Raw genomic sequence first — 144,179 nt, forward strand, 5'->3', positions numbered from 1 at the left:
GTTAGAGAGGTTATGTTTAATAGAAACTTTGTGCAGAAAAATAAATTGAATGCACTGAAAAGAAACACTCACCTAAAGCTTGCAGGATGGCACAAGTGGAAGAAAACATTAATAAATGTCAAGCAGGGGCTGGATAGCAAATCAAATATTGTACAAGCAAGATAAATTGAAGAGCCACTTTGTCATCCAAGGCCCAGTGAAGTGGTCCAGCTTCCTTCTCGTAGTTACTTAGCCAGATGGAAAGAGCGGTTTAAGCTTTCATAGACATTTTACAATGGCTTGTGCTCCAGGTGAAGCAAGTGGAAAGTGGAGCACGTGGTATACAGGCTTGGCCAAGCCTCTCGCTGTTCTTCTTGACTTCCAGTAGGACTGCTTGTCCTTTGAACCGCGCACAGCCAGAGTCACAAAGTTGAGCAGATGTGGCTTCCCTCGCTATTGTAGTAGCTGCCACCACACAGGTGCCATGACAATGAGAGTAATCACTTCTGAGGGACGTGTTGCCAGCCCAACTTCTTCAAGGCATCACTGGCTTCATATAAGGAAATGAATGTGTTAAGCGAACAGGTTTATAGGCTTCTGTGAAGGTGAATGGAGACAACAGGGGCACTTTACCACCATTTCCAAGTAACCCAGTTGGCCACCTTGGGCCTATTCAAAACTCTGTTGCCTTTACCCAGCCACTTTCCCCCAGGGAAAACGCATGGTCTCCTGCTGAATCAGAACAAACACCAGTCAGGTTTGCCACAGGTTGCCATTTGTTCCAATTTAGCACTAAAGAGTGCATCTCCTGGGGGAAAGCGGCTGGGTAAAGGCAACACTGCTCGGACCCAGGCCTAGAAAGCACAGAGCAAGCAGAAAGCTGCTCAAGCCCATGGTTTCTATGTATAGGACAAGCAGAAGTGTGGACAAGCCCTTGTCTTGCTGAGCAGTGAGGAAAATCATGCAAGTCTCCAAGTTCCTTAGATTCCTATAATAGGCGGGCAGTGAGATGAGAGCCCTTGCTCTGTCACTGTTTTGGTTGCCTTCCAGTTAGTGGTATGTGACTGTACGAAGCAAGGAACGTTTTTGTAGCAGGGGCTGCATCTGGCACCTTCTAGAACTCTAAAATACCTGGGGAGGATTTGCTTCACACAGGCACTTCCCACAAGCTGGAAGGTGACAGAAAGAGGGATGGAGCTCGTGCATTTGTCCCCGCTTCCTCCTCTCCACATACCCAGTGTGTTTGCTTCCCTGTTGGTAATGCCTGCACAAGGCTATTGTCTTTACCACTTGGCAGGATGACGCAGTTCAGCAGCTTGCCAAGTGATCACATAGCACTTATTAACTTCCTCTGGTTTCTAAGCAGTTGCCCGAGCAACCCTCACTCGCTGCCTAGTTCAGGGGGGGCTAACCTATTATCTTTCCGATGTTGTTGGACTTTGGCTCCCATTATCCCTGGACACTGGCCATTCTGCTGGGACTGATGGAAGCTGGAGTCCAACAACCCTGTCCTAGAGAGAGCTCATGTTCAGCTGGCACCACATGGCATGTTTCGAGACCTGAACAGAGTTTTCTCCATCCCTCCCTCATGCTACTTGGTCACTTCTTTTCTGTCTTCTTTCTGTGGCAAGGGTGCACACATTATCCATTTCTGCATGGCCACGGAATATAGTACCGAGCTCAGAGTTCATAAAATAGAGCATTTTAGATTCCATTTAAAAACACACACACACACACACACACACACACACACACACACACACACACACACAGTGCTTTTTTCAAAAAAAATGTTTAGGGGTTCCCTCATTTTCCTACTCATATTGAAATACTTCCCCTCAATGAGGCCAAACTTAGATTCACAAAATGTTTAGGGGTATGTGCCCCCCTGCACCCCCCCCCAGAAAAAAGCACTGCGCGCGCGCGCGCGCACACACACACACACACACACACACACACACATTCGGTTTCTTGTTTCCATGGCTAGATAGAGTGTGCAAAAGTATGTGGCAAATGCCTGATAAAACTCTTGGCAGACAGAGTGAAAACTTAGTAGGATTTACAGTTATCAGAAGGGGTGGGAAGGGAAGTTTGAATGCCTCTCCCACAGCTCTTAACAACATCACCACCCCCCTTGATGACCCACAGGAAAAAAAGAGAGCAAAATAAGTACAGTGGTACCTCGGTTTACAGACGCTTCTGATTACAGACTCCGCTAACCCAGAAATAGTACCTCGGGTTAAGAACTTTTCTTCAGGATGAGAACAGAAATTGTGCTCCGGCGGTGCGGCGGCAGCAGGAGGCCCCATTAGCTAAAGTGGTACCTCAGGTTAAGAACAGTTTCAGGTTAAGAACGGACCTCCAGAACAAATTAAGTTCTTAACCTGAGGTACCACTGTATGAAAACTGGCTTCAGTAAGACTGGTTATAACCTGCAAGCAGAGAAGCTGAATTCTTGACTGTTTTAGCTCAGAGCCTCACAGATGGCGTTCCCTACCTCCTGCTGAAATTTGTTGCAGAATGTAGATGCACTCAGTTATGTTGTGGGGGCTACCAAGATGGTCAATGCACTAAGTACCACTTCCCCCTTATCTATGCAACTGACTTTATTTTAAATATACAGATATATCCAGACAAAATGCAAAAAGGTATCACATGACTGAGGCCTCTTCAGACGCAGATGGAAAGCTAATAATACAAAGGCCACACTTTTGACTCTCACATTCTCACACCCACTTGATTTTGTAGCTTGTGGTGACTTCCTTAATCTAGATTGTTACAACAGCTACCTGAAAGATGCTATTAGCTTCACAGAGAAAACATTCAGGTACCACACACACCCCTCAGTGTTTTCCCCATTGCAGTTAAAAGCAGTTTCAAGAGGAGAGGTTTAACTGAGAAGAGTGCAGCTTCTTTCCCAAGCACCACATCCCTGATCTTCAAAGTAGCCATGTAGGGCCTGCTAATTAGTTCCATATGTATCTAAAGTAGGGAGAACCTGATCCCAGCTCTCCTGCATCTTACCTAGTTTATCCCCAAATGAGGATCCTAAGACAGGCTTCCCCCACCCCAAACCATCACCACCACTTGGGGTTGATTTCTAGAGCCTCTGGAATTTACATGCATCAAATCCTGCAGGAGGCAAAAGACTCAGGAAGTTTTAAACAAGGCCTGTCCTTTCATATGAACCAGGATTGCATTTGCAGTTCCAGAGACTAGGATAAGATGACAAGGTCCATCAATCCACATGATTTGAGGGAATAAACTGATCACCAGCTGGCGCTGGGAAGAAATATTCTTCCCAGCTAGAGTAGCAGTGCACTGTTCATTTCCACAGAAGGATTTATTCTTTCCCCTGATCCAGCATCACATCTTACCTTTCAGTGGAGAGGAGACTGTCGAGTTTGGATAGGTAGTTTATGAGCCACTTGTTATGTGGTTTCCCAGGACTAAGACATTACTGGGACAATAGACAGCAGCTGACCATGTTAGTGAGTTCAGCTGAGAAAACTTAAGCATATGCCTGTTCAGCTTTATTTATTACATTTCTACCCCAGTTTTCCACTAAGGGGTCCAGGGTGGCTTACAAGGTCATCCCCCCCCCCATCCCATCTTCAGTACAACAACCCTACGCAGGGGCAGCACATCCTGTTTTACCACTTGGAATAAAACACAAATTGCCACCCCACCCAGCTGCCACCCCCCTGACCTCCCGCCTCCATCTCTGGCAGAGAAGCGACGCCAGCATCGGTACTGGTTTCTGGTGAGATTTTGTGTACTCCATGAGATCTTGCCAGAAACAAGTTTCTCCACCAGTGCTGATTCTTTGCTGGCGGTGGAGGTAGCTGGGTGGGCAGGGCATCTGTGGCGGCACCACTTCGGGGGCTTCTGCCACCTGAGGTGGCTGCTTCACCCTGCCTCATGGTTGGGATGGGCCTAACCACATGAGATAAGTTGGGGTGAGAGACAGTGAATGGCCCAAGACATTCAGTGAACTTTGTGGCTGAGAGAGGCTTCAAAGCTTAGTACCCCAGTCTTTAGTTCAACATTCTAACTCAGGTTGGTCAGCCTTGAGATGATTGCATAGAAGATGATTAATACAATAACCACCTATGGCCCTCCAGCTGTTTAATCGAGAGCCAGTGTGGTGTAGTGGTTAAGAGCGGTAGTCTCATAATCTGGTGAACCGGGTTCGCGTCTCCGCTCCTCCACATGCAGCTGCTGGGTGACCTTGGGCTAGTCACACTTCTTTGAAGTCTCTCAGCCCCACTCACCTCACAGAGTGTTTGTTGTGGGGGAGGAAGGGAAAGGAGAATGTTAGCTGCTTTGAGACTCCTGAAGGGGAGTGAAAGACGGGATATCAAATCCAAACTCCTCCTCCTCCTCCTCCTCCTCCTCCTCCTCCTCCTCCTCCTCCTCCTCCTCCTCCTCCTCTTCTTCTTCTTCTTCTTCTTCTTCTTCTTCTTCTTCTTGATTCCAACTCCCATCAGTTCCAGCCAGCATGGCCAATGGTCCTCCCAGCTGTACAACATCCCCATCCCTGTCATGTTTGAAACTCCCATTGTTCTAGGCGCATTTTGTGACAGGGGATTTCATTAGCACGAGCAGTTTCTGAGGTCTAGGTGCAGTACTGCGATTAAGATTTCAGATTAAAACTGCAGAGTGGAAGGAAAGGAGGGCCTTTTTCTGCCTCCCCACTTCCAGCTATTCTGAAGACTGGAGAAGAGACCCTCATAAGAATATTTAGGGGAGTGGGCAGGGGAAAGACTAGACCATGTGAAAAATGAACATAATATTTTAGCTGCAGTTCATTCATTTTCAGCTTTGTATTCTTGTTATTAAAAAGTGCACCTAGGCATTCCATTGTTGCACCCATAACTTATGTTTAAGGTGCCACTTAGCTCCTAGCTTTCATATCTCAGTTTCTAACTCCACATCCCTGTTGTACAACATTCCCATTATTCCTTGGACTTGGCTGAAACAGCACTAGAAGTTCCAGTTTGACTAACGGTGCTGCTCAAAGTTCTTACAAACAAGAGCTGTGGTTCCGGCATTCTGGGGGTTGGATTAGATGATCCACTGGGTCCCTTCCAACCCTACAATTATCTGATTCTAAGTTGAGGCAGTATGGTGCTCTTTTTGCCTTTCCTATAACCTCCTTCTGTTCCCAGCATATATTTCCTCTCTTTCTTCATTGTCATTTTGGGCTACTCCCCATGTTGTGTGCACACAAGTATACTAGCATATGGTATAATGTTAAAATAGTTCACATATATTGTCTTGGAGGAAGAGTGCCACTCATCTAGTCAGTTTATGGTAGAGGTGAATTTCTGATTAACAGCTTAGTCCCCTAACAGCTTAGTCCCCAAACCACTAATAACACTGATAGTGCTCTTTAATAGCAGTTGATAAATTGCTGTTTTTCAATCCCATCATTGATGGGGAATTTTCTGCTAAGAACAGATGTGCCATTTGCAAAGAGATACTTCACCAGAATCCATAAGGAATGATTAAATTCTCATTTGCTTTTATTTAATAATGATGGGCCAGATTCAACTCACCTGGTGCGCTGGGAGCAGCCAGCAAGGACTCCTACTAGCACAACAGGACTTATGCCCACTCCTCCTCCTGCATGCCCCCACCTCCCCAAAATTCACTCTGCAGGGTCCGAAAACACCCACCTGCCCACCTTGAACAGTGCATGGATGGAAGGAAAGTGGAGATAATTCCATCTGGAAAGCAGAAAAGATGGTGCTAATAGAATGATTGTATCAGTTTGACACTGAATTCCCTGCAACGTATTTACCATCTGGGTTACCTAATGTTCTACTAATAGCAGTTAGCAACTGAGTATTTTCATATCACCAGAAAACTCTCTCTCACGCGCACATTCATTTTTCATCTTCATCCATTGTTCTTGGCAGCTGTTCCACAGGCACAAATCTTTGAAAATAGGGATGACTAACTTGTGGGACTCCAAATGATCCTGGATTCCAGTTCACATCGGCCGCAGCCAGCATAGCTGAGGTTCAGGGATGACAGGAGCCTAATAACATCTGGAGGTCCACAAATTTCCCACCCTGCTGTAGCATCCCATTAGATATTTGGCCAAACTGCAGTGATGACCACCTCTAGCATCTGGCTACTTATGTATCATTAAAGCTCATGTGTTGGCAGGGGATGGGACTTTCCTAGTCCAGCCTGCTGACAAAGCAATGGATTGGGATGCTCATGCAAATGTCTGTGTTTCAATGGTTTCTCCAGCCCAAATCCAAGACTACTGATGGAATAAAAGAGGTGCTATGTGTACAGTGTATCCTTGGCTTCATATTGTCAAATCACTCTTCCCAAAGCTGGCTGCTAGAATTGATTCTAAGGCTGCAGGGAGCAGAGATCCTTGCCTTCCATTGCATCATTTTCATTGAGCCAAAGTGTTTCAGTATAGTCCTTTGGCAGAGGCACGGGGTGAATTTCTGCAGATATATAAAAATATTTAATATGGCTGTTAAGAGTGTGCCAGTTCTGTCACTGATTTTTGCCAGTGGATGCAGGCCAGGTCGCACTGAAACCCTGCCACAAAAACTTAAGTTATGCAGAATTAAAAGCAGCACGTATCCTCAGCTTTCTGGGAAGAAGCTAACAATAGAGTCGCTTTTTTTCTTAGGAGTGGCTTAGGAACATGCTCCCTACAGGATGTTGTGCTACAGACCCAAAAGTTCACAGAGGCAGTATATAAATCCCTGCTAGAGGAGAAGGGCATATTTTTTTTCTTGCTCCAATCCTCCACCACAGTTTCAGAGTTGACAGGTTGAAGAACGAAAGGCGCACAACTAGTGAACAGATCTCATGGCTACAAATGAAGCTTCTGACCTTTCAAAGTGTTTGACTCTTCACGTCACCCCAAGGTGAGTAATGAGAATATATCACTCTGCTCTGCTGTGATTTGTTACGGTTTGATTTGTGGCTTTTGTAGATTCATTGGGAGTTCATATCTTCATCCTTCCTGAAACACTAGAACTCAAGAACAGGGGTAGGCTTGCCAAAAACTGGAACAGAAAGATTTGCAGAAATACCTTGCTTTCCGGGATGTTAAAAAAGATAAATGGTCAGTAACTGAGCTGCGTGTGCCTATCTTCCTCCCGACACTCCTGAGACTTAAAAAACATTCACATAATGTAAGAACATTTTGCTGAAGCAAGAAGTATAAGGCAGTACTGTAGTTCTTATGTTTTCTATCAAGGATCACAGAGTTGTAGAGTTGGAAGGCACCATAGTCCAGCCCCCTGCAATGTAGGAATCTTTTGCCCAATGGGGCTTAGACTCACAGCCCTGAGATTAAGAGTCTGGTGTTCTACCGACTAAGTTATCCCAGTCATTTAGTCTTTGCTCAGATCTCACATATTGATTGCTATCTCTACTTTAAAAAGGAAAACTCTTATCTATTTATTTACATTTATATCCAATTTTTGGAGAAACCATTGAGCCCAAGGCAGTGTTCACGTGGTTCCCTGACAGTTGCTACATCATCTCCAAAACTCTCTGCCAAGTCTCCTGTGCTTAACGACGGGCTCTCATTTCTGTGGTGAAGCAGTGATTGGGTGGTACCTTAAATAGTATCAAGTTTCATATTCTTGCTTCATTCTTTTACCTTTTGAGTCACTATGGCATGGAAGGCCTCTCCAAGCTCCTGGAATAGTTGATGGGGCCCGTGTTCGCATTGAAAACTGCCCTCAGGCTTACACTGACTAGTAGGCTTTAAGCTGCTGCCTCTTCCCTACTGCCATTAGCCAAAGCAACAAATCCAAGTATCTCTCCAGGCTGTCTGCAAAGGGCTCTGCTTACTATGGCTCTCCTTTACTCTCTGGTGTGAGGCCTTGAGAACTCCAGAGACATATCTGTCATGCCACTACAGGTAGCTTTCTGGTCCACCTTTTCAAACCAGCAACACTTCAGAGGAGCTTCTCTCATTGGATGGCAACATCTCCTCTTTTGGGAAGAAAACCAGTGCACAAAGGAAGGCAAGCAAGCAGAGCTGGACCAAGCCATATTGTTATCCCAGGATCTGAAGAGTGCCTCTCAATTCCCTTGTAAGCCCCACCACATACTACATAAACTCCTATCTTTGTAGTCTATGTAGCAACAGCCTCCCTCCCTTTTTTTATTAAGCTATGAATCATTACAAGGGAGGCTGTTTTCTGCTTTCCTGATAAAGGCCTCTTCAGGATTCCTCTGAGCAGCGCAGTCCCTGTCAAATCAAAACATAATTCAGCCCAATCTAAATAATACATCAGCGCTTGCACAGCATGGCCTCAGAACAAAATGGAAACAATGTAATTCTTTCGCTCGTGGACTAATGTGGTACTCGAACAGTTTATGAGAAGCTGCTGTAGCAATCATGAGGGATAGGGCAGGGTTTAAACTGATAGAAATGCATTAAGCAGAAACCCCGCACATTTCCACTGTGCTGCGTTTAACGAATGTCCTCTTTCCAAGTTTCATCAGGTGTTCTGGACAGCAGAAGACAGGAAGAAGAGCCTGGAAACGATTCCAAAAGCATTAGGATGATTTTCAGCCTGGGATCTCCCCAGTTACAGATTATTGTAGGGTTTCTAATTTTGAAGTGCAGTTTTCACTTGAAAACTTGTATCGGCGTGAAACTTTTTAAAAAGAAAAATCTGAATAATTCAGTGATTAAATATGGTTTTATTTGAAATATGCCCCAAGTCCCTCTTGCAACTCTGGGTTGCTTCTGAGAGCAAACTCCTAAAGGGAACAGGAAACTGACATTTAATAAAAAGCTGAGCACTCGCATAGCCGAGATGGTCCCCACACAATTGCTGAACGTTATTACAAAGCTAAATTTCCCAATACATTACTTCCTTTGCTTGCTTGCTTGCTTGCTTGTAGAGAGAAAAATCTTGACTTCTTTTTAATATACCCATTGATGGTTACATGATGGTGTATTAGAAATATGGGGCTGCAACTGCAAAGTTACCATCATCAGCCAACAGAATAAAAAGTACTTCTGTTTGGCCCATATTATAACCTTTAAAATGGTAACCACTCAGTATTGCAGGGGGCTGGACTACATGACCCTTGGCTCCCTTTCCAACTCTATGATTCTGCAATTCAACCCTCGTCTTCTCTTTCCCCTGGTCAAAAGCATTCAGCATGGGTACCTGATCCCAAAAGGGCAAGGAGGACCTCCAGAGCTGTAAAATCCCATCTCCTGGCTCTACCCTTCTGCAAGTGTGCCACAATTGATGGAGGAACCTGTGCAATGCTGGATTCTTGCAGATCTTGCATATCAAGCAATGGGACTTTTCAGATAGGGCAAAAACCCAATGTGAGTTGTCATGTAGCACACCAGAAACCTGAGGCTTTACTAATCGGATATACATGGAGGATAAAATTAAGCATTGCCTGGACTCAAGAAAATGGGGGGGGGGGGTAAAATAAAAAACAATGAATGCCTGTAGATCTCTCAGATATGGTGGGGGCCCATTGTCTCACCTGTGTGGTGTAGTAGTGTGATGTAGTGGTTAAGAGTGGTAGACTCGTAATCTGGTGAACCAGGTTCGCATCCCCCCTCCTCCACATGCAGCTGCTGGGTGACCTTGGGCCAGTCACACTTCTCTGAAGTCTCTCAGCCCAACTCACCTCACAGAGTATTTGTTCTGGGGAAGGAAGGGAAAGGAGAATGTTAGCCACTTTGAGACTCCTTCAGGTAGTGATAAAGCGGGATATCAAATCTAAACTCCTCCTCCTCCTCTTCTTCTTCTTCCTCCTGGCTTGGTTCATAAACCAAATGCCACCAAAAAGCACTATGTAAGGTCATAAGTGTGTTATCTCTGCAATTGCCCTTAACCATATGCAAGGAATCAATTGATGTTGCTGTTATTAAGTGATAAAGCCAATGTGCAAACAGCCCGTCGTCATTGGAGATGGCGAGGGCGCTTTGATAATAATTTGAACCATGTGTCTCAGCAATAGGTTGGTAATGTAATATTAACTTCCAGAACAGAGACAGCTCATGGGGCTCATCTGAAACCCATTACAGTAGCACAGGAACTGACACAGGAGTCGTTTAGCTTGAACACTTGAGAGAGGGGGTGAAGCAAGCACACACTTGCTTTCCTCGCAGAGCATTCCTCAGGAGATTCAAGTTACAATCTATTCTCCGTCTGCATCGGTTGAGTTTTCAAGGGTTGAACGCCATGAGAGAGGCAGGGACATCTCCTTCTTTTAAAATCTAAGGGCTTATCCACACTTAAATTTTGCCCAGTTCTTTCTAGGCTGTGCTTTAAATATCCACCTCTGAGTGTGTTCAAGGAGAGGTGTGGCTTTCCCTGCTAAAACCTGCTCTTTTAGGCCGGAAGGTTTGAGGCCTAGTTCTCCAACTGTCACTCCTCATTGGAGTGACACTCCTCCAACTGTCACTTCCTTATTGAGAATGCCTGCCGGAAGGAGAAAACGAGGTGCAAAGAGCCAGAAGACCATTATTGAGACTCACAATTCCTCTAAAACAAAGAATCGGCAGAGAGCCAACACCATCTGCCCTGGCTCAGAAACAGAGCGGGTTGAGGAAACCGAGAAATTGGAGCAAATAGAACAAACAGTGAGTAACAACGTTGGGGGAACCTCACCCCCCCTTAAGGAGGATCTCAATGACCCGACCCTCCTCCTCCCAGAGAAAGCTAATCCGTCCAAGAGGGCAAGAACAGGAGCAGGAGGGATTCCTCCCACTCCTAACGCTGACCCACCCATGCCTCTAGAAGGCAGAGGAGCCTGCTTTCAACCAATTCGGGATACACACCCCTACCAAGAGATTTGCATGTTGTCTGCAGATACTATGGTTCTGGTTCTCCAAAGACTGGATGAAATCCTCACCAGAATAGTTAACATTGAGAAACAATTGGATACTAGTTCCTCCCCTTTAAATGCCCAAGGGATGATAAGAAATGACTCTGTTAACAACTCACCAACTCAAATTATGGATGAAGTGAGGTCCTGTCAAGTCTTGCAAACGAACCAGATAATGCTTGAGATTCACCGATACACTCATAGGTGGATGAACCGCAGACAAATTACTATGTCCTTGTCTCAGCTCTTGAATTACCATTACCGAAATGTAGATCTAGAAAATTTCCACTTCCTGCCTACCTTGAGAAACACCATGCGCCTATTTATGACCTTTAGGTCATCAACCCTCCCATCTCGACTCATGGAGATAAAGGATACTCTATGGTGGTCCCACTCTCTCCGCCCAGTGAGGGTATTTAAAGACGAAACAAGGAGGCAATTGGTCCCTTGCATAGAGTCAAAGCTAATGCGGATAAAGGAAACCAAGCTCAACACTAGAAATACTAATTGCCCGAAGGAAGAAAAGAACTCTATAAGCCTAGAATTACAAGACCTGAAGAAGAGGCTAATGAGTATAAAGACTGAGATTTCTACCCAAAATATAAGGACAGTAGAGCCTAGAGCACAATATTTAAAGACGTCCAATAGCTCTTTATCCCATAGAAAGACATCAGTGCAACTCCCTGTTCCCTTTTCAAACGACACCAAATTAGATGAGGAATTTGGCACCTCCGACATTTCTATGGCAACAACACCTAAAGAATTCTATGTTGCTGACAATCTGGAGATATCCAGCACCAACTCTACATCTGGACCTTTGCCTAATGTTCCAAAAACTTATCAGAATGATCAGCCTTCTCTACTGTACTCCTGGCAAGACAGGATGGACAGATCTTCCGAATTCGAATCTGGCTCTTTGTTGGCCAGTGATCCACATTTTATAACACATACCTCATTAATACTTCCACAGCCACAGATAGAACCAACAATCCTCCAATTAACCCAGGAGGGAGAGGGGGATTGACAGTTAATGAAACACCATGGGACTGTCCCCCCCGCTTGGGGTGCGGTTGGTTGGGTTTTATCTTCTAGGGATACTTACCCTATCAGACCTCCACCTCTTTCCCATACCATTTTGACCCAGGAGTCCTGGCCCAAGGATGACTTGTTATTGAGGGGATGTTACCCATCTATTGGGGAGGCTAGTATGGGATCTAGGATTTCCACAATTGAAGGGCTAGGGAGGAATGGCGGTAGGGCTAGATATCTCTATCGGCGAAGGGTTTCGAGATGCAGTGATTCTCGAACCCCTTCCAATCTACGCCCCATCCCAAAGGATGAGGGTAGGGAAAACAAGGATTACACACCTCCGTCATTGGTGCTGTGCAATGCCAGGTCCATAGGCAACAAAACTGCCACCATGCGTGACTTTTTTGTCTCGCAGGGGATTGACCTGGCTTGCGTGACGGAGACCTGGGTACGGGAAGGCGAAGTAGTCTCCCTACATGAGATAACACCCCCAGGTTTCTCTGTCCTCCATCAATCGCGGACTGTAGGTCGGGGGGGAGGAGTAGCACTATTATTCCGGGAGGATTGCTCTTTCAGAGCTCTGCCATCACCGGCGATCTCTGGCATTGAATGTGTTGGTCTCGTGTGGGGCACCAAGGAGAGCTTGGCTGTCTGGCTGGTGTACCGACCACCCAGCACATCTGCAGCCACCCTGTCAGATCTGCTGGAGGTGGTGGCGGGCTGGGCCTTGGAGTTCCCAAACCTACTGGTTTTGGGAGACTTCAACGTCCATGCCGATGCCGCTCCCTCCTCACAGGCTCTAGACCTAGTGACTTCCATGGCAACACTAGGGCTCTCCCAGTTTGTTTTGGGCCCCACTCATCAAGCAGGCCACACGTTGGATCTGATCTTTGGGGCTGGCATAGATGTGATCATGCTCCCTGCTGTGAAAGTGCCATGGTCTGATCACTACGCTTTAAAAGCCAAGATTGACTTCCCGCTCCTCCCCGGCTCGGGTGGCGAACCTATTTGGGCTCGTCCGCGAAAACTGATGGATCCTGATAGATTCCGACAAGCCTTGCGGAACCCTGCTCCTCCTGGCGACTCATTAGATGACCTTGTTGAGGACTGGAATAACCGGCTCTTGACAGCCATTGATGAGATCGCGCCTAAGCGCCCTCTGCGACCCCGTCGAAACCGGGCCCCTTGGTTTACTGAGGAGCTCCGGAAAATGAAGCGGGATCTCAGACGGCTAGAGCGAGTATGGCGACGGACTCGTGACGGAGCCTCAAGAACATCTTATAGGACGCTTATGAAAGCCTATGAGATGGCTATGAAAGCTGCTAAGAAATCTTACTTTGCAGCTTCCATTGCATCCGCTAGCTCTCGCCCGGCACAACTTTTTAGAATAATTAGGTCAATAACGTCCTTAGGAGGACAACCAAATTTAAGCACAAATAAGACCCACAGCTGTGAGGCATTCGCGAGCTTTTTTGCGGAGAAAGTCCTGTTGCTCCGCCGTGACCTCCCTGCCAATTTAGACACAGTGACTGAACTGGAGGCCCCTCGACTGACTTCAGGTCCAGTGTTGGACCATTTCGATCGGATACTCCCTACTGATGTGGATAGATACCTCCAAGTTGGTAGGCCCACCACCTGCCTCCTTGATCCGTGCCCGTCTTGGCTGATTAGGGAGTGTCCAGATGTTGCGCGGACCCCCCTGGTTGAAATTATCAATTTGTCCCTTGACACGGGGACATTCCCAGGGGAACTGAAGGAAGCAGTGGTGCGTCCACTCTTAAAGAAAACTTCATTAGATCCCTTAGACCTATCCAGTTACCGCCCAGTTTCAAATCTTCCATACCTGGGTAAGGTAATTGAGAGAGCGGTTGCTGAACAGCTTGGTAGGTTTCTGGAGGAAACATCGGCATTAGATCCATTTCAGTCCGGTTTCCGTCCTGGTTTTGGGACGGAGACGGCTCTGGTTGCCCTAACAGATGATATTCGTAGACAACTGGATCGAGGCGGGTCAGGACTGCTGATCCTTTTAGATTTGTCAGCAGCCTTTGACATGGTCGATCATGATCTTCTGGACCATCGCCTTGCAGACGTGGGGATACAGGGCATAGCCCGTAACTGGTTGTGCTCTTTTATCTCTGGTCGGGGACAGAGGGTGGCACTAGGGAGGGAAATGTCGTCACGCCACTCCTTGGTGTGTGGAGTGCCGCAGGGCGCAATTCTCTCCCCAATGCTTTTTAACATCTTTATGCGCCCTCTTGCCCAGATTATCCGGAGCTTTGGGCTGGGCTGTCATCAATATGCTGATGACACTCAGCTCTATCTACTGATGGATGGCCACACCAACTCGGCCCCTTACACACTGACCAGATGCTTGGAAGCTGTGGCTGGATGGTTTCGTGGGAGCCGATTGAAACTAAATCCTTCGAAGACAGAGGTCCTATGGCTAGGTCGGGATAGCATGGGGATGAGGGACCAACTCCCTTCTCTTGCGGGGGCCCAATTAGTGCCATTGCCTTCCGTTAAGAGTTTGGGTGTAATCCTTGACACCTCCCTTTCCATGGAGGCGCAAGTCACAGCAACAGCCAAGGCGACATTTTTCCACCTTCGCCGCATCAAGCAGTTGGTCCCTTACCTTTCCCGCCCCGACCTGGCCACAGTGATCCATGCAACAGTCATCTCCAGGCTTGACTACTGTAACTCGCTCTACGCGGGGCTGCCCTTGAAGCTGTCCCAGAAACTCCAGCGGGTACAAAATGCTGCAGCGAGGCTCCTCACAGGGTCTCTACCATGGGAGCATATTCATCCAGTGCTTTTCAAGCTGCACTGGCTCCCGGTGGAGTACAGGGTCAGATTTAAGGTGCTGCTTTTGACCTTTAAAGCCCTTCACGGCCTAGGACCCTCGTACCTACGGGACCGCCTCGCCTGGTATGCCCCACGGAGAGCCTCAAGGTCCATAAATAACAACACCCTAGTGGTCCCAGGCCCTAAGGAAGTTAGATTGGCTTCAACCAGAGCCAGGGCCTTTTCAGCACTGGCCCCAACTTGGTGGAACGCTCTGTCTCATGAGACCAGGGCCCTGCAGGATCTGATCTCTTTCCGCAGGGGCTGTAAGACAGAGTTGTTCCGCCTGGCCTTTGGATTGGAGCCAATTTGATTCCCTCCGCCCCCTTTTTCTTTTTTCTTTTCCTTCTCCTACAATGAGGCTCCATTTTAATATTTTAATGTTCCATTATTTTAATGTTGTATTTTATTTTTGTTTTTAAGTTGTAATCACTCATCTTGTTTTTATTATTGCTTGTAAGCCGCTCTGAGCCCGGCCTTGGCTGGGGAGGGCGGGGTATAAATAAAAATTTATTATTATTATTATTATTATAAGTTATTCATATTGCGTGGTTCCCCGAAAGTCACCCTGGACGCTGCAGTTCTTAAAACAAATAGCAGCTAGGCTATTTCCCCCCGTATAAATATTTAATGTTTCCAGAATGAAGCCACTACAGTTTGGATAATGTAATGTGAAGGACGCAAACTTCAATTAAGGGGGTGGAAATTAATGACTGCACTGAGTGCCTCGTTTGGACAACCATTTGAGGCGCCATAAACCGTGATTTGTGAATGAATATTGGGGCTGGGCTCTCCTCCCCTCCCCTCGCCTCTCCTCACCCCATTTGCCTTCGGCACAAAGATCCTGACTTTTATTAAGCAGTTCCCCCGGGGGAATTTAGGCTTAATATTGGTTAAGAAACCCTTTTGAATATTAATATTATTGTTGAAGCACCTGGTGCTCACCATCTTACTTGAACTCCTGGAGTTATATATGCAAACACCCACGAGTAGAAAAGTCCAAAATAATATTCAGCGTGGGTTGTTTAATCCATAGATAGGAAATGGGGAGACAGGTGAAGAAGGCACAGAAATAAATGTACACTTGTCTTTTGCTATAGCCACAATGGCTGTGCTCTACCTCCGTGGTCAGAGCCAGAAAGCCTCTCAATTTCAGTTGCTGGGAATCACAGGTGCACAGAGTGCTGCTGTGCTCCTGTCCACCTTACAGGCTTCCCACAGGGGTCTGGTGGGCTGCTATGAGAACAGGATGCTGGGCTTTTTGGTCCTTTGGCCTGATCCAGCAGGCTTATGTTCTTACCCCTGTAAGTACTGGAAATATTTCTTCTCACCTCACCCTCTTGCAAAATGAATACAGGCAACTCCCCTAGTGACACACAACTGCCTAGAACTGCTTTACTTTGCTGTTGGATCTGATGTTAGAAGAAAATATTGAACTGGTTTCAGACCAGAAGTTATGCAACCCATTTCTGTTCACTGGAAACCAGTTTCAGACTGGCATGGATGTGTTTGAAGCTTTGAGCAGTAGCTATTAATATTGAACCATGCGTCATCTAGTCCTATGCCTTATTTTCTCTTACTTAATTAGCTGGCTCTTTGAAAGGAGGCTAATTTTCCGGATCAAATTCCCTTGCCTTTGTTACTTTTCAATATATATTTTATGAACATATTTATGTTGCTACTTCTCATTAGTATCCTCATTATCTCTCAAGGATTTATTTGTCAACATCTTATTTCAATAATTAAGAGCAGTTAAAAACAAACTAAAAGGCTGCTTTCTTTTTTAAAAAAAAAAAACAACACCCCATTTTAAATCATTTTTTTCTGGCCTAGAGTCTTCACTTACAGAATGCATTTCATTTCTTTTTTTGCAGCTCAACGTTCTTATAATTGATACTGAATTTAATATTTTATATGGAGGCAGACAGCATCCCATCTCGGGGCAAAAGGCATTTGCACTATTTGACCTGTCATTTTAAATGGGAGCGTCTGCTGGGAGTGTTGGCAGTGGCTTGGACACACTGCAGAGGGTTCGGAGCTGCCCTTTTGCTTAGGGAGCTCTGCCACTGGATTCTTTGCTTAGAAGGCCAGAACTGAATTCCGTGTCATTTTCACTGAGCCAAAAATGAGGAAGAGGTGTCACTCAGCCCAGGCATGAAAGGAAACTGATAATGTGCTAAAAGAGGACCCTGGACAAACGGTGCGGGGGTTTGCCATGCCAACAAGACCAAACAGAAGCGTCTTACTGAGAATAGCCATCGGCTCAACGAAAGGCAATTTACCCCGGAAAGCCCTTGTGTAGCCAAAAGCCTCCTATATCCAATAAACATTTTATCACCTCCTTCAGAGCATGTCTTCAGCATCGTATCTGTGATAGACAAGAAAGCCTTTTCAGATGATTAAAAGCCCCTGGATTTATTCCTTAATGCTGCCCTTGCTCTTCTCTATCCAAGGGTAGTAGCATGTTGCTGCAGCAGACTTTGCAATACCGCTGTCTGCCTCCTAAAAATACACACCCAAATATTGTTGAATGATGGGCATACAAGACTTTAGGAATCTGTATGCCAAGCCACAATTTATGGAACGTTCTGTGTTGTAAGGAAAGGTGATCACTGGCAGAATTCTAGGAGCCCCTTGTATTTAATTGTAGAATTGCTGCATTGTTTTAATGGGATTGTTTTATTACGTATTTTAATTATATGTGTTTATATTTAAATTTTTAAAATGGGATTTATTGTGCATTTTAATTATGGATGTTTACATTTTTATGTTTGCCTAACTGGTTTTTATACTTTGGAAACCACTTAGAAGTCTATGCTGGCATTAAGCAGTGTGTGGCTAATATATATTGCTAATAACTGAGGTGACAAAAGTGGCTGGGTGACATTAATGGTTCACTATGGTAATTTCCATTGCAAGCGCTATGACAACTAGCCTGTTACGTCCAGCTGCGGAAAGCTTAACATCATTTTCATTTAATACTCTAAACTCCCACTCCCAATTCCAGCGAACAACTTCACCTGGGAATACCATTTCTCTGCAAACATTCTTGGTCTTTGTTGCTCTCTCTGGGTGAAAAGAGCTGAATAAGCACACCTGTGCTTTACTGATACAGCAGGTGACCACAAAAGCCACTGAAAACAACCAATTGCTTACATGTAATTTTTGCTCTTCAAGCAGTTATCTGGTCAGACACTGCTCGTTCTTTACCTGTGTAGTACCTGGGAATCTGTCTATAGATAAGTAGCTGTACTCACTCCTTTCGGGTACAGACCTTCGCATTTCCTGTGCATGAGTCGAGGGGATAGAGGACCACCTTAGCAGTTTTCTTCCTACAATGCTAGGAAAATTCCAAGGCCCAAAAAGCCACAACATCAGCAGTGGGAAATGAGGGCAACTTGTGTGCCTTAGAAAGTTATAGGTAAGCAACTGGCTTTCCTTCTTTGTGCAGTTATACAACTGGTCAACTGAAAAGCTAGCATACCTAGAGGTATCTGCTGAAACAGATGCTGGAGAGCAGCTTTTCCATCCAATGTACAACACTGAATGAATGTTGGAAGAGTGGCCCATATGAACATCTTGGAAAGTTGTGAGAGAGAGACTCTTCGAGAAGAAGCAAGAGACAAATGGGAGGCTTCAGAGGAACCTAAGAGCATCCTGCACAGTGGCCAAACAGATGCATATAGTAAGTCCAAAAGAAGGCGCTAAGCACAACATTACTCTCCCCTCCTGCCATTTCTTCCTGCTGGGTTTCAGAGGCATATTGACTTCAGTAGACATAGAGCAGAGTCATAGAATCATAGAATCATAGGGTTGGAATAGACCACAAGGGCCATCAAGTCCAACCCCCTGCCAAGCAGGAAACACCACCAGAGCACTCCTGACATATGGTTGTCAAGCCTCTGCTTAAAGACCTCCAAAGTAGGAGACTCCACCACACTCCTTGGCAGCAAATTCCACTGTCGAACAGCTCTTACTGCCAGGAAGTTCTTCCTAATGTTTAGATTGAATCTTCTTTCTTGTAGTTTGGATCCATTGCTCCGTGTCCGCTTCTCTGGAGCAGCAGAAAACAACCTTTCTCCCTCCTCTATGTGACATTTGAACATGGCTATCATATCACCCCTTAACCTCCTCTTCTCCAGGCTAAACATGCCCAGCTCCCTTAGCCGTTCCTCATAAGGCATCGTTTCCAGGCCTTTGACCATTTTGGTTGCCCTCCTCTGGACACGTTCCAGTTTGTCAGTGTCCTTCTTGAACTGTGGTGCCCAGAACTGGACACAGTACTCCAGTTGAGGTCTGACCAGAGCAGAATACAGTGGCACTATTACTTCCCTTGATCTAGATGCTATACTCCTATTGATGCAGCCCAGAATTGCATTGGCTTTTTTAGCTGCTGCATCACACTGTTGGCTCATGTCAAGTTTGTGGTCAACCAAGACTCCTAGATCCTTTTCACATGTACTGCTCTCAAGCCAGGTGTCCCCCATCTTGTATTTGTGCCTCTCATTTTTTTTGCCCAAGTGCAATACTTTACATTTCTCCCTGTTAAATTTCATCTTGTTTGTTTTGGCCCAGTTCTCTAATCTGTCAAGGTCGTTTTGAAGTGTGATCCTGTCCTCTGGGGTGTTAGCCACTCCTCCCAGTTTGGTGTCATCTGCAAATTTGATCAGGATGCCCTTGAGTCCATCATCCAAGTCGTTGATAAAGATGTTGAATAATACCGGGCCCAAGACAGAACCCTGTGGCACCCCACTAGTCACTCTTCTCCAGGATGAAGAGGAACCATTGATGAGCACCCTTTGGGTTCGGTCAGTCAGCCAGTTACAAATCCACTGAGTGGTAGCATAGTCAAGACCGCATTTTACCAGCTTCTTTACAAGAATATCATGGGGCACCTTGTCAAATGCCTTGCTGAAATCAAGGTAGGCTACATCCACTGCGTTCCCTTCATCTACCAGGCTTGTAATTCTGTCAAAAAACGAGATCAGGTTAGTCTGACATGACTTATTTTTCAGAAATCCATGCTGACTATTGGTGATCACAGCATTCCTTTCTAGGTGCTCACAGACTGTTTGCTTAATGATCTGCTCCAGAATCTTCCCTGGTATTAATGTCAGACCGACTGGGCGATAATTATTTGGGTCCTCTCTTTCCCCCTTTTTGAAAATAGGGGCAACATTTGCCCTCCTCCAGTCTGCCGAGACTTCGCCTGTTCTCCAGGAATTCTCAAAGATGACTGCAAGTGGTTCTGAGATCACATCTGCCAGTTCTTTTAATACTCTTGAGTGCAGTTCGTCTGGCCCTGGAGACTTGAATACATCTAAACTAGCCAAGTATTCTTGTACTATCTCCTTAGTTATTCTGGGTTGTGTTTCCTCTGCTGAATCATTTGCTGCAAATTCTTCAGGTCGGGCATTGTTTTCTTTATCGGAGAAGACTGAGGCAAAGAAGGCATTGAGGAGTTCAGCCCTTTCTGTGTCCCGTTTGCATTTTACCATCTTCTCCTCTGAGTGACCCCACTGTTTCTTTGTTTTTCCTTTTGCTACGGACATACCCATAAAAGCCTTTTTTGTTTCTTTTAACCTCTCTAGCAAGCCTGAGTTCATTCTGTGCTTTAGCTTTTCTGACTTTGTGTCTACAGGTGCTGGCTATTTGTTTGAATTCCTCTTTGGTGGTTTCCCCCCTTTTCCATTTTTTGTACACATCCTTTTTAAATCTTAACTCAGTTAAAAGTTCTTTAGATAGCCACCCTGGCTTCTTAAGGCACCTTCCATGTTTCCGTCTCATAGGAAGACAGTGGAGAGGGGGTGTTTGCCTATATTTTAGTTTTGTTATGAAGTTGTAATTTTATTTTTTCAGAATTACTGGTATCTCTTATTGTCTGTTTTCATACGAAGCACTTATTGCATCCTTTTATGTGTCTGAGGAAAAGAAGAATCTCAAATATAGTTGTCAATCATTATATAAAATTTATGATGTTTTTCAGATGCCGCTGGAGAACTATTGGCTTGAAAAACCATCAGATTCATCTCCTGCACTTCTGGGCCAAGAGAGGTCTGCCCAATCACGTGATAGTCACATGATTCATGCATTGAAATGTATGGTGTGTTGTAGTCTCATTGCAGAAAAATGACATGCAGAGTTCAGTGGAGTGGGAGGCCAACCAGAAGAGACTCTGAAGTGTACCTGCCTGGGGACAAAGTCAGCATTCAAAGTAAAGGTCCAGTCCCAAAGTCAAGGAAACAGCAATCCATGTGGTCAGATGATCCAGGGTTCAGGGAATCTGATGATCACGGGTCAAGATGAGCAGGAAGCAGCACGGTAAGGCTAGGAACTACAAGCATTGTTTCCAGCATCTGACTGCTCTCTGCTTAAGGAGGCTGAAGCCAGCTGATTCTCGTTGTTGCCTTTTCCTGTGTCCTTGAAGGCTGATCAGCTGCAGGTGGAGTCGCTCTGGCTTCTCCCCCTTCCGGCTGCTGTTCAGCAGGCGAAGCTGAGCCCTGCCCATGACATGGTGTGTCAAGTGGCTTCTTCACCCCACTCTTTCCAATGTGCGATGAATGGAGGGCTGAGAAGAGGAAGCCCAAGTGCCTAGTATTCCACACAAACTCTCAACCCAGAATGATCTGTGCATAGGCTTCCCTTTCTCAGATACCCAGGCTCAACATGTTGGCACATTGTCCCTTTCTTCACACAGATCCCATTTTGCATGATTAACACCTCAAAAGGGACTGATATGCCTATTTTTTCTTACTCATTAGATGCCTTCCAAATGCTCACAACCAAATTCTAAGCAATAAGTGATGGGGGGGATGCAATATTATCCTTGCAACAGAAGCACTATGTTGATAAACGTATGCCTGGAACCTGGAACTACACATTTATTGTGTGAGAGGGGAAAATAATTGCCTGGAAAGACCCTCAGTATAATTTTCCTCCCTCCATCATATATCTCTGTCCCGTTCTATCTACAGCACAGTGACACTTCCTCTAAATTTTCCAAGAATTCCATAGGGTTATCAACAAATGTAGAAAGGCTAACTGATGGGTTGTAGTAGAAAGGGGGGAAACTGTGCCCTAACAAGTGGGGCCTAAGCAGAATATATGCCTCTCATGGGAAATCACTCTTTTCCCCAATATGTTTTGTGTCCCACATTTCATTTTTTTTTAAAAAAATTTTTTATTGGGTTTTCACATTTTATATGACCACAAACAACACACATAACACCAAAACAAACATAAAAGACAACAAACATGAATAGTTCCCGAAAATCTTATTTTCTAACCCTAGTCCTTGACTTCCCCCCACCCCCTCCCCTGCATCCCTGTTCCCAGATTTGTGTCAGCAAGTTGGCATTTCTTCCGTCTTAGTATTATTCTTTTTATAAAAAACAAAAATAAATTTTCCCTAAGTTGGACCCCAATTCTCTTCCCTCGATTTCTCATTTTTTCTTACATAATTTTCTTATTACTAAACCCCCTGGTCTTGAGTGTTGTTTAAATTTAAATACTTCCCTCCCTCCCATCCCCGCTTTGCGTCCTTTCCCAAGACATGTCCAAAATAACAGTTTTTAGCCTGGATTCCGCACATCCGAGGCTCTCAAATCTCTTTCAGTCCCTCTCCGCCAATTTTGTTGGTAGTCCTTTTTGTCTATCATCAAGTCTCGAAAGATTTCCTTAACCATCAATCCAATCAGTCCATCGTCTCTTCCCATATTTAAAGGCAACTGATGAGGAATTTCCACAAGGCCTAAGTCTTGGTGATAGTCAAAATCAAAGTCTATGTGGAGGCCCCAATTGTACTTCTTTATTTCGAGTTCCTGAATTCCATAAAATCCCAGGGCCTCCACTTTCGTCTTCTGTATCTTTCGTAGGCTTAAAGTAGATTTAATCCAATAGTCTCCTTGCTTGTGTTCTCCAGATGCCAGCTTCTGGTTAGTATTTTCCCAGATGACTTGTTCTCTTTCTTGTTTAGTCTTCTCCTCTTCTTTGTTTATAGTTTCGAATTCAGCTGTGGGTTCTTTCTCACTCAGGCCCTCATTACATTCAGCAGAACTACTTGTTTCCAAATCCAAGGTCGTCAATTGTTTACTCATAGCTGTAGTCTGCTCCTGTAAGGTTCCCACCAGTGAGAACATCCTTTCGATTTCTCTCAGTATCTTTCCATCCACAGCCATTGTAATTCCACAGAATTCCCCCTAGAGGGAATCTGGTTACTGAGTAATCTTTTCTCCAACAATCCTCTGTCTTATTATTGTTTCTTTGTTTCCCAAAATTTTAGTTCAATTGTAACTCCTTTTAATCCGGAGAGGTCTTAAACAGCGATTTTTTTTCACTATTAATAGTCCATTTGACAGCTTTTGACAGCTGTCAAATTCTGCTCCTCTATACAGGCTCCAAAGCAGGTCGCTCCCGGGCCCGGGAGGGAGGGTTGATTGCCACAAAACAAAACAAAGACTCTTGCAACACTCCACTCTCCTGTTCAATTTTACCTTTCTAAATCTTGGAAGTTACTGTCTTTTTAAAACTCACCCTTTACAGGGTAGGCACTCCAGCTTAGCTCTTATTTCGTTGCTCTGGATCGTCTGCAAGGGGGGGGGTGGGGACTTCCTTTTGGCACCCCCCCCGGTCGTCTCAAATTCAGAAGGTAAAAATTTTAAAGTTCAGTTCCAAATTACTCACGGGTTCTTTTTTCAGTCCGAATTTCAAGGAAGGAAGTCAGCGCTCTCCGGTTATGGCTCGCGGCTTCGCTCAGCGGCGGTAGCGGTCGACTCTCAGTGCCACGCCGTCCCCTGTATCCCCTCCGTAGCCTTTAAAAAGGCTCATTGCGAATCAGGGGGGGCGCTTAAGGCACCTGCCGAGTCTTCAGTCCGCAGGCTTCTGCGCCTGCGGTTTTTAAGGGTCCCCGTGTCGCCGGCACGGCAAAGACCCATCCACCGCTGAGCCGATTCCCTCCGGAGCTCGGAGGGAATCCGCCATTTCCCGATCGCGCCAACCCGGAAGTCCTGTGTCCCACATTTCATGCCCCTGAGCTACCCAGTTCTGTGTTGCTACCAGCCTTCTAATGAAATTTTCTGATTCCTCCCAAAGCCCTCCAAAATTGAAAGGAGGATAGCCTAGCACACATATGTATAAAGTCATACTGTCTCTCTCAGTACTGGGGTCCTTCAACCCTCCCTTTACAGACTCCTCTCACATCCCTTCCAACTATACAATTCTATGTCCGAAATGTTGCCAAACAGCTAGGCATGTTCATGGGTTTGAGAAATGTGCAAGTTCAGCTCAATCTAGAACGCAGCAAATGGAGAAAATTGTTTTTATTGATAATGGAGAGATATAGGCAAATCATAACATAACACAGGCAATTGTGTATGGAAGACACTAGAAACAGTAGAAAAGAAACAAAAAGCTAACTTCAATAGACAAGCCTTACAATGGGGTTGTTTTGTGCCAGACAGACAGTCTGAATTACATATTTTAGCAATCAGATGGACAAAAATTTCTGCTTCGAATTCTGACAGCATCTATAAGCAAAAGCAAAACCAAAAAACAAACAAACCATTCCTGCCCCACCCACAAAAGATCCCAGGAAAGGGGATATATATTTTAGCCCCATGGGAGCTGGCTTCTAGGAACTGAAACAATTTAAGATGCTAACTTCAGTGCAAGTCAGGTGGCCATGACTATTTTTTAAATAAAAAAATAGCCTTCACTTACTGTGCTAAAGAGATTTCCCAGCTGTGTTTCCTTAAAACATTAAGGAGTCTGGACTTGCAGAGTTTATCACTTCCAAGTGTCAGCCTCATTGATAAGGCAGGGGTAATTGGTTTGGGCCAGGGACGGTCATTTCAAAATGTACTGGCATCTCACCAAGTGATTTCCATAACAAAGGACATTGGACTAATTACCTGGAAATGCACATTTAAACCATTGCTTCCATATCGCCTTCAGCTTACCTGCCTTTAGCATGGCAGAAAGGCATATGTATATTATCAACAAAAATAAAAAATAAAAACAGATCCTGAAAAGGGCATTTTTGTAACAGGCAGTGGGGGGAGGGCAGGGCAGGGGGGAGCCAAGGCTGCATTGTTCACAGAACAATGTATGAGGAGGTTTCAAGGTGTGCTGATTTCATCTGTCTACACTGGACTTTATGGGATGCTTTCTCCACCATGCAAGCTTTGCTATCTGCTTTCAGCACTTGCCCATCAGCATAAGAGTCCCTCTCTCCCCATCAGCGGCGTAGCGTGAGTTGTCAGCACCCGGGGCAACGCAAGTAATTTGCGCCCCCTAACCCGGGGCAAGGCAAGTAATTTGCGCCCCCCCAACCCCTAACCTGCGAGTTGCCGCTGGCGCTGCCGCGCAAACAACGCTGCTTGCCCGGAGGAGGATGGAGGCAGAAGCAGCCGCCGCCTGTGGCTGGGCCGAGGGGATGGCAGCAGCGGCAGGGTGCAGAGGCTGCTCGTGCCCGGCCAGGCGTCGGTGGCGGCGTCGGCGCTGCTGCAGCGGCTGCTCCTCCTGCGAGCAGTGAGCGGAGCGCAGCCACAGCGACGGCGGGGGGCGCGCGCGCTAGGGCGCAAGGCTGGCGGTGGCGGCGGGGAGCCCGGCGGAGGAAGGAACTTGTCCCTTCCCTCTGGACTCGCGCCCCCCCAGATGTTGCGCCCGGTGCGGTCGGCACCCCTGGCACCCCCCACGCTACGCCACTGCTCCCCATGTTACTCAATGATAGCAGCACTCAGGACACCAGCACACCACTTTCCACAACCACCGCTGCATGAATGCTGGCCAGTGAGTCCTTTCAGATATGTCCACCTTTGTAGTCTTCTGAAGAAGATCTGAACTTTTTCTAGGGGCTCCTTTCTTCACTGAGCCTCTGTTCTAGTTAGAAAGCATTAACTTGAGAAGTCTAACTTGCTGTAATTAGAAACCACCATCCTTGCACTTCTTTGATGGTTTGTGTGCCATTCCTTAAAAAAATACCACAACACTCCCAAATCCTTTCTCTAAATAATCAGTTATGCAGCTTCCTCAAACATTTCCTATGTGGGAAAACATTTGCTTCTACCTTTCCCTCATAAGGCTCACAAGTTTATTGCTCTCAAGTTCCATGATAATTTTAAGAATATTTTTAGGCCACCTTTCAGGGTAGAAAGTCCACTCAAGGAGACTTAAACAAATAGGAAGTAATCAAAACAACATAGGAAGCTGCCTTATGCGAAGCCAGAGCACTGGTCCACCTAGCGTAGTCTATGTTGATGGGCAGAAGCTCTCCAAGGTTTTCGGACAGGGGTTTCTGCCAGCCTTACCTGGAGATGCCATTCAGAGCTGGGACCTTCAGCTTGTGAAGGATGTGCTTTGCTATGGTCCTTCCCATAAACAGTGCAAGTTCCAAACACCACGATGTACCACCTTCAAATTTTGAAAACTAATTATTTTACTTCACCTACAGGACAGCTGTGTACATTGCAAAGGGTGCAGTGCTGGCGAGACCCCAGCCACCAATCATCTTAATTTGCTCAGAGGCCTCTGTTTAAATTAGCATATGCAAATTTGCATCATGGGCCTATGCCCTTGAAGCTTTTAAGAACCTAGAGGCACCCCTGTATCTAACCCTCAGGGTCTGCAACTGCAGTCTGCTTCTAGCAAACAGCCTGACTGAAATGGAAGGACATCTCAAGATCTAATACAGTGTGCATTCACAGATGATTCTGGTTTTGCCACTTTATTATCATCATTCGTACTACAACATACATTATAATTATTCCTACTTGCCTAGAGCAATAACAATTCTTTCCAGTATACTAGAAAAACTGCTCAAATCACTTGGGTTGATATATAGGTACACATCAGCCGGTAAAACTCCTATTAATTGTATACAGAAAAGCTTGAGGAATAAATTATCAAAAAAGACATGACGACACTTCAAGGTCAGAAGCCAGAAGGCAAAGAAAAAACACAAAAAACAACAACCCTTTAAAAAGAATTGTGAAGTTTAATATATTGGTCATCCCACATTGTAGTTTTTCAGGTTTTCAAAATCTCACAGAAACCCATAATGAGAGTTATGATGCCAAAGGTCTGTAGCTTGTGTCTGATGCATATATGTACTAAAAATAAAATAACACTGTTCCAAAGGTTATTTATACCAAAAGCATCTTTTACAGTTAATTAAAATTTTATTCTCAAATATATCTTGAAAGCCTAATTTTTAAAAAGCAAACTTTTATTTCCCCCCATCTTAGCTGCACTGAATGATTGAAACCTAGTCGAGGACCTTGCAACTAAAATGAAAATATGACCATTTTATTTCCACTTTTTACTGTGATGGCATTATATATTCATCGTAAGCACCGCGTTTTCAGTCTTGTCTTTGAGAAGATTGTTTGTCAACCCGTAGAAATAAGGTGATTGATGATTGAATAAATCATTAGGCGTGAAAAGAAGTGTGCTTGCAAAGGATGTGTCTGGGAGAAGAGACAGGTTGTCTCGGAGGCAGGAGAAGCATGCTGTAAAAGCAGAAGGCGACTGTTGTTTCTGGCAAAGATTCAGATCATCTTCCAAGGACTTCTTCACCGCAGGAGTTTTCAGTGTAGGACCATCCTCTGAAAGGGAAAATTCCTGTGGGTAAAAGAAAAATAGGAAAGCATGGCATGAATTCTAGGAAAGTCACCAGTTTAGGTTCTCTGACAGGGATGGGGAACCTGTGGTGAACCTTCAGATGCTGGACTAGAACTCCCAACATGCCTGGCCACCAGCCATGCTGCCGGCTGGTGCTGATGGGACTTAGTAGGTTCTATGGATTCAGGAGAGAAACCAGAATTCAAACCATGTGTTTCTTGGCAATTCAGTACTATTAAATTCTGCAGAAAAGCAGTCATTTCATAACTTGTGGTGGTTGCTCTGCTAGAGGAGTTGGGCTAGAGGAGGAGGATGACCAAATATCATCCGACAGACCCAGGATATATTCCACTGCGAGTGTTTTGTCGCTACTATGATGTTACTGGGTTACAAACCATTTGTAAATTTATTGTTTCCACAGGTGTTGTTATTTACAGTAGCTGTCTGTACCAATACATCATCCTTGACACAAGCCTTGTTGGTTGCCTTTATGACAATTCACTCACCATCTGTGATGTGTGATATAGGGAATATTTTGCTGCATACCATATTAACTGTAAGTTATAACCACTGCTTAAAAAAAGACAATGGGTTTGGTTATTGGGAGCTTCCTTAGAGGACATAATGTTGTATTTTACCTTCTATCAAAAATGTGCATTAGAGTCCATGTGAATGGTGTGCAGGTATATTCACGTACTCTAAAGGAGAAATTGTGCCGAAGTACAGGATTTGACTTCTGAGCGTCTTGCCTTTCTGTCTCTTCGACACTATATTTAAAACTCCTGACAAGAGTATCTTCTATTACAATAACCAACCTATAAAATCTACCTCCCCTGAGACTTAAATACATGCACACACATCACCTTCTTATCTTGCTTAGATCTTTCAGTCTGATCACTAGCCAAAACCCTGGACCAAAAATGACTTAAGAGAAACAGAAATAAGTTGAACATGCAGTTGGAACATGCTAGGGTCTAGCAGGTCCCCACTGCAAGCTAAATAATGCGTATTACATTGTGGTTCTCTCCTTCCTAACACCTTTAAAGAAAGAAGACAGCATTCTCAGCCCAGCAGATGTCTTTGACAGAGATTAAAATTTAACCCATGGGTAGCTCCATGAAAAACGGGTTTTCAAAACCTCTGTGTTCTGAAGGATGCTCCTGAAATGATTGACACAAAGAGCTTGTTAAATTTTAAGTCAGCCTCCTGCTTCCTGCAAGGGCAGGACTGTCAGTTCTAGATACAGAGACGTTCCATCTATTCACAGAGCAGGTAAAAACACAGATAACAACCATGTAAGGTTTCTGTGACACTGCTCCCCATTAGTCTTTCCCACCCATGGCTCAGCGAAGGTTTGGGGCTTTCCCTGCTGGGACTATGTAACATTTCCTAAAAGGATGTTGGATTCAGGGTGTGCCAATACCAACTCCTGCCAGCAAGTTCTGAACTAGAATAGATTTTTTTACTTAAGAGTTACACCTACATATTCAAGCGTTATTTTTGGACATAACTCAGAGGTCAATGTTCTTTCTTTGGTCCAAAAGAACACCGGTTATTCCTTCAGCTCATCATTATGAGGCAGAGACATGGCTATCCACAACTTCTGGCAATCTGAATTTGCTACACGTCTCCAATATCTGCATGCTGGACATAATTATTAGACTAGATCTGCAGGGTTGGAAAGGACCGTGAGCATCATCTAATGCAGTGGTACCTCAGAAGTCCATTCAACTTCCAAAACGTTCAGAAACCAAGGCGCAGCTTCCGATTGGCTTCCGGATTTGCAGCGTTCGGGAGCCAAAACGTTCAACTCGCAAGGTGTTTGGGATCCAAGGTACGACTGTACAACCCTCTGCAATGCAGGAATATGCAGCTAGCCTGTTTGGGGATTGAACCAGTGACCTTGGTGTTATGAGCACCACGCTCTAACCAACCCAGCTAACCGGCAACTGCAACGTAACCCCATGGGATTTAAAGGCTATTGTTTTGACTTCTATACAAATGCCTTGATATTTCATGCGATTTACACTTTCCATCTGATTCTGCCCAATGCATGCTTCTAAAAAGCCCTTGCTACAGCTTTGCATTTGCCCACTTCCTACTTTGCAATGGCCACATTGTATTGAGCTATATAGCAAGGGCTCCCACCTAAGCAGCAAGTTTGAAAGGCTATTATTTATTTTCATGGCTTGCTGAAGTCAGGAAAATAATACCCTCTTGTAAATGCTGTTGCAGAAAAGAGTCAATTTTCATTTTAGTTAGCGACGATCAGGATCTATTCCTAGATTTGCTGAATAAAGATTTAATCATTAATTCCGTGGCGGAAGCAGGGGCATCACAACATTGGAGTAAAAGCAGGCAGACTTAGATAGATCTTGTCTGCATTGTGGATTCTTCCTTCCTCCCCTAATCCAAGGTGTCTTGTCTCAATATCATTGGACCGTCACTAAACACCTCACTGTGTTCTTCACAATGCAGAAGCTCAGCACCTTCAACCCTAGTCTGGAAAGCTGGGAGTACAGTGGTACCTCCGGTTATGTACTTAATTTGTTCTGGAGGTCCGTACTTAACCTGAAATTGTTCTTAACCTGAAGCACCACTTTAGCTAATGGGGCCTCCTGCTGCTGCTGCGCCACTGGAGCACAATTTCTGTTCTCAGCCTGAAGCAAAGTTCTTAACCTGAAGCAATATTTCTGGGTTAGAGGAGTCTGTAACCTGAAGCGTATGTAACCCGAGGTACCACTGTATATAATTTATTTTTTGTTTTTGGAACACTTGGTCTTAGTCTCAAGCAGAAAAAAAGCACAGCAGGAAAGTCAAAGCAGATTGTGGATGTTGGGAGGGAGAGGGATGAGAAACCTAATAAAACCAGTCCCATAAATTTAGGCCAAGCAAAGGTTTCTAGGAAACAAGATCCGAGTTGGTGGAGACGAGACAAGGCGAGCCACACCATGCATAAAAAGCAAATCCTCAGAGCTGATCTCCACCCCTTCTGCCATTCCAAGCATATCTATATGAAAGTGTTTTGTGAGCAATCGGGAAACGGTGTGACCCTGGAGAAATAATTAAGAAATGAGCTCTACTGGCTGGTGGCATCTGTCCCGAAAGGGAACAAAGTGTCTTTTGTGAAGTCTTCTCCGCAGGGGAAAAAAAAGCCTCCTAGAGTTTGAACAACATCCACAGCCTCCCCTGGAATTAAACCCAAAGCAAAGCTTTATTGTTCCCTTTCACTTTGACTGCCGCGTGTGGGGGTGAAAAATCCCAAGAGGTTTTAAAATATTACTGATAGGCTAGGCTTGGCTGCTTTTTTCCCAGGACATGAATCAACTTTATTGAGAAAAACAAAAAGCCATTAGTGTTATTGAGGCACAGACAGTGTCGGTGAATATACGCAAGGGTGAAAGGGTAAACAAATACTTTCAGCAGCATGAAGCTACGCTTCTGCTGTTTTAAAAATGGATAGAAAAGGGATATTTTGAAGAATTGCCCAGAAAGTAGTGTAGCAAAAATTTCAGGCATGAACAAAATCTTAAGAGGTAAAAGATATGAGGCATGCCACTTAAATGTCCCGAATCTCAGGTTTCAAGGGAGGGATGGACTCTGGTCCCAATTCTTGCATTATTTTGGGATCCTTCGCACATGACAGTTTCCCTTAGTAGATTAGATCCTGTCAGTCAGATTCTCAAGTGCCCTAAGCAACGAACAAGCTTCACTGCTTTCAAGACTGCATCTAGATCAAGGGAAGTAATAGTGCCACTGTATTCTGCTCTGGTCAAACCTCACCTGGAGTACTGTGTCCAGTTCTGGACACCACAGTTCAAGAAGGACACTGACAAACTGGAACATGTCCAGAGGAGGGCAACCAAAATGGTCAAAGGCCTGGAAACGATGCCTTATGAGGAACGGCTAAGGGAGCTGGGCATGTTTAGCCTGGAGAAGAGGAGGTTAAGGGGTGATATGATAGCCATGTTCAAATATATAAAAGGATGTCACATAGAGGAGGGAGAAAGGTTGTTTTCTGCTGCTCCAGAGAAGCGGACACGGAGCAATGGATCCAAACTACAAGAAGGAAGATTCCACCTAAACATTAGGAAGAACTTCCTGACAGTAAGAGCTGTTCGACAGTGGAATTTGCTGCCAAGGAGTGTGGTGGAGTCTCCTTCTTTGGAGGTCTTTAAGCAGAGGCTTGACAACCATATGTCAGGAGTGCTCTGATGGTGTTTCCTGCTTGGCAGGGGGTTGGACTCGATGGCCCTTGTGGTCTATTCCAACTCTATGATTCTATGAAGACAAGAGACTGGAGGAGAGGTTATAAAAAATAAAGTCTGCCACAGGTAAGCCATGCTTACAAGTCATAGCAGAAGGCAACTCCATTGCATAAAAGAATGCAAATATTATTACTACTATTAATATTATCCATGGAGTTTTCTTGGCAGAGATAATATGAGGGCACAAGGAGAAGGGGACGACAGAGGACGAGATGGTTGGATAGCGTTCTCGAAGCTACCAACATGAGTTTGACCAAACTGTGGGAGGCAATGGAGGACAGGAGTGCCTGGCGTGCTCTGGTCCATGGGGTCACGAAGAGTCGGACACGACTAAACGACAACAACTATTAATATTACTACTTATTAATAAACACACTCAACATGTCTCAACCACAAGTAGATAAAAATGGAGTACTTTTTCCTAACAGATCTGAAAAGGTTGCCCCTAGACTATCACTGCATCAGCTCTAATTGGTTAGACATTTTGAAATATAAAAGTAGATTCCTTATGGGACAAGTTAGAAACAAGTATAATCCAATTGATTTCAATGGTAAGTAAGTTCAATTAACTCAATTTCAATCCAATTCATCACCTTCCTGGTTTGATCCCTTAATGCTCTCTGACCGTGAAAAACATTGGTTCTATTGCTCTACAACAGCAAACATAATAAAAGACCTTTACAACTTTGGGGATTTTCTCATCTCTTTGGTTGCCTGTGAACTGGTCGGTCCTCCTGTTTCTCAGCTGATGTGACCCAAAAAATATCTCTGAGATATTTCCCTAACATTATGGAAGCATCAAACACATTACTTTGACTTTTTAAAGACTTGTTTTCCTGGCCACAGGACAGATCACAACATGTTCTTGTCTCAATTTATCCTAATGATCTTGTGGATTAGATTAGGCAGAGAGATAATGACTTGCTCAAGGCAACCCACAGAAAGCTTCTTGGCTCAGAGAGATATGAATTCTGACCTCCTACTACTCAAACCATATCTCTAACACTTACCAGGTCCGCACCATACATTGCATGCCTGTATTATAAAGTTGTAGCTGCTAGATAAAAAAAATACCTGCACCATGTCCTCAGAAGCTCAACAACCTTTGCTGATTCAACAGGGTCCATTGGCAGGCGAAGGATCATCATCGTTGTATCGCCTATTCCTTTGGGGACGACTTGGTGAAGGGAGAGAGTCAGCCCTAAATGGGGGGGGGGGGAGGAGAATAAACCGAGAAGTTTTCAGACTTGCCTTTAAGCCTATGAATTACAGTAGGAAAAGGGATTATTACTGCATGTGATGTCAAGGCCTATGGTGTCCACACATTCACACCAGAAGTATGAATACCTAGCTCATAGAGTTAGGTTGATGGAAGGTACATTCAAAATGACATCAAGAACTTCCCATCAAAGGCAAGGTGATGGCCATTAAATGGCTAAGCAATGCTTAGCTCCAAGCACACGCATGCACCATATTCCAACCCAACAAAGATGGTGCTTTCAGTAGTTGCATTCACTATTCTTCTGCAACTTCCACAGCCTCAATGAGGGAGGAATACGGCTGCTTACTGCTATTGCTAGAAAGAAAACATCTCTTGGCTTAAATACTACTAGCCTCCCAAGTTAGACCAAGAGCTGGCAGCTGTTCTGCAGTGATTAAAGGATTCACTCATCTTCTAGTGCCTTGCCTTGGCTGTGCATTACACAAAGTTTTTTTTATGCTATTATCACATAGCTCAGTCCCACTAGTTTTAAGGATTCCATCAAGTTAAAGGATTCTTTAAAATCCTCAATTCATTTTTAATCTTAAGCCATTGATCTCTCTCTGTTTATTTCTTAACACTTCTTCCTAAACAAGGTGAATCTTTATGAAACACCTTGGAAAGGTTCAGTTCAAACAGAAAATGATGGATAAAGGCATTCCACGTCAGGCTATTCGTTCATTTACGCCTAGGCTGGAAACCCCAGAAAGCCACTGCCAATCAGAATACACAGTACTGATCTCTCCCACCACTTGCTACTAAATCCTTTAAAGTGGAGATGGCAGGAACTGAACCTGGGGCTTTCCATATGCAAAGCACACCTTCTAACCTTCAGCTAACCACAGTTTGCCAAGATATTCATACTCATGGAACAATGGTTTGCTTAAGGTTTCAAAGCAAAACAGGAGCAGTCCTTGACTGCAAATCCTGGCCTTTTCTGCACGACTATAGTTTATGCAAACCACAGTTTCCTGAGTTCAGACACCACAGGAAAGCCACAATGCCACCATAGTCTCTTAGCATGAAATGACATGGTCATGCATGAGCATGACATGAACCTTGGATCACCTCCTTTTGAAAAAAATAATACTTTATTTAGAATTCAACAATAACAAAGGAAAAACCCACAGTAATTGCTACATCAATTCATTAAAATTAACCAATTTTAACAATATATAAATAGTAATAGAAAAATTACACAACATAACTTTTAACTTACTGAAGTTTTCATATTACACTTTTATGTCTTTATCTCTTTCTTAACAAATCAAAGAGAACGACCAAGAAAGGAGGCACAAAAAAGAAAAAAAGAAGAGGAAAAAGAGGGGGAGGAGAGAATAAAGAAAAAAAGGGGGAAAGGGGGGAAAGAAAAAAAGGAAAATAAAACAAACCAAACACATTTGACTTCCGATTAGACTCACTGTGTTATTATTTCTATTTTTTCACACACAGTTCCAAAGTATTGTATTGCTTTCTTTGTTTTCGTCAGATATCAAAAAACATTATATTTGTTGTTTTACAAGGATCATTCTATTTCTGCCAGGAGATATTTGTTATTGTAATGTTTTTCCAGATACTCTTTAAAGATTTTCCATTCTTTCTGTACTTTCTGTTTTGGATAACCTCTAATTCTCCCTGTCATCATGGCCATCTGTAAATATTCTATCATTTGGACCTGTCACTCATTTATCGTAGGTGTTTTGTCACTTTCCCAGTTTCTTGCAATTAAGATCCTGGCTGCTACTGTTGTGTACATAAAAAGTGGTCTAATTTCTTTTTTTGATTTCTGGTGACATTATACCCAGGAGGAAGGTTTCAAACCTTGGATCTTCTACAGGCAAGGCATGTGCTCTATAGAGCTACACTCCCTTCACACCAACAGAAAAATTGGTATCAGGCATTCCCTCTTCCCAGGGAACCCACACCTGTTCTCCAAAGTATCCTAACTGTTGGAGTGATATAGTATACAGAACAAGTATATCGGTCTGAAGTATAAATAGGATGTAAAATCAGATAACCATTTTGGGGGCTTCATGCAATCTATGAACCTGTTTTCCCCCACTGTGAAAGTGTGTTGGGCAGACTAACAGTGTGTTATACCTTGAGCACAAACTGGTGTCTTGGTTCAATGAATTGTGTTTGCGGGTGGGAAGGAAGGAACACAGCTCACCCAAGTAGGCCAGGATTTGCAGCTGGAGCAGCCAATTAACACATCTGGTTTTTTCAGGTTAGCCTTAAGGAGGGGGGGGGAACAAAATTTGTGCAGACTGAGAAAGAGCCTCTCACAGTAATTAAGTGAATTGGGGTTGAATAAACTAATACGCAGAATCAATGAAGATAATGAGAAGATGAGATGGGAGTTAACAGAGCAGGCAATAAAAGTGAAGCAGATGTGGAAAGGAGGCAGTATCTAAGCATGTTGTAGAAATAAGCAAGAGGAAAATGAGGAGCACCTTTCCCACCCAACACAAGGAATCTGGTTAAATCTATACACATTTGTGAATACAAAATCTGCCTTTCTCATGAGACATCTGCTTGTGGCATGACCTGCCGTGCTCCAGCTGTGAACAGCTTTCAACAGATATGCATCCACATCTACCAACACTCAGGGAAAGGAGGGCAGCGACCAATTGCAGCAGACAGGTATAACAAAACACAAAGCAAAGCAAAACGAGAAAATTAGACCAAGTTAGGGAGCATTTGTATTCCCAGCATGAACACTGGCCATCTCATGGTCCCTAAAGCATTGGGCAACCATTTTGTGTAAACCTGTAAACAGAAGTTACTCAGCTTATGGGGCAGACCAGCCTCTTGCTCTCATTTGCCTCTTGCTCAGCAGAATAGCAAAAGCTAAGTCTCAGGCACCGTGGTTCCTTATGGAAACTGAAGTATCACATGAGTGCACCCACAGCAACAGGATAGGTGTGTGATGGGAGAGGAAGGCAGCGACCTGGAGGTTCAGTGGGACTGCAGACTGCCCCTTGAGTAACAAGGCCCAAACCAAAATAATTCCCTCTGAGAAACCACAGCCTTCATTCCCCCTTCTATTCCTCTCACTTTTAATACAGCATGATTTTATTGCTATTTTCTGGCTGTCAAGTTTATGTAGCTTTTTGTTGTTGTCACTGTCACTGCTTGTACACCTGCATGTAACCATAAAGGTTCGGGGGGAAATCAACAGGCAAAAGAGAGGTGGCAGGAGGGGTGCAAGTGGCACGTCCAATCTGTCGCAATCCATTTCTGCAGAGCGGCAGCAGAACGTTTGCTAATGCAGTGAAGATCCCGGGAAGTCTTGAGCGTTTTGTGACACATGGCGAGATGCTCCCCAGTGTATTCATCTTCCACACAGTCTATTTTACTGCCTATCCATCATCTGGAACAGGCAAAAATGAAAAAGGAAAACCCAACCCAACCAACCAACCCCCCTTCAAAGTGTCTTGAGAATAAGTTTATGTAAGATATCATTCAAGCACATATAGCTGTAAAGCCACTGCTAGGAGAGAAATGCTGGTGGGGGCGGAAACACAGGTGGGATATTGGAAAATATTTAACAGCCAAAGGGGAGGACGTGGCATCAGAAAGCAGAAGCAGGAGACAAATTCAGGAGCTAAAAATCAATGAACTGCTTTAAGGGCACTTACAGATTTGATAAAGATTGTAGTATGTAGAGACTGAGGGCATTTCATGAAAATGTAGCCCCATCAACAGCCTCATATATACTCCCTTGACATTCTAGTTGTAATCTTAATGGTGGATCATGCTAACGCAGAAAAGAAGAGATGCAAGGCTGCTCAGAGCCCAGCCTTCCACTCCAGCCTCACAACTGGAAATGGAGTCGCAATGGCAATTCCTCTGGCCTGGCAGAAAGACTGTGCTGCAATGCACAAGGAACATATGGCCCAATAAGTTCATTTTAACAGAAAGGAAAGGATCACACAGACTTGAAGTCCCACTGAAATACAAGTGTAAGTGGGAACTCCAGGTGCATACCAGAGTTCCCATACCCATCACAGGGAAAGATGATAAGTAACTCTTGAGATATTTCATCATCTGACAACTTGAACCTTATGCTATTCATTGAGTGACACCAACAGTAACAACATGAATCACCATGTCTTTCTTAGAGGTGCATCTCAATAAGGATTATGAAGGACTGGTGTACACTCAGCACCCACAGTCTCCATGTACTAATGTCTACAGTCAATACCTTATTTTCATAGAGTCATAAGTGTTGGAAGGGAACTTAAGGGCCATTTGGCCCAACCTCCTGCAATGCATGAATCTTTTGCCCAACGTGGGGTAGAGTGTCATGCTCTACCGCCTGAGCTATCCACAGGGCACCTATGTTACACCTATTTCTACCCTTTCTCAACATTGGGAGTCCTTCCTCATTACCCCCTTCTCCATCCCAGCACTGGTAGTTTGCAGGTACCCACTTTGAAAATATCCCTTTAAGGTGGAAATGCTGAGGAAACATAGAGAGCTATTGTCCGGACTCAACCTACATTTGATTCCAACTGCTCCCAATACATTAATTGATCTGGATGTAATGGCCTTCCCTTGGAGACAGCTGGCATTTAGTTTTAGTCATATTGGTCTTCTATAAATGATTTTAATGGTGTTGTTGGGAAAGGGACTTGAAGGCACTGAGATGCGGGAAAGGGATGTGCACCTGGTCAAAGTGCTCAGACCCTAAATGAAGCAAATGATGTCATATGCTGAGTGGCCATTTATGGCCACGCAACCAAATATACTGGAAATGGGATGGTGGAGTCAATGACCTCATCCTGTTCTTTGCTTACACAGCCAGAGGTGGTGAGGGCAACATGAATAACTCCATCAATTTACTTTCCTATATTTTTTCATGGAAGCAAAATCATTTCCCTTGGTTGTTGGACTAAAGAGGATTCCAGAATAGGATAGGGAGGAGCAGAAGGAATAGCCTTCCTGTTCTAGAAAAGGAAAACAGTTCAAGGCACAGGAGGAAAACTCTCGCTTCTTACTATGAGATGCTTCATACACTAGAGTTTTTCTATACAGATTGGCACTTCTGTGTAGAAAATGGCTGCTGTGTCAGTCGGGGTTTTCCCTTCACACCTGTATATGGCAAAACGGCACATATCTATACTGCGTTCTTCTAATGACAGTAGAGCTTTGCCACAAAGAAGCACATGAGTTGGAGAGGAAGAGAAGGGGGGGAACTTGCAGCCCTTGAGCTGTTTAGTTGAGTGGGGACAGGGGTGGTCTGAAGAATGGGTGGGTGGATGGTGGTGGCACCTAATCCCTAAAATCACCAGCACCAGCCTCCCTCAGGCAACCAAAGCTCCCACCAATGCTGCCTCAGAAGTCTGTCTTATTTTGGAAAGAATTCAGCTGCTGTGGCTGAAAAGGGAGGTGGGAGAACCCACCCACCCCACTTGGAGAAGCAAGGATGGACACTCTGGGTTTCCCACTGGTATTGAAGAAGATTCCTGGCACAAGATGTGTGAATGGGGAGTAGGAAGAGTTCTGGAAGTGGGAAAGAGCAACTAGGAAGGGCACAGGGAGGAAACCCAAAAGGGACTTTTGTGCTCTCTAATGGCGTGCTATGCTGGAAGGTAATGGTCCATGTCTAAAATGAATGGTGCTGGGGCTGAAGCCCAAACAACTGTCACACCATGAGCTTGCATGTTTCTAAATTTGCATGTGGGCATGGATAACTTGCAATTGCTCAGTAGTCAAGATAATGTGCTCCTTGCATACTCAGAGGTACTTTCTCTCACACATTCAAGGGCCCAGCCCTGGTAACTGAAGACAGATCCCTAAGAGCCCTGGTACAATGAAGCACCATTCTTTTTGGGTGGTGGAGTTTTTTGGTACCAAAGGTAGTGTGTATACACGCCCAATCCATTGCAGGTAACTCGCATCTTGAGTGAGGGTTTGGTTGAGAGGGGGCACACATATACATACAAAAATGCATAAAGCCAGGATCTCCTGGAAAAGGATGCTGTTTGCCTGGCTTTGGGAAAGAGCCATGAGGGCTCTGGCAGTGTCCTAGAGCCCTCACGCCTCCTTACCAAAGTCTTATAAGCGCTTGCTCAGCTTCGGGAAGGTGGGGTGGGGAGCTCTAGGACCCTGTCAGAGACTTGCACCTCCTTCTCAAAGTCCATGGGCCTCACTTACCTGGCTCTGGGCTGGGTGTGTTAGGGCTCTGGGATGCTGACTGGGGCAGATAAGCTCACAATCATCACACAGAGAGAGATTCGCTTTAAAGGGGTAGCCAGTGAGAAAATGGGGCTGCAGCAAAATGTCCCACACAATCTTCAGACATGAGCGTTCTGCTATTGTCATCAACAGAGTGGAGTGGACACGCCAGAGAAACGTTTGGAGGCTACAGAACCAGGAACCCAAGATGTGCATGGAGGGGAAAGTGGCTGAGTTTTACATATTGATTGACAAAAGAAAGCATCAGGCAAACATCTCCCCCCCCACCCCTCTTGTGGCTGTGACCTGTGGGTGTGACAGTGTATGTGAACTTCTCTATGCATACCCATGCAGAAAATTAGACATGTGTGAAGCAGCTTCCAGATTCTTTGTTTCAAAAAACACAAGCTTGAAATGTAGATGGGGAGGCACGTTCACAGCAGCCCTGTTGGAGGCAGCAAAAAACGCAGCTGTTCCAAAAGCAGCTCGTAGACTCTGCCGTGCGTGGCACATTCTCACCTCAAAAGCTCTCAGAACAATTTCTGTACATTATACGCAACGATGTTTCTTTGGAACGGCAGCGCGTGTGCCACTCATTAGCATGTCACCAAGAGCAACATCTGCAGTGATGAGCCAGAATTATTATTAGTGCTCCTTCCACCCAGCCCCTCTTTTATCACTCCCCCTTTGCCTCCAATACTTATTTACCAGAAAACTGACACTCTCGCTGAGGAGATCAGATTCCGGGAATCAGGGAATATGACAGTATTAGTAGAGAAGCTTCCCCAAACCCTCTGATGCTCTTTATTAATTTAGAATCCCATGAATATCAATGAAAAATTGAAGAAAAGAGGCATAAGACGCTTGTCTCTTGTGAGGGGTGAATGATGTGGCAGGTTTCAGTCATTTTGCATGTCATATTATTTTATTTTTTGCTCTATGCACTGTGATGCTAACATAGACAAGCATATTTCAGGGGAATAAAATGATTTCTAGGTTGTGATTTCTGTATGGTCAAAACTCCAGATTGGGCCAGTACATTTAGTACTTGGGTAGCCTTGCAAAATAAGGAGATGACACAGTTGCTTCCTGTTTCCTGTATGTAGTACTTTTACTGCTGACCCACCTTCTCCTTGTTGACCACCCACAGGACTATAATGTCCCCAGAGCCCGCAATTGTCAGCAGCACACATGTCCAGAACTAACTTTGCTGCTCTGCAGAACACAGAAGTGTTGGCGTTTTATTCCATACCACAGTGCTGTTAACAGCCTATGAAACAGAGATATACATGCAGCTGATTAAGACCTGTCTCCTTTGGATCGAACCAAGTGGCTGTCTAGCACTTCTAAGGCCTGCTTCAGATGTAATGGGGAAACCCTATATTCTTGCTAGATGGATGAACATCCCTGACCCCTCCCATATCTGCTGCTCCTGGTGTGCAAAAGATAAGAGGAGGTTAAAGCAAAACAGATACTTCCAAAGTAAACCATATGTTCACATACACATGTAAACAGTCCTGTTCACATTCAAAAGTGGCTTGTTTAATTGATAGCTCATTAAAGGAAGCCAACGTTTGAAGCCACAGTTTGATCTTGGCTTCAGTTTAATCAAATTACAGTTCCCAGTGTCTGGACAGGTCAAGGAACTGTGGTTTGTTTTGAAAGTGGAAGCAGATGCATCCAAGTCTCTCTTCTGATATACCAAGACGGGGAGAGCAGGGTGGAGCACCTGAACCCATGACCTCATTCACATGGCAGGAAGCCATTGATGCATCTGAACTGGGGCTTAGCAACAACCAGTTAGATGCCCCTCAAAAGTTCAAAAGCTGAGCAAAATAGATCGTCCCCTGTTCTCTGGTAATCAAAATCTTAGAGTATGGCACTCTGCTCATCCTTTAGCAGCAGCAACGCTCCAGGGAGTGGAAGAGTGAACCTTCAGCTGAATAGCCACCAGTACCCTTCCCAACAACCTATTAACAATCAATCAGTTTGATTGTACGTCTTTTCCAAAGTCAAACAGATGAGCAAATCTCTCACCTTTGTGGAAATTCTCCTGATTAGCTGGTAATGGGATGTGTGGCTTGAATAAAATTAATCTGTCCCTAACAGCAAAAAGCTTGTGCAGCAGAGATGACAAATAGCCGATCTAATTCACCTTCATATGACCAAACTTCCATTTTATTGCATTCAGTCTCCTCCCTTTCATCTCTACGGTAGCTACTCACAAACAATAATGTCAGAGAAAAATGTGCTAAAACAGGAAGGGGGAAAGGACTTTGCAAGTCCTTTTGCTGGAACTTCAGGATTTGCTACTGAGAAGCTAAGGAAAAGGACACAGAAAAGTTTTTTCCCACCGTAGTGTCTGCTCAGATAAGACCTTGCAACTGACAGATGAGAATATGCTGTGCGCTTGGTTTATAAATATATCTCATCCCCCCCCTTTCCTACATACTTATATATTACTTCAGTGCTTGGACCAGGCAGAATCTTCTCTTGCTGTCATGCTTCATTCCTCAGAGTGCAGATTAAAGGCAGGAAGCAAGGAAGACACTGGGATTAGCCTGAAGTTCTCCCTTGAAAATCAGGAGACCAGACACAAAGGATTCTTGGGGACATATGAACAAGCAGCTGACGTCTGTCACCACAGACTGCCGGAACGTGAATAGACATGTTGGGACAGGGCTTGCTTGTCTCTGTATCCAGAGATTTGAAACAGCAAGGCAGCAGGTTGGTAAACAGAGGCGAATTCAGAAGCCACAAATATGCTGGTATTCCCAAAGATTCTATTATGCCACCACTTACAAGACATTCAGCAGCAGGCCTTTGTTTTAGTTCCACTGCCAGGGGAACTGCACGGTGAGGTGGCATGACATAGGGTCTTATCAGTGGGGGCACTCAGGTGTCTCAAATGCCTTCCATTTGAGGATTCACCTGGTGGTCCGTCTTACTTGAGTTTCAAGCTCTAGTTAAAAACTCATCTTTTAAGCCAGGGGTTTGCAGGAGGTTGTGAGGTGGTCAGCCACTATTGTGTACAATAACACAATTGCTGTATTACTATATCCCCCCCACTTTTTTGTTTAAAACAAAGACAAAACAACTGCATACAGTCAGAGAATCATCTCTGTGCTCTATTACTATGAATTGTTTAATTGTTTTTTTTTAAAAAAGGGTTTAAATTGTAACATTTGATATGTGTTATAACCCACCCTGGGATATGGATGATGGACAGACATATAAATAGAAGCAAACAATAATAATAATAAAATAAAGGGAATTGGGTTCTCTCTGACCTCTTTACTATATTCAACCTTCTTCCTAAGAACTATATAGCACTGGGAAGCAGTTGTAGAATGATTTTTACACATCCTCCTGATCCACAATTGTTCTGCCCCTCAAGCTGGCCTGCTTATCAGTATTTCCAAAGTTTCCTACAACAAGGAAAAGTCTAGTGTTTTGTTTAAACTTTGAAAGACATTTGGCTGTCCACTCTTAGAATACTGGACTAGTCTGATCTTGCTGGTTCCAACCTTTCTGTTCTTATATGCTCTCATGTCCTTTAGCAAGGCAACTTTGCAAAGAGTTAACTTGCCAGTCTGCTCTGCCATTTGCCACCTCTTTTCTTTTCAAATACATTTTTATTAGTTTTTAACATATTAATTAACATTCATACAACAGAACTTCACATCTTATACAGTATTTTTTTGGACTTCCATCAACGCCTCTGATGATTTTCTGTTCTTATCACTTATTATGCATTTCTTAATTTCATATTACCTTTAATTGTCTTTAATTAATAATTCTCCTCATTGTCTTTTTTCGCAATATTTCCAATAATTCACCTTACAAAACTTCTTGCAAACCTGCTAGCATAATCTGTCCATCACAATTACTTTTCAAATAGTCCGTAAATTTACTCCAGTCTTCTGAGAATCCCTGATCCCACAGGTTTCAAATCCTTCCTGTTAGTTTATCTAATTCTGCATAGTCCATCAATTTCATTCTCCACTCTATTTGCCACCTCTTTTCTTTCCACCACCTCAATGGCGTCCTGAATTTTCCTCAACTAGAATAAATGCACTTTAATTGCCATGATTTCAGTGGAATTCAGTACAGGTACACCTAAATTTCCAGATTTGCATCAAAGGATTTAAAAAATAGCAGCACATGGTCTACACTAACTCTTTGAGGGGAAGTTGTTGCTGCTAACTGTTGATTCACAGTAAAGGAAAGTTGTCTGCCAAAAAGATGCACATGGAAATGTAAGGCATTCTAGGGAGCAAATTATGAATCTCTTTGATTACTCTAATGATCCTATAGAAACAATCAACAAATTTATCCTTTAATATGCCACCAGATGCCTAGCTCACAACTTACAGATGGGCTGGTGAGATGGATTTCTAGCTCTGGAATCTGTTCTCTCTTCATGTTAGGAGGCAAACAAAAGTTGAAAATAGGGGGCATTCATGTGGTTTGGGGTGTTTTGTGGGGGGAAGGTGTGTGTGTGTGATAGCTGTCAATGTTTCCCTTTTTTAAAGGGAAATTCCCTTATTCTGAATAGGATTCCTCACAAGAAAAGGGAAAAGTTGACAGCTATGGTGGGTGTGGGTGTGGGTGTACGTTTGATTGCATTGCTCAGGATGGAACAGATGGGGTTTTGAAGACATTCTGTATGTACAATTCTCTAATGGAATATGCTCTTCTCTTCCCAACTAATGCCAAGATCAAACTCTATTCTGGTTGTGTTTATCACAGTGAGAGATGAAAAGCTAGAGCTCGCTCACAGAGGTAAATAATCGGAGATCAATCAGCTACTAATGGAGGGACCACATCGTTTTGCTCTGAGTGGGAAAGGCATGCTGGTTTGGCAAAAGAACAGTCTTCTTGATCCTTCTTCTAAAAGCTACCCAAGGAGGTAAATCTATTTTTAGCCAGCTCTTGCCAATTTAAATGCAACCTAATGATAAACCCAAGCATGCTGAATATGCAGTTCGACAAAGAGACAGACTGTGAATTCTCTTTTTACAACAGACAACTAGAAAAAATAAAGATTTTGTACTGAGGAAAAACTGCTGTAAATTTGCTAGGCACTGTTGGAATATTTCATTTGCATAGCCACCGTAATCCAGCACACACAATTTGTGCACAGAAATCTATTTCTGAACAGGGATTCTTCATTTATAGATTCAGACTTATGCACAGTAAAGAGGGTCCAGCACATCGTACACCTAGCAGAGTGTACTCTGGGAATCCTGCATCAGGAAAACACACTGAGCAGAAGACCAGGTCCCTGATAGTACTGCTTTGGTAGACACAGTAACTCCAGACTTCCCCTGACATCTGCCTGTGCCTTCTAAGAAACCTGGTCTGAATGTTATTATCCCAAAGAAATACACAAACTGAGAGTGAGAACATTGGCCTGCCTGTTCTTGCATACTGTGACTAGCTGCAATTCTCCAAGATCTCCAGCAAGTGGACTTTTCTCTATCCTGTACCAAAACTGGAGATGTTAGGGACTGAACCTGGGAGCATGTTCCTTCCTTTTTCTTGAGCATTCAAGTTTTCACACTATATTATTATTGTTGCTGCTGCTGCTGCTGTAGCACTTCTCCATGTGCAAATAATTTTACACCGTCTATCTCAAATTGCCTCAACCAAATCCTATGAAGCAGGTTAGGTTGCGAGATAACTATTTCCCCCAAGCTATTTAGTGAATCTCTTTATGTTAAACCAAGCTACAAAAAATCAAAAACAAAGTAAGGTAGTAACTGCTCTAAAATGCACTTAGCTACACCCTCCTGCAATATGTTTCCTCAGCACTGACGGTTGCCATTCAACACAGCGTTAACACTGCACCAGGCGTCCTATTGGGAAGACCCAGTTTTCTGAGTGCATGTTCTGGAAGTTGGGCAATAGGGGCAGTACAGGATTCCTTTTGGTGTACCGACCTCCCCGCTGCACCAAGGATTCCCTGCCCGAGCTGCTTCAGGTCGTGGCGGATGTTCTCCTGGAGACACCTAGCTTGGTTGTCCTAGGGGATTTTAACATCCATGCCGACACGACCTTACAAGGGGCCGCTCGGGACTTCGTGGAAAGCATGGCCTCCATGGGGCTGTCCCTGAATAAGTCTGGCCCAACCCACAGCCGTGGACATGCCTTGGACCTGGTGTTTACCTCTATGGATGTTGGTGATCTGACACTAAGTAAAAGCGAAACGAAAGAAGTGCCATGGTCAGATCACTTCCTGGTGCAACTGGACTTCTCCGCGACCCTTCCCCTCTGCAGGGAGGTGGGACCAATTCGGATGGTCCGCCCCCGCCACTTAATGGATCCAAATGGTTTCCAGAGAGTGGTAGGGGATACTTTATCCCATGTTGATGGCCTTTCAGCCGATTCCCTGGTGGCCCGCTGGAATGTGGAGTTAACCAGGGCTATTGACTGTTTGGCTCCGAAGCGCCCTCTCCGATTGCATGGAGCCTGGACAGCCCCGTGGTTTTCCACGGATCTGAGGGCAATGAAACAATCGTTGAGACGGCTAGAGCGCCGGTGGCGGATAACTCATTCCGAATCTGACCGGACACAGGTTAGAGCTCAACGTCGAGCCTACCAAGTGGCGATAGCGACGGCGAAGAAGAATTTCTTCACCGCCTCTATTGCATCTGCAGAAAACAGCAGCAGGAGACTTTTTCAGGTGGTTCACAATTTAGCGGAACCACCTGCAACATCGGGGCCCAGTACGGGCCACATGTTCTCCTGCAATGATTTTGCAAAGTTTTTTGCAGATAAAATCGCTCAGATTCGGGAAGAAGTAGACTCCACCGTGGGAGCAGGGCCGGGGCGGGAGAGTGCTAGAGTTCTGTCTAGTCAAGTTGAGTGGGATCAATTCCAATCTGTTACCTCCGAGGATGTGGACAGGCTGCTTGGACGAGTGAAACCAACCACCTGTCTCCTGGATCCTTGCCCATCCTGGCTTATAAAAGCTAGCCGGGAAGGACTGGGCGATGGGCTTCGTGGGGTGGTGAATGCTTCCCTCCGTGAGGGAGCCTTCCCAGACCCGCTGAAAGAGGCGGTTATTAAACCGCTTCTTAAAAAACCATCTTTAGATGCGGCCACGATGGCCAACTATCGCCCAGTCTCAAATCTTCCATTCCTGGGCAAGGTGATTGAGCGAGCGGTTGCCGAACAACTCCAGGCACGCCTGGAAGAAGCGGACCATTTGGATCCCTTCCAGTCGGGATTCAGGCCTCATCATGGGACTGAAACTGCCTTGGTCGCACTGGTTGATGATCTCCGGCGGGCTAGGGACAAAGGTGAGAGCTGTTTCCTAGTTCTGCTGGATCTCTCAGCGGCGTTCGATACCATCGACCATAGCATCCTTCTGGACCGTCTTGAGGGGCTGGGAGCTGGGGGCACTGTCATACAGTGGTTCCGCTCCTTCCTCCTGGGCCGTGTTCAGAAAGTGGTGGTGGGGGATGAGTGTTCAGACCCCTGGGCTCTCACTTGTGGGGTGCCTCAGGGTTCTGTCCTCTCCCCCATGCTTTTTAACATCTACATGCGGCCGCTGGGAGAGATCATCAGGAGGTTTGGGCTGGGTGTTCATCAGTATGCGGATGATACCCAGCTCTACCTCTCTTTTAAATCAGAACCAGTGAAGGCGGTGAAGGTCCTGTGTGAGTGTCTGGAGGCGGTTGGAGGATGGATGGCGGCTAACAGATTGAGGTTGAATCCTGACAAGACAGAAGTACTGTTTTTGGGGGACAGGAGGCGGGCAGGTGTGGAGGATTCCCTGGTCCTGAATGGGGTAACTGTGCCCCTGAAGGACCAGGTGCGCAGCCTGGGAGTCATTTTGGACTCACAGCTGTCCATGGAGGCGCAGGTCAAATCTGTGTCCAGGGCAGCTGTTTACCAGCTCCATCTGGTACGTAGGCTGAGACCCTATCTGCCTGCGGACTGTCTCGCCAGAGTGGTGCATGCTCTGGTTATCTCCCGCTTGGACTACTGCAATGCACTCTACGTGGGGCTACCTTTGAAGGTGACTCGGAAACTACAACTAATCCAGAATGCGGCAGCTAGACTGGTGACTGGGAGCGGCCGCCGAGACCATATAACACCGGTCTTGAAAGACCTGCATTGGCTCCCAGTACGTTTCCGAGCACAATTCAAAGTGTTGGTGCTGACCTTTAAAGCCCTAAACGGCCTCGGTCCAGTATACCTGAAGGAGCGTCTCCACCCCCATCATTCTGCCCGGACGCTGAGGTCCAGCGCCGAGGGCCTTCTGGCGGTTCCCTCATTGCGAGAAGCAAAGCTACAGGGAACCAGGCAGAGGGCCTTCTCGGTAGTGGCGCCCGCCCTGTGGAACGCCCTTCCAGCAGATGTCAAAGTGATAAACAACTATCTGACATTCAGGAGACATCTTAAGGCAGCCCTGTTCAGGGAAGTTTTTAACGTGTGATTTTATTGTATTTTTGGTTTTTATGGAAGCCGCCCAGAGTGGCTGGGGAGGCCCAGCCAGATGGGCGGGGTATAAATAATAAATTATTATTATTATTATTATTATTATTATTATTACTATGCCATGAATGTCAAGCTAGTTTGAATTCAGCCTTGCTCACTGACAAAACTGACTGGCAAAAGGCAACACACAGGCAGCCATTTCATTTCCCTTATGAAAGCCGGCTCTGTGTTGTGCTGCTTGCATTCCATTTCTTGCAAGCTCAAAAATACACTGCTCTAAATTATAAGTGTTGTATCTGGGAAGATGCAAGTGGAAGGGTTTTTGTTGTTGTTTTTTTTTAAAAAGGATGATCATTAGGAGCTCCACCACCTCTGCACTTGATTGCCAGAGAAAGTTCAGGGCAGTGACTCATCCAGTCACTTGGTACAGCTTTGATAATGCATAAATTACCAATAAGGAGTCAGGCTCATGCCACACTGCAATCATAGGAGAGGCTGAAACATGGAATGGACTCACTTAGCTCAGTATAACCAGTTGTTAAGCACTGTTATTCTTAGGAAGGTTTTATATTCTGCCATAACTTCCTGATATTCTGAAGTTCAAACTGAATTTCTTTAACGACAAGGATTTTTCTCATGGTCCAAAAAACTGGCTTACTGTGCTACCTCATGGTAATGAAATGTATGTTCAGTAAATAAGGCACAATTTGGTGGTCAGTCAACAAATGTGCAGAACTATCTTTTCCTCCTGGTTGCCTTCTACCTGACTAAGTGTGTGCCAAATGTCCTGTAAAGGAACCAGAATATGCTTCTTGTGGAACGAATTTAACTCCCAACTGCTTGAGTTATAAAATGGTTCCAGAGTGCAGTAGCTAGGTCAACAAGGGCAAAGAATTTGATTTCCAGTTCCCAAAATCAACTCATATATGGGTAAAAGTAAAGTGTCCCTGGATGGTTAAGTCTAGTCAAAGGCGGCACTCATCTCACTTTCAGGCCAAGGGAGCAGGCGTTTGTTCACAGACAGCTTTCTGGGTCATGTGGCCAGCATGACTAAGCCGCTTCTGGAGCAACGGAACACCATGATGGAAGCCAGAGCACACGGAAACAACATTTACCTTCCCGCCACCTATTTATCTACTTGCACTGGTGTGTTTTGAACTGCTAGGTTGGCAGGAGCTGGGACAGAGCAACGGGAGCTCACCCCATCCTGTGGATTCGAACCACCGATCTTCCAATTGGCAAGCCCAAGAGGCTCAGTGGTTTAGAGCACAGTGCCACCAGTGTCATACATGGGATGGGACTAGAAGAACAATATGTGAATAAGCCTTCTTAGGCCCAAACTCAAAGGTTATGGCATTCTTTCCTCAAAGCAGTACAAATACTCTGCAATATCTCTTGGAACGAAACAAATTTCAAAATGACAAGAAGACATATTACAGTTGGCGCCTTAACACACACACAGGGAAATGGGCAATCCGAGAGACAAAGCAAGGATCTCTACAATCAAAAATCCAATATAATTCCTCAAGGGCAGCTATCCATACAAGCCTACGCACAGCATCAGGCTCTTCTCACTGCTTTACTTCAGAACATCATTCTATCACGCTAAGATTTTTTTGATGCAGCAGAAAAAGTGAAGTCATTATTTAGCTTGTGCTCAGTTTCTTACTGATACTTCCTGGAAGAAAGCTGCTAAAAAACCTAGTTGTTGCTCTTCCACTGTTTCTTTATGCTTGGAATGGGGCACAATGATCAATGTGCTGACACGGCATAACAAATCGCAGTCTTACCCTGATGTAGCCAATAGCTTAGTCCAGAAAAGCTGCATCCAGATATAAGGAAGCAAATATTTAGGACTGGGATGTGAGAAAGAAAATGAAACCATTCTCACCAATTTCCTTCAGGCAGAGTGGCTTTTAACAGGCAAGAATTCCGCCAAATACCAGATCTTCACTGAACACCCCCAGCACTCAATGCCTCTTATTGTATACATTACAAACTGTGTTCTCAGAAACTTCAATCAGATAAGGTTAATGTTAATCGAAATTGACACTGATGGAGAAAATGGTGGAATAGGAGCTTTCTAGAGCTCTGTAAAGATGCATGCTGTGTTGAAGCAGGAGACCCAACCATTTGAGCAGATTCCTGAAAGTCCCAGCAAAGGCTAACAAGGTGAGTTAGACCCCTTGGCTCCCAAGTGCGGGCTGCTGAACTACTTTAGGAGCAGAGCGTACCACAATATTATGGTAATGTATTCTGTGTGAGCCAAGCTATACTTACTTGACTCTAATTGTCCAATCACGTCCTGATTTGAGAAACTTATATACATTTTTTTTTCAAATCAGTCTAAGCTATAATTTGGGTAACATTTGCATCTAGGCTTTGCTTCACCTCTCTTCTCTTCCCTCAACAGATGCCTTTATGCTTTGCCTCATCTGTATCTTGTACAGTGGTACCTCAGTTACAGATAGGTAGCTGTGTTGGTCTGCCATAGTCAAAATAAAAAAAATTCCTTCCTGTAGCACCTTAAAGACCAACTAAGTTAGTTCTTGGTATGAGCTTTCGTGTGCATGCACACTTCTTCAGATACCTGAAGAAGTGTGCATGCACACGAAAGCTCATACCAAGAACTAACTTAGTTGGTCTTTAAGGTGCTACTGGAAGGAATTTTTTTATTGTGACAGTGGTACCTCAGGTTACAGATGCTTCAGGTTACAGATGCTTCAGGTGACAGACTCCACAAACCCAGAAATAGTACCTCGGGTTAAGAACTTTACTTCAGGATGAGAACAGAAATTGCGTGGCGGCGGCGCAGCAGGCCCCGTTAGCTGAAGTAGTACTTCAGGTTAAGAACAGTTTCAGGTTAAGAACGGACCTCCAGAACGAATTAAGTTCTTAACCCGAGGTACCACTGTACTAAAGTGTTTTTGGAAGCGGATCCACTATCTTGTACCAGGTAAGCTACCCCACCTCCAAATAGCTATTTATTTATTTATTGGTTGTACCTAAAGCACAAGTATGCTCTGAATGCAGTTGGATTACAACTCCCATTTCCCCTGACTATTGACTATGATGGCTGAGAATGATGGGAGCTGGAATCCAAAAACACCTGGGAGCGTACCACATTGGCTACTGCTGACCTAAAGGATAGTTGTGCACTTATTTTCCCGGGGCTGAACGCTTCTTCTTTGGTGATCACTCACAGCCGAGTAAGATTGTCTTCCATGAACACGGTCTTAACCGTGAGTCCGTAAGTGACCGAGGAGGCCAATTCTGGATCCACACATCCTTCCACGGTGGGGACAAGAGACTCATCACATGGTCTTTATAGCTATATTTCAAGTCTACCTTTGCAACAAGACCATAAGGCAAACAAACCAGCCTCTCAGTGTTACCCTCCTTGTGAATGCTGCTGCTGCCTTTTGACTACTCATGTCTACCTGAGGAAAGCTGTATTAGGTGCCCAAACACGGGACATTTGCTGGCATTCTTCAGCCAAAGGAAGCAGCAATGAGTGGAGAGGCGGTAAAGGTAAAAAATGATGGGAATGAACCAACACTGGTATGCTCATCTGGGTCAGCACTGCACTGTCAAGTCTCTTTCTATACTATATCTGTCTAAATCGCTGCAAAAAATGGCAGGGGGAGTCATATAAAAGCCTTCATGTGTTATAGTGGAGACAGTGTTTTCTTTTTCTAAAGGTCATGTCGGGAAGCAAGAGACAAAGCAAATGCCAACAATTACAAATTTAGTTTGCAATGGGGAATCTCTTTTCAATATTAAAAAAAATCATTTAAGGCACTTATGGGAGCACAGGGCTAGAACTGGTCAAAAGATTTAGATCTCAATGCAAGTGATACACTGAAGAATTTAAAAGACCTTTCATCGGGCTTTATAGATTAAGACAGCAGGTCTCATTCTGGTATTTATTGAGGTATCTGCATGGTGATTTTGCATTCTAAGTGTTTTACATCTGAGTTCCTAAACAAAAAGGCACATGTTAGGCTGTTATTTAAGCTGGCTATGGAAAGTTTACTTATGTGTAAGAGAATACTATATACCCACATAAATGAAAAATTAACTAAACATAGTAAGTCTTAAACTAACAAATGTACCCAATGGAAATGAAATCCCGCTGTTGGGAGTTATTTCACTGAAAAGCTTGGTAATCACTGGTGTCAATTACTGGTATTCAAATCACGGCCAACACCCTCCTGTGTTGCTGGGGCCAGATGTACAGACAAAGGTAGTTATCAGTGGAATGTGCCAACCCTTGTATGAACAAGTACTAATTATTAACCAACAGGATATACTTCACTGAACTACAATCTGCCACTGTTTGTTATGAAATCCAACTATGCCATTCAAGAATGGACTTGCTTTCATTCTTAACACAGCAAGAGTGCAAGTAAAAGGTTGCACTGCAGCCTCAGAAGTCTCCAACACACAGTCCTGACACATATATTCTGAAAGGTTTAAGCAGGCAAAAGAAGAAGAAGAAGAAGAAGAAGAAGAAGAAGAAGAAGAAGAAGAAGAGGAAGAAGAAGAAGAAAGCCTTCCTTTGTAGATCTCTGCCTCAATAAGGACCTGTGTTGCAGCAACTCTCTACTGGAAAGACTAGTAGAATTCTTCCAAAATCTTGTGGGTTTCCCCCCTCCCCCATTCCACTGTAGTTCAAAGCAATTTGCAAAGCCACACAAAGTATTTGAACACCTTGTTCCTATGATTTTTTAAAATACAGTCATACCTCGGGTTAAATATGCTTCGAGTTGAGTGCGCTCGAGTTGCGCTCCTCGGCAACCCGGAAGTAACGGAGCGCGTGAGCAGACATGCCACTGCTAGTTACGTTTACCTCTAGATGCAAACGGGGCTCCGGAACAGATCCCGTTCGTATCTAGAGGTACCACTGTATATAAATAGGAACTGAATACAGTCAAACTGAATGAAGTCAACCAAGGCGTGGCTTAAGATTGGCTGCAGGAGCTCCCTGCACTCAAGCGGAAGCTGTGTCAGACTTTTGGCTTCCGAAAAGCGTTCGAAAACCGCAACACTTACATTCGGGTTTCTGGCATTCGGGAGCCGAAACATTCCAAAATGGAGGTGTTTGGGAACCAAGGTTTGACTGTACTCACTTCTCATAAAAATATATAAACTGCATCAAAACCCCACCCCACCCTAGCCTGGTAGTCTCTTTAACCAACGGCAAGGCTTATGAGCCCATGATTTGTTAATAAACGCAGCAGGTAGTGAGTGGGGAGAGGTCATTCTCTTGAGATAGTCTGTTTTTCCTTGCTTGCCCAGTTCCAAAGTAATGGAAATGCGAAGAATCGGACTATAAGAACTGTATACAGGAGGGGGGAAGAATGTTTTCAAGGAAAGAATTTAGTAAGAATAAAATTAAAATGTTAGAATTTGAGACTTATTATTCTACCAGTTATAATTACAGTTAACCAGGAGAAATAGTCATGGTGGAATGATGGAACAACTGCATTCACAGGGCTGGAATTACCCCAAGCAATTGTCTAGAAACTAAGAACTGGGAATGCGGAGTGTTGGTATCTACAGATTTGACTCTTTTAAAATATTATCCCCACCCAAAGCATATAGTATATATAAAGATGGTTTGGTTTCCTCAAAGTTTGATCAACTCATGTTCTTGAAAGAAGGGGCACCACTTTAAATCCACTGTTCACATCTTCATCATTTCTTCCTTGCCTCTGAAATGGCCTTTATGGTGTGATTGTGCAGAGTGATCCCAAATCCTTCCAATCCTCATTCAAGTTGTTTGTGCATCAATCAAGGCCTAGCCCGGTCTAGAGAATAAAGCTCTTCTCATCCCCTCCCCTCCCTCTGGTTCGCTTGCAAACAGATCTCTTTATGCTGCTTCAGCTGTTTCGAGCAACTCACAAGTGGCAAGGTGAGGAGAGAAAATTACAGGCACGGTAAAAACAGTGCTGTGCTTGCAGCTAAAGTAAAAGGGTGTTTCTCACATCACTCCCATTAAACAGAACAATTAGTTAAACCCAGCAAAAATAGTCATTACCGGTCCCAGCTCCAGCCACCTTGGGACTGACCCCAATAACAATTCAGCATTCAGATACTACAAATTAGATTCAGTGACAATACACACAGCATAATGTTGGATGTGTTGATGGTGGAGACACAGCATTATGGGTAGGAGCTTCCTCCTTTATGATTATTCACAACACTAGCATTTTCTGGGGTGTTCCATCAGTGTTCTTCATTCCCCCTAACAATGGCTCCACTTCTAGATTTTTACAGACACCATATAACTCTAAAGGTTAGTGGGAAGTCATGCTTATTCCACCTCAGCAAGACGTACTGAATTTCATCCAACACTGGATGGCATTCTAGACTGGTGGGCAAACAAAATAAATAATGTGTACTCTACATATTCAGAAGAAAGGAAAGATGTGGCACATTTCAATTTGGGAATGTATCACAACAGAACATGAGGGGCTGTCATGTGATGTCACCTGGTATCACAAAATGTTTGTTTATGGAAAGCTAATATGTCAAGCAGACTGGGGCTGGTTTTCTTCCTTACCTGCTAGTCTTCTTTGTGCAGGTAAGTGAGGCAGGACTTACCTTTATGCCTTTTTGTACTCTAAACCGGGCACAGGGAACTTTTAGCCCTTAGGCCTAGTTAGGCCTGTGAGAGATCCCAATCTAGCCCAGAAGGCCATGCCCATGCTTGAGATCACACCTGCCATCAGGTGTAGAACCAGAAAAGCCGTGCCTAGAAAGGAGCAAGGAGTGTTTACTCTGAATGTTCTTCTGCAAGTGCAGCTTCCTTTTAAATGCAGTGCTAAATGTAAGACTACTGGGCCAGCTCCCAATCAGAGCTTCTGATTGGAACCAATCCTTGCCACAATCAGAGTTTACCTTTGGTGCTGGATTTAAATTGAACTCAAGCCAGGCAACAAAGGAAATTGAATCCAAGCTATCCCTGCAAAGAACTGGGAAAAGACTCCTGATTCTCTCCTTTGAAACTGAGTCATCTGAAACCAGGGTGTTGTCAGGTGATCTGACAGATGTGGTAGGTGCCCTACCAACCTGTCCAAGTGAGGCACAAGGGTAAGAGGGGTCTGGACTTGGCCTGGTGCCTCCACAGCTCTATACTATGAGTACAGGATTTTGGATGCAATAGTGGAGGTGAGCAGAGCAAAGTATCTCTGTGATCTATGCCCATGGGGAAGTGTCCAAGTCATGCCATCTGTTCCCTCTCACCATTGGCCAATGAGAAGTGCAGATCTAGACATAGGAGGTATCTCCACAGAGATCTGCTCCCCACTGTAGTCCTCCTTGAATCAAAGCACCACATGTCTTTCGCACAGCATGCACCAGAGAAGATGGCATAGGCACCCTAGTACTCTCTTCTCCAGAAACTGCCTCTTCTTCTGAAGGAGGTTACCCACAGCCTGAGAGAATGAAAGGCCTTACCATAGACTGCTTCACTCGTGAGAAGGATGAAGTAACTGAGAAGAGGGCTGAATGACCTGCAGTGACTGAGGAGTGCACGTGTGCACAACGAGAAGACAAAATAGTTCACTATTTGTTATGAGCTCCCATTAATCTTTATCTGTCTTAGGCCACTCATTTCTCTTCTCACTCACCTCACACTCGTTATATCAAATCTGAAGAGGTCATGTATTATTTGAACTCCAAACATCTGCCATCAAATTATTTTTCTCTCCCGGTTCAGTGACCTGTGATTCTGCATCACTGAGCAAAGGAGAGTTTATCTGCAGACAACAGGCTTGTCAGTGGAACGCCCGTCTCTCTTAGCTTAAACGCTGTGGATTCATGATGCCTTTTGTGGGGGGAGGGGGCTGGAAAATGCAAGCGCTACTCCACAGATGACAAGTTAAGAAGCTACCCCCACCTTTTAACTTGACCTGAACAATCCAAAATAGGTACTTGAGATGGTAAGTGATCTGTTAAATTATGTCAACCGCTGAAGTAACAGCAGAATATCTACAGTGAAAATGAGCAAATCAGTCAGATATGCTGTGATTTAATTATGCTGTCAGGAGAAAACAGTTCATCAAGCAATAATGATTGATTGCTGATTTCCCCCCAAGATGCAGCAGCGTTTTCTAGCTGAGAAAAAGAAGCGATCAACTCTGCTATCCCACTTTGCCCCTTGCTCTCTTGTTGGATCAACAGGCTCATGGGCAATGCTTTTAAGTGTCCATTTACTGATGTAAATGACAGTGAAACAATCCAAAAGTGCCAGTGACATCTGCATGAATGCAGAATGAATTCATTATGATTGGCATCGTTACAACGAACAGCAAATGTATCCATAAGAGCAAGACATTTAAAAGTAATGGGTTTCCAGATTCCTTGTCCATAAAAGTGATAATGAGGAAACTCGTGTACTACATAAATTAGAAAAAGGCTCGCAAACTGGCAAAGTGCCATTTCAAGGTGTGGGGAGAGGAGTTCATATGATGATTTCGCTTTAGGAAGGACAGAATTAGGCCTTCTTCGGAAGGCAGCTTCCCCAGGGACTGTAGCATTAAATGTAAGATAGAGCGGGGGGAAGAGAGACATGGGAAAGAGAGGAGAGAGTGAAAGATTTGGCTGCTCTCCAAGTGATTGTGCCACAAGCGCTAATCTTGTGAGCCTCGACTAAAAGAAGGTGGGTACAGTTTGAATAAGAGACACTGATTCAGGGTGTCCTATCCTTGCAAACTCTTCTATCTGTATGTGTCTTTACTGTTTCCTCTTCTACTGTGAGCTGCTTGGGTTTTCTAGCTTCAGTGATTCTAACCAACAGACAGTTTGCTATAGTGGCTGCTGTGTCAGTCTCGGACCTGGAAACCAAATCCCCAATCGGCCATGGAGCTCAATGGGGAGAACCTTGAGCTCCAGGGGTGGGGTGGGGAGATATAAATGCAACAATAAATAAATAAATAAATAAATGTTGCATTTGGCGTCTCTGGTGTAGGAGCTCATGAGTAGATTGCTAGGCTGATGCTCATGAGTATAATGGACACAAGGTGTGTTGAATGGTTGTGGGCACCTTGTGTTGGTAGGTGCCTGAATGAAGACAACCTTGTGTTGGTAGGTGCCTGTATTTCAATGTTTGGGAAGAACAATATTTAGGGAAATGGTCTGAAGACAGACCCAAATACAAACCTTCCAAGAGCCTTGGGAAAACAAGGCGCTCTCATCTGCAATATGTTTCCAGTCAGATCTTTATCTACAGTGACTTGGACATATTGAAAGGTGGCTACATTTCGTATATGATTTCATATTCAGCTTTCAGCAAACCACAGTGATTCCATGAAGCACTGGGTATAGGAGTTTGTCCTGCCATTTGTCCTTCTGAAGAAGGCTTCTGATAAGTTTTTAAGAGGAACTCCAGGAAGTCTATGCTGACATAAAAAATGGATTTTGCTCACAAGCCTGGCTGCATGAACTCTTCCGGCTGTTATGAATATTGATTGAAAACCTTTTAATTGGTGAGGGACTGTAGCACTCAGAAGACTAATGCGTACAGTTTGATGATCCCAGATTTTGTATAGTTTCCTATATATTGATTACATTTGGAGCCTATAGCCATAGGTTGCCAGAGCGCTCTTGTCCTTGCTTGTCCTCATGACAACACAACACAATGAGATATTTCAGTTTTGTAAATGGGAACTACAGTAAGGTTGGGAGAATATGACTTTTGCAATCAAGTCCATTTCTATGCTCAACTAGCAAAGTATCTAATTTTACACTCCATCCAGTGGAGTAGATCATTCATGAAAGACTGGTCCATATTAGGACTTCAACAGTGTGCAGAACCATCTCACTTCCCAGCTATATCCATATTTAGGGTTGTACATGCATGTACACAAAAGTGTTAGCAATTTTTCAGCAGGCATGAATCAACCAACCACATAGCTTCTTTCATTATAAAGAGAAACCTTCACGGCATACTTGGCAGAGATTTAAGAAGTGTAGCTCTGATGTGTATATCAAAATTATTCACTCTTTTTGATTGGTGTCCCATTAGCTCAGCTATATGGACCAGGTCACTGAATTCTGCTTCAGCAGTATAGAACATTTCGCTTCACCTGCAAGGATGCTCTGCCAGAAGCCCAGATATTTTTCCACGCTCTTTACTATCAGTAAAACACAGCAATGGTTGCGGGGGACTGTTACTGTGCTTTCAAGTTTCAAATTATTGTTTGTTACAGGTTTCAAAGAAGAAGCGGAGGTGGCGGGGGGAACTACTGCAATTAGGAAAGGAAGGAAGCAGGAACACTGAGAGTCCTTTCTGCCTACTAGCATAAAACACAACTAAATGGACATTCCCAAACTGGTGTGCATCAAAGCTGATATGACTTTTCACTCTAAAGACACATTACTCCAAAGACATATTGCCATTTGTGCACAGGATCTGGAACAAAATAACTCCACAGTCAGCAGAAAAACTCATTTGTACCTCAGTAAGAATTGTTATTATTACTATTACACTACTGGACTACTCAGTTCAAATAAATACTCAGTTTCAATAGACAATATTAAAACAACAAATTAATACACTGATAATTAAAAATGGTATGCAAGTGTTTCCAGCTGAACCAAGAAAGCAATATTTGAGCTAAAAACTCAGCTTAGCTTTGCTTCAGCCCTGCTTATAAAGGAAGTGACAGAATTTTAAGAAGCTAAAACAGACATATCTTTTAAAGAACAAAGGATTTGCTTTATTACTCAGGTCAAATCAAGTGCGTTAACAGCAAACCAAGAGGGATTTCTTCACAAGGGAGACAGTACAGATGGCCCAGGCTGTACCATGGATTAACTCAAAGGCTGCATGTAGCAGCAAGACATTAATTTGTTTGCAGGATCAAACATCTCAGGAATAGCAAATGCAAAGTCAGAGATTAACCAAATCACCAGCAAGAGAGAAGGGCATGGGAAAAGGCATTTTCCAGAGAGCAGTCTGGAGTCAAAGTGTATTTTACTACTGGCAAAACTCACCTTGATTAAAGTTTGGCTTCATAAGGTCAGCAAAAAACCCCTTCACCTAGTGATCTTGAATACCACAGTATTTTTACCATGCGCTGGACACTGTAGAACGTATTCTCTTCTACTGTCCATTGTACAACCAGCTACACAAACACATGCTATCCCCTCTTTTTGGGTAGTCTAACATCACAGCACAATGAAAACATCAGATTCTATCGGTCTGACATTAACCCGGAAGTAACTGCAAGGGTGGCTGAATTTTTGTCAACAGTGTCTCTTAGAGTGGTGAATGACACTATTTAGCGGGAAGAAATCCCAATGAAAATCTCCATTATTATATATTTTACATGGCTGTTTATTTGTATATATTTTAAAATTTTATATATGTTTTATGATGGCCTATGCTTGTAATGCCTAATAAAGGTTTGGCGAAATTAGTTAGTAAGTAAGTATTTTTACCATGATTCTAGAAATCTATAAACTAGAAAAGCAGACTTGGAACATATGCATTTTTGGTAATTTGCCTTCCCCTGTGCTTGCTTCCTGCCCTGGATGTAGTTACACTCCCTCTAAAGGAGCAGGTCTGTAGTCTGTGTGTGCAGTCTGGTTTCTCTCTGTGTATTTTGTCACTGTGGAACTCAGTGGCTTAGAGCACCTTGTACATCAGCTGCAGTGGTTCCTGGACCTGGATAGCTTAACTGCAGTGGTCCAGGAACTGGTAACTTCAGAATTGGAGTACTGGAATGCACTCTGTGTGGAGCTTCGCTTGAACTTGGTTTGGAAGCTGCAGTTAATGCAGAAGGCTGCAGCAAGATGGCTGACAGGCATAAGGACCTACTAGCATATTCCACCCTGCTCAGAGATCTGTATTGGCTGCTGACTTGTTACCAGGCCAACATTAGTATATAAAGCCCTCAGCACCTTGGGACCAGTTTACTTGAAGGATCATCTTGCCTCATACATGCCCCATGCCCGCTTTCATCTGTGGAATTTACACTTTAACAAGAGCCATAAAATGGTTCATGCTACATCTGCAATGAATCAATCTTTTAGTGTGGCAGGACCTATTCTCAAGATCTCTCTGCCTATTAATGTCAGGCAGTTCCCTTTATTGTACTGCTTTTGACACCTGCTAAAAACTTCTTCATTTTGGCAAGCCTACCCAATCACGTAGTTTTGCTATGTATACTTAGTTTTTAAATTCTGTTGATTCTATCTGTATTTTTATAAATGTATTTTAAATTATTAACTGCTTAGAAGTTAGTTTTTGATTTAGCAGTTTATTTCATTGTTGTTGTTATTCAAAAGTATTTTTCATGTGATTTAAAACAGAACCACCCAGATATCACAACTTTTACCATTACTGGCCCCAATGCTCTCTTTAGCAATGACAAACTTTCACAAGCGAAGAAGAGCCAAGGTGTTTTATTTCTGATAACAGTGGCATCCAGGAATCCTCATCAAAATTCAGCCCTATTGCTTGAGGCAGCAACATTAACAAATCCTGTCCCAAAGAGCTCATACTTTATTTCAATATGTAATGTGTTTTATCAGAAAGGCTCAGGGAAAGTTGCATAAATATTTACACTTCTGTATAAAAGAAGAAGAAGATCCCCAGCTCCACAGGCATGCCACCTTATTTTTATTCTACGAGAGACGTCTTAAACTCAAACCCAAGAAATTCATGGTTGGTGTAATGGTTCTAGGGGTTGCTCGTGCAAACACCTGGCTGAGTTGCCAAAGTGAACCTTTTTCTGTCCGGACAGCCACTCACCCGTGGCTGACTCAATCGCTGGCAGAATCCGTGAGTGGGCGTTTCTTAAACTTCTTCCAGCAAAGAAGTTCTTTGACGCCAAGTTTCCGCCTACCCCCTCTGTGTGGAAGCCTTCTGCGCAGGGAGGGCATGGGCAACGGAGGACTCCTACTCTCCCCGCTGGTCCCAGGCAAGGAGTCATGAGACCGCCTCGCCACTTTCCCCCAGCTGCCCCCCTTCTCCACTGGTGCTACGCTGATTCTCTTCCCCAGAAGATGGGCTGCTCCTCCCGATCCCTGGACGCTCTCTGGAATCCCTCTGGCTTTTGCTCTCCCCCTCCAGTACTGATGGCAGTTCTCTGACAGTTGGCCAAGGTTTCAAACTCGGCCTTCTCTGTTCTAGCATTATAGCCACTGGACCTAAACATTCCCTTTCAATTACTGACTTTAAAACTCAGAGATTTTAGAGGAAAGAGGTTCAATTTTGTGAGATGACTTACAGATGCACTTACAGAACAAAACGTCTGGCTGGTGTCTTTATCGGTTACTAAGTTTTATTAATAGGAAATGCAGCAGGTGTCTATCCACATAAGCAGGGTTCTGAGGTCCTGCTGCTCCCTGCCTGCTTGCAAGGTAGCTGAGGTATTATTGTTACCTTCATCAGTTGAAGTGGCTTGGATTCTACAGAGCCAGTTCAGCACCCTCTCCTCTATCTTCCTCCCCGCAGGTAGGGAGGGGTAAGAGTGATCTAGAGTAATGAAGTTCAACCCTCCATTTCAGTCTCAATGACAGATGGACATCACAATTAATTGGGGCTACTTTCAATATCGGGACGCAGGTGGTGCTGTAAAACCTCAGTGCCTAGGACTTGCCAATCGCATGGTCGGCGGTTCGAATCCCCGCGGCGAGGTGAGCTCCCATCTTTTGGTTCCAGCTCCTGCCCACCTAGCAGTTCGAAAGCACTCCAAAGTGCAAGTAGATAAATAGGGACCGCTTTACAGCGGGAAGGTAAACGGCGTTTCCGTGTGCTGTGCTGGTGCCGGCTCGCCAGAGCAGCTTTGTCACGCTGGCCACGTGACCCGGAAGTGTCTCCGGACAGCGCTGGCCCCCGGCCTCTTAAGTGAGATGGGCGCACAACCCTAGAGTCTGTCAAGACTAGCCCGTACGGGCAGGGGTACCTTTACCTTTACCTTTACTTTCAATATCAATGAGTAGCTATGCTCAATTAATAGGGGGGTTATTTGTTTTGTTCTTGTTTTTATTATGCATTTTGTGTTTTATGTTGAATTTTCATGCTCTGAACCACTCTGGGATCTATGTATGAAGGGTGGAAAACAAATTTAATAAATAAATAAAGTAATTTGAAAGCCCTTTACATTCAAATATTCACTTTTAACAGGCTGGGGGAAGTTACATTTGTGGTTGTGGGAGGAATGAGATTGTGGCGACAATATGGCAAAATTCACTGCTGGGGCTGCAGCTGTTTCTGAGAATCATGCTTCTCTCTCTGTCTCTCTCCCTATACAAGCTGACAGAGAGATCATTCTCTTCATTAACTATCTGCCCAGGTTCACATGCATGTGGGTGATGATGATGATGATTTTAAAAAGGTAACCTTTCAAGGACCAGCCACTTTCCACACCGTATGATAAGGAAAGACATTATGGTCCACATAACTAAAGAGTCTACCATTTTTTATCGCACTTCGTAGTGGCATGTAGCATGGAATGCCACTATAAACAAGGGAGAGAAGCGTTTTGTGTCCCATGAGCAGTACCCATGTTTGCAAAAAAAAAAAATACAAGTATTTATTTTTATTCTATTTTTTGATATTTTTGTATGCTTCGCTCTGGAGCACAAGGCAGCCTCACATAAAAACCATTGAACAACCTTCTAAAATAAACAACAGTCACAAAATATTTACATTTCATTAATAATATGGATGCTGCAAACGAAAGGAATTGGCTTGTACGCATGAACCACCGCTCATTTCCTGCTTTAGAAGGTACAAAGACAGAACTGGGAACTGGAGTACTGCATGCCCTCAGGTCTCTGTTGACAGGTCTCTTGCCCTACAGGAGCTGACAATTGCCAACACAAAACTAGGTTGTGAGAGGCCTAGACAATTGCGTGTGTGTTAAAATGATAAGGCAAGACAGGAATCCAGTGCGATAACATAAAGAAAATATAAGATCAGGATGAGTAACAGATGATGATATTGTCTGAAACGTATCAATTTGTTTAGAGAAGGCTGTGCATGGTGCCGAATAAATGAAAGGATGTTTCAGGAGTCTCTGAACATAAATGTTTATATCCTGTAAAAATAAATGGCCACAAATAAGAAGGGAAGGATCAAGTGCAGATTAGTTGCAGTATACAAACTGAGAGGCCCAGCGGTCTTCACCCCTCTTTTTAACTGCAGAGCGGGTAATTAAATTAGCAAAGGCATCTCTGATAAATGTGTACAATCACATGAACTCACCACGAAATGAAAAAGGACAAATGTTTCAATAATTAAGGACCGGAATTAGGTCAATCTCCAGAAAGGGGGACAGTGTGCAAGTACACTGAAGTAGAACAGACTTGGTTTCTCTCTCTGTGTGTATTTTGGTTTGTTTTACAGAAACGCATCAGGAAATAGAGCATTTTAGTTTGCACCATGTATATGAGTGATTTCCTATTGCAGATTACACAGGTCTGGTGCTGAGACACTCTAATTAGTCCTGTTTCAGGGCATACAGTGAGGCCACCATTTAGACCTCACTGCTTAATTTGTGATTGATCAAACCTAGTCATGTACTATTGAGACTTTCACTCCATTCCTGAATTCAAGGCAGGCAATAAACCAGAACTATAAAGCATCTTGTAGGCTGCTATATCTAACTCATGGACTGTATTTGGCTTGGTGGGTTCATACACTTATGCATGCCTTACTGGGCATGACACAACTTTAGCATTTCAGACTGAAGCAAAGTTTGAAAACCAAATGGAAGCAAAAGAGGACTGATGGTAACTAGAAGAAAAACAAAAAGCTGGCACTTTTGATTGGGGTTTTTGCATTTTATAGTCTTTTCCAGGAAATACTATTTGTTCATAAAAGAAAAGAAAGAAGAATGGCTGCTATGGGATAGTATTTATTATGTAGTTCTTTTCTACATGAGGCAGGCATGTGTGTAGATAATTAGCACTATGTTCTAAGTTTGGAAGTAAATAACATTGCATGTGCTCAACAACTTGAGTCCAGGATACCATAAGAACTGCCTGAGCCTTTATTATCTCAGCTCATTCACTGAGATTTATCTGGAAGAGCACTGATAGTTGTCCTCCATGTTTCAGAGGCCCAACTGGCCTCAACTAGAAGTTGGGCATTTAGAGCCACTGGTCCTATGATCTGGAACCCCCTTTCAGCAAAGATCTGGCAGGGATGCTCACTTTTTACTTTCAGGCATCTATTGAAGATTTTTTTATGCTGACAGGCCTATGTAGCTATTAGAAGCATTTTTGACTGGACAACCATTTTATAATTGTTTTGCACTGATTTTAATGATGTTTTGTGTTTTATTGTTGTACGGTGCCCTGATTTTACAGTATATAAATGGTAAGTATTAATTTTTTTAAAAAACCTTTATAAAAATAAATTGGTACACTCTGAACATCTTCTCAAATCTAAAGATCACAGTGAGCTTCCACCTTGTACCAATTTCAATACTGTTTTTGCTTACATACTTCACAGCAATTCACAGCAGATCCATCCAAATCTTTCAATGGAGATAAGCAGCCTTATTTATGCCAGCACAGCTGTTCTATACAACATAAGAGACATTATTTTGGATACTAGAGGGATAATGAATTTCTGCCTCGAAATGCCATACCTATTTGTTTAGATTCACAGTGGCAGATAGAGCTATCCAAATCACCAGTCTGCCATGCTGGATGTGGTTGGGGTGGAATGGAGGTGATTTCCCGCCCAGTCCTGCTGAACTCTGCCAGTCTTTGCCAGCAGGGAAGCTCTGCTATCATCAAGGAAGCCCCAGTGGTGTGGAGCATCCTGTTATGTCCACCCAAATGGTGGGTGGGCAGGCAAAAGCTACCATTCAGGACACCCCCGACAGTGCAAGCCAGCAGAACAGCCCCTGAACAGGCCATTTCAAGAGTGGGACTGGGAAGGCACAGGTTGTGCTCGATCCGATAAGGACCCTGCTGTTGTCATGTGACAAGAACACACCCAAACTGGGCCTCTATGCTTCACCAACCTTGGAGTGGTGCCTCATATTCACCTGTTGGCCTTGCCAGCATGAGTTCTGGGGCTGTGAATATGGCACTGCTTGGGCTGTTCCATCAAGTGCTTCTGATGCCGACCAGGGGTTATGATTCCATCTTAATTTTATAAGATTAGACACCATAAAAAGAAATGTGTTTCTACCCATTTCCAAGGCTTTGACAGTAGGCTGCCTATACCAGGTTTCCATAGAGCCTCCAGGGGTGAGATTTATTTTATAATGAGTTGTGCCAGAAGATGTTTATTAATAGCCTCTTGAACAAAGTATTTTTACCAACAAGTGTTCAAGGATATGATGAGGAGTAACGCAAGCAGCAAACAGCCCTGGCTGTTCCTGGCTGTCTTTGTTGAATGACCAAAGTCATTCTTTGCACTCTTCTGCTTTCTGAAGCCTCTTTGTGCTCATTTACTGTGTCCTTTCGGTACTTAGAACTCAGCAGGATGAGCTGAGAGATGATGATCCACAAAATCTATTCAAAAAAAGTGCTTTGGGAAGATGAGGCTTTCTAATGAAAAAGCCAATGATATTTACAATTTATACACCAATGTCCAATGTCATTTAGCAAATAAGGAACTGGCCTAGAAAAACAATCCAAAAAGACCTACTTCTAATCAATAGGTGTAACCACTACTCTGAATCCCTGACACACAGAAATATAGTTCATACAGGTCAGAATGTGAAATGGTTTTTTGACTGATGAAATAGTGAAATTGAATGTAAGAAGATAATGGCTTGGATCCTAAATTGTTCCTCTGTTCACGTAAGGGGTGGGGAGGGGTGATTCCCATCTAATCTCTGCTCCACCTGCACCTCCTACGACCATATATCAAACCATTTTCATGGTCCTCCCATCCCAAGAGCATTTTGTGAGGGGACAAGGGATTGCAGAGTTAAGCAGGAGGCAGGGAAGCTCTGCTGTATGAAAAATGAACTCTGTCCTGTACAAGGAAGGAAAATTAGGATCCAAGTCAATGTATTCCTTTAGAACAAAAGGACAAATACATCACCCTAACAGCCTCCTGTGTTTTGACCCCTGAGCTAATCTTATTAAGAGACAGGTTACTAGGCCCTTTGTTGGCAAATGGCACATTAATGAGATCTCCTTGAAATAATCCCATCTCTACTATGCAGAGAAAATTACATTTTCCAGTATGATTATTATGTCACTCAAACACCTCAACTCCAGCATTCAGTGCTTCTCTCCAAATTATAGCGCAGCTTGCCAGGCAGCAAATAAAACCTCTGAAAAAGAAGGGCTTTTTTGAAGAGGGGGGTGCAAGGAAATAAAAAGCAGGGGATGCAATAGAGGGACTATGGCAAAGTTAATTGCGCTTTTAAATGAAGTCCCAAACAGTGATGCTTTGTTAGTTGAGTCACACAGATCCCTTTGTCTGAAGCAGGAGTCTAAGAAACAGACCAACAGATTGGGCAGAATTAGGTCACTGCCTTCACAAAAACAACATTCACCAGCATAAAACCATTCCTCAGGAACCTCTACAGGCTTTCGCATGCGTGTCTCATGAAGGTAAGTATGCTACAAAACTCACCTTAGCAAATAGCCTATATGCCATTCTACCTATCAAGATGACTTGAAAGGTTATGATTAGCTCATTTGCACTGCAACGTTCCTCCAAGGAGCTTTAAGTGACTTTTGTACAGTCTATCCCCTTGTATCATTACAAAAGCCGGGAGAGAGGGTAGATTAAGAGGTGATGATGAGTTTGGGAACTGAAGCTGAAGGTTCTGGAAGTAGAAATCTGCAAGCGGAGAACTGTCCAAATTTCTACAGTGAAACTCCTACAGGTTGCAAGATAGTGGTGATGCAGCTTTCAACCCAACGCAGACTAGGGTCTCATTGATTCTCAAGCTCTTGATTCTGGATGGGCTTCCTGGTTCAGGTGTAGACAGGTTGTCCGATTCCTTCACTGAAACACCTGCCTTGCTCCAGGTCCCTAGTGAGCTTCACGGTCAAACACAAATCTGACCCCAGGTCTTTCTGGCCTAAGCCTGCCAGCAACACACAAAGAATGGATGCCAATCCATACCAGCAGCATCCCTCCCTTCCTCCATTCTTTTATATTATGTTAGTCCCCTTTTCAGCAATCAGATGAGCTAGTTTAGATGGCAGGGTGGATCTTTATCTCCCCCACCTCTCACATGCCCAGTTTGACAGGAAGGCATCAGATGTTGGGTGGGTGCAGCTTGGCCAAAATCGCCTTTCAGGTCAAGTGAGGAAACCTGGTGGGTTTAATTGGGTTCCCCACCTGCGAACTAAATATTGCCATGCTCCATTTTATTTCCAGGACACTGAAAGATATGTGATACTTATTTTATCAAGTATCTATGAGAAAGGCAGCAAGCATCAAACCCTCGTCAGGATACCCAAAAAGCCCACACTACAATTTTATTCCTAGTCAACAAATGCAGGCTACCACTCCCGTGGCCAGAGGGAGTAATACCATATTGGGACACCATGTTGGATATTCCTGCCTTAATATGCAATTGCTAAGACAGATCAGAAGTACAGTGTTACCTTGGTTCTCAAACTTAATCCATTCTGGAAGTCTTTCCAAAACCAAAGCATTCAAAAACCAAGGCGCGCTTTCCTATAGAAAGTAATGCAAAACGGATTGATCCGATCCAGACTTTTAAAAACAACTCTGAAACAGCAATTTAACATGATTTTTATTATCTAATGAGACTGTTGAACCATAAAATGAAAGCAATAATCAATGTACTGAACTATGTATTGTAGATGATAAAAATTAAAATTAATTCTTTTTCTTGCCCACACTGATGATAAGTCATTGTTTGGATGGGGGGCTTTTATCCATTTCTGCAGTCATGCAATCAAGCAATCAAGCAACCAGTAGCTGAACTGAGTTCCACACAGTCACAAAACCAAATTAACCGAAAAAGCCTCAAAAACAAAAATGCAAAATAAATAGCAAAAACAAAAGTGACAAACTTAATCCGTTCCAGAAGTCCATTTGACTTCTGAAATGTCCGAAAACCAAGGTGCAACTTCTGATTGGTGCAGGTGCCCCAGAAACAATAGCCAACAACCACATTGGACATTTGGCTTCTGAAAAACATTCGAAAACCGGAACACTTACTTCCAGGTTTTCGGCGTTTGAGTACCAAGGCGATTGAGAACCAAGGCACCACTGTACAGCTGTGTACGTGCAAATATTTACTGGGACGCCATCCTCACTGTGAGGCAGGTGTGTTTATGTGCAAGTAAGTGAGTGAGTGAGGGGGGGAGAGAGTGCCAACTAATCTGCATTCCGTGCCCTCCAACCGGGACATTTTGTGTTTGTCTTGTAAACGGACCATGTTGTCTACAGCACTCCAGGCGCTACCCCTTTTCTAATGATTTTTTGCATGCTGCGCTTCCGAAAGGTGAATCCCTCCCCTGCTAGCCCCCCCAAGGAGCTCATTTACCCTGCTTGAAACTAAATTATCTCGCATTTCGCACCACTTTGCAGACTGCAGGGACTTAAATGGCTACGTGGGGTATGACACACCAACAGCATCTGCGCCCTGCCTTTTCATCTGCGCTGCACTCATATAATTACTGACTTCCCCTTTCTCCTGCAATTATCTCCTCTCTCCCGTCCCCCCTTAACGATCAGCTGCGGAATTAAGGCGATTTCCCTCACTCTTCCCTTGTTGCCATGACAACAACAACTTGCCTGCACCTGCTGCTAGATGAACAGTGACACTTTTTTTGGTGGCGGGGGTGGGGGAGGGTATGTGGTGGGAGGCAGAGAAATAGCCACAGTGGGAACACTTTCCTTCCTATTAGCAAAGCATGTGCAGTAAATTGTCAGGAGAGGAAAAGGGAGTCACAGGAAGTGAAACGAGGCACTGTGAAATGAAGACACGCACCCAAAAAAAAGTTTGTACTGAGCTTAGGAGGGACGTAATTTCTTCCTTTCCTTCTGATCCACAGACAGCCATGTAACACAATGGTTAGACCCAAGGTACATCCTGCATAGGTTTTCAAAAATAAAATTTTGAGAAATAAGCAGAATAGGGTCAGACAAGGCGGGGGGGGTGTCTCCCCACTTTGCAGGACTGGACAAGCTTACTGTCAGCATCACTTCAGAAGAACAGGAGTTTCTCTTTCAGGTACACCATGGAGCTAGCCCTGGTAAAATAGCTTTAGTTTGTAAACTTTAAATCTAGCAAGGGGCAGTGGTGTCTTTCTCTTCATTTCCAAATGCTGTTGCTTCCCTGCTAGCCCTATAAAGCTCAATGGTGCAAGAGTACACGTCCCCACCAAAGCAAGTTCAACTGAAGTGGGGCTTACTCCCAGGTTAGGATAGGAACCTTAAGTCTCTGGGTACCCTGAGACAGAACTCCCTTCATCACAGGTGACCTTCTGCCCAATGAACTAGGCGTCACTGAGTCCAACAGAGCTTACCTGCAAGCGTGAGGAGTTTCTACAAGTACAGTGACTGTGTTAAACTGGAGCTTTTAGACCTAGAGGCAGACCCTGTTCCCAGTCCTGTGCCAGGTGCTTCAGGAATGTTTACATCCCTGTGCAACACCCCCCCCCCCTCAACTCGGGCCTTGGTGTCCCAGCCGCTTTCATCCTAGCCATATTAAACACAGTTAATAATGATGGTGATGATGTATCTGGAGGCAATAGCTGCCCTTCCCTTGCTCCCTGCCCTTTCACGCTCCAGAGAAACACAACCCAGTTGTTTGTGTCTTCTCCAAAATGCTTGTTTTATTTACAGGAGCAATCCTTCAGGTTACTTCAAGGACAAAACTGTGATTCTGTGAGTTGCTCCAGTGACAAAAGGAGTACAGTGGAAATTACATACATATCTAGTTTTTAAAAAGAGAGCAACTGATAGCAGCATTTCTGTGTATAAATTCTTCTGCCAATATGAATTTTGTCAAAGTTAAAGATCTGCTGGAGAATCTCCATGAATGATAAAATTGGAAAAACTTGTTACCCAAATAGGACATGGGTATGCTGAGAATCCCCATGCCAGCAAGGAGTTAATAGGTGGTCCAGCAATATGTATTTTTAAAAGCCCATGATAAACGTTTCATCTGTGCAAGCATTTCAGGGTGAGGGGAGGGAGGAAAGTCCTGTAGCACGTGCAGAAGTCCTTGTGTAGGGTTTCTGCTTGTTAGCTGAATCCTGCCCACAAAGTGCATGTATCTATATTTATCTATAGCCTTGCCCATACATGCAAGGCTAATAAGGGGGATTGATAAAAACGTCCCTGAAAATGCAAGCTGCTATTTAGACCTTTGCTTGTTTGGCATGAAGGTCTGCAGAGGGTATCTAAGTGCTGTGAAACATGCTTAGAAACCTCCCTGCAATCAAAAAGCCTGATAAGACAACACATGAGATTTCTAAGTGTGTTCATCACAACACATGTAGGAACCTTTGGCAGAGCTTTTTGCTGAACACAAGGAGTTCCAAAGAGGAGTGCTTGAGACATGTGGGAGATAAGAGGTCCTTCCATGCACACCCTGACCCTTTAACCCTCACATGCTCAGGTAAATACCCAAACTGAAGACAGATTTTGTGCAGCTCAAAAATTTAAAAAATCACACTTTCAGCCTTTGGAGTACCTTGGTTCTCGAATGGAATCCATTCCGGATGTCCGTTTGACTGCCAAAAACGTTTGAAAACCAAGGCACAGCTTCCGATTGGCTGCAGGAGCTTCTTGCACTCAAGCGACGTTCGGCTTCCAAAAAACGTTTGAGTACCAAGGCATTCGAAACCAAGGTATGACTATATTAGTTCATATAACAAGCAAAATACTTGGGGCAGTGGCACAGGATAGGGACTTTTCAGTAGTGGCACCCTATTCCAATGATGGGCTCCCCTTCAAAGTATATCTGCTGCAGAGATGGTTTACTTTTTGGTGGCAGCTGAAGACACATCACTTTGCCTAAGCCCCTGAGTAGGTATGGAGTTCACATATCAGTTGCTATTGCTTACTGTTAATACTTGGGTGTTGCTGTTTTTTACATTCTGTATTTTATATGTTTCATTTGATAGTTCTATTGTTCTTTTATGTTAACCTGCCCTGGGTTCACAGGGGCTTAGACTGAATTATTAAACAATACTGGATTAATACTAAAGCTGCTGTCACCTTACTGTATTTTTATTTCACATTTCTTACAACTGTTGCCTCTCAAAGTGACTCAATTACTAGTAGTAGTAGAACCAGTAGTGTTGTGTATTTGTTGTTGTTCCATATATATAAGACCAACATGCATCCTTTGATTCATCATAAACATCGGAAGAAGCTTTTCAAAGCATTACCATGGCTTTAGATGGAAGCAATGTATTAAGAATCATGGTCCCTTTATGTTCCACAGCAAGTATAGGTCATCTATTCAGTGGATTCCAATCACACCCAGCTGCTGTGTCCCCTGAGATGACAGATAAATGTGACAAAGGACAACCTCTTTTTCTCCAATGCTATTCTAAAGATATCTGCTGGTGTCAACTCAAGTCTCCTGAGCACAGCACTCTATGGGACACAATACAAATGACTGCCCAGAATTAGACATCTCAGAAACCAAAATGAGGCCACATAGAAGAGCCCATTTAATCCTCAGTCCTAAAACAAAAAGTGACTTTTCCACTTTAGCTCTTATTTTCAGATACTTGCATGTTATACTCAATTACAACAAATCTATATTTTCTCTGTCTGCAATTTGAGGGTGATAATGATGCCTTCCTCAGATGGCTGTGGCAAGGATTACTGAGATAATGCACAGGAAGTGATGTGAGCACCTGAAATGTGCTGAAGAAATAATAAGGATCACCAATCCCACTCTCAAATCACCTAGATATTGGGCTGGTTACACGAGGGGATTTACAGAGCCCTTTTAGGGAGAGATAAAGTCACTTTCATTGCTATGATAAAATTCTAAACCCTCCCAGTGCAGACATTCTAAAAATTGCGGCCAGCTGTCCAAGCAAATTTGTGATAATCAGCTTCTCCCCTTTTCATTCACAGAAGCTGTTACTATATCAATGAGGAGACGCACAACTAGATATAACCTATTGCCCCAACATGCCTATACCGAAGTGTGCCTTGCTTTGATTTAAAGAGAGAAGTTTGTCTCCCTCTCTCATTATACGAGACTCAATGAATGGCGGGAGAGTCAAGACTCAAGAGAGACAAAAGGACCTTTTTTCTTCATACCATGCCTACTTAAAATCTATGGCATCCCACTACCAGGTGGTGACCTGCAAATGATCACCACCTTAGACAGCTTTCAAGCTGGATTAGACCAATTCATGAAGGATAAGAATTTCACTGGCTACTAGTCATGATGGCAGAACAAGCTTTGAATATCAATTTCTGAGGAGCAGCAGCAGAATCCTGCATTGCTCATGTCTTGCTCTTGCATTTTCCAAAGGCAACTGGCTGCTGTAGGGAAGTAGGAAAGAAAGAGTATGATGGATTAAAGTGGCTCTTGGCCTGATCCAACAGGGTTCTTCTTCTATTTTGTAATGCAGTTATGTTTGAGGATTCAATCCTAGCCCCTCTGGTTTCCCCTTCTGCCATGTAGACAGGAACCACAATCTCATGAAAGCTATACAGTTCAGATTGCAACTGCAGCCAAAGCTAAAGCAGTTTCTACAGAGGGGCAGTGGAGATATTATACGCATCTGAGTAACTGTGAAGTGTTCTTTCCCTCCATTCTTTGTAACTATCCTGATTCTTTTTGCAGGGGGGTGGGGATTAATTCACTCCAGTCACTGTTTACTCATTCCATCTGGCGCATGTATGGCCGAAGTTCATTTCTACATAATGAGATAAACAAAAACACGTAAGTTTTCATTTACTGATGGAGTATGCCACATGGAACTAAATGCATGCTCAACATAGGGTTTTTTTGGCCTTTTTTCCCAGTGAGAAAAGAGTAATACTGCTTCTGGAAATCAGTATACTGTAAAACAGTATACTACTTGAACACACTCATTCTTTCGCTATTTTCAGCTTCAATCTTTCATTGTTTTAAATCTTTTAGAAGATCCTTAATTGGAAAGGAAAGTCAAGAGCAGCAATACTCTAAACCTAAGCAATGAAGAAGAGGGCTTTCAGAATTAACATATAATATAAGTAAGCACAGAGGGAGTGATTACAGGTTAGACTGCATTTGCTCGGCAACATACTGAAATGTACAAAACCTTTTTTTGGATCACCTAGTTGTTAAATGATTAATCACAAAGTTCTGCTTGCCCGTTGTTTGAGACCATTAGCGCCTGAATTCTGAAATGCAATGTACCTATAGTGGCACAAAGAAGAAATATAGCATTGCCAAGAAAGGATAGATCATTGGTCTGCAACTGATGGGTCAGGACCCAATACTGGGTTGCGGACTGAACTACAGGCATCCTGCACTTACGTGCTTTCGACTTGTGCACGACTCTGCATACGTGCAGTGCCGGGAAAGAAGTAAGTAGATTCAAACCAGGAAATGGCAAGAGAGAGTTGCAAGAGTCCTCGTGGGTCATGAGAAGACTCTCCCCAGAGCCCAAAGAGGACTTCAGAGTGGGTGTAGAAAGCCCCAAAGAGACCAAAGGCACAGTGGGGCTTTGTTTAGGCTGCTTGGCCTCCTGGCCTAGCAGCTGATGCGAGTGGCAGTGCAGCAGCAGCCATTGTTCCGTGCTGTCCCCAGCGTGCCACAGAGCTTCAACTTTGGTTGAAGAGAGTTATGTGGAGAGAGGACAGAAGAGAGAGCTGTGGTGGGGAAAATGGGCATCTAGAAGACTTTTAGAGGGTGCTCCCCACTTACACAATTTTCACTGAGGCACATGACACCTGGAACATAATCCCCACATAGGTGGGGGGATGCCTGGATGGTAGGTTGCAACATACAGTTCCAGCACCATACAAATGTATGGTTAAAACCTTAAGTAATGGATGCCCAAATGCATGTTTGTGCTTAAGATGGGTCCTGGATTAGAAAAGGTTGAAGACTGCTTGGCAGGGGGTTGGACTCGATGGCCCTTGTGGTCTCTTCCAACTCTATGATTCTATGATTCTATGATGTTATTCTTGTTGTTTCTAATGTGCATACATCACTGTACCTGCACCTAGTTATGCTGCAAAGGAACACTAATGAACACTAAGAACATAGTACTGGATATGCATTTGCCCTGAAACAGTGACTATCACGAGGAAACATTATCACATTCTTTACTGGCATATAGTAGTTGAACTAATTTTTTTATAGAAGAGCAGCCACTTTTTACATAGGCAGAAAATACGCTTTCTGGATACTGTGGGTTTCTCAGTGTCCTTTTGGGGGGGGGAGGGGAAATTGGCACAGATTTGTATAAAGGCCTACATGACATCTGCTTCATGAGAAAAGGGAATTTTATATCTTGGCAAATTTCTACGAATGCTTAGTTTATGCTCTTCTCAGAGGGAAGAATAAAAGGAAACAGCAAACAGAGGGGATTTCGGAAAATATCTAGGAACAGGAAGGGGAAGACAGAAAAGAACTGCCTAGAGTAATTAACTTTCTTGTTTAAAAATTTCCCTGTGGAAAAAAGGCCTTTAGAAAGGAGTGACTAAGCACTGGTTAAACCTCAGTTTTCATGCACATCAAATGGCTCTCACCTCAGCCAGTTCTAATCAAATAGAGATAGAGGCAGGACAGATGGAGAGACAATGGACAATTACTCCCTTGTGGGAGAGCCAGGCTATTAACTCAGAGCCAATCTGTGTAAGGTGAGTAGATTGGTCCCATTTGTAATTTCAGGTTCTGCTGGGATCCTGTTAACAATGTATTACTGTCACAGTGAGAAATTTAGTGAGACTAGGACTCCCCCTAAGGCTGCAGTGTTTAATGGGTGCCTGAAGTCTCTCTTGTGGAAGTGCTTTTAGTAATACCACTCCTCATTGCACTGAAGGATAGGGAACAAAACAGTAAGTCAACTAGCCATGGTAAAAAATAGCCTCTCATCAATATAGTACAGGTAAAGGGACCCCTGACCATTAGGTCCAGTCATGACCGACTCTGGGGTTGTGGCGCTCATCTTGCTTTAATGGCCGAGGGAGCCGGCGTACAGCTGGTCATGTGGCCAGCATGACTAAGCTGCTTCTGGCAAACCAGAGCAGCGCATGGAAACGCCGTTTACCTTCCCGCCGGAGCGGTACCTATTGATCTACTTGCACTGTGACATACTTTTGAACTGCTAGGTTGGCAGGAGCTGGGACCAAGCAACAGGAGCTCACCCTGTCGTGGGGATTCAAACCGCCGACCTTTTGATCGGCAAGCCCTAGGCTCTGTGGTTTAACCCACAGCGCCACCCATGTCCCAGTAAACAATGTGCAATGCTGCTAAAACAAGTGCCATACTGACATGCAGGATTTGTCCCTGTTCATCCTACCCCAGTGATTCTCAAACCTTCAACATTCAGCATCCTCTTACGGCGGCTGAAAACTAACAGGTCCCACCTACAGATGCGAAGGACTGTTAAAAATGGGAAAGAGAACCATATTCTCCTCTCTCACTGCCATTTCCTCCAGCCTGTCACATTTCTAATCCCACCAGTCACAAAATGGTGGCAGATGCAGGCAGAGTTTAGCATAAATGGCTGGCAGTTTTAGATATTATTTTCTGATACCTAATTCATTTTTTGTCAAAAATTTTTGACATTTTGACAAAAATGTCTAAATTCTTTGCCACACTGCTTTCCTTGTGGCAAGGTGCAACATAGCTCACCTATCCTCAAGCTAAGTATAGACATTTGCTCTTGAGATATTATGACTCAAGCTCCCCCTTTTAGGCAGAATTTGCTGGTCCAAAGGCTCCAAGTGGAGAAGGCCATTTTCTATCATATTTTTTCCATTCCCACCACCAAATGCTCCTTGCAATATTTTTACTTATCTCCTGAAACTTCTGCTACTAGTCACATTTCATGTTCATCCCCTGCCCCGCAAAAACCCCTACTTGTATCCTTTCTCCCTGGAGCATCAGTACATGGGGAATTCTTGGTGCTGGCACTGATCCAACCAATAGGCGATGGCACGGCTAGGGGGCAGAGTAGGAAGGTGAGGCAGCAGCAGGTGAGATGGCAGCAATGGCACAGGCAAAGTGTGGGTAATTTATTTTTGTGCACAATGTAATAGCTAAATTCACCCGATCACATCCTAGCTAAATAAGCCAGGTTCCACACGATCACAGTCAGCCCCTTTGCTGCTGCTTCACTACTCCCTTTGTGCAAGCAGTAAAGCAACCCACAAAGATGAAGTTCATCAAAGACTTCCCGTTATGTGTGAAATGTGAATTACAGTTAATGCTTTCCAAATGAGGCAGGCTTTTAATCTGGCTTGTTCTCTCACTCCACAAATGGCAGCAATGAGACCAAACTGGCAGGGCCCCCGCAGGAACCAAACTGCAAGCCCTAAAACAGAACAATTCTTCCAAAGCGGAATTCTTTGGAAATTTAACAGGACTTCTTCACTGAGAACAACACGATTCTCTGAAACACAACATGGATCAATATCTACCATTACCGATTGCCCCCTGTAGCATAAAGTTGCAAGAGAGCATTGAACACATTTGCAGTACACAATCTGTAGGGCAACAGCAAAGCCTAGCAGTGCCCAATGCTGATTCACAAAAAAGAAATTTCTCAGCTGTCCCATGAAGGTCTTTCGGCAGCTAAATCGACATGGAACAGGCTCGTGGAGAGCAAAAAGTGTGAAAATCAATGCCCCAGAATCAAATGTGATGCATTTGAGTTCATCGACAGGCACTCCTGAGCAGACAGGATTCCTTGGATGTAGGAAATCTGACGGTTGCTGTCAGGGTTTGCATGATTTTGACATAGGACATAAATATGACAAAGATAATAAGAAGAGATAGGCGAGCAGCAGCAGAGAAGGCCACCACTGCAGAGTAAGTCAGCATATGGAAGACAGTTACAGAAAGGAAAGGGCAAAATGAAAAAAAGCAGAAGGACTTGGAATTAGACAGGATGTGAGAAAAAGACTACGCCATTAAGAAAGGATACAAAAGCACCCTTTGCATCAAGAGAGGAGATAACAAATTAGGTTGGGTGGAAAGTTTAGAAGCTTGGGGTTGTTGTTTTTTCCCCTGAGGGGGGCAATGTTCAGATAAAGCACGATGAAATAAAGGAACTGAGGGAAAGTCTGATCCTTTGGAACAGAAATGACATCAGAAAGAAAATATGGCATTCATAAGGAAGTTATTTTTCCAATACAGTACAAATGCAAGCGTGAAAATATAATCCAGGCTACTCTTATTAGGGAGAGCTCTCGAAAAGCTGCCATCAATGAAAATAGACTTGCTGCAGAGACTTCCCAGAGCAACAGCAGTGGATACAAGACAGTTTTTGTTTAAAAACATTCTACACTTCAATTCAGAATGTCCCAGTCAGCTTACAATAACTAACAAGAAGACTGCAAACAGTAGTCCTATAAGCAACCACACTGGGGTGGGGATATTGGGAAGACAGAGGGTGAAAGCCTCAGAAAATGAAGACATCATCCTAGGTGCCAGGCAAATCTCCATGAGGCAATAATCTCACAAGGGAGGCACCACAACTACCTCATTCTGGGTATCCAGACAAGAGCCTCAGAGGAAAAGCTTTGTGTATAGGATCTTTGTGTATTCATTGTTGCAGCCTGTGAACAAACTATTAGATACCAAACAAAGAAACACCAGGACTGGTTTGATGAGAATGACAGTGAGATTGAATGCATTATTGACAAGAAAATGAAAGCCTTTCAGATCTGGCAAAGAGACAGAAACTGTGCCACTAAGAAAAACACCTCAGCTAAAGCTGAGGTTCAAGAAGAACTGGAGAACTAAAGAACATCTGGTGGATAAAAAAAGCTCAAGAGATCTAGCACTTCGCCAACACTCATGATGCGCAGAGTTTCTTTAAAGCCACAAAAACCATCTATCGGCCAATAAATTATGGCATATGCCCCCTATGCTCAACAGAGGGTACCATACTTCTAAAAGATAAAAAAGCTATTGCATTGCATTGGAAAGAACATTACCAGCATCTTCTTAACAGCAACTCCCCTGTAGCTGCTGAGTTCCTCTCACAAATTCTGCAAAAACAAACTAGAGATGAGCTTGTAGTATCTCCAAATCTGGGAGAGTTGTGATTAACCAAATGAAAAACAACAAAACCAGTGGACCGCCGAAGTCTTCAAAGTGGGCAGAATTGAACTTGCACAACAACTTCACAAGCTCATTGAAAAAATCTGCGAGAGGAGATCCCAGCTTTGGGGATGCCAAAATTATCAATCTCTTTTTAAAAAGGTGATAGCACGGATTGCAGAAACTATCGAGGCATCGCTTTATTAGCTGCCGCTGGCAAAATTCTTGCAAGGATCTTAGCAAACCATCTCCTAACTATATCCGAGGCTACCCTTCCTGAATCCCAAAATGGTTTTTTACTTTCTAAGGGGACAGTGGATATGATTTTCACTGCTCGACAGCTTCAAGAAAAATGCACATAGTGGAGAACTCCATTCATTTCACACCAAACCCACCCTTTGCTGATTAGGGAAAACATCATACACAAAGGCTTTTTGCCAGTTCTGCAGCCAACTCTGGCCCACTCCATACTGCAAGAACCAGAAAATTACATGATGCAATGTCACCTTTCTCCTTACTTTTAAAAGAAGCTGTCTTACTATTGATATTTCTTTCGGATGTGCCATTTCAAAGCACCATGAACTACTCAACATAGATACATTAAACTTGCAAGGTCTGCAGTGAGATGGAAGAGCAACATAAAACAAGCTACTTAGACACCAATAAATTCAGTTGAACAACTCAGCCTGGAAAATTCCATACCAATTTCCTTGAGTACTTTTAATATCAGGGTTAAAACAACGTCAACATGTCTGCAGGCAACAGAAAGGCACAAAAATGTGTGATCTAGCTCTGCACGTTGTCATCTTGTTGACTTAATCCATTTCCCCTTTCTCTCTTTGTGAATGGACACTTCCCAACTCCCACAAAGTCAAAATTGTTCCCCAAGAACAATGCAGAACAGCCTATGCTTATTGGAAATGATGGGCATGCGCGGTACTCACCTGAGCATTCATTGGGCTGGCAATCTGGAATGTGTATTAGGAATGCCAAGCTTGCCTTGTATTATTAGAGCACGTCTCCCCTCCTACTGAGGAAAGTATATGGCTATGAAAAATAAGGCCCACAGGGAAGAGAGGAAGAAGCAATCTATTCAGCCTGTCAGCCTGCACCAAACTCAATGTCAAAATAGTGGAAGTCACATTGATAGACTTCATAAGGATTGCAGCGGGCGTTGTCCGAATGAATTCCCCTTTCCCTGCTGTGGTACTGCAGGCAGTTGTGTGTGTGTGTTTTAAAATGCAACAGAAAATAAATGTGATGAATATTGGATTAACCTTCCCACAAATAGGGATTGGAAGGATTCACAGAGGAGAGAAAAAACAGTCAAATGATTGTGTATCTATAAACGCATAAAACAGATAAAGAGCAAAAAACTGGTCACAGCAAGAAGTAAAAATTTCATAAACCAGTGCAAAGTGCTGTTTTTAACTCACAGTGGCTCAGAACAGCAATACCCGAAGAACATCTTCTCCCCTACAAACCTACCCAGACTTTTAAGGGCATCATCTGAGGCCTTCCTCTAAGTGCTCGCTATGGAGGGGGGCAACAAGAGGGAGGGCCTTCTATGGAATGCTCTTCCCAAAACAGCCCACCTGGCACCAACATTGCCATCATTCTAGCACCAGGCAAAACCTTTTCTTTACTCAAGTAAAAATCACTGGAACAGATTTTGTATGTGTGCTTTAATCTCTGAATTTTACATGTGATTTTGTAATGATGTTGTCTTTATATTGTACATAACTAGGAGGTGTTTTTTTATAACATGGAGGTGATATTTATAAGGCCACTGAAAATCTAAATAATTAACACTGTTTTTAAAAAAGAAAAAAGTGGGGGAGGAATCTAAGACATTTTACTTTTGGGTACAATAACATGTGAAATTAGTTTGATTTCAGTTTCCACACTTGGCAATAACCACTGTCACAAGATTATATATAGACCAATATTGCAGCTCATATGCCTTTAGACCATAACAGCAGCTCATTAATTGTCCAGAGGGGGCACAATTAGGCCATGGTAAGTCATTGTGAGTTAATCCCTGCACTTTATTAGGTAGCATTTTGTTAGCTAAATAAGCAATGTAAAGAATTCAAACTAGTATCAGCGGTTGGACAAGAAATATTTCATATCATGCCATACTAGCAGCTTTTGGTGTTGCTTGCTTGAACAAATTTACAAACTGGTTGGGTTTTTTGTTTTGCTTTCTCTATTTAATGTACATGCTTCCTTGCAATTGGGCAAACACTTTTAGATCCCTTTGTGTAAAGCTGATGGGAAGAGTGTTAAAAATGTGCCTCACCCCCTCCCAAACAAAAGGCAGAACAGAACCTAAAGTCAGATCTGGAGCTGTAAAAAAGGAATGTAATCCCAAACACACACATGGGATTACCAGAAAATACCAACAGGGAAGAAAAGCTTACTGCTTCTCTTCCTGACTACAGTTCAAAGCATCAGCCACCACACAACACAGCTGACTGCCTATCTTTGTCCCCAGTGTTTCATGCCTTGACTTTCAGGAACCACACAGAGATTCCCCTAACCACTGGAGATAACAGGTGTACCCTGGAGGAACCATGGTAGCAATTACCAAAATGAATTATACGTTCAGAGTGAAATGAACAGCAAAACCCTTGCTTACAGGTCTAGTTTTCACATAAGTGATTCTACGTGTTACTAGCTATAGCCTTGGCTGAAAACCCAAACTTCTACAACTCCTGCCCATAAAACAAACATGGTTCCAGTGCATTTTAAAAATGTTTAAGTCTTATCTCATCCCCAATGGAATTTTGCATGCTTATTAGGTGGAAGGAGGGAAGAAAGGAGGAAGCAAGAGAAGGTTCTTTTTATCATATGTGGTGGTCTTGTAGTAAGGTTAAAGCTTACTGGGAAATGATAGATAATGAAATGAAAAGGATGTTTAAAATAACCTTTGTTTAAAAAACTAAAAGCTTTTCTTTGGGGAATTACAGGGACAGAACTATCTGAAATGTATAGAAACTTATTCATGTATGCTATTACAGTGGCCAGAATGTTACTTGCCACAAAATGGAAAGAAGCAGAAGACCCAGCAAAAGAAGAATGGATACAAAAAGTTATGGAATATGCAGAAATCGTTAAACTTACTGAAAGAATAAGAGATCAAGATAACAGGTTTTTATAAAAGAATGGAAATGGGTTATTGAATATTTACAGATAAACTGTAAACAGATAAGATCATTGGCATGATTATTGTAATAACCTGCAGTTTTATAATAGTATATATTTAAAGTAGATGAATAAATGAGCAAATTAAGTTAATTTGGATATGCAAAGGTTATTAAAAATAAATTTAAGGAACTCCAGAAAGAGAGGGAAGTCAAGTTTAAATTGTTAACATGATTGTAAAATTAGTGAAAAGTATAAAACTAGAGAAATGTATAAACTTGAAAAGAAAGAAGTCAGTGTACTCACCTGTTTTCTTCATCTGTGCTCTGCAGGAAAACACACAAACAAACAAAAATAAAACAACGTTGAGAGCAGCCCTGCAAACACTGATTTTCATGTTTAGACCAGTGCGAGTAAGTCATGTATGACAGTCAGATGCAAGGCTTAGTGTCCAATGTTAAAAAGAGAAGTTCCACTCAGCTAATGGAGGTCATTATCATTACATTGCAAGCTGCAGGCTACATGCAACCAGGAGGGCACACAGAAAAGCTCATTTATTACACTGGGCCTGCGGCAGTAACAACAGCGATCATCTCACCATTCATCCATTAAGCACGCTTGAGCCCTTCACTCTGGATTCTCAGGTCATCTTGGCCAGCTGAGAACAATTCTGGATGAAAAATGCTGAAGCCACCACCTCATCCTGCTACGAATGATAGTTGATAACACTCATGTAGTGCTTGGGATGGCAGATGGCACATGATTGCACAAGGCCCTAATGGTACCTAACATTTCACATTATGGGGTTCCCCCCCCCCCCATATGCCCTGGTGCTTAAATGATAAATACCTACAATCCCATAGAAATTGGGCTGGCTCCTTCTTGCCTTCACATAGGCGTGTGAACTAAAGGCAACACATACGCTGAGGCAAAAAAAGAAGCGGGCTCGGTGCTCATTAAAGCGTGGCGCATTAAGGACATTTTATATCACATTCTGAGAGAGGAAAGGGCATTGCAATAATCAGTTCTATGTAAATACCACTGTGGAGTTACACAAGCAACATTTTCTCTTCTGCTGAGAAAAGGGCAACATTAAACAAGCTTTGATATCCGCTCACTTTGAGGGTCCGATAAGGAGGAGATGCAAAATAGAAACTTCCAGTTAATAGAGAAATTTAATAGACATTTGTTTAAAGAGACAAGCGAGCATATCCATGACATTAAAGAAATGCATATAACTCATCCATGCTTTCTTAAATTATTTGGTAAGCAACTGGTGCTTTTAAAGGCAGGCTTGGGCAAACATTACATCAGCAGCCTAGTAGCAGATAGAGAACAGAGAGCCAGGCTTTGCATACTGAATGTCCCAAGTTCCATTCCAAACATCTCCAGTTAAAAACACTCTTAGACCGAGACCTTGAAGAGCAACTGCCACTCAACATAGCCAGCAATGGCTTAAAGGTAAAGGTAAAGCAACCCCTGACCATTAGGTCCAGTCATGACCGACTCTGGCGTTGCGGCGCTCATCTCACTTTACTGGCCAAGGGAGCCGGCATACAGCTTCCGGGTCATGTGGCCAGCATGACTAAGCCACTTCTGGTGAACCAGAGCAGCACACGGAAACGCCGTTTGCCTTCCCGCCGGAGCGGTACCTATTTATCTACTTGCACTTTGACATGGTTTCAAACTGCTAGGTTGGCAGGAGCAGGGACTGAGGAACAGGCGCTCACCCTGTCGCGGGGATTCGAACCGCCGACCTTCTGATCAGCAAGTCCTAGGCTCTGTGGTTTAACCCACAGTGCCACCCACGTCCTTTACCACCAATGGCTTTGGCACCCTAATGAGATGATTCTGGACATGGAAAGTTCATGTGTTCATAAGATATGGTGTGTAGCACATAAACCAGCATATTTCCATATCCCACCCCTACAACATGAGATTGGCAAAGACACGGTCTTCAGAACAGGAGTGGGGAACCTTTGGCCCTCCAGATGTTTCTGGCCTACAACTCCCCTCATTCCTGGCTATGCTGGCTGGGGCTGATGGGAGTTGGAATTCAGCAATGCCGAGAAGGACACAGATTTCCCACTTCTGCCTCAGAATGTAGTGGTGGAACAGTCCTATTTCTCTTTCTGCTCCCTTCCTCTCATGAAAGCTAATTAGTCAGAACAAAAATAGGGCTATTATGTTATTTCACTTTTCATGTCTTAACCTAACAGATCCAGATTAATGAAGAATTTACTGTTTTTAGATATACTGCATGTTTAAAACTACATTTACAAATTCATCAGTCATCTTCCAGATCCAGACCTTTCTTGAATTATAGCTCTGTTAAAACTAATGTTTATTCTAGCACCGAGCCTACAGCAGAAATGTTCTATTTCTAGGCTCACCGTTTCTTTGTATTTTCTATTTTTTAAAGGGCAGGGAGGAGAAAAAGTTGTATAATAACTATTTAGACAAAGAGAAATATTGCCCCACACAAGGCATAATTAGCATATAAGCACCTCTAGGGACCACTAGGGATGCAAGTGGTGCTGTGGTCTAAACCACAGAGCCTAGGGCTTGCCGATCAGAAGGTTGGCAGTTCGAATCCCTGCAATGGGACGAGCTCCCGTTGCTCGGTCCCAGCTCCTGCCAACCTAGCACTTCAAAAGCACGTCAAAGTGCAAGTAGATAAATAGGTACCACTCTGATGGGAAGGTAAACGGCATTTCCATGCACTGCTCTGGTTCATCAGAAGCGGCTTAGTCATGCTAGCCACGTGACCCAGAAGCTGTACACCGGCTCCCTCGGCCAATAAAGCGAGATGAGCACCGTAACTCCAGAGTGGTCCACGACTGGACCTAACGGTCAGGGGTCCCTTTACCTTTACCTCTAGCTCACGGTATACAGTTTTCAAGAAACAGAGACAAGATGAAGAAGGTTGATGTGGAAAAATCACTGACTAACAGGGCTTGGCATTTAATTTTTAAAGACGTGGGTGAACAAACCCCGTTCCTCACAAGACTAAAGGAAGAGAAAATCCCTTTACTCAATGACTGCTACAGAGAGCTTTCCTTCTTGAGGGGGGAAAGCTGCAGAACAGAAAGTGAAAAAAAGATACCAAGGTACTAACAGTAAAAATATTTCTGTGATCTATAGAGATCAACAACCTTTCCACCCAACTATCAAAGTACCTATGGTTCCTTTTCTAAGACAGGTGAATCATAGGCTCAATCTGTGCTTATAACAATTTTAAAAAAAATCAGTACAAGTTCTTTCTTAACTTGGTTTCTTAAAATCAGTGATACAACTTCTAGGAATACAATAACAATAACAATACTATACTAGCTACTATGGATGTGGAATCTCTGTACACCAACATCCCACACAACGATGGTTTACAAGCTATAAGGAACACCATTTCAGATAAAACCACAGCGGACCTTGCCACCAAACTCTGCCAATTTGTCCTTACCCACAACAACTTCAAATTCGGTGATGACCTGTTCCTTCAGATCAGCGGCACAGCAATGGGCACCCGCATGGCCCCACAGTATGCCAACATCTTCATGGCAGATTTAGAACAACGTTTCCTGAACTCCTACCCACTCAAACCTCTCTTGTACCTGCGATACATTGACGATATTTTTATCATCTGGACACATGGTCAACAGACCCTGGACACCTTTCACCAGAAATTTAATGATTTTCACCCCACAATCAACCTTACAATGAATCAATCTATGCAAGAAATACATTTTTTGGACACTACTATAAAAATACAGGATGGGCGCATAGACACCACCTTATACCGCAAACCAACTGACCGACAAACATATCTACATGCCTCCAGCTACCATCCCAAACATACCAAACAGTCCATTGTATACAGCCAGGCACTACGTTACAGCCGCATCTGTTCCAACTCTACAGACAGAGACTCTCACCTAAGAGATCTACAGCAAACCTTCTCAGAACTAAAATACCCAGCAGATGAAGTTAAACAACAGATCAACAGAGACAGACTGATACCCAGAGAGAACTTGCTGCAAGACAGACCCAAAAAAGAAAATAACAGAACACCTCTAGTCATCACATACAGCTCCCAAGTTAAAACAGTACAACGCATCATCAGAGATCTACAACCTCTCCTGGACAATGACAGTTCTCTTTCTCAAGCTCTGGGAGGAAGACCTTTCATTGCCTACAGACAGCCACCCAATCTTAAACAACTCCTAACCCACAATAATACTACAACCAGACTTAACACAGACACTGGCACCAGAGCCTGCAATAAACCCAGATGCCAACTTTGCTGCCACATACACACGGACAACACCATTACTGGCCCCAACAACATCACACATACCATCTCGGGACTATTTAATTGCTCATCGTCTAACATTGTGTATGCCATCAAATGCCAACAGTGTCCTTCAGCTCTCTATATTGGACAAACAGGCCAAACCTTACGCCAAAGAATAAACGGACATAAATCTGACATCAAGAATCACAAAACAGAGAAACCAGTAGGAGAACACTTCAATCTCCCAGGACATTCTATACAAGATCTCAAAGTAGCTGTTTTACTACAAAGGAATTTCAGAAACAGACTGGAAAGAGAAGCTGCTGAATTACAACTCATTACCAAACTTAAAACAATGGAAAAACCTGGGCTGAACAAAGACATTGGATTCTTATCTCACTATACATGACTAAACCATTTCTCACCTCCTCACCCCTTGCCTTTTCCTGTAAGACCTATTACAGTCGTTAAGAGTCGTCAACAGGCTCTCCCAGCTATCTGCCTATCTCCCATTCCCACCACCCTTCTGAGTAACACCCCTCCCCACATTCTCACTATATAGAAGGATCTGGCAACTTCTGTTTCAGTGTATCTGAAGAAGTGTGCATGCACACGAAAGCTCATACCAAGAACTAACTTAGTTGGTCTTTAAGGCAGTGTTTCCCAACCACTGTTCCATGGCACACTAGTGTGCCGCGAGATGTTGCCTGGTGTGCCGCGGGGAAAATTAAAAAATCCGAAAGATATTTTTTTTAAAGTCAAATTTTCGATTGGGGCGCCGTCACTAGATGACCCCTGGGGTTCCCTCCCTCCCCCCGCTCTGCGCCTCCCTCCTCCTCCTCCTCCTCCGGGGAGGCCCTTCCTGGCTCTCGGCCAAGGCTTGGCGGCTGCCACTCACTCACTCGCTCACCCACCCGTCCCTCCATCCCTGCACCCGGCCTCTCCCCCTCCGTCCCCGGCGCGGGGGCTGCCGGGATCCGTAGTCCCCTCGCCCTTGGGCTCCGCGCCCGTGTGGGGTGCGCAAACTACGTTTCCCAGCGTGGCCTGGCGGGCCGGGCGTTTTGTTTGAAGCGCTCTTCTCCCGGCCATGGAATGAGCGCGGCGGCGGCGGCCGGGCGGGCAGGGGCTCTTCCGCGCAGACCCCGTGCAGCCTGCCTGCGCCCCCGCGGAGATCGGGCGGCAGGATGGAGCCCGGGGATCCCCGCGGAGGCGGAGCGGCGGAGGCGGAGGCTGCCCCCCAGGTAGGGTTGCGTCGGGGGGGTTTTATTTTTGCAATGCTGCATCCGCGCCGGAGGGGACGCATCGGACCGCAGGGAGACCTCTTGGCGGGCGTGCAAGGCAATGCATGCGTGCAGGCCTTGCATGGAGTGCAGTGCAATGCAATGGCAACGCGGCGCCCTGCATGCATGCAACTTCCACCGGCGCTCCGGACTTGGCAGGTGAGGGGGGTCCCCAGTGGGCGGCAGAGAGAGCCGGGAGGGCGAAGGGGAGCCAGGGGGGAGCAGCGCTGCTCCCCGAGCCGAGCCCGGGGGGAAACTTTGGCGTCGTTGGGTGTTGGAAGCGGAGGCTGGTGGGGGCCCCTCACCTGCAAAACCTGGTCGCCTCTCATATATTTCGTGCATTGCATTCATCGCCCACTTTCTCCTCCAAGGAGCTCCCGGGGGCGCGCGTGGTTCTCCCCGTGTTATCCTCGCAACAACAGCCCTACGAGGTGGGTCAGGCGAGTGGCCCAAGGGAGCACCCAGGGATTGTCCTGGCCAGGTGGGGTGATTTGAACCCTGCTCTCTGCCCGGTCTTCGTCCTCATTTAGCCCCCACATGTGCATGACTGAGGTTTTCCCCCCTCGTCTTGGCTATGGTGTGAGTCTGTCCTTTTAATTAATGGGGTTCTGCCTTCGGAGAAGATGAGCCAGCCCTCAAGGAGGTGATTATGTAATTTGCTAGCAATTCATGTCCCTCCCGGCGTGACGCTGCGCGCTGACGTCACGGGGCTGTAATGGTGGTGTGCCTCGAGAATTTTTTCATGAAACAAGTGTGCCTTTGCCCAAAAAAGGTTGGGAAACACTGCTTTAAGGTGCTACTGGAAGGAATTTTTTTATTTTGACTATGGCAGACCAACACGGCTACCTATCTACTACTGGAACTTCTAGGAAGTAATTAAAGTTTCACCAAGGTTACATTTGTATTTTTACTCAAGAAGTTGGAATAAAGTCTTAAATGGGGAGTAAAGACAATCTTAACTGTAAGCGTGTGCCATGAATGTGCAGGCCACAAATCAAGATATAATAAAAAAGTAAAAGGTTCAAGAACTTATTTCTTATTAAGTTTGTCTTGTATTATGAGTACTTAACCACACTTTAAAGTTACATAATATTAGATAGTTTTCCTTTTACCATTAATCCTGAACTAAATGAAGGGGAAATGTGTGTGCGTCCTATGGAGCGAAGAAGCCATAGCCCCTCGACCCTCTCCCAGCTGGAGAGGTGACGCGCGACTATGGCAGCAGCCTCTCCGCTGCGCGCCTTTCCGCTGCTCCCCAACCTGCTCTTTGGGGCTGGTGGTGGGCTTCCCCCTGCCAGCCCCAAAGAGCAGGTCGAAAGGAACCTGAAGCCTGGAGAGCGAGAGGAGTCGGTGCGCACCGACTCCTCTCGCTCTCCAGGCTTCCAAGGTAGCCGCCTGAACGCGACTGAACGCACCTTAAACGGCACCTTGTTTTACAGGGGGGAAACAAGAGGGGGAAAATTTTCTCTCCCCCCCCCCCTCTGCGCAGCACCTCTTGCCGTTTCGCTGAAGGCGCGCTGGGCAGAGAGGGGGATAATTTATTTTTTTTGTTCTCCCTCCTCTAAAACAGTGCGTCCTATAGAGCGAAAAATACGGTATATGAGTGGTTTGCTGAACCCCAAACTGAAAACATAATACCACCATTGTGGCATACAGGAGATAGCTACTGTATATCCAAAGTGGCTAAAACAGCTGTCAAATAAAATTCATGCCAACCCGAAAGCTGTAATAAAAACACAGACCTATTCTAGGACAAAAAAGCACAGTATCCTCCTCCTTTAAAGGAAGAAAGGGGAGCCATCAAATATAACCAAAATGCAACATTCTACTGTGTTCTTTCCACTTTGATAGAAAGCAGAATTGAAAGGAGTAACAAAAATGTGAAAAATACTCTGTATGGGTCCTGAGATACAAACATCATGTAGCAAAGCGCTGCAGCCTTGCTTTGAAATGGATGGAAGCAGTTGGCTTTGTGCCCTTTCAAACCACCTCAGTCAATTGGGTATCAACATAACCACACACAACTCATAATGTGTTATTACTTACAACTCTGCATATCCCCTTGGAAGTTTAGTGGATTTGTGGCCATCTTTAAATGCTGACAAGCAATAAAGTAGACTAAACCTCTGCATCCATCATAAAGCTTTACGGCCCTCTGCTGTTAACTGCTTCGCATGTACTTTATTTACCTCAGGCTTGAGCATGGCTAGCTCATTAAAGGTGTTCAGCTGCCTTGTGAGCTCTGCCATTTCAGTCATCAATTTTTCCATGCGAACATCAATTTCTGCCAGAACTTCTGTCGTGTGAGCAGTGGCCAGTGCTTCTTGGAGATCCACCAAGTGGAGAGCTCTGTGTTCCTCTTCACAAACCAGGCACCGTACTTTGTCGAACTCTTGCTGAATGCACAGCTTCATGGCACTCTGCGTCACCTGAGGTATAAGAGAATAATGGGCTTTTTAAAAGAGAATTTCTGACCATTTAATTTATTTCATGTTTCAGCAGGAATAGTATTGTGATATGGAATCATCCCAAACTCAGGGGGGAACCCTAAACAGATCCCTTCAAAAGCCTGGTAGAACAAATACATTTTCATATGGTGATAGAATCCCATCCCACCTCCAGGGAAAGGGCGCCACTATAGGGAAGGCCAAATCCCACATCACCACACTATAGTCACTGGTGGCACAGCAAGACACCCCCCGCCCTGCCTTCAGGGCCTGTATCTGCTGATATAAGGTGTATTACTTTCTGAATCAGGGAAGATCAGAAGTGCCACTCAGGACTTTTCAGTGAAACAGTAGGTTGAAAAAAACCTAGTTAAAACTCACTAGTTTTAAAATGGTATTACAGCTTGATTGGTAATGTTCAAGGATCAGGTGGGCACTAGTCTATGATTCTAAGCACAGGTAAACTGTGGGCCTCTCTTGTGGATATTATACATCCCAGAAGCTCATTTAACAAGTCATCCAGGAAACAGCTTCTTGTGGGGCAGCACCCACACTTTGGAATACCCTCACCATGGAGATTAGGATGCCACCAACAATTTGCTCTTTGAGGTGCCTCTTCAACCAGGCTTCTTCAAGTCCAGATTGCTGAACATTGTTTTTGATCGTTTTTCAGATGAATATAAAGTATTCTTGTTGTTTTTAACTTGGTGCTTTGTTTTAATCTCTCTCTCTCTCTCTTTTGTACACTGCCACAATATCTTTAAATGATGGGCAGATTTTTTTTTAAAAAAAATAAAAAATAAGTAAATGAAAACGTGGGTGCAAAATTATTTGAGTAAACAAGCAAATAAAGGACTTGTCTTTCTTCCAGAAATAGTGGGTAGTTTATAAATTCTTTGAATAAATAAATAGGGCTGCTGCTGAATCATTTAAATAAACAACCCAAGGATTAATATTCTTCCAGAACTTTGCAGAGTAGCTGTTGGAGAGCTAAAATGTGTTCATAGTTAAAAAAAAAAAAAAGGTTAAGGGACTCCGGTTAAGGCCAGTCAAAGGCGACTATGGGGTTGCGGTGCTCATCTCACTTTCAGGCTGAGGGACTCGGCGTTTGTCCACAGACAGCTTTCCGGGTCATCTGGCCAGCATGACTAAACCGCTTCTGGCACAACAGAACACCGTGACAGAAGCCACAGCGCACAGAAACGCAGTTTACCTTCCCGCCACAGCAGTACCTATTTATCTACTTTCACTAGCATGCTTTCAAACTACTAGGTTGGCAGGAGCTGGGACAGAGCAACAGGAGCTCCCCCCATCGTGGGGATTTGAACCCCTGATCTTCTGATTGGCAAGCCCAAGAGGCTCAGTGGTTTAGACCACAGCACCACCCGCGTCCCTAGTGTTCATGAGAGGGAAGGGGATCAATGAGTCCATGCACTGTGATCCAAACTCCGGGACAAATACCTACCTTGCCTACTTCCGCAGCCCATCATAGACTTAAATGGATTTTCCAAAACTGGGGTGAAGAACCTTTGGCCATCCAGCTATTGTTTGACTACAACTCCCATCATCACTGACCACTGGGTCAGCAGGCTGGGACTTATGGGAGCTGGAGTCCAACAACAGCTGGAGGCTCAGAGGTTTCAAATCCCTGCTCTCAACAAAGAGAAGAATGGGAGTTCCCTGAAGGGTGAACTTCTGAAGCAGAGTCTGCCAAGCAAATCTCATTTCAGTTCAAATCTGAATTAAGGCAGAATATGTTTTTAGAAACAGTAGAACATCAAGTATTATTTCTTAAATGAATCTTGTCTTAAATGAACAGTAAGGGGTTTTTAAAGTACATCTTTAAATGTTGTGAAAATATTAAGTATTATTATAGAACACTTACAGAGTCCAAATTGTGTCTTAAATGAACAATAAATTTTTAAAATAAAATAAAAATTAAGGCAGAATATGGCTCATTATCACCTTGTAAAGGATCTGGTTCAACACAAGAACTGGCAAGTAATAAATAAATAAATGTTTAAAGAGACATCTCAAGCTGAGAAAATGAGCCTTAAACCAGAAGACAGCAGCAATGCAGTCACTGTGCCAGCAGTCAATGTTAGCGCCTCCCCGAGAAATTTCTGCTAATCCTGAAGAATATCTGATTTCCTCCAAGCAAGAGCCACAAACTTGATGCATAAATTCACGCTTCTTAAATTGGATAGCTTATTTAAAGAATTAAGAAAAAGGCCTAGATTTCCGAACAGTTGAGCTTCGCTCAAATTATCCTTTTTACACCCTCACTCCCAACTTCTATCTTGAGGAGGAGAAAAAACGTTTTGTCTTCTAGTAGTGCATGTACAAAAATACAGGTCATCTTTCCACAGGGTGAACCAAATGTTGCAATCTATTGACACATAAGACCTGAAGTTTCATGGCAGCAGGAGTGAGAAGAACTGCAACAGTGAAGGCAAGCAAGGCTGATTGCAGCTGTAATGGCACTTCTGTGATCTGCAGTGGGGCAAAGCTGGAGAATTTCTGGAAACAAGTTCTTCCCACACCACACCTCTACTACTTTATGGAGGAATGAGGTGCCTCACAGCTCATCCTTTTGATTCCTGTTATGTAGAAGTGAGAGAAATGGAACGTATAGACCCATTCTTAGAAGAAGTACAATCATACCTTGGGTTACAGACACTTTGGGTTGCGCGATTTCAGGTTGTGCACTGCACCAAACCCAGAAGTACCGGAACGGGTTACTTCTGGGTTTTGGCACTTGCACACGCGCAGAAGCGCCAAATCGTGACCCGCACGTGCGCAGATGTGGCGCTGCAGGCTGCAAACACTGTGGGTTGCGAACGTGCTTCCCGCACGGATCACGTTCGCAACCCGAGCGTCCACTGTACAGATCTGACAACATTTCTGTGTAGAAAACACTTTAACACAAGAAATCTTCACATAAAACACAGCATGAAATCCATGTGTACAAATGACAACTGCTGCAGGGGAGCAAGACCTCTACTTAACAAAATAAAAAAGTACATCATGCATTACATGAAAGGAGATTACAACTAAACATCAGGAAGAAATGTCCACCAGTAAGAGCTGTTCGACAGTGGAACAGACTCCCATGAAAGCTACTGGCCTCTCCTTCCTTGGAGGTTTTTAAGCAGAGGTTGGATGACCATCTGTCATGTATGATCAAGTTGACATTCCTGCAGTGCAGGGGGTAGACCAGATGACCCTTGGGATTCCTTCCAACTCCACTATTCTATGATTCTACAATTCATTTTAGATAACCCCCCTAGGGGTAGGGACCAGTCAAATCTGTTCTTTGTAAATAGATGGCACCTTATTCACAGCAGCAGCAAAAAAGATACCCATGGTGGTATGGCCTGGAAAGAGCTAATGAAATAAATGCAAGGCAAAGTTTTCCCCAATGTCACAGCATTTCAACCATAAACTAGGATAAGTATACTTACTTCTTCCACCTTTTTTTTTGAAGTGCAATACTCAGGTGGCATGCTGCAGAATATTCAATCTCTCACATGTACAAATAAAATATTCAATTTCTAAACTAGTCAGAAAATGATATGAGTTGAGGTTGCAGGCACCGTCAAAAAGGTGCTCACATCACTTTCATAATCACATTCCTCACTGCATGTCCATTGGCCTAAAAAAAAGTGCCATGCTATTGTGGTTTAAAAGACTCCGCAAATGCAAAACCTGCACATCAGGTGTTGCACCTTGAGGGCGGCTGAATGAGGTAAGATCAGCACGTAAGTACAGAATGCACTACAGTGGTACCCCGCAAGACGAACGCCTCGCGAGACGAAAAACTCGCAAAACGAAAGGTTTTTTCGTTTTCGAGTTGCCTCGCAAGACGAATTTCCCTATGGGCTTGCTTCGCAAAACGAAGCTTGCCCCGGGGACAGCGGGTCTTCTCTTTTGAAGCAAGGGGCTGCGGGGAGATAGCGATCTCCCTGCAGCCCCTTGCTGCAAAAGACGTCCGGGGGAAGCGGGGAAGAAGCGCTTCGCTTCCCGCTGCCCCCGGACCTCTTCTGAAGCAAGGGGCTGCGGGGAGATAGCGATCTCCCTGCAGCCCCTTGCTGCAAAAGACGTCCGGGGGAAGCGGGGAAGCGAAGCGCTTCGCTTCCCGCTGCCCCCGGACCTCTTCTGAAGCAAGGGGCTGGGGGGAGATAGCGATCTCCCTGCAGCCCCTTGCTTCAGAAGAGGTCCGGGGGCAGCGGGGAAGAAGCGCTTCTTCCCCGCTTCCCCCGGACGTCTTTTGCAGCAAGGGGCTGCGGGGAGATCGCTTCTCCCGGTGCTCCGAAGCCGGGCGGGGGGCAGGGGACACCTCCCGCCGCCGCGGGGACACCTTTTGAAGGCAGGCGGGAGGGGAGCAAAGACTTTCGCCCCCCGCCCGCCTTCAGAAGAGGTCCAGGACCTCTTCTGAAGGCTGGCGGGGGGCAAAAGTCTTTGTCCCCCCTGCCTGCCTTCCCAGGGGCTTTTAAATCGCCCCGGACAGCGGAGAAGTCCTCCGCTGTCCGGGGCGATTTAAAAATGCCGCCCGCCAGCATTTTAAGATCGCCCGGACAGCGGAGAAGTACTCCGCTATCCCGGGGTTTTTTAAAATGCTGGGGGTGGGAAGAAAAGCCCTTGTCCCCCCCCCCAGCCTTCAGAAGAGGTCCGGGGACAGACTGTCCCCGGACCTGGTCTGAAGGCGGTTTCCCTAGGAACGCATTAATTGATTTTCAATGCATTCCTATGGGAAACCGTGCATCGCAAGACGAAAAAACCGCAAGACGAAGAGACTTGCGGAACGAATTAATTTCGTCTTGCGAGGCACCACTGTACTACCTAAGGTAATCGTCTTCCGGCAAGGACTTTTTGTACAACAAAATTGGAAAGCATTTAAACTGATCAGTCCGCTTCACCACTTCAGGACTGTACCATTTCATGCTGTTGAATGCATAATATAGGACTGAGTAGCAAGTGTCCATTGGCTTCACCATAGCCTGGTCATCTGGAAGTATTTGTAAGAACCACTGCACACAAGGAACTCATAAGAAAGCAGCAACAACCCAATGCCTGTGCACTCTGATGCAAGTTCCACCAAAATTAATGGACTTACTCCCAGGTGAATATGTATAGAACTGCAGTCTTAACAGTGCACTTCACTAGGACAAGTAGGCTAGAAAACAAACACTCCCGGGGATGCGAGTAACAGGGAAGGTGAGTATATGTTTCCTGCACACCAGGAATACCTGCCAAAGAACCACCCGCCCCGTTTTAAGAATGTGTTAGAAGTGAAGGTTCTCCCACTGAACCAGCCAAAAAAATTCCCTCCAGTTCTATCCCAATGCCTGTATGACTCCTGCAGCAAACTGGCTGCGAGTAACCTATAAGAACTGAAGCTGCAAATCGCAGATGGGCATTGTTTGAAACACAGGAGCAATTGTGCAGGCTGTGTGTGTGTGTGTGGACCCTGCAGAGCAACCACATTATTTTTGCAGCACTTTAATTGTAGGTGAGGGGGGAAATAGCAACATAAAACACGAATATGGAAAAAGAACAAAACTACAGGTACTGGCAGAAGATGCCTTCTTTTGAAATATGGCAATAGTTAGCACCGGATTTTTCCAGCGACTCTGGTGTCAGCAAGGAGCATAAGCCACGTTCTCTATTAAATTAGCCCCACTGAATGATGACGAAAAACAAGGCGTTGCGCTGGAGTTGTCCTGGAAATTGCTCATGAGGCATTCTGGGGGAGATGCACAGGTCAAGGGTAGGAAGCAGCAAAAAGAGAATGCTGAAACAGCTCGCTTGCTTCAGACACATTCATCCTATTAACCAGATATCCTGCCAGGTAAAAAGCCAGCCAGCATTTCAGCTCCTCAATGAGGCATTGAAGCGACGGTGCAATTTCAAGGACAGTTCTAAAACCACAAATCAAAGCAAAAGCATCGTTAGGGATACTCATGTGAATGTACCTTTATTTATTTACAACTGTTGAGAAGTGCTTTCTCAGAAACAATCTGAAGCAGTTTACAGCATTTTTAAAAAGTCTACTAGTTGGAAGGGCTAAATCCCTACAAAAAATGGAAAGCATTCCAACTTTTTAAAAACCCTAAAAGGGAGGCAGACTTCCTAACTTTTTCAGAAGGAGATTTCAGGGCATTGGGGCCATGATCATAAGGTTCCTGCTTCTTGCAGCCATTGTCCCACCAGAAGGACTGGCTAGAGAGCAGTGCCGGATGACTAGGCCGTGACTGGCAGAAGGGCTCATACAAAAGGCAGCTGTGGGTTTTAAGCAATGATAAAAACAGCAACCCTCCTTCAATTATGCTCAAAAGCAGAGTGGGAGCCAGGGCTGAACCATGAGAATAGGTGATGGTCCATTAGTACCAAAGCTTCCAGGTCATCTTTGAGCACACTGTCATCTAGAACACATTGCAAAAATCAATCCTGAAAGTTACAGGGATATGGGTCAGTATCTATCCTATCTAAGAGAAGCCAGAATGGAAGCCAGAATGAAAAAAGTGTCAAGGAAAGATGGGGTTCTTCAATGTAAGATGGGGCTCCCTCAACTCACAATAAACCTATGGTTGTGAACCACCCTGAGAACTTGCTAATAATGTACCCTATAAGTTCTGTTAATATTACCTGTTACTTCATTAACCCTCCTTCTATCTCCATAATGCTTAGTCTAAACCCCCACCCCCACTCTGAGACCTCCAAATTCTGTGAAACTGAAGCATCAAGTTGTAAACAAACAGCATGCTAATTCTGAAAGCCTACGCAACCTATTGCATATAGAGGAACCATTTTAAGCTTGCAAGCATTTAACTACCCCCAATCCACTCTCTAACACGCACTTGTGCCCAATAAAATTGTCCCTAACCCCCCCCCCAAGTTTGTAACCCGCTCTTACCTCCCAAAATACACTTGATCCTCCTTTTGTTTTAAAAGGCTCATTAAACTGTTCAAGGCAAAAGTGGGGGGGCAGTGAGACAGACACGCACAAAATCAAGACTGAGCCCATATACCCAGGTTTTAAAGCAGCACCAGGTGGTGGTTCTTGCTACCCACCTATACAGATGGCTGCAATGTGTCCTTGGATAGCACAGCAAGTAGCTGGTGGGAAAGTGAAGGGTGTTGGGGTAGGGAAAGAAGCTCAGCCAAGGAGCACAGGGGGAAATGACTATTTTATGAATGATTCTTTGGAACAGTGATTTGCATTAACGGCTCTGAAGATAGGGTTTCCTTGATGCAGAGCAGTGCAGCCATCAATATATGTCACTTTCGCTCTCTCCACAAGATGTTCATTGAAACTTCGGTACAAAACACAGAGGCAAAACAGCAACAGGGTGGAAAGCGCGCCACCACACTGGTCTCTTGAAACATAGCCAGGCCTCTGCTCCAATTAAAACTAGATTCTCCGCTCATGAATCAAGCCAATTCAAAGAATTTCAGATTAGTCATTCACCGGCCTCCTGGCCCGTCTGTTTATAAAGCAATTTTGTTCCATTAGGAGTGATGTTTCTGACAACTGCTCAGCAAGCTCATTAGTGCGCTGTGCATTTGCCTTTTGATGGTACTCATCAGCGGCATCCGGACAACTTGCAGAGATATGGATGTGGTTAACGTACAGCAATGGATTCATCAAAAGGGTTCTTTGAAAAAAATAAAAATAAAGGTGCCACATCTGGGTATACAGAACTGCCAACATCTCCAGAATGTGCCCACTTGTTCTGAACGCTGGAACAGGTGCTGCCGTTTTCCAGTTCTGCTTTCAAAATAACTCAGCCCCCACGCATGAAGTCTCAGAGAACTCCTTTTATTCAGTAAATATGTTCCCTTCGTGCACGAGAAGGGCCTCCAGGTAACACTAAAGCTACATGAGGAATAGGCATCGTATTGCCTTGCAGATGCTGTCACATCTGACTTCATGAACAATGCCACCCCACCAACAGCAACAGCTTTTTTGCATTTTCCGTAGCCACACCACAAGTCATCCAGAGAGATGCAGTTTTACTGCATGCTCTATACAACCTAAACCAAGGGAAACTGATCTAGGATCTACACAGAATGCTTAGATTTAAAATTGAGACCAATTCAGCAAAAAGAGTATTTCTGGTATACTGGACTATACAAAGTCTCCACAATAAAGCATTGTTTAAAGCAACTAAATGCTGGAGGTGTAATGCTGTGATTGTCTCAGTGAGAAATCCTTTCTGGTTTGAAGTTGATGTTCATATTAATACTGTATTGCTGAAACCTCTGATATATGTGGATGTTTTAAATTACCAGTGGCATGGGGACTTACAACAGGAAAACCCTATGGTCGCTAAGAGACATACTTCAAGCCTGTAAGGATAAATACTCACCATCTATTATGTAATGGTGTGAAGACTTTAATGCTCCTGCTCCATCTGAGCATTATTCTATAAACACCTACTTTGTTTGGATAACATTCAGGCATTTGAGTGGCATATATCGATCTGTACGTGTAAATTAATATGAATGTATTGATGTTTATTGTATTGTGAATGTTAAGGGACTATTTTGTTTTCCCCTTTTCTCTTTCCTGCTCTCTATCTTTAATAAATTTACAATTAAAAAAAATATCATTTTTTTTAAAAAAGAGGAAATGAAATTTTGCGGAATAAAGTTAGCATATACTGTGTATTGCCAGAACGTTGACCCTCCTCATTCTACTAAGCTTCTTTATGACAAGAGGTGGGGAACTTTCAATCCATGGGATTAATTAGCCCCACTCGGCTAATTAATGTTTCCTAATTAATGTGTTTCAAGCCCAGCCATGGCCACCTGTTTTATACCTGATCCCATATATATGACATCAGGTGTGGGGCAAGTAAATATACAGCTCCCCACAGGCCCTGCCAATCAATGGTGCCTGCAAAGTCTTGTGTCTGCATGGTTTGCTTTGCAAGTAGAAGAAAACAGGTCGCATGCATCAGTGTAATGTCAGGTAACTGACAGCCGGCTGGTCTCACCCATCAATGGTGGCCCTCAGGGGGAACTAAGGATATGGCTCTCTGGCACAATCCAATTCTCCGTCACTGCTTTACATCAAAACACAAGCAAGAAACTTTCCTGTACATCACTCATAATATGTGAGCAGTTTTGACTTTTTCATATAGAAACATGTCTATGTCCTCTTTGTTTTCATAAACATTTTGGCAAATTGTATTCTCATAAACATAATGCATGTAGGAACACTCCCAAGAAACCAGGTCCCAAGGGAATTTGTAAAACACCTGTTGATATGAATGCATCTTTTCTGAAAACTTAAGGGAAGATTAGGGAGGCAGGTACACTAGCATGATTTAAAGTATAAACTCTCTCTTGGCCTTAGGTTTTCATAAGCATTGTGCCAACTGCTTGCTAACATTTCCCCTTATCTACTAAACACCAACTGATACCAACTCCCTAGAGAGAGCTGTAGCATAGCTGCATTTATTTTCAAATCATGGCATTTATTTATTTTTTGGGGATGTCGCCCCTGCTCAGAATGAGCCCATGTGCCCTATTTAGCTTTCAGCATCTGACAAGGTCATGGAGATGGCAGTGCCATGAATATCCATAAGGTTAAGGCATTTGGGGTGAGATGGTTTGGGGTGGGGAGAAAATCTTCTTTCTAATTCATGGGAGAACAGCCTATGCCAATATTACCAGTGGCATTTTCTCTGTGCCAAGTCCGCTACAGATCAATGGAATGTGTATGCACATGGAGAACCAATTGTGCTGGGAAGACTGCAAATTGAATTACTCGACTGCTCTGCTCTTTGCTGCTCTCCTGTCTGTATTACCTTTACTTTTGCTGCATACATGTGCATGTGCATACAAACACAGAGGGGGGGGGGTTGCTCTGTGGCAAGTGGATCAGTGTGTTATGTCACAAGTAAAAAAAAACCAATGAGTTTCATGATTAAATCATTCTGGGTCTCTTCCTCGTCCCCAGAGTCTCTAGCTTAAGACACTTTCCTCAATGCAAATAAGGCACTTCAGTGCAATCTGAAGTGTGGGGACAATTGGAAGAATAAAGGTTCTGTCATAAGCAGCTCTCAGTTGCTTTATCTCCATTATCATTGCAAAGTCCTGTGAGTAGGTACCAAGGGCGCTTAAATTAAATGTCAAATACAATCTAGCACTGGAAACAAAAAGTGGCGTTGCTCAAGGGGAAAGAGCCTGACAGCTTTGCTCTGCTTGTCAAAAGTGGCATTTGCTTCATAATTATCCGTTTGCACAAATGAATCACCATTTGGCAGCGAATATTGCTGAAGACTTGAAATAGCATGAAATGAATAAGAATTGTGTTTTTTTTAAAGAAATGAGTAAGAAAAAGCAATGTGGCCTGAAAAAAATTCTTGGTGGTGTTTAGCTCAAGGTTTCATCACTAAGAATAAAGAAGATGATGGTTCAACACCTTCTCTCTTCAAAAAATAGTAACTGGGTGAGGCAATTTAGCTATATACTCATGGTAGCTAAAACAGGGCAGGTATCATGTGTGATGGAGACAGAGTCTGCAAGAAAAACTTTTCTATATACACATTCATGTGTTCATGGCAGCATATTCAGGGATCAAAATATTTCAAGCTTACAGGAAAAGGCACATAAACCATTTGCAAACTAGCCAGCAGATGTTAAGACAAACTAGTCACAGGAATAGGGTTCGCCCTGAAAATACACGTCTCAAGTGTCAAAGGCCAGGTTAACACCAAAAGCTGTAAAGTGAAGGTTCCAACTACCTTTTTTTTTCAGGTGAGACAACTAGAACCACATACAGCATTCCAAATGCAGTCACACCATAGATTTGTGTAATGGCATTATGATACTAGAACATTTATTTTCAATTTCTTTTCTAATGATCCCTAGCATGGAATTTGCCTTTTACACAGCTGCCACACAATGGGTTGACTTCTTCATAGGGCTATCCACCATGACCCCAAGGTCTCATTCCTGTTCAGTTGCTGCTAGTTCAGTTCCCATGAGTGTACATGTGAAATTAAGATTTTTTGCCTCCAAAGGATCACTTTGCACTTGTTTGCATTGCACCATATTTACCATTTTACCACCCATTCACTCTGTATGGTCCTTTTAGAATCCTTCACAATCTTTTTTTTCTTTTAACAACCGTAAATAATTTTGTATAATCAGCAAACTTGGCTACCTCACCTCTCACTCCTAACTCTACATCATTTATGAACAAGTTAAAAAGCATAGGCTCCAATATCAATCCTTGGGGTGTTGTAAGCCAAAAATAGTTTATCTCCTGAGTTTATGCCAATAAAAAGGGATGTGGGTGGCACTGTGGGTTAAACCACAGAGCCTAGGGCTTGGCAATCAGAAGGTCGGCGGTTCGAATCCCCGCGACGGGAGGAGCTTCTGTTGTTCAGTCCCAGCTCCTGCTAACCTAGCAGTTCGAAAGCACGTCAAAGTGCAAGTAGATGAATAGGTACCGCTCCGACGGGAAGGTAAATGGCGTTTCCGTGCGCTGCTCTGGTTTCGCCAGAAGCGGCTTAGTCATGCTGGCCCCATGACTTGGAAACTTACTGTGGACAAATGCCAGCTCCCTCGGCCTATAGAGAGAGATGAGCACAGCAACCCCAGAGTCTTCTGCAACTGGACTTAACTGACAGGGGTCCTCTACCTTTTTTTACGGCAATAAAACTCAGAAATGTGAGGAGTTAGGAGTCCATTGTTGTTTATTACAAAGCAATAGGTTGTAGTCAGATCGTTCTGCAAAACTGCAACCCCGCCCGGTGGTCCAGGCAGTGGTATTTATGAAATTTCAAACAAAGCATTTCAATTTTCACCAATCATATACATCATTACCTCATTTCATGCACAATAAGCACTGGCAATTTCTGCTGATTAAGTTCTGATTGCCACCGTGTTCTGTTGCATTGTGTTAGTGTGTATGTTGGGAGCTTGTGTGACGTGTAGCCATTTGCACCATATAGCAACTTACGTTCCAGCTTTGAGCTGTATCTTTGTGATTCACATATTAGCTGTATTTCTGCCCCAATGGGGTGTGGCAACTTGCAAAATCATCAGTTTCATAAAGTGGCAAGCTACCATAACTTCTCTATTAGAAGCACACTCAAGGATTTACAGGGGTACACAGTATCACATTTATTGTGGCCCTTTGGGCCACTACCACACGGGGAACACCATTTTCTACATCCCTCCATTATGAGAACTATCCATGTATTCCTACCCTCTGCTTCCTGTTACTTAACCAGTTCCTGATTCACAAGAGGGCCTTGTCTCTTATTTCATGACTGCTAAATTTACTCAGGAGTCTTTGGTGAGGTACCTTGACAAAGGTTTTCTGAAAGCTGAAGTGACATTATGTCAGCTCGGTCACCACATCTGTATGCTTTTTACACTCTCAATTCATTCTAATAGTTTAGAGAGACAGGACTTATCCTTTCAGAAGCCATGTTGGTTCTGCTTCAGCAATGTTTGTTCTTCAATGTGCTTGGTTAGTTTATCTTTAACAATACTTTCCACCAGGACAGATGGTAACTGCCTGGAATTTTGAGGAGCCTTTTTTTTCCAAAATTGGCATTATATTGACTACTTTCCAGTCCTCAGGTGTGGAGGATGATCTTAGGGAGAAGTTACATATTTTTGTTAGAAGATAAAGAATTTTACATATGGGTTATTTGAGAACTCTTAGGTGAATAGCACCCAGACCTGGCAATTCACCAGCTTTTATTTTGTCTATTAGGCCTAGAACTTCGCCTCTCATCACAATTATTTGCTTCAGTTCTTTAGACTCCATTCCTGAAAAAGTTAGCTCAAGGAACAGAGATTTTATTGCATTTCTTGATTGTTGCTATTATTGCACACTGCCTTGGGATCTATTTTGATGAAGGGTAGTTTAGACATCATTAAAAAAATAAATGAATAAAATAAATGTCACTGTGCTAAATCCAATACAATTTTGAGATTAAAACATAGGACACATACAGCATTTTCGTAAGTGGCATTATTTTCTTATTATTTAACTCACATCAATTCTAGAAGCTTAAAACTGACTTAAGATTCTCGCGGTTCTTAAACCTCAGGAGCAAAACTCAATTTTATACATGGAAGTCTGATGGGTAAAAACCACAAGGCATACGTCATACGTCAATTGAAAACAGGATGTTTTGATGCAGTCAGAAATAGATGTTCCAGACAATTAGGAAGGATTATATGAAGTGAAGGAGGAAGTAGTGGAGCACACTCACACACGCCACCTCTCATCAACTTGTTCAGAAACTCCTTTTTTTTCCAGAGGAAGACCATTGGAATTGAGTTACATGGGTTTAAGGACTGAACTAGATATGTCACACTCTATCCAGACAGTACAATAAGAATCCTTGCTTATGTCTCTGACTAGTTTCATTCAAGATTTTCAGGATCTTAGAACTTTTAATTAAAAAACAAAAAGGGATATGTAAGAGCTGGCAACTATGAAGGAGATGCTGTTTCAGATGCAGCTCCTGGAATGCATCCAGATCCCATATATAGAGAAAGGCAGCTAGATTTTTTACTAGACAAAGCCATAAATCTTCACCCACCCTTTGCACAACCATAATGCTAAAAATAACTACAGTGCCTGTGGGACATCAGCATTTGGATTAATCAAGTCCTGTGATGCTAGCGGGAAATTTGCTACAGGAACAACAGCGCCCGGAGGATTTTCGGAGCCAGATTGTACAAGTCAAGGATGCGGCAGCATTCAGAGATTGAAGCAGTTTGTTTCTTTCTTAAATAGCTCTTCTAAGACAATTAAAGCCAGCAGAAAAGGAGACAATTTCACGCAAGCACATAATAGCCAATTAGACGTGTGCAAGAAAGGAACAGAACGGGGTGGACTGTTAAGATCTGAACATAGTTAACGCCTTGGAGTTACAATCTCATTTACTTATACAGAATGCTGGATATTCAGAGTTCCATGTTGAACAGCAAAGCTATCTATAAGAGACAGAGCTTCTTAAACACTGTAAGAGTGCCCTCTTTAAGCACATAAAGGAGGCATTCTGGTCTGAGCCTTCCCAAACATCTCAACACAAGTTGAAGTGCTTGTATTTTTCATCATGCATCTTTTACATTTCCCATGACTTAGGTCCAGGAGGTGGCTAACTTGTGGCATTCCAGACACTGCTGGACTACCACACTCATCATTCCTGACTACTGGCCATGTTGACTGCAGATGAAGGGAACTGTGACCTCACAAATGTTGTTGACCACCAGGTTTAGTCACTCCTGCTTTAAGGAGTCAGAGAAGAAACATTTCTGGAGAGCTCGGTGGATAACAGCTCAACTTATTTCTAGCTCAGACCCCCCCTAAATTTTTTTTTAACAAGGGTCAATGCTCCAAATGCATTCTGGGAATAAAAAAGGGAGCCTAAGCCACGGTCAACTGTTTATACATCATGGGGGGGGGGGCACGTGACTTGCTTTTGTGCACTCTTGAGAGAGTCAGTGATGGTTATGAACCACTACCACAAACAAAAAATGGTATCATGTTGCTTGCATGCAGTGCTTTTTTCTGGGGGGGACGCATATGCCTAAACATTTTGTGAATCTAAGTCTGGCCTCACTGAGGGGCAGTATTTCAATATGAGTAGGAAAATGAGAGTGCCCCTAAACATTTTTTAGGAAAAAAGCACTGCTTATGTGATACAGATTTCATAAATAAACTTGAGAGGGTTTCTTCTTCTACAACTGTCCTTTCTTCTTTGTTAATATTCCTCAAATATCACCTATTTTATTTAGTATTTTATTCTCTATTCCAACCTTCATCCTAAGTACAGCATGTGTAAACACCAAATTTAAAACAGCAGTTATAGGAAAAAGAAAGCAGTAATCTATTAATCTATTAACACAAGATACAATGGTCAATTGCACCAACTTAAGAAGATGGGGGGGGGCAGGTTTTCAAATAGTATGTATGTTGGCACCAACCTAACCTCCAAAGGGATTTTTTTCCACAACCTGGGTGATATTATTGAGAAAGCCCTTTGACGGGCAACACCAGTTCCCCAGGCATCACTAAATATACCTGTCTTAATGAAATTAATCTCTTAACAGAAGTATTACAGTCATGGATTAACTGCCTTGCTTTTTAATGAATGAATCAAGTAACATTTAATCAGTTGGAAGGCCTAAATCACAATACCAACCCCTCCCCCCATACAGCAACTTGTATTTATTAATTCTGTACAGATGGCCAACCTAGTTCAAGAGTGTGACCCATAAATCTTGCATTACACTCTACAATACTGTATTACACAATTACCGTTCTCTTGACCCTGATGACAGCACTTCTCACTTTGACTTTGAAAGCAGAGTGAAGAGCCCACTTCATAATATTGGAAGGGCACAGACTACGGAAACCACACAGCTCCCATGTTGGCACTCAAAAAGTCCCCCTTTGGAAGAACACCGAGCACATAGCAGGTGCTTAAAAACTCAGATTGGAGGGTAGTTTTGGAGGTACATACTCTGCACTTGACAGCAGACAAAAAGAGTAAACAATTCACTCTCTGAAGCGGGTTAAAGAATTGCAGAACACCAATGCATAGATTCAGAACTAGATAAATATTAATCTACTTTGTTATAAAGCTTAATAAACATGCTACCTTGTAAGCCAGCGTGGGGAATCTCTCCCCCTGGTGCATGTGTGCATGCAGAAACATCTGACTTTTGTGTGTAACCTATGGTAGATAGGTTAAAGCCACATCCATTGCTCTGCCCACTTTTGCCCTGGGCCCCACTCTGCCTTGGCTCTCACTTACAACTGGTATGCAGACCCCAGGATACTTCCCATATGGGGACACAACTCTCAAGAATTCACCACCCCTGTTGGAGGCAATCAGCAAAGGCTTAAGAACCAAGGCAGATATAGGCTCAGACTGCACACATTAAACCATGGTTTCTTGAACAAACCATGCTTAAGCCAAATGATGTTCAGCAGACCATCAAAGAAACGATGGTTTGCTTCATTACAGTGGACGCTCGGGTTGCGAACGTGATCTGTGCAGGAGGCATGCTCACAACCCACAACACCACGTCTGCGCACGTGTGGGTCGCAATTCAGTGCTTCTGAACATGCGCAGTACAATTTAGCGCTTCTGCGCATGCACAAGCACCAAAACCCGGAAGTAACCCATTCTGGTATTTCCAGGTTCGGCGCGGTGCACAACCTGAAAACGCACAACCTGAAGCATCTGTAACACGAGGTATGACTGTATATAGATTTGCTTCTACCACACCTACTTCCCACCATCAGCTGTCTCTGTGCCTGATTACCGTTAAGCTTCACCCAACAGTCACTGACGCCTTCTATTCCCACCAGAAAAACATCCACACTCCTTTTCAGACTGTAGTTTCACTTTCACACAATCACTTTCTATTTTTCATTCCCCAAACCACCATCACAATTTTTGAAGTAGCAATATTTGCTCCCCTGTACATTTACTTGAAAAGTTGCTCACATTTAAAGGAGACACATTCCCAAAAATTGTTCATTTGCCAACCAAACCAGCCAAGCACCCAGCAGCGGAAATGCCTGCAAAAGGAACAGTTCAAAGAAATTCCTTTTAAGTTTTCAGTTCCAGCACATTATGCAGCTGTGAATCAAAGAAGGGTGTGGCAGATTTGAGGTGGAGGGCCCTGTTATCAAGCTGTTAGCAGTGATGTCGACTTCAAGAAGAGCACCAGTGAGCTGCTGAGCATTGAGAGCAGCATAGCTTTCCAGTCGCTCTTGTCCAGCATTTCTATTGCTTGATGGACAATTTGGGTGGGGTGATGAAACAAATCACAGATATAAACTACTGTTAAAAGAGGAGCCATGTTCATACATAACTTCAAGCTATAGATGTCAGTAAGGCAACAATGAACCATGGCTTATTTTCACAAACCATGGTGAGCGAACAACAGATAAGACCCCTGTGCTAAGCTATGTTTTATTAGCATGACATGCTAACCAGGTCAAAGGGGTGCTAAGGTCCAAAAAAGGCCATCAGTCCACCCCTGCTGCCAATGCAATGCATCCACTAATAAATAAGTAGCCACACAGTCTCTACATCAAAACCTCTAATGAAGAAGAGTTCACCAAACAATCTGCATCATCAAGATGTTATTCCTAACGTTTAGTCAAAATCCTCTTTCTTGTAATTTGGACATGCTGGTTTTGAGCCTACTCTCTGGAGAAAGGCAGCCCTTCAAATATTTGAATACGACTCTCATATCACATTATTCTACTGACTGAAATTTTCAACCAACAGGTATCCAACTTTCTGTTTGTAGCTAGATGGGGCTAAAAACCAAAAGCCAGTGCGTAGGCAGCTCCAGGGAATAGAATGGTGAACAGAAGAGTACATCCACCTGGCAGCTGTTGCTGTTTAATTTGTAGTTTTAGATTCTCTGTATTGGTTTACATGCCTCATGTTATTTTAAGTTGTACTTTTTGTCTCTTACTCCTCTGCGAGCTGCTCTAGGAACATAAATCGATGTTGAAGGTGCAGGATATAAATTATGTAAAAGGGGGGAGGTGTGAGATCATTGGTTTATTTCACTGGTGGCCCCGAAAGCCTCATTGCTTTCCATGACCTATTATTTGCCCAGAGCAAATAATCTGGGTTTTTTGCCCCCAGGAGTGCTTTTCATTAAAGTAAAACAAAATGCGCTCCCACATTCAATATATAAACATATAAACATTTAGTTCAGAGGGCACTTGATTATGTCTATGTGGACTACTGTACAAGAAAGCCAACAACCTCATCAACTCATTGAAGTGAATATCTTTGGTACCCTAATACAATGTTTACTGTTTTGGTGCACCACACTCCCTCCCACAGCAGGCTGATTGATAATTACGCACTCCAAAAGTAATAGGCCCCTAAGGAAATGAAGCCAGTATACCTCAGTAGACCAAGAGTTGGGCCTGGAATTAAGCGATCTGGGCTCAAAGCCTCCCTTAGCCATACAGTTCAGTGGGTGACCTTAGGCCAATTATTGTTCGACAGTGGAACGGTTTCCCTTTCCCAAGGTTGTGGTCTCTCCCTCCTTGGAGATTTTTAAGCAGAGGTTGGATTGCCATCTGTCATGGATGCTTTAGTTGAGATTCCAGCATTGCAGGGAGTTGGACTAAATGACCCTCTGGTTCCCTTCCAACTCTTATGATTCTGTGATTATACCTCAGGGCGACATTGATTTTCAACTGATGGGCCTAGACCCACTACTGATTTGCAGCCTGATGTGGGTAACAAAAGCAATGCTATCACAACGAAAATATATGGGTTTTAAACGCTAATCAGCTGGTCCCCAAAACTGTGTTTGGGTTAAAGGTAGGCACTGGGTCTGAAAAGGTGTCCTAAGTTACAAGAGGCTTGAGCTGCAAATGCTATGCAAATCTTCTTGGAGGAAGGGCTGTATACGGATGAGGTAAATAAATAATATAAAAAATCATAACCATAATTATATGCTGTTTAGGGAAGACAATTACGGATTGTGCATTTCAAGCCATAAAATGAAAGCAGGCGGGCAAGAGAGAGAAAGAGACTACTTATCTCTAGGCACATACGAAGCTGGCAAAAAAAAATTGACTGACAGGCTTAATTAGATCTTAATGTAATGTGCAGATAGTCGTTAGCAAGCATTTTTCTCAAGGAGAATGAAAAGACATTTAAAAAAGGCAGCAGGCACTTTATTAACTTACTTTGGGGTCTGCACACTTGAACTTTAACCTTTCCACCATATCTAGCATGGCCACCTTCAGGTCCACATGTTCTCTGTTCTGAAAGACAAAGAGGGCAACGGTCATGAGACTCTTTTCAACTCTACGAATGCCAACAAGGATTTCCACAAGACAGCTTGGAGGGGGGAAAGGAGGGGGAGCACCAATCTTTCAGCACTTTCTATTAGCTAAGTCGCTATGAGCCCCTGAATACATTCACTCGTTCTTCTGGGACCGAGGTTAAGCAAGCAGAGGTCTCCACGAAGAAGAAATGTCTCTGCCAAGAGCACTGGGAAAACTATTGGAATGAAAATTAAATGCAATTGCACAGGCCAAATCATTCATTGCTTGTGTCACATGGCTCAGCTTCAAGCAGGCTCAAATCCTGTTAGATGCTCAGCATTTTTCACCTCTCACCGAAGTCAAGAAGGCAGCCATCTGCAAGGGGTGACTCAGTACCCTTCAGCGTAAAGGCCGTGCTGAGAATATGCTAGGCAATGGTGACCTGGCTCCATGTTTCATTTATTTTCTGTAATTGGTATTGGCCGCCCGATAATTTAATCCTGCACTTCCGTGCTTCCAATTGTAAGATGGAGCAGACGGAAAGAACTAATTAAGGAAGTAATCAAGAGTTCACACTTCAAGAAAGGCACAAAGCACAAAGCACGTGTAGAATCCCGGGAATATTTGTTACTTTTGCTTGAACTATCCTCTCTCCAAAACTAAATTGCAACTCATAGCTAAGGGATGGGGGAGGCCCCAGTGGTGAAACAAGCAATTCAGAGAAGCACACTTGGACTATTTAGTATTTTTCTGTCCTTCCTAACATGATTTATGGTTTAGATTGCCTTTTTCTGATTGCCTGAAAAGAGATTTTGAATTTTATCCTCAGTATTTGTCAACCAAAACTTAAAAGATCTGGCATTAGCTCCTGAAAGATATTTTGGACTTTTCAGTGTCTACATATAGATGTCATGCTAAACCAATGTTTTATCATGATGGAACAAGATTAGGGTTGCCTCCCCTCGTTTCCTCTTCACCCCTCCAATACAGCTGAGGAGCTGTTCAGACATTTTCACTTCCATTTTCAATTAGTCACACCCTGCCGTGTTGTCTGACTCTGGCAAGCTGCGGTTAGTTTTAATGCTGGTTTGTTGAAACAAGCCAGATTCAAACCACGACTTACAAAGCTGGCTTGTTTCCACTAAGCACAGTTAGATTAATCAGAGTTTAGGGTTTGGGCCTAACAGTAAACCAAGGTTGTGGAAGCTCTTCAAGCCTAAGGGCTGCTTTCCCTCATATGCAATGTTCTGGAGACCATGTGCTAGTGGCTGAGAGGCAAAAGTGGGCAGGGCTTGACGCAAAATAGACTGGAGCAATGGATGTGACTCTTAACTTTTTGCAGAAGGTTACACTCCAGCCAGTGTTTGAATTTAGCCAGGCGCAAGGTGCATTTTGCACCTATTGGCCCCCTGAAACCAAGTGAAGTTGCCAGGGCACCAGGATGGTGCCTGACGCCTCCACCACCTGGAGGTACATTCCTGGCGGGCATTTAATCTTTCACACACTAATATAGCCTATCCTGAAGAATTCTATCTGTTAGCTTTTATCTGCCCAATCATAATGAATTATAGGAACCAAAAGGTTGTATTGAAAAATATGACTTTCGAGCTATCTGGCCCCGAAATGGCAACTAGATATTCTATTTGGGGAGTGTAACCCTGGTTTAAGGAGCCATTCGGCACCTAGCTTATAGATCTGAGTTTCTAACACTGACTCCAGCCACACAAAAGCCAGAAGTTCTGAACACACAAACACCCCCCCCCCCTATCTTCCATCCAGGCCAAAAAGAGGTGTTATCACAGTCCAAGGGCACTTCCAGCCAGGCAAAGGCACTCTCGAAGAGTATGGACCACTGCTGGTGAGGGGTTGTGGTTTCAAAAGAGTCTCAAGGGCTGGGTAGAGAGGCCTGGAGGACCACATTCAGACTTGTAGGCTTGAGGTTCCCCACACCTGCATTAGGCTGCTGCTAACCAAAATCAGAAGCAAACACTTTTGAACTCCTCATCAGTTACACCAGAGAGAAAAAGGGGAGCATGCAGACATTCAAAGATAGGCTTGTTCCATTCATGAGAAACCATGGTTTGTGATGTCCAAACACAGTAAGAATAGGACACTTTTGCAAATTGTTATTTTGGTGCCTAGATAGTCACCAGTTTTGAATTCTGGCAGCTTTCCAATTCGACTACATCACGGTAAGCACTTCATCCAAGACAAACGGTCACCAAAACAATGATCTATTTATACTGGGCTGCTCCCAATGAAACACACTTTCTGTAGTTATACACAATTTGCATACACTTCCTCAGCATTTTCCAACAACAATAAAGGCAATCACTCCCACATCCATGTCCCCTGAAGGCTTCGAAAAACTAGCTGCCTGTGACTGTGAGGCAATACTTAAATATTCTCCTATGTATGGCTAACTCATGCATCGTAGCCAGTAAAAATGAAATCGGCTCCATATGTCCAACATTTGGAAAGAGCCAAGTCTAAACATTTGGTTGTGCAGGCTTACATGTTCAGGTGTTTTAGAAAAATTAAATTCAGTAATCTTACATCATTTCTGGCCCAAAAGAGCACCTTGGAAAGAAAGGTTGTACAAACCAAAACCAACTGTAAGGATTAAATGAGAGCTGCTCTAGGATATAGTCTAGGTGCATCTGCCAAGTCATTCTTGGTTCAAAACCTACCTTAGTCATGGTAGCCTAAGGCTAATAAATATTTTCTTAATAGGCTCCTCATCTGCCATACCAGAACAATATTGACTTGGCTTACAGGGTTGTTATAAGGGTTACTGAAATAATGTCTGTGAAACACTTCAAACATTGCCCCCCTTCCACAGCAAGGGAGGAGGAGGAGATACAAAGGTAATGAAGTAAGAAGTTCAAACTTGCAAGGGAACTTGATTGCGATGACCTCAATATTACACAGAGAAACTTCATTAGCTCAGTCAGTAGAGCATTAGACTCTTAATCTCAAAATTGTGAGTTCGATCCCTTTGTTGGGGAAAAGATTACTGCATTTCAGGGAGTTAGACTAGATGCCTATTGTGGTCCCTTCCAATTCTATGATTCTTTTCTACCTTATCCAACCCTTTATTCACTTAACACTGAATCTGCTTGCATAATCAGGAGGGCAATTCAAGACTGAGCTATACTAAGAGTGAGGACTATGGCAATGTCACATGACTATATGAGCATACAACATATATATCCAGATTAGGCAGAGTTATATGTCAGTAGGTTTTCCATGTGTCTGCAAATATGAGAATCTCTTGTCTAAATAGCATGCAAAACTTGTCCCCAGCCAGCCTTGCGGAACTAATGTTCCACTTCCAGTTTATTATTGTCTGAACATCACAACTTGTTGCATACAGCACTCAGACATGATACTCTGATTTGCATACTTGTGGAAGGTAGCCCATGTCTTCTAAATGTTGCATGATAAGCACCTCTTAAGAGGCAGCAGAACAGAAATAAGATGGTGGAATGAGCTGTGCCACTTCAGACTGCAGGTAGAGAATCACAATTTTTAAAAAATGTTCCTATGTATAAAATAACTCCCAAATAGAAATCAATGCAGCACAGAGAACTGAGTTGAAACACAGAAAAATTCTTCTTGATAGTTTACTACATAAAAGGATATGTCTTACCAACCACTGATGAATTAAAAATCATCATCATCATAATCTCCCTACATACAATGATAAGTACATTTCATTCCACCACTTCTTTCCAATTTACGCACAAAGTGTCTCTCCAGGAGCCAATTTATACAGAAGAAGCAAAAGGGCATTTCTTGTGCAAATTTCCAAGGCATGCCTTGTCACATTTAAATCCATTTACTACACACAGTAGCCTATTTTCATATAGCATCAACGTATCAGTGGCCTAAGCCATAGATCACTAGTGTGACCATGAATGAGATGGAAAACAAACAGGCAAACTAACTTTGCATTACAAGCAAGCCAGCACTCATGGCTTGCTCCTCTTCAAGCAAACAGAAGAAAATTTGTTTGCGGTAACCCATAGTTTGTGTGGAACTGTGGCTTACTCTTATGTGTACAAACAGGGCCACTGACAATACATAAATTGTTACTTGCAGCATGACAGTGAGAAGTGCAATGCAATTGCCCACATGGTCAACTACAAGGTCCTCCTCTTATTTATCAGCCAAAAAGGGTGCTGAGGAATGGTTTGCATATTACTTTCCCCTTCACTTTCCACATAAAGAAAAGGAGAAGAAATGGCCAAAGCTGCAAAGCTTTGAAAAAATGATCGCAGGAGACCTTCCTTACACACCAAACTGGCAATGCTTTTTAAAACTTGTTCATCAGTTTTGTGTGTTAAAGAAGTATCAGTCTGACCAATCCTCTAGATGCCCACTTTTTCCACAGTCTTCCTGAATATATTGAGGGAAATGAAGTTAACAAAAGTTGTTGTTGTTGTTTTAAAAAAAGAACTGTAAGGCACAGTATTCTGTGGGCGCACAGTAAAGATGCTGGAAGTTAAAATAAGTCCCGCATCCCCCACCCCCATCTATATGCACTGAGTCCTTTTAAAAGCATACAAAGAACAAGAGGAGTCTGTTTCTCACTGGAAGTTGCAAGCCTGCAGAATACCTCCGCCTCCCCCAAATCTATTTTGGCAGCTGGAAAAGTTAACACCATCACTGAAACACCTCCTACAGTTCTGTGAACAGCTACTTTTTTCTAGGGATCGCCCAAAAAACAAACTGCTTATGTTTGAGATAAAGCCTAAAATTAGACGTATCAGCTGTTCTTTGGTTTGCATGGGATATTCTGTAACAGCAGAGTATGGCAATGTTGGCCTCTCAGTCTCTGTTTCCTGCCTGCACAAGAGGAAACAAACATTCAGCAAGAGAATGGGTAGCCCCTGAAAGCTACATACTACACCAGGGGTCAGCAAACTGTTTCAGCAGGGGGCCAGTCCACTGTCCATCAGACCTTGTGGGGGGCCGGACTAAATTTTTTTTTGGGGGGGGGGATGAACGAATTCCTATGCCCTACAAATAACCCAGAGATGCATTTTAAATAAAAGGACACATTCTTCTCATGCAAAAACACACTGATTCCCGGACTGTCCGCAGGCTGGATTTAGAAGGCGATTAGGCCTGATCCGGCACCCGGGCCTTAGTTTGCCTACCCATGTACTACACAGTCAATAGCAAGCTGTTTCTATTCAGTAAACAATAGGTCAGATGTTGCCAACAAGCCAGGATAAGGAAGTGATGTGTTAAAATTGGCTTATAAATCCTGGCTTGCTTAGAAGCCATTGACTACAGTTCCCAGTTTGCATGTAAAAGGAAGCGATGGTTAAGTCCAGCTTCTTGATTTGTTTCCCTGCTCGTAGGAGGGAGCTGCATATGAGCACATAGCACATGTGCACAAGGTTCCTATGGTGGTGTACACTTAGCAGATGCCAAGATAACAATAGCTAGTGAGAACTATTGCCTTCACACCCTGTTTGAAGGCAACAGGATAATCACCGCAGGAAATGGGACACTAGGATAAATGTACCTCAGGGCTCTTATGTTCTTATTCCCAAATACCAAATGTATTTGGCAAAAACAAGAGGCAGGGATTGCAGTAGCAACATACATGGTTGTCAGGCAGCAAACAAGTTCCAAACACAGGGAAAGCAACAGCAAGGGATACATTTTAATCCAGATTTCCAGTGGTGACAGCTGCATAAAGCCAATTCCAAAACCACCTTCCCCGCCCCTTAAATTGACATGCCTTTCTCAGCTGCTTGATGGGCAGGAAATCAAGATGTGTACCTCTCCTGAGATAGAATTCAGTTATGAGATGAGCTGCTCCCACTGAATTTTTCCTGTCATAGCAATGTGAAATGCAGACAGGCTCTTTCAGGAAGGATGGTAACCTTAGCAGAAGTATACCGCTTCCACCTGGCTCTATAGGCATAGTTCTTTACAACAAAGTTAACCCAAATTCCTTACTCATGGAGATTCCCTCAAACTTCTTCCACTACATACTTCTGGTCAACTCCTCAGAGCTACTTTATAATAACTGAGGATTAAACTCAACGGTGCTCAACTCAAGGCCTATATTGTTGTTTCAGTTTTTTGTACACCACTTGGAGATTCCCCCCCCCCATATATTAAGTGGTATAGAAATTAAATAATCACTCAATCCCTGCAGGACATGATCCTCAGGGCTCCCACTTTGCCATCAATAGTCTTGTTGAGGAGAACCTTTGCAGTCATAAAGTCTGCTTACTGCAGGGAGCGAAAGGCAATTAACCAATTAACTGTAGTTCTTTTTGACCATAGCGCCACAGAAAATATGCATTCAACAACCTTCTGGTAAACAGAAAGTCGCTAACAAGGAGTCTGAAAGCACTTTCTGCTTGATCAGCTGGGGAAAGCACTTTTAGAGTCTATTAAAGGGAGAAACGGGCCATCAGAGACTTCCTTGCCCCGCCTCCACTTCTGCCACATCCCTTTCCGCTGGCCCCCGTCCTTCATCTGCAGCTGGACCAAAGCTCCCGTGACTCTCCGAAGCGGAAGCGGAAGGGTGCACAAGCCACGGCACGCAGTCAGAGGGGTGGGACTGGGGAATTCTGCTACCCAAAAGAACGAACACCCGATAAACCAGCGCGCTTATGAACGCGCCTTCCGAAGTGGTCCCCGCCCACAGCCCTTCAACAACTGCGCTTTCCGGGGTGCCATGCTGCCTGCATCCAAACCAAAGGAGCGCCGCTGGCTTTCGGGCACCACGCACTCCTAGCCCACCTAGCGCCTGCTCCGGATCCTTACCCGGACGGCTTCGTAGGCGTCGTTGAGCGTGATGATCTCGTGCTGCTGGTGGGAGCCCGAGACGGCGCACAGCACGCAGATGATCTTCTCGTGCTCCTTGCAGTACAAGCTGAGGTCTTCGCCGTGTTCCTCGCACTTCCTGCGCTCCGCCTTGCGCTCCCCTTCTCCGACGACCCGCTCCGGCTCCGCGGCCTCCCTGCCCGCCGGCTCCGCAGCGGCCACGCCAGCCGTCCGGTGGGCGCCGTACTTGCGGCTGTGCTCCTGGGCGTGAGGCCCGCAGAAGGAGAAGCCGCAGTCCTCGCAGGCCTGCACGGCCCTCTGCGCCTCGTCGGGCTCGCACACGTCGCAGGTGCCATCTTGCAGGCTCTCCTCGCCGCTCGCTCTCCTCTCGGAAGCCATCGCTGGCCGAAGGCAGGAAAGGCCCTGGCAGGGTGCAAGTGGGCGGGGAAGAGCAGGACGCCCGGGCCGCCTTGTCGCCTGCAAAGCGGAACTCACTCACCTCCCGCGACAACTGTCCAGCCTTGGAGACTTGGAGCTCTGCGCTGCTGTTTTGCTTTCGTTTGCAAAAGCCACCTTTCTTTCGGGTCCCTGTTTGTTTCCTGCTAGCTTCTTAGCAACTTTGGGCCAAGATCTAACACACACACACCCAAAACAAAATCCCTCTCAGTGCACTCTTTTATCTTAAGGGCACCCCCTTGGTTCCGCCCCACCCCCCGCTTTATTCCGTAACAAGCGCGCTAATTTCGCTTCTGGAGCGCAGGGCCCGTGTGAGTGTGCTTGTGCATGCGCGTGTTTAACTTCCTGAGTCACTTAAAGCGGCGATGCTTTTGCTCCTCTGCTCTTGAGGGGCTGCGCGGCGCTCATCGCGAGCGCGGCCAAGCCATGGTGGTTTGAAAAGGGATTTCCTCATATGGGATTCATTAAGGCCTCTTTTTTATATAGAAAAAAAAAAAGAGAGAGAGAGATTTCCTCTTGTGGTGAGGAGGAGGGAAATGCGCGCGCGTTTCTGTACCCGGTTGGGAGCGGAGCCTCAAGCAGCCTAATAACCGGTCTGGCAATAATCAGCAGAAGCTCTTTGAAGTCGAGAGAATGTTTTCCTTTTCCCACTATTGTACTAAGAGGAGATAAAGGAAAGAAGCAAATTGGCTGGTTCTCTTTCTTGGCTTCAGGCTGCTTTGAAAACTAGGATTTGACATTCCAATAAGGAAGTTTTTCTTTTTCTTTTCTTTTTAATGCAGATTTGTTTAAGCCTCAGTTTGCAGCAAGTACTAATCAGGCTGTCCGCCTGGCCCCCAAAGCCCGGTTTCCAAGCCTGTGTTCCAGAGGACAAAGGAGATGAACCTTGGCAGAAAAGGTGGAGGAAAGGGTTAACTGGCCATTCCCACAACTCCTTCTATCACTGAGTTCAGTGAGTTACTTCCAAGTAGCAGAGTAAGGGCTAGTGTGTTAAGTCCTATTGCCCAGTTGCCAGAGAGTTGTACCCACTGAACTCAGTAGATCGGCCATTGCCAACCAGATGTTTTGGATTACAACACCCATCACCGGCTGCACTTGCAGAGGCTGATGGGAGTCATGGTCCAAAACATTTGGAGGTGGTCAGATTTGCAAAGGCTGCAATAGATAATACTTTTGTATTTTTTTTTATAAAAAATTTTATTGGTTTTTCACCTTTTATAAAAACATGACACACACAAAAAAGACAAAGACAACAACATGTATAATTTCAAAAAATCCTACTTTCTTAACCTTGTTCCTTGACTTCCCCCCACCCCCCTTCATGCTTCCCAATTCCCATAATTATGTCAGCAAGTTATTATTTCTCCTCTTTACCATCTTAATATTACATCTTTTATGAAAAAAAAGTTCTTTCCTAAGTTGGACTCAAATTCCCTTCCATCGATTTCCCATTTTGTATTAGATAATAGTCATATTAACTAAACCCAAAAGTCATGTGTTTTTAAAGTTCTATTCTTCCCTCCCTCCCATCCCCGGTTTTCGTCCCTTCCCCAGTACATGTCCAGAATAACAGTTCTTAGCCTGGATTCCTCACATCCGAGGCTTTCAAGTCTCTTTCAGTCCCTCTCCGCCGGTCTTGTTGGTGGTCCTTTATGTTGGTCGTCGAATCTCGAAGGAGTTTTATCCCCATCCAACCAGGTTCTCTTCCCACAAGAGTATTTAAGAACAACTCCTGCAAAAGTTCCACAGGCCATACATCTTCAGAATCAGAGTGGAGGCCCCAATCATATTTCTTCTTTGTTTTAAGTTCCTGTATTCCATGTACTCCAGGGGCCTCCTCCTTCATCTTTTGCATTCATTTTATAATGAATGATTTTAGAATGTTGTTTATGTTGTACTTTTGTACTGTTTTATTGTTGTTAGCCGCCCTGAGCCCGGCTTCGGCTGGGGAGGGCGGGATATAAATAAAATTTATTATTATTATTATTATCTTTCGCAGATTTGTAATCCATGTGGTCCAAAAGTCTCCTTGCTTATACTCCACTAATGTAAGCTTCTGGTTGGTACTTTCCATCTTTGCTTTCTCCTTTCCTTGTTTAGTCTCCTCCACTTCTTGAGATATCATTTCCAATTCAGCTGCAGATTCTTTCTCATTCAAGTCCTCAATACATTCAGCAGAGCTGCTTATTCCAGAGGTCAAGGTCGTGAGTTGTTTATTCATAATCAGACTCTGCTCTTGCAAGATTCCCACCAAATAGAACATTCTTTCAATTTCCGCTAGTAACTTTCCATCCGCAGCCATTGTAATGTCACAGAATTCCCCCTAGAGGGAATCTGGTTACTTAATAATCTTTTTCCAACAAACCTCTGACTCGTTGTTGTTTCTTTGTTTCCAACGATTTTAGTTCAATTGTAGCTCATTTTAAGCCAGAGGGATCTTAAATAACAATTTTTCAGCTTTAAACTGCCCGTTTGACAGCTTTGACAGCTGTCAAACTCCGTATTCCTCTTCCATAGGCTCAAACACAGGACGCTCCCGGGCCCAGGAGGGGGGGTTGTACACAACAGAAAGAAAACTTCTAAAATTCCACTCTTTCACTCCAGCTCAAAATTTCTTTTTGCCAAATCTTGGAAGTTAATGTCTTTTTTAACTCACCCCGCAAAGGGTAGGCTCTCCAGCTTAGTTCTTCTATTATTGCTTTAGATCGTCTGCAAAAGGGGGGGTGCGGACTTCCCTTTAACACACACCCCGGTCGTACCAAATTCACAAGTAAATAATTTAAAGTCCCAATTCCGCTTTACTCACGGGTTGTTTCTTTTCCAGCCAAATTCAGGGGAAAAAGTCAGCGCTCTTCAGCCATGGCACACGGCTTCGCTCCACTGGGATAGCGGTCTACTCCCAGCACCGCGCCACTCTCCGTACCCTCTCCGCAGCCTTTAAAAAGGCTCTTCGTGGGTCAGAGGGGGCGTTTAAGGTGCCCACCGAGTCACCAGGTCCGCAGGCATCTGCGCCTGCGGTTTTTGAGGGTCTCCGCGTCGCCGTCGCGGCAAGACCCGTCTCCAGCGGAGCCGATTCCCTCCGGAGCTCGGAGGGAATCCGCCATTAGCTGTTCGCGCTAACCCGGAAGTCTAGATAATACTTTTGTATGTTTGCATGGGCTAAATATATATATATATTGATCAATAAGGGCTCTAAATGTTTACATTGTTGGAGATTTGTTGCCTCAAGCAGCAAGTGTGTTTCAAAGAGGTAGTTTATAGCAGAAAAGTTGTGTTGCCAATTGGGCAGATAGTATGTCCATTGACATCTGAGATGGCTGTCATGACTTCATGTTTTGGTCAACCTTTCAGCCCTTCTATAGCTAGAAAGTTAATTTCAATGGCAAACCCAACATTATATGATCTGAGATCATAACATTTCCGTTTATGGTAGCCAGGAATGGATTCAGCTCTGACTGAATTTAGTTTGGCTCATAATTAAATGCCCAAACAGTTTGCAAAATTGCTACAGCAACTCTGCTCTGCTTCAGATTACTTGAACATGAAAAACATCCCATGGCGATTGCTGGTGCGTGACTTGCCCTGATGTTACAGAGGAGCCAATAGCATCAGGAAATCAAACAAAACTCGGGAAAAACAACTTGGCATCTGCACAGTGCCTCATATGTCATGAAGCAGATTTGCCAGTCAGAGGTATGCCAAAGTTGCACCTGCTGGAAAAGCACAAATATCAAAGATACTTGGGCAGTTGTTTAATTTGCCACTTATTATGAAATCTTTGTTTGTGCCTCTTCAGCCATTGCATTTGGGGGGATATACTCCTTCCAGGGGGTTGTTAGGGGAGGGTAGTACCTCATGCTCCTTCTGGAGTGGTTTGTCCACCTTGGGTCCCCACCCTGCACTCGGCTCTCACCTGTGGCTCATACAAGCTGTCAGCATGTGACAGCAGCCACACCCTGGGAAAAGGCCAGCTAAACTGGCCAGCTAAACCAGGTGAGGGAGTTGATGAGTCTCAAACCCTCAGTGAGATCAGGTGGTCCCCTGCATGCAAGGACAGGCTCCAACAGATTGAGAGGATGGGACCAAGAGTGGGTCCAAGGTCAAGAAAACGGTTTCTGCATGAGCTGTAGAGGGAAATGAGGGATAAATGTTACATTAAGCAGTATGTAAGGTAGAAAAATGAATGGGAGTCGCATCACAAAGTGTTTTGACTGCCTGCTTAATGTCAGCATTCGGTTTATTGTTACTGTTGCAATTCCCTTTACAGCAGGAGTGGGGAATCTTTCTCAGCTGAAGGGTTGCATTCACTTCAGGTTAGCCTTACATGAATCTGCACACAGTGATGGCTGAGGGAGAGGCACAAGTGAGCGGAACAAGAATTGTAAATTTTAACTTTCTACAGTACGCTAGTTTCTATACACACACACCCTTTTATCCTCCATCCATACAAGTGAGAGGCATTGCTGGAGCTCAAGGACATGTTCCAGCCAGGCAGAAACATTCAGGGAGGGTGCAAAGGAGACATGTGGCCTGGAGAGGAGTATATGGCTGGGGAGAGTCCCAAAAGCTAGATAAGAGAGGCTTGGAGGGCTGAATTTGGTCCCTGGGCCTGAGGTTGCCCACCACTTGTGTTACAATTTAGCATGGTGGGAAGAGAGCTCACAGTTTAGACATCAGAGGTGAAGCACTAATAACTAGATGAGAGGGAGAAAACAGAATGAAGAGAAGAAGCAATGTGTTACAAAAGATGAATGTGAGCAAATGGAAAAAAAAACCCCAAATTTAACTTTTTTTTTTTTGGATGTTATTAGACTTCATTTTGGTTGGAGATGAGGACTGGGGGTTAAGGACCAAGGAACGATCTGTAAACATCCAATCCTTTTGAGTGTGAGTTAAGGAGTAGTTAGTGATCTGGTCTAGAAGAAGAACATTGTGATTTTAATTGGGCTATTAAAAGCTTTTTGTGGGTATTTATCTTGATCTTTTATACATTGCTGCCTTTTATCTTCCATAGCTCAAGGGCCAGTTCAACAATTACTATCATAGCTTGTGAAAAATAGCTTTTGCAGTTCTACCCATTGGCTATTACAGACAGCTTCCTTATCATATGAACACATTCTCCCAGAATATATTAGGGATGGCAGGTCATAAACCAAGGCTCTTTGAAGCCCGAAAATTGTCTGCATTGTCACCAAGCTCCCTTCTATCATCCTGTTATGTCTTACTCTCTCAGGGTAGCTAATGGATTGGTCCTATTGAAGGGGAGGTCTGATACTATCTCCATTAACTAAGACATGTTAGTCTTGATGGCCTTTGGTTTGAGGTATCCAGCTCTCACCTGGATAATACTCTATACACACAGTGGTCTTTAGTTTACTGCTAACTTGTCTACCAGTTGACCCTTCTTATATCCTCTTATATGACTTGCTTCTTCATGCACCCTGGTGTCCAGCTTGTCAAAAGTTGCCTGGTACGATATCTTTATGTTGGCCATTGTTTTCCATTGGTTTTCCAGATATTCTGGCTCTTTGCCTTAGGTACTTCTTGGATACATGTGTATTGGTTCCTGTGTGTTAACCATCTGCATTGGTGTCATATCTATGTTCCTCTATTCTGATCCCATCTACATTTTATGTGCCCTGGTTGCTGCTGCCCTGAATCTCCTTGAGAATCCCACTTTCTTGGTACATGCAAGTTCTGTGCTTGACCGGCAAGCCTGCTTCAACAAGCCTGCCTTTTTCTGTAAGTTGTATCTACCAACTCAGTTGAACACATGAATTGGGCCTTTTTAAAGCTATAGTCTCCATATGAGTAGATGGCAGATTGTAGACAGGGACGAGAAGATGAGAAATCTCTAGTTCTCCAGATGTTCTTGGTCTGCATTTCCCATCATCCCTCACCATTGACCATGCTAGCTGAGGCTAATGCAGACTGGAGTCCATCAGCATCTATAGAATCACAGGTTCCCCATCCATCACAGAGACAGATGACAGGAAGCTGTAATTGTGACGGGTCTATCATAAAAGCTCGTGGAGAAACATGGTGGAATAAGCCCGTTCTCTTCTTCCATCCTTTAGTAAGGTTAAGTATCTAGAAATGCACACAGAAAGATACTGCTTCTTCCTGGTACAGCCCTAACAACTGGTTACTACTTGGTCTCAATGGACCAATGATGGGGAAGGAAGGACCATTCATCTCCAGACTTAAGTTGCCACTTGACTGCATGTTAAATTGCAGTAGCCCAGCAGCTCTCATCCCTGTTTGCCTACTGTGGAAGCTTGGAAAACACGGTTCATCATGACAAGCAGTCTGCAAGTAAAATAAAGCCTAAAAGAACCCCATATGGCCATTTTCATACCCTTTCCCCTCTTGCCATGATTATCTAGCACTCCACAGAAACATCTTCCCAGCCGTATCTGCGCTGCGGGCGCTGTGGGACTGAGCCTTCATAAAAGGTTTACAAGATGCTTCCCCTCTTGGGTGTTAGTGCAGGCCTCTGCCATTCCTGAGGAGTCCTCTGTTTGAACTCTTAAGCTGACAGATGTTTTTGTGGTACCTAAATGTTTTAAAATGTGTTGTCTGTATTGCCGGAAATAACATGTTTTGAAGTGAACAAAAGAGGATAACAGATTTCTCGGGGTATGGTTGCCAGATGAAAATACTAAAAAAGGAAGAAGCAACAGGCACTAACTGCTGCAGCATTTGCTCAATGGAGCTACAGTGTTCTGAAATGCAGGAGGCCCATTGTGTTTTCCTAAGGCTATGATGTTCTAAAATAACAAGCGTCTTTTCAAATGTGGTGCATTTGCAGTTGCTTGTGAGAAATGAGTAGGGTTTTTGCATGGCAGCTCCATCTACATTTAGACTTAGATTTCTGCCTCAAAACCTAATGGCACAGCCGAGAGCCATTTTAATTGGTTTGCAACTTTACCTCTCTTTCTTTTTAATGTTCCTTTCACCATTGCACACAGGCCTAGTTTGTACATAATGCTAATCCAAACCATGACTTAGTGTGAGCTTGCAGCCTCCTGTAGAGGATGCTGGGAGCCAAGCCTTGGTTTGAACCCCAGACTCTGCAAACCATGAGCTGTAACCAAGGTTTGTTCTTTGGTTACAGCTCATGGTTTGCTTTGTGAGCACTGGGGAAAGACCTCAAGTGTGCTATTTTGCACATGGATGCTACCTTAGTAATCCTTGATCTAGATTTTAGATTTAGATTTTACAAGCTGCTCAGAACAAAACTTGGTTTTACTGTGGTTTGTAATGCTGTGTGAAACTGTTAGAGGTGCATAAGCCATTTTAAGTTTTTTTAACTGTACTTTTAAAAATATACATTTCTTAAAATATATATTCATGCGACAGAAGGCAGTGGGAGGGAAGAACCCAATAATGCATCAAAGAGTAGGAGTTGAACTTTTCTCTGTACTACCTTTGAATATACATGCCTGTACATGTAGGCATATTTTGATATTTCCCAGACACCATCCATTTAAACACCTAGTCCGGAGTATGCAAACACACATGCTGTTGCCACTGGCCAAAACACAAATGATAGTGTACGCTGTAGACACATCACACAAGACAGAAAATAGGAAGAAAACATGATACATTTTACTATTTTTTACTTATTCTTCCTGTAGACCATACTGCAGTTGGTTAGGATTTAATGCTTCAAAATAAGAAACACACAATGTAATGTATAATTGTAAGACAAAAAAATTAGTAGAGCTGGGTACAGGTACTAGATTTTTTTTTTTTACCTGCATCTCACCTTTTCTTCTAGGAGCTCAAGGTGGTCCTCATTTTATCTTCACCACAATTCTGTGATGTAGGTTAGACTGAAAGTCAGGGAGTGGTCCAAGGGCCCCCAGGGAGCTTCATGGCTGAGTGGGGATTTCGAATCTGAGTCTCCCATGTCCTGGCTTAACACTTTTATCATGATGTACAAATCCTGTTTTGTGTACTGAGCACATAGGGGTCTGGAATGCAGCAGGAATCTCTGACACTTACATGTACTGTGCAAATGGCTAAAGTTGTAATCTCAGGGTATGGAGGTGGGGAGCCAGGAGCACTGATTTGTATACAATGGTACCTTGGAAGCTGAACCGATTCGACTTCCAAAATGTTCGGAAATGAAGGCGTGGCTTCCGATTGGCTGCAGGAAGCTCCTGCAGCCAATCGGAAGCCGTGCCAGATGTTTGGGTTCCAAAAGAACGTTTGCAAACCGGAACACTTACTTCCAGGTTTGCAGCGTTCAGGAGCCAAAACATTTGACTTGCAAGTCGTTTGTTAACCAAGGTACGACTGTGCTGTAACAAAGCAGCATGCATGAATAAAATAGTGATGCTAGAAGGATGCATTGCACACCATACATTTTAAGCACACATGCCTGACAAAGGATCCAGGGAACTGTAGCTTGCTAAGGGTGCTGCGAATTGTAGCTCTGTGAGGGGTAAACTGCAGTTTTCAGGATTCATGTGTGCTTTAAATGTGCTCTAAATGTATGACCAAAGAATCATAGAATTGTAGAGTTGGAAGGGACCTCAAGGATGATTTAGTCCAACCCCCTGCAATGCAGGAATCTCAGCTAAAGCATCCATGACAGATGGCCGTCCAACATCTGCATAAGAACCTCTGAGTGGGGAGTTCACAACCTCCTGACTCTCTGGAATGGAATGATCCTACACCAAATCTGGGCACGCCAAAAGCAATCAGCCATGCAGTTTCTATACTTGAATGTCTTTGGGGAAGTTATGAAATAAGCTATAAGTTCTAGGACAATATTCTGATACCAAAAATTTCCCTTAACTGATATATTATGGAGAAGAAGTGGCAGGTTTTTTTATTTTTGAAACTATTTTCATTGGGCTTTTGCATATAGACTTAAATGCTTTCCCTGAAAATAATGGTAGGCTAATTTTACTCATAGCATCACTAAGCTATTTACCTGCTTCCACAAAATAGATTTACTTACTCTCTTCTGCAGAGAATCTTTTAGTATGTTAAATGAGCTATCCTTTTTATTCAAAAATGACTACAATTTCCAGTTTGTGGGATTAATCACAAAGCTATTTGCATTCCTTGCCACAGTAATGAAAAGAGTAAATTCCAGAAAGGGAGTGGGGAATCATATTTTTAATATTGAGACTGTAAAGCAGATAACTTTTTCATGCAATACAAGCCGTGAGAGTTTATGGCCAGTTTCATTTTAGCAGGCAGTCCCCGAAGATCACCTTATCTGATTTCCTGCTGTTCCCATATTAACTGATATCTTATCTTATTAGAGTGCATGGCAGCAAAATGTAATGTCCTCTTGTTGAATAAATCCATTTCTGAAATGTTATGAATGAAAGAGTCACAGCTGTCGCTAATGTTCCATGTCTGTGGATGAACAGAACCTGCCAGATTTGCCAGAGAAAGGGTTTGATTTAACTCCTAAATATTCCATCCTGCTACCTAAGAATATTCTAAATAAGTTATTTTGTGGGCTAAGCTGAATTATTCACATGTCCGTATTGCTCCTTTTATGCACAATCACAAAGACAAAAAAGAATAAGGACAGAGCCATTTAACAACTCCCGAAGCTATGTTGTCATTTGGGATGAAACTGTTCCTTAATCATCATTTTCTCTAATTATTGTTGCACATTGCTTCATTGTAAACAGTATCATCTAACAAGAACACAGTGACATCTATCCATATTTAGAAATCCGTACTATTTATCCAAGTTGATTTCATGTAAATGGAACATTGTTCTTATATATTGTTGTCACATGTCTTCTAATGCATCAGCCCCTTGTTGTAACGCACATTATGTGAACATCTGAGAATAAAAATATACTTTCCAGGAATTATTGGTAAAAATGTGATGATGCTCAGCAAAGGCATGGTAGGTTCCTTTTCAGGGTTTACCATTTAGGCCAGTGATGTTCAAACTTTCAGATATGGAGCATTTTCTGAAGAACCCCTGTTAAAGAAGGAACCCCTGAAATCCCCAAGCAGGTTCATTTGGCCCTGTTAAGTTGTGGGTGAACATATCAGACAACACAGTGATTCTTCCAAAGCAGCTCTTTATTTGTAAGCTGGAACAGAACTGAACTGAAGAGCTCAGTCAGCCTGCTTATATAGAGCTCCAGAACAATGTAACTGTAGCAACTTTCTAAAACTATCCAATCACTGAACGTCACTTTCGATCCTTCATTTGCATAACTATCTACAGTATCCCTCTGCGGGCCCAGGGTGAGAACTTCAGTACATAATAGGCCCCACAAACAGAAACCCACACAAGGACTTCTGCTACCGCTACTCTCCCCCTGAATTGGCTTTGTGGGGGTCAGGAAGATACAATGCAGAAGAGTCTAGGGCAATTGCTTGAGCACTTGCTCAGTTAATGTGGGACATTGGACAACTGGCTAACAACACAGAAATCTACCGTTTGCCCAGTCACAGCAGACCATGTGTGCTTGATTAGGCCCATCAGACCTCTGAATTTGGCCCGTGAGGCCATTTTGGATCAACTATGCCCACCTGATAACCCAGTGGAGATCTGTTATCTCCACATTAAGGGATGAATTCAACATAGAGGAGATTGTTCCATCAGCACATGCACTGCACCTTGACAGGCAGAATGCTCTCCCCATCCTCCTGTTTTGTGTTGTGGGACTACACTACTCAGTACTATTGTGGAACCAAAGATGTCTACTCAGAAGTAAGCCCCATCAACCTCAGTGGGACTTATTCCAAATTAGTGTGCACTCTCCTCTGTGCCGCAAACCATACCACTGCTTATTTAACAACTCATTGCATTAGGTCACAACCTTAGGTCTACTTTCAATGTTTCTTTGGAACACTTTGAGGTCATTTCTTTAGTCGCATTCATTGCCTAAAGACTCTTAACATGTAAGCTGGGAAATTGTGACATTCAACTAAGGTGAAACTTTCTAATCTGTCAGGTACATTTGAAATTCTTGAATTTTCTATACTTCATATCCATCAGCTTACATCTACAACAGGACCGTTTCATGAGTGAAATTTTTAGAACATTTGTGAAGCCAAACATTTGATATTAAATGAAATCCAGCCATCCTGACCTCAATTTCATCTGTCTATCTCCTTTTAAAGGTAAAAGCGAATTATGAACAAACCAGTGCTAATGCACTGCTATAGACCTCCCTTCAGCAGTGACTCTCAGACTTCCTTTACTTCAGGTGTGGAAAAGCTATTCTTTGCAGTAAGAAGTTAATTTGTTCAGTCTTGCTCTCTGTCCCTTTGATATAAGAATTCTATCCACCCAAGTCTGCAAATTATTGACTTCCTTTGATCCCCCAAGCTGAGATTTTCATCCATTCCCTAATAATTCATTTAACTTCAGTGGGAAACTACCGTTTCTAGCAGTAGCATTCAGGAGCAAGCAATAATCATGCAACCAGTGGGAAACGATAATCTGAAATGAAATGAACCCATTTCAGTGAAAGCCTGCTGAGGTGGGTTTGATTTTTTTGCTGCTCTTCAGAAACCCTCAGTCCAATATAATTTTGAGAGAAAACTCATACTGTTAAATTGTATTTTTGCTTCAGCTACAAAAGCACATCTAGCACATCTAAGAAACCATGTGAAAACGGCACTAGAAAATGGTAAAACTATGGTTTGTTGGTTTTAAATGCAGGTATGTGTCTGTCAATGGTACATTTGTTACATATAGTTTAGCAGTTCCTTTCAATGAACTTCTAGGGTGGGGATTTTTTTTCAACCTGAGGGTTACATTCCTTTCTGGGAAACCTTCTGGGGGCCACATACCAGTGGTAGGCATGTCTAGAGGCAAAAAAAGTGGACAGAGCCATGTATATAAATTTTAGCTTGCAATATGAGGCTGGTTTCAATACATGCTCCTACACTGCTCTCTATCCTCCATCCAGGCAAGCAGGAGTTATCAAAGTTCAAGGGCTCATTCCAGCCAGGCAAAAACACTTGAGGGATTATGAAGCAAGGCTGGGGAAAGGCCTGGCCTGGAGAGAGGCCCAAGAGCCAGACAGAGAGACCTTGTTAGGTGTGCGTGCAGCAGCCAGGCCCTGTGACCAATAGGACTCTGCAGAACTGAGGCCTTCCTAAGTTTGTTCTGAAGAGGCATGGTGTGGCCCACAGGTGAGGCCGATTGGTAACTCACAGCACCTGGTGGCAAGAGCCGGGAAGGGATATAAGGTCAGCATTCCCCCCTTCAGCTCTTTGCCACAGCAACACTTTCCCTGCCTTGCTGCGTTTGACTCCTTGACTCCTTGCTTCTTAATCCTTGGACCCTTGACTTTGTAATTCCTTGCTTCCTGACCCTCGGACCTTTGGCTTCTTGACTCCCAGCTCTCTGACCCTTGGACTCTTGGCTTTCTGACTCCTGGCTTCTGGACTCCCATTCCTGCTCCCATCCCGCCATCTTGCCCCAGGTCCAGACGTCCCCAGCCAGGACTTCAATCGCCCATGAACCGGACTGTGACAGGCCTCCCGGAGCCTGAGGTTCTCCACCCCTCTTCTAGAGGTTATAACATAGTTTCGAGTCATGGGGGCTGAAGGCCTCATCCTGCAGCTTGAAATGAGCCATTTGCCCTTTCCACCCCTTCCTGCTTTATCATCATGGTAGCTTCTTAAATCTAGGCTGCTGGACCCTCTCAGACAGGTGCTAGGGAGCTAGAGCATCTCAGCAATGATACCATTCCCAGGCTTGGCGTATAGGGGTGGAGCATGTGAGAACAGGAGTCCCTTGTCTTCCTTTTCTTACTGGCTTGGAAACCAAGACATGGCTTCTGATTGGCTGCAGGAAGCTCCTGCAGTCAATTGGAAGCTGTGTCAGATGTTCGTTTTCCAAAGAACGTTCACAAACTGGAACACTCACTTCTGGATTTGCAGTGTTCAGGAGCCAAAACGTTCGAGTCACAAGGCATTCGGGATCCAAGGTACTTTCTTCTTCTCTGAGCCTGGTATTTTGACCAGTGCTGGTATTTTGAGTTCATGCCAAGGCCCACTGTTGGCCTTGTTGTAGCAATTGTACTAGTTGTGAGGACTTAGGGTCTAGGAACTGTTCAGATAGTTGCTTTTAAAAAAGCAGCAGCAACCCAAGTTGGCCAAATCTCATGAATGTTCTGAGGTGTGATTTACAAATATGGGTTTTCCCCCAGCATCCATCTCTTTGGAAGCTGACACATAGCATCTTCACATGCCACAGGAAGATTGTATGTGTGTTCACTCCTGCTTCCTAAAAAAGTTGCCAGCCAGGGAAGCAGACAGAAGGGAGAAGATCTGTCACATCCAAAAACCTCCATAGAAACCTTTCTGCAGCCTCCCTGAGCAGCAGAGGAGCTTTCATTGCTGCAGTGTTAAACTCTCGTCCCAGGGAAGAAAGTGTCTCTGGTTCTGTCTTTTGCAGGATCCTTTCCCTTGCCAAAAAAATAAAAAAAAAAATAAAATCCCCTCCAGATGTCTTGTACCTCCCTCAGAGAGGGATCTGCCTTGCATCTGGGAATCACTGTGTTAATCTCGTAATGCAATAATCATGAGCTGCAAAGAGAAGAGCAAATTCCACATATGAGAACTGGCAAGTAACACAATATAGCCAAGATTTATGACAATAAAGACACAGTGTAATCTCATGCTTAGACTTTCTGCAGCATCTTAATCACCTAGTTAATTCTGGTTATACCCTTTAGATAAATATCATTAACCCAGTTTACAGATGGAGAAACTGGGGCAGACATATTGTATAATTTGTCCAAGGCTGATTCAGCAAGTGTGTTAATATTCAGTACACTCTGACACTTAGATAAATTACGTGTGCACATAAACACACTTCTCGTTTTTCATTACTCATGGTTCTTAATGGGACTACTTTGCATTATATGCTATATGGACTCTTGTCTTATGATAAATCTGGGCCAATTCATCCATAATATATCCCACTGCCACCACATGTAGCGATGTGTATGTGGGAATGCAGGTGGAAAACATTAATGATTTTTATCTGTTCTTCTGCTTGTGGAGATTTCTTTTCACATGGATGGATGTTTGCGTGTTTTGTGTGTGACTAGACTGGAAGCAAGCTGGCTTAGGTGCTGGGAAGTAGACCACATGGTGCACAGTTCTAGCTGCTTTCCCATCTCTAGCCCTACATAATATTCAGCAGGTGCACATTACATTCGCACAACTCCACAATACACAGCAGCACTCCAAATCAGATATCCCATTAGCTAGTAGAAGAGATACATTTTTCCCCTCAGAATATATTGTGGATTTTAAACTCTGGAGGAAAGCAATAATCTCAAAGCTGAAGCACTTTCTTGGGAAAAGTCATATGCATCTCACGCAGCAAATGACTACCACCTGTGCACTTGTTCCTCTGCAAAGTGATCCTCTGAAAAAAGCCCTTAAAGATCATTAACAGTGTTTTAATGGAAACTAAAATGTCAGAAACAAAGCATAAGTACCTATCAGTAGAAGATTCACAAAGGGAAAATATGATTCCACACCCCCTTTTCACATTTTTCATTGATGGGAAAATGTCATTCAGACCTAGTGAAATGTAACCTAGTACTGTAATACTTCTCTGTCAGAGCATCAAAAACATGTGCCTCCATAATGTCTTCTTGTAAACTTGAATTCTGTCAGCTTTTAGGCCCACTCTTACCTACTGGATAGTGTGAGGTGGTGACAGATTTTGGGATAGTGTCATAGGTGAGCAAATTGTTGACAATTTTTGACAAACATTTGTCAAACCAATACATGAATCGTTTTAATACATTGTGGTTTTGCCACCGTTTGGATTTTATTTTATTTTATTGCCTCAGGCACCAAGATGTCTGAGGCCTTCACTGTCCGTTTGCAAATGACAGGAAAGCCTTTTTGCTGAGATAATCAATGCTGCCCTCTCCGCCTTCAGAGCCTCAAAGCATTTGCTTGTGTGATACACTCAAAGAACTGAGGCGAATTTTCAATCAGCCTGTGAACTTTAGAGGGCCCAGCCAAGGATCAAATGTCTGTGAAGGTGACACCAATCCTTCACATGGACAGCAGTATGTTATCACAGGGACTGAACACCATGCATAATGTAGTAAATGGTCTACAGAGGGTTCTCTGAAAGAGATAAAACTAACAGGTTTGGGGGGGGCTGCTCTTTATGAGAAATGAGGCTCGCAACAACAAAGCTGTTGACACAGAAGCAAGGAGAACTGACACTCGCAGCTTTTGACTTTCACACAACTGTTCTGCCAACTTTCTGTACATTAAGTGGCCCCCTCAGCCCATAAATTAGTTGGCATAATGCTTTCATCACCAGAAAGGCTCACAGTAAAGTCACCATCAATCATGAAAGGGGCAGTGTTGGGTGTTCAAGCTGCTCATGTGTACTTGAGGAGCTCTAGCAGCAGTGCTTTTTTTCTTTAAAAAAATGTTTAGGGGTACTCTCATTTTGACTCAAGAAAACCACCATTTTATAGTTCAAATCAGGAAAAACAAATACAGTAAAAGTGCAAAGATTCACAAAATGTTTAGGGATATGTGTGCCCCTGAGCTCTCCAGAAAAAAGCACTGCCTAGCAGGATTAAATGGCAAAGGGAGATCAAAGCATAAGAGATCCTAATCAAGGATCATTTTTTTTATTTTTTTAAATGAATATTTATTAGCATTTCCAAAATAGTACAAGGTACAAAAACAAAAACAAACAAAAAGATTACAAAAATACAAAACTTAAAAAAGAAAAAAGAAAAAAAACATAGAACTTACTTTTCTGTTAACTTATTTCTCAGACCTCCTCACATCTCCCCTCTCTGTATTCCAATTCAAATTATTAGCTCAGCAAGTCCTCACCTGATTTAATTCACCTTAAAAACCAATTTTACTTTATCTAATCTTAGCTCTCATCCAAACTTATTCATCGATACTTATTCTTAAATCATTTTCTAAGGTCGACCATAGTTCCCTTCCACGAATTTCCCAATTTTCATACAAATAATAATGCAAAGAAGAAAAGAAAACAAGTTATAATTATATACGCTTTAAATTCCCAATTTCTATTCCACCCATACCCCCTTCCCGGTTTCAGTCCCCAACAAATGTCTATCAATCTCAATATACAGTCAGCCTGGAGATCTGACGTCCGAGGCTCTTAATTCTCTCTCACTTCCTCTCTGCCGGTTTCTTTGATAGTCCTTAATGTTAAACACCAAATCTCAGAGAAGCTCCGGCTCAACACGATCCATATTTCTTCCGTCCAAACCTCCGTACTTAAAGGTGAAGCCTGTGGGGTGTTCCAAATCTTGTTTCATGTTCCTTTGAGATCCTAATCAAGGATCAAACGCCATGCTCTTTAGTTTATAAACCACCCCCGACTCTGCGTTCATCATCTGAGGTCCTTCTTCATGTGCCTCTTCCAAGTAAGTCTGGAGGGTGGCAACACAAGAATGGGATTTTTATGTAGTGGTTACCCATGTGTGGAATGCTCTGCCCAAGGAGGTTCACCTGGTGCCTTCATTATATTTTTTAGGCACCATGCAAAACCATTCATTTTCAACCAGGCCTTGGGCTGATTAATATTCTACAGCCTTTTAAATGTGTCTGTGGGAAGCGGGGATTACTGTTTTGCTGTTTTGTTTTACTTATTTACTCATTTTTATCCTGCATTTTATAAAATAAAATAAAATACTGGACTTAGAAGTGATTTTACTGCTACAGTGGTAGCTTGGTTTTCAAGCGTCTCGGAAGTTGAATGTTTTGGTTTTCTTTTTTTTTTAATGAAATATTTATTAAAGGTTTTAAACAATATAACACCAAACACATAAAACACCATCACCAACATAAAACAAACAGAAAAGAAAAGAAAAAAGCAAAAAATTAACATACAGTAAATAAAAATACCACATAATTAATTTCCAAAAAAACCATATTTCCATAACCTTCTTTTGGGACTTCCTCACATCTCCCTTATCTGCGTTCCCGATTATAAAGTTGAGTCAGAAATGCTTCACCTTCTTTCAACTCTTACTTTGTAGTTTTCAAATATTATGTCTCCAATTTTAATTTCTATTTTTACATACTTGAATGTTTAAGTTTGACATAATATTAAATAAAGTTTCATCCTTGTTCTTATAAATCACTTATTTTCATACTTCTTTCAACTAAATTACTAGTGCCAAGTTATTTTCTGTCCTGCATCATCTTAGCATTCATACAATTTACAGTGTTTTTGCAAATAGTCCTTAAACTTTTTCCAGTCCTCTTCCTCCGTCTCTTCTCCCAGGTCCCGGATTCTGCCAGTCATTTCTGCCAATTCCATATAGTCTATCAGTTGCATCTGCCATTCTTCCAGAGTGGGCAAATCTTGGGTCTTCCAATGCTTTGCAATAAGTATTCTTGCTGCTGTTGTCGCATACATAAAGAAAGTTCGATCCTTCTTTAACACCCTTTGGCCGACAATACCCAAAAGGAAGGCCACTGGTTTCTTAGGGAATGTATATTTAAATACCCTTTTTAACTCTGACTGACTGAAATCAAACCTTTATTAGGCATTATGCAAATAAAAACCATAAAAGAGAGAATAACATGTAAAAGCCTTGAGATATATATAAAAAGGCAGCAGTTGGCTACATACATATATATATATACATATAGAATCAGTGGTTTTCCTTGTTAACCTGCTCCTTGGAGGGCTGCTACCAAAAACTCAGCTACCCCCGCCGTTACCCTTTGGTCAACGTCGGATAGGCAGAATCCCACACATTCACCTTGCTGGGGTTCCAGACCACCCAAAAGGGGGGACAGCACGCGTTGACGGAGCGTACCGTACAATGGGCAATGGAAGAGAATATGCTCTACAGTGTCCGGGACATTCATAGAGCATCTGCAGAATCTCTTGTTTCTAGGGATGTTTTGATATCTTCCCCAGACAAATGCTGAGGGAAAAACATTCAACCGGGCCAGCATAAAAGCCCTACGTTGGGCTGGGATTATTAATTTAGTGATGTAATTGGCTCTGCTATCTAAGATATTTAAATCATAGAATATGGGGGAGCAAATTTTGTTTACAGCTGCCATAATATTTTGTCTCTCGACATCCTTTAGTCTAGTTAGGATATTATGGAAAATGTATTGCTCGTTAGAATTGTACAGGGGCTCCAGCTCAATGCCTAAAGATTCAATCTTTTTTTCGAGGAACTGATACCATCTTGATTTATAGGAGTCTTTGAGCAAATCAGCGAGCAGGCTTGATGGAGAGCAGCGAAAATGGCAGCGTAACCAGTACTTTATTGAGGTGGACCAGGCCCAGTATTCCATTGTGTGTATACCTATTTCTGGACACATTGTTTCATATTTGATCACAGCTGGGAGTCCAAGAATACGTCTCAAAAAGCTGGAGTGAATCTTTTTTAAGTCACTGTTATATGCTTGGACCCATAACGGGATTCCATAGAGTATCTGGGCTTGCACTTTTGTTTGAAATATCTGGTTGGCCGCAGGAATAAATTGATTACCTTTCTGATAATAAAAACGGGCAACTGCTGATGAGGTGCACTTTGCCTGTTTTATGGCGTTTGTGCGATGATTTGCCCACCCTAAATTGCTCTGGAATAAAATTCCCAGATACCTATAGATTTTTATTTGTTGGATTTCTTGCCCTCTTATTTTCCATTTCTCTAGTTTCCAACCATTCGAGAAGACTAAGATTTTTGTCTTCTCATAATTTATAGAGAGTTTATTACATTCGCAGTAAAGGATCAGAGAAGATATAAGACGTTTCAGACCCAAACTCGTTAATGATAGTAGGACTGCATCGTCTGCGTATAATAAGAGAGGAACTGGTTTCTGATTAAGTTTAGGGGCATGTGATTCTATTTTTTGAAGGTGATCTGGCAAGTCTGATAAAAATAAATTAAATAGAAAGGGGGCAAGAATACACCCTTGTTTTACCCCTTTCGAGTTTGGGATGTCTGATGAAAGGTGACCTTTGGTGTTAAGTTTGACTTGACAGACATTGGAAGAATATAGATTTTGTATTAAAGTCAATAAGCGCTGATCAATTTTTAATCCTGCAAGTTTCCTCCACAGCTTTGGGCGGTCAATTGAGTCGAATGCACCACGAAAATCTACAAAAGCAGCATATATCTTAGATTGCCTTTGGGATCTATATTTTTCAACCAAATGCATAAGTACAAGGCAGTGGTCTAATGTAGAGCAACCTTTGGAGAAACCTATTTGTTCTTTCCCTGGTAAATTTAGATTTTTCATCCAGGTGAGGAGTTTAGATAAAAGGTGCTTAGCGTAGATTTTCCCTATCACTGATAATAAGCTTATCGGTCTATAATTCCTTGGTTCTTTTGGGTCGCCATTTTTAAAGATTGGGATAATTATTGATCTTAACCATATCTCAGGTATGATCCCATCTTTGTCTATGAGTGTAAACAATTGAGCTAAGGGTTCTGCCCACCAATCTATATAGGTCTTGAATAGTTCTATTGGTAGACCGTCTGGCCCAGGAGATTTCCCCGATTTGAAATTTTTAACTATCTCTCTAATTTCCACTTCTTCTACCCTTGGCCACTCCTGGAGTTTATTGATTTTATTTTTAGTGGTCTCATTTCCTTTAAGTTCACTGTGTAGATTGTTAAATACAGATGTAAAGTATTGGGACCATTTGGATTCTGCAATTGGTGGTTGGATTAATTGATTTTCGGCTTTCAATCCTCCGTACACTAGGTTCCAGAACGCTTTGTTGTTTTTACTCTGAATTGAGTCGAATAATTGTAACCATTTTTGGGTTGCATATTTCTGTTTCTTTTCGGCCAGAATGTGATGATATTTTCTTTTTTCATCAAGATAAGAGGGCTCTAGTTTAGTGCGATTATTTTTAAATGTTTGGCGCAGTTTTATTTTTAGCTGGAAACATTCATCGTCAAACCAAGGGCTAGCGCTATGTTTAAGTATCCAAACTTTAAGTGGAGTACTAAGCTCTACAAACATTTGAAAGATTTCATTATAGATTTTCTGAATATCACTGTTGGGATTAGTGGTCTTTAAGTTGGATAGTACTTGTTTTCTCAGGTTGGCTGTAAGTTTTTGCCCCACTGCTGCACTCATTTCCTGGGACCATTTTAAATGAGTCATTTGTTTATATTGAGAAGGTTCTATGATATTATACTTGGTTGTTTTGGTTTCATCTTTTAAGTTAATAGACAACAATAATGGCTGATGGTCGCTTTCAGTACGCGTTCCAATTTTGAGGTCCATGATCGAATTTGTAATATTATAAGGAACAAGAATATAGTCGATGACACTGCATCCTCGGGGGGAGAAGTATGTAAACTCCCCGCTTCTATCGCCTTTTGTTGAACCGTTCACAATCTGCAAGTTAAAGTTGTTGCACAATTCAAGTAGGCGTAAGCCTTCGTTGTTTACAACCCTATCTCTGGAGAAACGTCCTATTTTCAGGGCATGTGCGATGTCATTATCAGTATTCCAATTTAGTTTGTTACATAGTTGTTCATTGTTGGTTCCCACTCTAGCATTAAAATCACCTGCTATTATCAGTGAGGCATTTGGGTATTTATCGGTCAAATTTTCTATGTAGGAGGTTAGCTGTGACCAATTTTCACTGCTGCTGTTGTTTTTGGTTGGGGGGATATAGACATTTACAAGTAGCAAAGTATCGTCTTTTTGTGTTAAAAGTAGAGCTTGTGCAAGTGGTAAGCATTTTTCTAGCTGCTTGATTTCAAACCCTAAGTTGTCTTTGATCATACAGCAGAACCCTGCTTTCGGCCGGCCCTTCGCGTTTGTTTTCAATGCGGGTTTCGTATAGGAGGTGAACCCATTAATTTTAATATCTCTAGTTGACCATGTTTCTTGTAGAAGTATTAATTCAAAATCTTTAAAGAAGTTCATTAGGTCTGGGTCTCCGCCTTTGTTTCCCCACCCTGCAATATTCCAGGACAGTAAGCGTAGAATCCGTTTATGAGTTGGTGGCTGGTTGACAGCATTTAGTCATTCTAGTTCTGTTATTGAGTCCAGCGGGAGATTTTGTCTTGTGCAGATACAGCCATTTGTCGCTGCTTTCGGTGGGGAGGGTAATGGTGGGTCTTTTAGATTCTTTTTTAAAGTACGGGGAATTAAAATTTCCTCCCTTTCTTGATTTTCTTCCTTGACTGTTCCTTGTTCCTGAGAGATTTCTGTGGTTGGTAGACTGTTATGGACAGTAGGGCTGTTTTCAGTCTCTACTTCCATTTCTATGGCCTCATTTGGTGTTGAGCTCAGTGTGCCAGGTCTGTTGGAGGTCATCTTTTGTTCGGCAATGTTAGAGTCCTTTGTAGTACTTAAATAAAGGGTACCTATTTCGTTTGGAGCTAGTATTTGATATCTCAGCCAGGAATTTGTGGTCTCTTTACTGGAGTTTTTCCTTGCCATTTCATATTTTAAAGGAGGCTGGATTTGATGCTCTGCATCTATACATTTGAAAGTTCCATTAATAGCTCTCTTTTTGACTATGCATTTTGGGGAGAGGGCTGGTAAGTGTAAAGTTTGATTGTGTGTTGTTTCTACTGCGTTTTGTTGACCTTGTTGGTGAATTTCGGTCAATCTGGCCTGCAGTTTCGTCAGTTTACTGAGTATATTTATTTGTACTTTATCTGGTAGCTTGATAAAATTACTCAGCAGATCTTCTTCTTCTGGGACTGTCCAGTCTATTGTGTCAAAAGCGAGGCTGTTGTTTGATGCTACAGTCGCTTGGTTTGGGAGCTTGAATTTTTCATGCGTGATTTCCCGGGTAGCTGGTTGCGGTTTCTCCCATCTGCTGAGTTCTTCCACGGGAGTAGGGCAGATGTCGGCTTCTGGTGGAATGTTATTGGAATGTTCCATCTTATTTTGTCTTTTAGATGCAATCAATGGACTGAGTGATATATCTTCGAAGTGTCGACGCGGAATGATTCCTTTCTGGGCTAAATGAGCCTTTTCCCTTAAGATTTTGGTTGGAATTCTATGACTACCAAATCTTAGTAGTACTTTTTTGGAGTATCCATCGTTAGTGAGCCTCTTGACTGCTTTTAAGTCAATACTTCCACCCTCAAGGCCTAGGAGCAGATTTAGATGGTGTCTGGCCCAGAAGGATGACTCCCAGTAAGGTAGGGGCCCTCTATATGGAAAAATGTGGAGAACAATCTCACATGGCCTCAATATCAGGTTGAGTGAGTGAGGGGGGCTTCCTCTGGTTTTTGGCTGGTTTAGAGGTATAAATTTGTATTTGTTCTGTTTATCTCCAGGGCTTGTTAAGGATGGCAAAAAGGGAGTGAGTTGCCTCCTTTCGTCTGGGTTGTCCAGCTTCTTGGAGATGTTTTGTAATTGTTCAAAGATTTTTTGAACTGTTTGAGCAGTCAGTAGGCAGCATTCCTCCAGCAGCTCCACCTTTCTACCAATTAGTGCTTGTGCCTCGGTTATGGGAGTAGTAGCCTTGTCCTCATTTATCCCTAAGGATATCTCTTCAGCTGTCTTTCCATGTAAAAAGTTGGGGAAAGTTTTAGGAGAGAGTATGTGCTGTTTTTGAGGTAGGAGGTAATTATCTAGATTACTCTGTTTGAAGGCAGAGGGCTCTGCGTCAGTTTCTGTATCAGGACACCTGAGTCTTTTGGCTCTTCTCATTACTAAATTCTTCTTAAATCAATGAGATCAGACTTCTAAATAGAGTGATAAAGTGCTAAAGTGCTAAAGTTTTCAGGTCACAATCTCATTCAATTCTCGTTCAGTCCTGGCTGGGCTGCTGCGAGGAGTTTTAAAAACTGGGTCCAGTTAGAGCACTCCTTTAAGGTATCCCCCCCCTTCTTCTCGGTTTGTTAAAACTGGGATGTTTGGGGGTCCACGAAGTTTGAGGTGGTGGGAAAAAATTTGTGGTTTTATGGATTTGTAGTTTTTTAGGGTTAAAAGCCCACTAGAAGTCCTTAAAGATCCTTGGGGTAAGTTTGTCACGAGGAGTCAACAAGAAACTGGGAGGGAGGGAATGACTGGGAGCCTTCGTTAAGACTTCATTAACTTCATTAAGTCCCGGCACCGAGGAGGATAAAATAGGATGTTCAAAAGCACAGCGAGGTAATGAAAGGAAATAAGATCCAAAGGAAGGAGGAGAGCCAGCAACAAAGGCATTTAGTTAAAAGAATTCTTTGAGCTCCGATAAGAGCGTCTTACCTCGGCGCCATCTTTACAGGGTTTTTTCCCCTTTTTTGGATGTGAGGGCGATCTGGCTGCGACATCTGTCACCCCATTGATCGCCAGGGTTGATTCGGCTGATCTGGCTGGCTAGGCGGGTGTCCCCTTCCTCCCTCACCGCTCCATGTGCGTCCCTCCCGAAGCTGCGCGCTCGGTGGAAGAGGACGACCATCCCAGATAGAAGGAGTGTACCGTTCTTCGGTCAAGGGTATACGATAGCTGCGCTCCCCTGCTAGAACCTCCAAACAAGCTCAAGGCCCTTTTTAACTCATTATAGATCATTTCCCAGAAGGCCTTAACCCTTGGGCAGGTCCACCAAAGGTGAAAGAATGTTCCTTCAGTTTCCTTACATTTCCAACATTTATTATCTGGCAAATGGTAAACTTTTGCAAGCTTAACTGGGGTCATGTACCACCTATATATCATTTTCATAATATTTTCTTTCAAGGCATTACATGCCGTGAATCTCACACCGGTGGTCCATAACCTTTCCCAGTCAGCAAACATAATGTTGTAACCAATGTCCTGAGCCCATTTTATCATAGCTGATTTAACCGTTTCATCCTGAGTGTTCCATTTTAACAGCAAGTTATACATTTTTGAAAGTGCCTTAGTTTTTGGTTCTAACAGTTCTGTTTCTAGTTTCGATTTTTCCACCTGGAAACCTGTTTTTTTGTCCATATTAACAGTCTCCCTGATCTGAGCATAATGTAACCAATCTCGCACTTTATCCTTTAATTTCTCAAAACTCTGCAATCTCCAGATGTCTCCATCTTTTTCTAATATTTCCCAATATTTCAGCCATTTGGCCTCCATATTGAGTCTTTTCTGAGTCTTAGCTTCCATTGGTGACAGCCACCTTGGGGTCTTATTTTCTAGTAAGTCTTTGTATTTTGTCCAGACATTAAACACTGCTTTCCTGACAATATGGTTCTTGAAAGCTCTATGAACTTTTACCTTGTCATACCACAAATATGCATGCCATCCAAAAGCGTTGTTAAACCCTTCCAAATCCAAAATATCAGTGTTCTCCAGAAGCAGCCAATCTTTCAACCAGCAAAAAGCTGCTGATTCATAATACAACCTTAAGTCTGGCAGGGCAAACCCCCCTCTTTCCTTAGCATCAGTTAATATTTTAAATTTTATTCTGGGCTTTTTGCCCAGAATGTTTTGGTTTTCAAATGCTGAAAACCCAGAAGTAAAAGCTTCCATTTTTGAACACGCCTTGGAAGTCAAATGGCTTCCACTGAGTTTTTCCTCCAATTTTCTCTTGAATTTGCTGACCACCCTTTGCGCCTCGGTTTTTGAACATTTCAGAAGTCGAATGGTCTTCCAGAATGGATTACATTTGAAAACCAAGGTACCACTGTATTTGCCTTTGGAGCAACATTTCCCCAACTTTGTTTTTTGAGTATGACTCCCATCACCCCTGGCTAGCAGGACCAGTGGTCAGGGATGATGAGAACTGTGGTCCAAAAACAGCTGGAGACCCAAGTTTGGGAAACCCTGCTTTAGAGGAATGTCAGATGATTGGCAGGTGCTCACTTCTCAAAATATTTTGTGCAGCGTTTCCCAAGTGCTTGGCAATGAGCTGATTGTCTGGTGCAAGGGGATTTGCCAACCCTGTGCTTGGTAAAGCACTAAGCACTGAGCACAGGGCTGGCAAAACTGCTTTCTGTAAGGAACAGCTGTGTGGCCAAGTTACCTAGCCACATTTCTGCTTGCCTCATATCTGATGTCACATAAGATGTCAGGTGTGGGGCAAGTACCTGCAGACTCTCCAAGTGTCCCTATTTTCCAGGGACATCCCTGATTTGGAGAAGCCATCCCGGTTTCTGATTTGATCCCAGAATGTCTCACTTTTCCTTAGGAAAATTTTCATTGGAGAAATGTTGGAGGGTTTGGAGTTATCCAACCCCGGAGCTGTCTAAAAGCAATCCTGTACAGGGAAGTTTTTTAATGTTTGATATTTTATTATGTTTTTATATATGCTGGAGGCCGTCCAGAGTGGCTGGGGCAACCCAGTAAGATGTATGGGGTATAAATAGTAAAAATTATCATTATGGAATGGGACATCTCAATTTTCATGGGGAAAATGTTGAAGGGTATGAAGGTGTGATCCAGGGAAAACAGCCTCCTGAACCAACTTGCTAGGCCAAATGTGGCTTGTGGGCTCAAGGCTGAAAGTTACCTGTGCAAAGGGCATTGATTGACTCGTGGCAGGCAGGTGGTTGCTGCTGCTGCTGCCATAGTCCCACCTATTTTGCATGCCATTTTACTCAGAACAAAGGAAAACAAAATACTGAATGTGAAACGACTTCAGATTCCAGGAGTGCTGGAGAGAGGGAAGCTGAGGAAGGAGGAGGGAGAGAATGGATTGCCTTGAGATGAGATGTCATGCAGAATTTTTAACAGCAGTCACCCAATGAGTATTGATAGAACAAACTTGCTGCTCTGTGAGAAGCATATGAATGCTGATGACTACTGAAGCTTTCATTAAGAGCAGCTTAACTCCAGATATAGTGTTATACCCACAAACAAAACAAGTAAATAGGCTCTTTTTTAGAAAGCAAAGGGGGTGGGGGTGGTATGACCTTAGCAGGAAGATCATCGAACTCAGGAATTTGAAGTTATTGCCTGGAGACTTCCCATGATACCACCACCATCTGAAGCATATAATTCTTAAAATACAGTACATAACAGATGTTCACCAGGTCACAAACGACAGGAATGAGAGAATAGTTTGGTTCTATGCACTCTGAATCCCTCTTAGTTCTATAGAACATGTGTCTCAGGAAGAACCGCAGCTCAGTGAAATGTGTTTTCATAGACAAAAGGTTCTACCTTCCGTGTCCAACATCTCTAGGCAGGGTTAGGAGAGTTCTGTCTGAAGCCCTGGGAGATTGCTGCCAGCCAGGAAATCCTGAGCTAGATGCACCAATGGTTTGACTCTGTATGGGTCAGTTTCCTATGCTCAAAGGGAAGGGTGGCTAGGATGTGGCTCTACAGTTACATCCTAAGTATCTTTATTGAGAATTTAGTCCCTCTGACTTCAATGAGACTTCTTATCTAGTAAGTATGCTTTGTAGTGTAATAAAAGTTGCCTTTTTTGTTTTTGTTTTTTTTCCAAAATGTCATTTGAAGCTGTAGGATCTCTTTCCATAAAGTGCTTGGAAAAGAGTAAATTACAATCATAGAGTATGTTTTAGATGGTTTTTTTAAGGTGTTTTAACAGTTTTTAAACATTTTAAATATATTTCATAACCGTTTTTGAATGCTTTAAATATGGTGTCCCCCCCCCCATAGTTGTGTTTTCTGCCCTGGGATCCTTTGGGAGGAAGGGCAGGAGAGAAACTTAATCAATAAAAATAAATAAATATGAATCTGTCAGAATCATTTCCAAATCTAGAGAGTCCTCCTTCTGCAGTACGCTGTACTAGGTATCTAACCAAATGATACAAAGTCACTATAGTATAGTTGGTAGGGTTATGCTAATAAGAATTTGTCTATGAAAGCCTGTCGTTGTAGGCAAGTCACTTTTGTTGTCTTACTCCCTTACCCCACCTGCAATATATGGGTCATCGTATTTATTTATTTTTCATCATTACCTTTATTGCCACAACAACCCTGGAAGTAGGCTGACTGACAGTGACTGACCAAAGATCTTAATGACCACAAGTACAGGGCCAGCCCAATACATTTTAGCACCTGAGGTGGATTCCAAAATGGCGCCTCCTTCCCTGCCAGGAAAAAAGGGGTGATGGAAGATCTACATCAGGAACAAAGGGGTTAGAAAGATCTACATTGGCATCCTGCTGACTGAAGTGCCGTCTTACCTGGTCTCATGGCCCTGACTAAGTATATAATAGGGGTGGTCCATAAGATGACTGAAATAATGTATCCAAAGTGCTTTAAATATTTTGGGAAAGCTGTTACGTAAGTACCAAGCATTGTTACGTCAGTATTGGTCTCTTCACATGAGCAAGAACCAGGTCCAACTGTTTTCTAGTTTCCCGGTGCTAAAGGACTGGTGTCCAGTTACATCTGTGTGCGCTTCTAACGACACTTACCCTGCCATCTTGAAAGGTGTATTCAGGTCCTACATATACTTGTCCATCATTCAACTATCATGGAAACAAGCCCCAGTGAATTTAGCCACAGTTTGGTGAGAGCTCAGTTACCTCCTAAGCTACTGATAGTGAAAAGATAGAGTCTATGTGCTAAAGCTGGGGCAGATTAGCTTCGAACAAGAAGCCTTACTGCTTCCAGAGTAAAGTCTTGCTGTCTTGTAATTTCTTAATTTCCGGAAATTTATGCCCCAATAAAAGATTTTCTTTTCAAAATTGCCATCTTAAAGTTCTGCATATTACTGCAGTTAAATTAAGGGAATATCATAAATGCATGTTATATGAACAGTAACATGGCTAATTTCATACTGCTATGTCCTTTTAATAGCAATTTGCGCTTTTGCAAACTGCTAGGCATCCTGATTAGCGAAAATTCTATAACCTCATTGTGTTGGAGAGCAAACCAAAAGAAAATACATTGCGTGGGAAAGTGTTTGCAATGCTAGATATGAAGTCATGTAACTTTGAAAGTCCCAATCTTTCTTCATTCTCACATAATGAGATATAATGCAAGGCTATACGTGCAAAACCTCTGATCTCCAAAATGCTAATTTCATGTAAAATGTGTGTGTGCTTTTATTGTCCATAAAAGGAATTCCCTCCACACAAGGGAAAATCTGCCCATAGAAAACTCCGGGAGCTTACAAAATGAACTGGACTCCTTGGCAGGCTTTGAATAAACATTCACAAACTTCTTATTGATAATACTCAGATAGATAATTTAAGGATCTGTACAGTTTTGTAAGATGCAGAAAATAACATAGGTTGATAAACCAGAGAGAGGAGCTGAGGGAAGTCTGGCGAGGAGGGGGGGTTGTGTTTTTGGGGAGGGGGGAGGGGAAAAACAGAGGGGGGGATTTAAGGATGATTTTTTAAAATAAAATGTAATGCTGAAATAATAATTTTATTTTTTTAAAAAAAGAAAACTCTGGGAGCTTGATGCAGCTGAATTTTTTCATTTAGCACCACCAGTGTGCCTGTGCTTTCAGAGTCCAAGGGGACAGGTCTCTGTCCTGAAAAGCTTACAATTTAATATGTGATGCAGGGGAAAGAAAGGAAGGTGAGATCAATGGAGTGAGGGGCGGGTGGAACAGGGAAGAAACAGGTGATTGTTTAGTTACAGGCTCAGTTACAGTAGAGCAAGGGAACTTAAATTAACTGTGACTAATTCCATTGGAAGCAATCGGTTTCAATGGCACAAGCCGTCTTATACACATTTACTCAGAAGTGACACTTAAGTCAACAGGATTATTTAATTCAAGGTAAGTGTGCTGTCTTGATGCTTTATGCTACAATCCCTGTTACCTGAGAGCAAGCCCAGGTGAATTCAAAAACAGTAGAAAAGCTCATAGGATTGTGCAGTTCTTTCTGCGTGGACATAGTTAGGATTGTGCTATCATATTCCTTTTAGTTGGATTGAAACCGATGGTGGCTTCGGATGGATTCAGATCACTCCTTTCCCTTTTGATATCAGGAAGGAAAGTGAAGGTCATTTATGGGTTCTGATGAGCTGCTATTGCTGCTGCTGTTCACCAACCTAAGTCCTACACCAGACACTTTTCTTGGACTACCCTAACATTTTCTGGCTTTCCTCTCCTGACGCTTATCTACCGATAGCACCAGGCTCTCTGTTTTCAGGTTGCTTTCTGCTAGTAACAAAAGCATGATGCACCATGGCAGTGCTGGGGAAGCGAAAGCCATTCCATCTGCTTAGCAGCAGTAGCAACAACAACAACCGTGGAACAAACCCCTTCCCCCATCCCAGCAATATGTTGCCCTGAGCCATGCAGGATTGACAAATGCTAATCTGGCCAGGCTGGTTTCTCATCTCCGTTAACTGAGCAGCAAAGCACAGAACTGCCCTCCTTGTAGCAATCAGGTTGTCATTTCCCCTCTTAATATTGTCTTTTCCCCCCCTCCTCCTCCTTCTGCCAGTAGCTGCTTC

General features: G+C 43.4%; 1 protein-coding gene across 1 annotated transcript; it reads right to left on the reverse strand.

Annotated features, from left to right (window-relative positions):
• Positions 1-24,014: 24,014 nt before the first annotated feature.
• On the reverse strand, positions 24,015-116,070 carry TRIM44 (tripartite motif containing 44). Its single transcript, XM_081166445.1, has 7 exons — positions 114,438-116,070; positions 107,559-107,636; positions 88,571-88,810; positions 81,117-81,136; positions 32,673-32,799; positions 25,417-27,330; positions 24,015-24,937 (listed from the first exon to the last, which is right to left on the reverse strand). Exons 1-5 carry the CDS (start codon positions 114,834-114,836, stop codon positions 32,712-32,714), a joined length of 825 nt encoding a protein of 274 aa, XP_081022571.1. The 5' UTR covers positions 114,837-116,070; the 3' UTR covers positions 24,015-24,937; positions 25,417-27,330; positions 32,673-32,711.
• Positions 116,071-144,179: the final 28,109 nt, after the last annotated feature.

Source organism: Podarcis bocagei (assembly GCF_964188305.1).
Source record: "Podarcis bocagei genome assembly, chromosome: 1".
Classification (NCBI taxonomy): Eukaryota; Metazoa; Chordata; class Lepidosauria; order Squamata; family Lacertidae; genus Podarcis; species Podarcis bocagei.

Coding starts and splice junctions, on each gene's coding strand:
- TRIM44 (XM_081166445.1), bottom strand. CDS start 114,836: ATGGCTTCCGAGAGGAGAGCGAGCGGCGAGGAGAGCCTGCAAGATGGC. Junction 88,811..107,558: donor TCAAGTGTGCAGACCCCAAA/GTAAGTTAATAA, acceptor CTTATACCTCAG/GTGACGCAGAGTGCCATGAA. Junction 81,137..88,570: donor TAGCCATGCTCAAGCCTGAG/GTAAATAAAGTA, acceptor GTTTTCCTGCAG/AGCACAGATGAAGAAAACAG.